This window comes from Theobroma cacao, chromosome 6, assembly GCF_053813885.1.
Source record: "Theobroma cacao isolate CCN51 chromosome 6, ASM5381388v1, whole genome shotgun sequence".
NCBI lineage: Eukaryota > Viridiplantae > Streptophyta > Magnoliopsida > Malvales > Malvaceae > Theobroma > Theobroma cacao.
In genome coordinates, this window is record NC_142644.1 from 28,986,270 (window position 1) to 29,105,429 (window position 119,160).

The 119,160-nt window shown below is 36.3% G+C and overlaps 22 protein-coding genes, 1 long non-coding RNA gene and 2 pseudogenes across 35 annotated transcripts; 13 read left to right on the plus strand and 12 right to left on the minus strand.

Annotated features, from left to right (window-relative positions):
- Positions 1-1,325: 1,325 nt before the first annotated feature.
- On the plus strand, positions 1,326-3,514 carry RAC2 (RAC-like 2). 2 transcript variants are annotated; one of them, XM_088807146.1, is made up of 8 exons: positions 1,326-1,478; positions 1,577-1,758; positions 1,894-1,981; positions 2,091-2,200; positions 2,314-2,377; positions 2,633-2,697; positions 2,828-2,893; positions 3,196-3,514. In XM_088807146.1, the coding sequence occupies exons 2-8, from the start codon at positions 1,660-1,662 to the stop codon at positions 3,295-3,297; spliced, it is 594 nt and encodes a 197-aa protein (XP_088663272.1). In that variant the 5' UTR covers positions 1,326-1,478; positions 1,577-1,659; the 3' UTR covers positions 3,298-3,514. The 2 variants fall into 2 exon arrangements, with proteins under 2 accessions (XP_088663272.1, XP_017978060.2); XM_018122571.2 differs by lacking the exon at positions 1,326-1,478 and having other exon boundaries at positions 1,495-1,758.
- Positions 3,515-8,680: 5,166 nt separating this feature from the next.
- LOC18596760 (WUSCHEL-related homeobox 9-like) lies at positions 8,681-11,300 on the plus strand. The gene is made up of 4 exons (XM_018122721.2): positions 8,681-8,994; positions 9,340-10,095; positions 10,419-10,668; positions 10,912-11,300. Exons 1-3 carry the CDS (start codon positions 8,865-8,867, stop codon positions 10,661-10,663), a joined length of 1,131 nt encoding a protein of 376 aa, XP_017978210.2. The 5' UTR covers positions 8,681-8,864; the 3' UTR covers positions 10,664-10,668; positions 10,912-11,300.
- A 3,515-nt stretch (positions 11,301-14,815) lies between these two features.
- On the plus strand, positions 14,816-17,637 carry LOC18596761 (ras-related protein RABA1f-like). Its single transcript, XM_007025434.3, has 2 exons — positions 14,816-15,331; positions 16,970-17,637. The coding sequence occupies exons 1-2, from the start codon at positions 15,111-15,113 to the stop codon at positions 17,400-17,402; spliced, it is 654 nt and encodes a 217-aa protein (XP_007025496.1). The 5' UTR covers positions 14,816-15,110; the 3' UTR covers positions 17,403-17,637.
- A 460-nt stretch (positions 17,638-18,097) lies between these two features.
- Positions 18,098-19,650, minus strand: LOC18596762 (uncharacterized). Its single transcript, XM_007025435.3, has 2 exons — positions 18,980-19,650; positions 18,098-18,468 (listed from the first exon to the last, which is right to left on the minus strand). The coding sequence occupies exon 1, from the start codon at positions 19,344-19,346 to the stop codon at positions 19,005-19,007; it is 342 nt and encodes a 113-aa protein (XP_007025497.3). The 5' UTR covers positions 19,347-19,650; the 3' UTR covers positions 18,098-18,468; positions 18,980-19,004.
- Positions 19,651-19,790: 140 nt separating this feature from the next.
- On the minus strand, positions 19,791-22,304 carry LOC18596763 (28 kDa heat/acid-stable phosphoprotein-like protein). Its single transcript, XM_007025437.3, has 8 exons — positions 22,051-22,304; positions 21,545-21,582; positions 21,370-21,447; positions 21,162-21,248; positions 21,032-21,066; positions 20,779-20,864; positions 20,168-20,233; positions 19,791-20,073 (listed from the first exon to the last, which is right to left on the minus strand). The coding sequence occupies exons 1-8, from the start codon at positions 22,115-22,117 to the stop codon at positions 20,039-20,041; spliced, it is 492 nt and encodes a 163-aa protein (XP_007025499.3). The 5' UTR covers positions 22,118-22,304; the 3' UTR covers positions 19,791-20,038.
- Positions 22,305-22,619: 315 nt separating this feature from the next.
- LOC18596764 (cyanidin 3-O-galactoside 2''-O-xylosyltransferase FGGT1 pseudogene) lies at positions 22,620-23,990 on the minus strand (annotated as a pseudogene).
- Positions 23,991-24,476: 486 nt separating this feature from the next.
- LOC18596765 (cyanidin 3-O-galactoside 2''-O-xylosyltransferase FGGT1-like) lies at positions 24,477-25,847 on the minus strand. The gene has a single exon (XM_007025439.3). The coding sequence runs from the start codon at positions 25,845-25,847 to the stop codon at positions 24,477-24,479; it is 1,371 nt and encodes a 456-aa protein (XP_007025501.3).
- A 299-nt stretch (positions 25,848-26,146) lies between these two features.
- Positions 26,147-29,766, minus strand: LOC18596766 (deneddylase). 3 transcript variants are annotated; one of them, XM_018122536.2, is made up of 8 exons: positions 29,324-29,764; positions 29,037-29,240; positions 28,390-28,884; positions 28,112-28,222; positions 27,381-27,569; positions 26,847-27,077; positions 26,630-26,750; positions 26,147-26,530 (listed from the first exon to the last, which is right to left on the minus strand). In XM_018122536.2, exons 1-8 carry the CDS (start codon positions 29,735-29,737, stop codon positions 26,418-26,420), a joined length of 1,878 nt encoding a protein of 625 aa, XP_017978025.2. In that variant the 5' UTR covers positions 29,738-29,764; the 3' UTR covers positions 26,147-26,417. The 3 variants fall into 3 exon arrangements, with proteins under 3 accessions (XP_017978025.2, XP_007025502.3, XP_088663232.1); XM_007025440.3 differs by having other exon boundaries at positions 28,390-28,881; positions 29,324-29,763; XM_088807106.1 differs by lacking the exon at positions 27,381-27,569 and having other exon boundaries at positions 29,324-29,766.
- A 184-nt stretch (positions 29,767-29,950) lies between these two features.
- Positions 29,951-31,550, plus strand: LOC18596767 (transcription elongation factor 1 homolog). Of its 2 annotated transcripts, none has more exons than XM_018123466.2 (5): positions 29,951-30,108; positions 30,502-30,624; positions 30,919-30,989; positions 31,114-31,135; positions 31,211-31,550. In XM_018123466.2, exons 2-5 carry the CDS (start codon positions 30,512-30,514, stop codon positions 31,320-31,322), a joined length of 318 nt encoding a protein of 105 aa, XP_017978955.1. In that variant the 5' UTR covers positions 29,951-30,108; positions 30,502-30,511; the 3' UTR covers positions 31,323-31,550. The 2 variants fall into 2 exon arrangements, with proteins under 2 accessions (XP_017978955.1, XP_007025508.2); XM_007025446.3 differs by having other exon boundaries at positions 29,960-30,108; positions 30,451-30,624.
- A 297-nt stretch (positions 31,551-31,847) lies between these two features.
- VOZ1 (vascular plant one zinc finger protein) lies at positions 31,848-36,214 on the minus strand. 3 transcript variants are annotated; one of them, XM_018123465.2, is made up of 6 exons: positions 36,150-36,214; positions 35,964-36,047; positions 35,264-35,528; positions 34,874-35,023; positions 32,970-33,480; positions 31,848-32,833 (listed from the first exon to the last, which is right to left on the minus strand). In XM_018123465.2, exons 3-6 carry the CDS (start codon positions 35,489-35,491, stop codon positions 32,280-32,282), a joined length of 1,443 nt encoding a protein of 480 aa, XP_017978954.1. In that variant the 5' UTR covers positions 35,492-35,528; positions 35,964-36,047; positions 36,150-36,214; the 3' UTR covers positions 31,848-32,279. The 3 variants fall into 3 exon arrangements, with proteins under 3 accessions (XP_017978954.1, XP_007025511.1, XP_007025509.1); XM_007025449.3 differs by lacking the exon at positions 36,150-36,214 and having other exon boundaries at positions 35,874-36,137; XM_007025447.3 differs by lacking the exon at positions 36,150-36,214 and having other exon boundaries at positions 35,964-36,136.
- A 3,201-nt stretch (positions 36,215-39,415) lies between these two features.
- LOC18596769 (Optic atrophy 3 protein (OPA3)) lies at positions 39,416-42,824 on the minus strand. Its single transcript, XM_007025450.3, has 4 exons — positions 42,436-42,824; positions 41,413-41,547; positions 40,624-40,710; positions 39,416-39,812 (listed from the first exon to the last, which is right to left on the minus strand). The coding sequence occupies exons 1-4, from the start codon at positions 42,562-42,564 to the stop codon at positions 39,654-39,656; spliced, it is 510 nt and encodes a 169-aa protein (XP_007025512.1). The 5' UTR covers positions 42,565-42,824; the 3' UTR covers positions 39,416-39,653.
- Positions 42,825-43,406: 582 nt separating this feature from the next.
- Positions 43,407-45,752, minus strand: SYP61 (syntaxin of plants 61). The gene is made up of 8 exons (XM_088807016.1): positions 45,575-45,752; positions 45,411-45,490; positions 45,151-45,264; positions 44,884-44,997; positions 44,499-44,680; positions 44,277-44,367; positions 44,005-44,070; positions 43,407-43,830 (listed from the first exon to the last, which is right to left on the minus strand). Exons 2-8 carry the CDS (start codon positions 45,462-45,464, stop codon positions 43,720-43,722), a joined length of 732 nt encoding a protein of 243 aa, XP_088663142.1. The 5' UTR covers positions 45,465-45,490; positions 45,575-45,752; the 3' UTR covers positions 43,407-43,719.
- Positions 45,753-46,555: 803 nt separating this feature from the next.
- LOC18596771 (putative O-methyltransferase 3) lies at positions 46,556-48,338 on the plus strand. Its single transcript, XM_007025452.3, has 2 exons — positions 46,556-47,462; positions 47,894-48,338. The coding sequence occupies exons 1-2, from the start codon at positions 46,707-46,709 to the stop codon at positions 48,194-48,196; spliced, it is 1,059 nt and encodes a 352-aa protein (XP_007025514.3). The 5' UTR covers positions 46,556-46,706; the 3' UTR covers positions 48,197-48,338.
- A 1,658-nt stretch (positions 48,339-49,996) lies between these two features.
- Positions 49,997-51,331, plus strand: LOC18596772 (trans-resveratrol di-O-methyltransferase-like). The gene is made up of 2 exons (XM_018122993.2): positions 49,997-50,758; positions 50,947-51,331. Exons 1-2 carry the CDS (start codon positions 49,997-49,999, stop codon positions 51,247-51,249), a joined length of 1,065 nt encoding a protein of 354 aa, XP_017978482.2. The 3' UTR covers positions 51,250-51,331.
- Positions 51,332-52,577: 1,246 nt separating this feature from the next.
- Positions 52,578-54,137, plus strand: LOC18596773 (trans-resveratrol di-O-methyltransferase-like). Its single transcript, XM_088807551.1, is given in 3 exon segments — positions 52,578-53,463; positions 53,466-53,620; positions 53,807-54,137. Coding segments are annotated over 3 exon segments (1,071 nt in total). The 5' UTR covers positions 52,578-52,859; the 3' UTR covers positions 54,119-54,137.
- A 2,344-nt stretch (positions 54,138-56,481) lies between these two features.
- Positions 56,482-57,687, plus strand: LOC18596774 (spastin, putative (Protein of unknown function, DUF599)). Its single transcript, XM_007025455.3, has 2 exons — positions 56,482-56,899; positions 57,018-57,687. The coding sequence occupies exons 1-2, from the start codon at positions 56,732-56,734 to the stop codon at positions 57,561-57,563; spliced, it is 714 nt and encodes a 237-aa protein (XP_007025517.3). The 5' UTR covers positions 56,482-56,731; the 3' UTR covers positions 57,564-57,687.
- Positions 57,688-64,333: 6,646 nt separating this feature from the next.
- On the plus strand, positions 64,334-70,760 carry LOC18596775 (auxin response factor 3). Of its 5 annotated transcripts, none has more exons than XM_007025458.3 (11): positions 64,334-65,246; positions 65,741-65,797; positions 66,117-66,299; positions 66,438-66,522; positions 66,664-66,754; positions 66,825-66,989; positions 67,719-67,841; positions 67,967-68,042; positions 68,742-68,901; positions 68,981-69,921; positions 70,480-70,760. In XM_007025458.3, exons 1-11 carry the CDS (start codon positions 64,929-64,931, stop codon positions 70,516-70,518), a joined length of 2,238 nt encoding a protein of 745 aa, XP_007025520.3. In that variant the 5' UTR covers positions 64,334-64,928; the 3' UTR covers positions 70,519-70,760. The 5 variants fall into 5 exon arrangements, with proteins under 5 accessions (XP_007025520.3, XP_088663908.1, XP_017978888.2 ...); XM_088807782.1 differs by having other exon boundaries at positions 67,722-67,841; XM_018123399.2 differs by lacking the exon at positions 70,480-70,760 and having other exon boundaries at positions 68,981-70,149.
- On the minus strand, positions 68,655-72,045 carry LOC108662603 (uncharacterized). Of its 2 annotated transcripts, none has more exons than XR_001928524.2 (2): positions 71,145-72,045; positions 68,655-71,002 (listed from the first exon to the last, which is right to left on the minus strand). It is a non-coding gene; the product is annotated as an uncharacterized LOC108662603 (long non-coding RNA). The 2 variants fall into 2 exon arrangements; XR_016027242.1 differs by having other exon boundaries at positions 71,102-72,045.
- A 706-nt stretch (positions 72,046-72,751) lies between these two features.
- LOC18596776 (MLO-like protein 6) lies at positions 72,752-78,109 on the plus strand. The gene is made up of 14 exons (XM_018123401.2): positions 72,752-73,003; positions 73,122-73,179; positions 73,269-73,420; positions 74,644-74,760; positions 75,087-75,147; positions 76,174-76,262; positions 76,364-76,438; positions 76,542-76,630; positions 76,730-76,779; positions 76,861-76,901; positions 76,995-77,168; positions 77,289-77,324; positions 77,398-77,526; positions 77,609-78,109. The coding sequence occupies exons 1-14, from the start codon at positions 72,869-72,871 to the stop codon at positions 77,960-77,962; spliced, it is 1,560 nt and encodes a 519-aa protein (XP_017978890.2). The 5' UTR covers positions 72,752-72,868; the 3' UTR covers positions 77,963-78,109.
- Positions 78,110-82,394: 4,285 nt separating this feature from the next.
- GRX480 (Thioredoxin superfamily protein) lies at positions 82,395-83,169 on the plus strand. Its single transcript, XM_007025463.3, has one exon. It carries the CDS (start codon positions 82,477-82,479, stop codon positions 82,921-82,923), a length of 447 nt encoding a protein of 148 aa, XP_007025525.2. The 5' UTR covers positions 82,395-82,476; the 3' UTR covers positions 82,924-83,169.
- A 6,521-nt stretch (positions 83,170-89,690) lies between these two features.
- Positions 89,691-91,079, plus strand: LOC18596778 (NAC transcription factor 29 pseudogene; annotated as a pseudogene).
- An 804-nt stretch (positions 91,080-91,883) lies between these two features.
- Positions 91,884-98,231, plus strand: LOC18596779 (Guanylate-binding family protein). 2 transcript variants are annotated; one of them, XR_016027072.1, is made up of 15 exons: positions 91,884-92,347; positions 93,071-93,232; positions 93,317-93,382; positions 93,498-93,641; positions 93,795-93,908; positions 94,161-94,262; positions 94,424-94,609; positions 94,764-94,853; positions 94,929-95,063; positions 95,165-95,287; positions 95,592-95,677; positions 95,789-96,401; positions 96,522-96,599; positions 96,827-98,013; positions 98,092-98,231. XR_016027072.1 is itself a non-coding variant. In XM_007025466.3 (14 exons), the coding sequence occupies exons 1-14, from the start codon at positions 92,084-92,086 to the stop codon at positions 97,868-97,870; spliced, it is 3,207 nt and encodes a 1,068-aa protein (XP_007025528.3). In that variant the 5' UTR covers positions 91,884-92,083; the 3' UTR covers positions 97,871-98,231. The 2 variants fall into 2 exon arrangements, 1 of the variants encoding a protein (XP_007025528.3); XM_007025466.3 differs by having other exon boundaries at positions 96,827-98,231.
- Positions 98,232-99,794: 1,563 nt separating this feature from the next.
- Positions 99,795-102,285, minus strand: LOC18596780 (NAC domain-containing protein 73). The gene is made up of 4 exons (XM_007025468.3): positions 102,075-102,285; positions 101,705-101,954; positions 101,420-101,609; positions 99,795-100,756 (listed from the first exon to the last, which is right to left on the minus strand). The coding sequence occupies exons 2-4, from the start codon at positions 101,861-101,863 to the stop codon at positions 100,164-100,166; spliced, it is 942 nt and encodes a 313-aa protein (XP_007025530.3). The 5' UTR covers positions 101,864-101,954; positions 102,075-102,285; the 3' UTR covers positions 99,795-100,163.
- A 4,886-nt stretch (positions 102,286-107,171) lies between these two features.
- On the minus strand, positions 107,172-109,370 carry LOC18596781 (Protein kinase superfamily protein). The gene has a single exon (XM_007025469.3). The coding sequence runs from the start codon at positions 108,766-108,768 to the stop codon at positions 107,761-107,763; it is 1,008 nt and encodes a 335-aa protein (XP_007025531.3). The 5' UTR covers positions 108,769-109,370; the 3' UTR covers positions 107,172-107,760.
- Positions 109,371-111,907: 2,537 nt separating this feature from the next.
- Positions 111,908-115,785, minus strand: LOC18596782 (HAESA-like 1). The gene is made up of 2 exons (XM_018123503.2): positions 113,048-115,785; positions 111,908-112,612 (listed from the first exon to the last, which is right to left on the minus strand). Exons 1-2 carry the CDS (start codon positions 115,641-115,643, stop codon positions 112,218-112,220), a joined length of 2,991 nt encoding a protein of 996 aa, XP_017978992.2. The 5' UTR covers positions 115,644-115,785; the 3' UTR covers positions 111,908-112,217.
- Positions 115,786-119,160: the final 3,375 nt, after the last annotated feature.

A 119,160-nucleotide genomic window follows, 5' to 3' on the forward strand; every position in this document is an offset into this window, starting at 1 on the left:
TATTCTTGTGATATATTGAAGAATTAAAAAGCATATAATGATTGATTGGGATAATATGTCTTAAAAAAATATTTTGCTATAAAATAAAAAAATAAATATGTTGCATATTTTCCAATATTAAAAGTGCGTGACAGAATCCTATGTGCGAAAGATTAAAAGGAAGAGAGTCTTTTGAACAAAGAGGAATAAGTGACCGTGATTTCAAATTTAGGCCATGATTAGGTTTCTCAGAGCATAATTTGATCTTGTAATTAATTAATTAAATTAAATAACATTTAATTAATGTAATTATTTAATAATGGCTCTTGAGAGTTGCAACTAATTAAATTGTAATCTATTATTTTTAATTAAAGTTTTTTTTTAAATTAAATGATAATTAACTATTGCAATTGTTCCTACGGATGACATTGTGTATTAATATCTTTTTTGTCTTTAAATAGAATTTATATGGTTTCAAAAGAACATAGAAATGCTTTTAGAAAAAACCATAAAAACAAATTATGATAATCTTTCATCCTTCTTCAAATATTTTCAGAGTTCTTTTATATTGTTTTACCACAAAAAAGTCTTATAAGTCGATGAAAGACATAGTGGATTGTTTTGTCAATGTAAAGCACAATTAATTAATAAATTAAATTATATTCTCGAAATTTATCACCTATAATATTTTTTGCACACATTTACTAAATATTTAGTGATGAACAACATAATCTTAAGAAAATTGACATAGGTACATGCTTTGGAGTCTTTCTTCTCGCCTAATCTCTTTGGGGGAGGAGGTGAGTTGTGAATTGATTTGTGGTCCAGGTTGATGCTAGTCTTCTTCTTCTCCCATTAATCTAAGCCCAAGTGCTGGATCCAGGCTTGAGCTTCCTCATAATGACAATTTAGACCATTCTCAGTTCAGGCCTGAGGCGCATTAACAAGTTCATATAATTGGGCTCTGCCATTTGGATGGGTCCTTTACTATTGACCCCCAGATAGATAGCTTGATTCGGACATTTTCTATTGTGTATAAATTACTAAAGTTAGCTCGTTGTGCAGATGAGTGTAAATGCCGTAAATATAACTAATTCCATTGTTTTTGGCTTCTTTGTTGTGAAGTCTCGAAAACTTGGTGGGGGCGGAGGCAAGCTAAGCTGAGGTCAGCCCGAACAAGTACAAAGCACCAAATGATAATCATGGTGTACACTCAGATGACACCTTGTGAAGGATAGTACAACTTTTTGACTTGTTATTAATTCCATTATGGTGTATTGGCTAATTAAGCAACTCCTTTCTTATCAAATGTTATTATCATCATTAGTTCTTTTGCCCTTCCCTTCCTCAACACTTAAACCAACTAACACCAGCACCAAACCTACTTTAGTCACCCATTTCTAGCCATGTCCTTGCACTTAAAGAAAAGAAAAGCCACCCTGCAATCATTTCTATATTGGATCAGCTACAGCTAAAGTTGGGTGATGGGATTGTAGAAGGTTGTTAAAAGCCGGCCTCGGACTTCCATTTCTTTTCATACTTCACAGTCTCCTCCCCTTTACTTCTTATAGTTGATCATAGTTGTTTATAACTATAGAATTGTAGGGAATCAAATTAAGGATCAGTGAAAGAAGCTTGTCTTAGCTGCAAGGAGGGGAGAAGAACAAGGGCACGGAAAGAATGAGCACAGCAAGGTTTATCAAGTGCGTCACAGTGGGGGATGGAGCGGTGGGAAAGACTTGCATGCTCATTTCCTACACTAGCAATACCTTTCCAACGGTACTGATGGGGATCATGGAATATTTCATGGTCCTGGGGGGATTTGATCATGGTGATTATTATGACATCAGGAGAAAAGTGGCAATAATGCAATTTTTTTTCTGTGTTTCCTTTTGGGTTTTTCTTTTTGGATAGGATTATGTTCCAACAGTATTTGACAACTTCAGTGCCAATGTGGTGGTGGATGGCAGCACAGTGAACCTTGGCCTATGGGACACTGCCGGTAAGTTCATGATTCTGCAGCCTTAAAATCCTGGCCTTCCGGCATTTCTGTGATATTACTGATCATTCAAATCAATGCTGTGACCTCTCAGTAAATTTGTGAATTTCAGGACAGGAAGACTACAACAGGCTAAGACCTTTGAGTTATAGAGGAGCTGATGTGTTTTTGCTAGCCTTTTCTCTGATAAGCAAGGCCAGTTACGAAAACATCTACAAAAAGGCAATTTTACCGGCATCCCAACTTCTTGTTTCCAGTTTTCTATGATGTTTTCTTTAATTTAATGTCCTTAACTTCTTAGACTTTGACATGAACATTGAATTCATGGCTAGCAGTGGATAGCTGAGCTTAGGCATTATGCTCCTAATGTGCCAATTGTGCTTGTTGGAACCAAACTAGGTAAGCTATTCCCCATCATTATAATCAGTAGAAGATGATTGAGACAATACCAAGCTACAGAAACAAGACAAAATTACTATTTTTTGTATTTTATGCATCTAACTCTGCATTTCAGGATATTTGATTACACATAAACATCTTATTTCATTTTGGTTAGAATGTACAGTTAGAATATCAGATCACTCTCTGGATTATTCAATTCTGTCTTTCAATTTTGTACAATCCTGTTTTATCTTTGACTCTAATTGAATGCAGATTTGCGAGATGACAAGCAGTACTTGAGTGATCACCCAGGAGCAACAGCAACAACAACTTCTCAGGCAAATTTACAATTTTAACCATTTAAGATTTAAGTAATTATGTTACTATTCATAACAAAAATATACTTAATTATTGTTCCAACTAATGCTGGTAGTTTATTGTTTAATTCAATGAAAACTTGGTGAGCAGGGAGAGGAACTAAAGAAAATGATAGGAGCAGTTACTTACATTGAATGCAGTTCCAAAACCCAACAGGTACCCTATTTCTGTGCACCCTTTATCCTAGAATTTACCAATTTTTCCTAAACCCTTTGAATCATTTTAGCTATAGTAAGTTTATCAGAAAAGTTCTTTGTGCTAGAATATCGATCATGAAAGAAATTTTATAGATTGTACTTGAATGAAGAATTTAGTCTACCTCTACGAATTTTGTTCAATGATATGCACTACATTAATAGCAATTTGCTTTGATTTTAATGTATTGTAAACAAGATTCATGAACTGTGCAGAACTGCAAAAGTTTAAAGGGCTAACTTTCCTTTGTTCTGTTTCTTCAGAATGTGAAGACTGTTTTTGATGCTGCAATAAAGGTTGCTTTAAGGCCACCAAAGCCAAAGAGAAAGCCTCGCAGCAAGCGAAGATCATGTGTTTTCCTTTGAATCTCAATCAGCATTACAGTCAAATACTTTCCAAAAACTGTCTGCAGATAAATACCATCTGCTATACTTTTTATTACTCCTTTTTTTTGCATAAATTTCATATGAAGCTATGAAGTATCTCTAAGAAGAGATTAGAAGTCTCTATAATGAGTCAAACCATAATGCTACCAATTACGGAACGGGTTCAGTTTTTGCTGTATAAGTTCATTTTAATCTTCTTTTCCATGGCTAGCTTTACACATGCCAGAGCCTCTTTACAATTTTCTGAGTTATAGGTTAGGCTGCAATTCTACTGGAGAACATTTGCGTACTTTCACAATGGAGTACTTCTCAAGATAGCATCAATTTAATAAGGAAGCAACTGTTTTACAAGCGGTTGGCGGTCTGCCTCAACATTGGTTTTTCGGTTCCAAGATACATGAAAACTTTGCAACTTAAGCTCAACTAACACTATGGTCAAGCTTGTTAATTTACTTCATTTGACAACAAATTCTTTGTTTTTCTTCCAAGACACGGTTCCTATGGACAATGGTCCCCGGAAAATATGTTATCACAGTGATGCTTAATAATCCTTGGTCAATCTGATTGAGAAAACTGAACTTCTTGTGCTCAACAAAAAACATACATGGATCCTAATATGTCATTCTTCTTTGCTGCAAGACCAAGCAATTCGAGATCCGCCTAACATGCCCCTTGAACCATGCAGAACTTGTATATGGTCAAGTTTCATTGGGTGATAAGGAGTTGATGCATTGTGCATATCCACCAATAAATATTTCCCTTGGTCTAAAGTCTAAACCTATTAATTTCTTCTTCTCAGAATCCAAAATATTTGACCCCTGTTTAATTACTAATTCTTTTTAATTAATTAGTTCAACCTGTTCATTGATGATCGAGTTGTAGACCCAGTTCCCCTTCTCCCAGATTGTCAAAGGGGAAAGGCCAGAGGTTTAAGATACAGCCATCAGATCCTAATCAAAGTCATAGTTCTTAAAGGCCATTGCTATTGACTTTTCCATTTCCTTTACACGTTTTTCCCTAGGAGTTATACTTTGAATGTGATCAGTACAGAGGTGCCATGAACTAAAGTGCCAAGGTCATGTGCACGACCAAACTAGGAATTGAAAACCATAGGCTCCTGTTTCCTTTCCTTTTCTCTCTTCTAGAAAAGGTGGGTTTAATTACTTTAATTACAGTCAAACTAACAGTTCTTTTTGAAATCCTTCAAACGATGTTCCCCTTTGTGAGACAAGTAAAAAAGATTCTCTATTCACTAAGAATGTATGTTAAGCACTAATAATAATTTTTAAGTACAAAACATTTCTCCTAATAAGAAATACAATATTCCAATCTATTCTTCCAAGTAGGTACCGGCATTTGACATTCCTAGTCTGTATCGCCATAAAATAAGAAGTCTTGGAGATTTGGTTTGGTTTATGATTGGAACATATTATATATTGATGCATATATAGTTAATAATTTAAGTAGGGGTCAATGCAAAACTAATCTTGTTTGAAGGGAAGTATGGGGGTACTTCCCAAGAGGATGTGTCCATGATTCCCGGATTAAACTATAATCAAGCCATAGCCAGTTCTAGAGCTTTGCTTTTCTTCCCTTCTTTCTCAATGATTAGCAAAACTGGGAATGGAAAGTCCAACATCAAATTGCCTGTCATTTACAAGCTCTCCATGGATGTTTTGTAGCAGAAGAAAAGGTTGATTGCAGATAGTATGCATGCTTGGTGGTGTCAAAACTGTTGATTGTGAACTAAAGAGTGCAGAAACATACCAAATCTTTGTTACAAACAGCATTCAAATCATTGCAATTCATGGCTAGCTAGCTAGGAATCTCATAGAGGAAGAAGTACAAAAAAAAAAAGTAAGTTGATAGTGCATAATGTTTTCCTTTTTTGTTTAAAGTGATTAAAGAATGAACCACCAATGGATGAGCCACTAAATTTTCCAAACAATGACATTACTCTCAAATCCTCTCCCAAGTTTTTCTGTGCCATGGATAGATAACTTTATAAAAAAAGGCAGAATCGCAGTCTTAAAAATCTTCAACAGTGAGTGGAATATTATATGGTGGTTGCATGTGCACCCAAATTTAGGCATTTAAGCTTAGCATGTTGAGTATTTACTACAAGCACGTTTGCATTAAGTGACTGTTCTTTGTAGCGCATTTCTAGCTAACACACACATACCCATTTTCATGTTGCCTTTTACTTTGATTAAATACCAAACAACATTTATTGTAATCATGTGCATTCACCTTATAGGCTTCAAAAAAATTAACTGAAATTTGTTCACCGTTTCCCATCTGTATCATGATGCATTCATGGTGGAAAAATGGGGTATCAACTTTGCTGTGTATTACAAGAATTAGACTCGTGCTAACAAAGCTGATGAGTTAATCATTACACATATACATATGTTAATCACAAAGTTAACCCAAACATAAAGGGGAGAGTTAATTCATTTTCAGATTTTCTCATAGACAAATTGGTAGGACCAGAAAAGAAGAAAAAATGAGCAGAAAGGGAAAATGACACAGAAATAGAAATAACACCAATAAATAAGTAATGTTGTGGCAATGTACGGAATTGCAGCAGAGATCCCCCTCCCACCCCCAACACTCCTGCAAAGATCATTTAAAGAGTAGGGAAGAAAGGGAAGGGAAGGGAAAGGGAGGGAGGGGTCATGGTCATGGGGGTATGGTTCGCTTTTGCTAGACTCTCATCAGCATCATCATAATTAACAGAGCCATAGCAGCAACACACGTTTGCAAAGGCAGCGAAATAATAAGAGCCAAAGTGCCAAAGCTAAGACTTTCCGAGTACAGTGGTCTACTTCAGTTTGCTAAAGACTTTTGATGGGATCGTCATTCGCACTTTCTGCTAACTTTCCTGTCTGTCTCCCCCAAACAGAGAAAGAGAGGAAAAAACAAAAGACTTAAGCATTATTATACTATACTACTACTTAGTTATTACAAAGAGGCCATGGTCCCATATGTTCCTTGTGTCAGAGCTTGGAAGAGTGGAGGATTGAACTATCTTCGACTGTGTGTATACTATCTTCACTTTTTATTAAAGCGTGCAGGCCTAAATATACTAATAATTGATGGATCTGAATAATTCAATACCTAGTAGTAGTATGAAACACAAATTTTGCAAACTTCGTATTGTGATTGATAGTTTATAGCATTAAGAATTATGACAGCTTGTTCTAAAGAAGACTAATTCAATTTGAAAAAGCGATCAATATAGGGGAAAAGAAAAACTAGGGATTGTTTTGAAAGTATATTAGCAAGCCGTGATTGAATAACGTGGGAGAAGTGACCCAAATTAGGACATGTAGCAAATATTAAGTGCTTGTGTCAAGTGGCAATGGATGCTGATGACAAGCTGTGTCCCTGTGGTTTTTTTCCTTCTTCAGAAATAAAATAAAACAAAAGGTACCCTTGGTGTAAACTTAACATAGAGGGGAAATTAATAAAGGGAGGTTGCAGGAGAAGAGGTGGACAAAGGGGATTTGAAAAATTGAGTGAGGAGGTGAGATGGCACGCACCAAAGCTTGGTGTAAACTTTACATGTCGGAATGGGACCGACACCACGTAGACCCCGAAGTCACCAAACAATTAATCCTACCCCCCCTCCACTAGATCTTTAACGCCCTCTCATTCTTTGCATGGGGAGATGAAGGAGGGAGAGAGAGTTTATTCAACTTTTCTTTGTTTGCTTTGGCCATCTTTTCACGAGTCACAACTCACTACTGCAAATTGAGCAGCGGTATGCATGCATGTGAATCTGACAAACAGATCAAAATTACCATCTTATATCTTTACAACCATGGTAATATTGGTTTTTGGCGTTAACTATAACTTAATTGTAAATGATCAGCTCGACTGGTTTAATGACTTTCTTCACATACTAATCAATTTTACACAAGATGAGCGAAAATTGTGTATCTTTCACGTAATCGGAGGCTAGTTTCGTTCGGTTGCAAGCATGAAAATTTTGACCAACAGTACTCTGCACTCTCCGACATGGCTCTTCTTGGAATGAGAAGTGCTGCTGATGAATCACTTGGATATAGTCGTCTAATTTTCAGCATAATATGATCGCCGGTAATGTAAATGTATATTCACTTGGGTATCTTAATTTGTTGGGTACACCTTAATAATTTGAGAGAGGGAGAGGGAGAAGTCTGAAGAGATTTGATTTGAACCTTTTCATTGAAGGAATAAGTAACAATGGATAATTCTAAATGCCAATACTCTCCGGAAGACTTTCAACTTCTTATGCCAGTTGTTGTGCAAACATCTCAGTTATATATATTCTGATTAAGAAAAACAATAGAATTTGGAGGATGACCGCCATCACCTAGCTTCATACCAACACTATACCCTATGGCCTATGGGCTTGTAATTGCAATATCCTCTACAAAAGTACACGATTGTTTTGCCCTGTTTACAGTTTGATTTTGGAACTACTCAATTTAATTCCCTATAAATCCAACATTGAATATTTGAAGAGGAAGAATGAAGGGTTAATTTTGAAAGAAACAAAAGGAAAAGAAAAATCTAGTGCAAATGAACAATAAATAAAGCCCTCGAGTCAATCCAAAGCCCCCCCTTACTTTGCCCAAAATAAACCACAGCTTGTGAGGTTGCAATTACTATCCCACCACTTCATTCCAATCAAAGTATCAACCCCTACATGCCCTTCTTGACTTTCAAACACCCCTTCTACCCCCTATTTATTCTTTGCAACAACCTTTTCCATTAGAATAATCCAACACTTATATCTGCCCCTACACCCTTCCATTAATACACTGCAAGAGCAAAAGAATCCTCTCTCCATAGAGAACCGGAAAAAGAAATAGTATTATGAAAAAGAAAAGAGAGACAAGCTGATCAGAACAGCCCATTTCTCCAAAGCAAAAAACAAAAGAAAAAAAGAAAAAGAAGCCCTCTTTTCTCTCTCCACTCTTTGGAGTTTCAAACCTTACTCACTTCTCTTTTGCATTAAGAGCTTCTCTGTCACCTCTGATGAAGATTCTAAATTAAACACCAACATGTATTCTTATCTATGTTTCCTTTGCTTCTAGTCCGGGGGAATTGGCTTGTCCTTTGAGTAGAAAAGAAGTATTTCAGTTTTAATGTAAAATTGTAAGGAAGGGATGGGAGAGTACTTTCAATCTTCCCCTTTTCATTTATTTTGATTTCCTTTCTTGTTTATCTTTTAGCAGGGGATTCCTGTTGTGGGTTTCGCCTGTTATATAATTATTTTATAAAAAAAATTTAAATGATTTTTATATTTTCTTTGGGAGATGGGAATGACTGTCTATTTAATTGAGAGAAAAATTATCACAGGGTAGGTGAGGAGGCTATAAGAAGAGTTGTTATGTTTGCCTAGAACAAAGCAGTACCAAAATCTAGAGAAACAAAAGGGCAATTCTATTTCTTGTTTCTCTTTTGGTTGGCTACTTTTGATTAGATATCTAGCTTAGATTTTGGCCACTAACATCAACATCTTCATCATCATCATCATCATCATCATCATCATCATGGCTTCGTCAAACAGACACTGGCCTAGCATGTTCAAATCCAAGCCCTGCAACACCCACCACCAATGGCAGCCCGACATCAACCCATCTCTCATGTCAAGTGGTTGCCACAGAGCCCCATACACCTCAGGTAATTGACACAATTCGCAGCTGCAATGAGAACCTTCAACCAAGGTTTATTCAGGTCGTGTTCTCTTTTTACACTTAATTAGTTGCTTCAACCATTTTCAAGCATGAAAAAGGGCCAGCTAAAGCCGTCTAGCTCACCTGAAATCCTTCCTACTTCAGGCATCTCGGATTTGTCATGACCTACATAAATAAGTCATCAGTTATCTCATTAATTTGCTCTTTCAACTGATAATCTTTTATAGTACTTGATTATTTATGTTGAATGACGTGACCCAAGAGAGAAATGAATAATTATAATCTGTTGTTTGAATTGTTTACAATTTTATGCTAACATCTACTGCAACAGTTACAGGATGTGAAGAGCGTAGTCCTGAGCCTAAACCAAGATGGAACCCGAAACCTGAACAAATTCGCATACTGGAAGCCATATTCAACTCCGGAATGGTTAACCCACCAAGGGATGAGATAAGGAAAATCAGAGCTCAATTGCAGGAGTATGGCCAAGTAGGCGATGCCAATGTGTTCTACTGGTTCCAGAACAGAAAATCGAGAAGCAAACACAAGCAGCGCAACCTCCAAAATTCTAAACAACAATCCCAGCAAACTCCTCCAATGACCAATATTACCACCATCACTGCACCTTCCTCTTCCTCATCCTCTTCCGAGAAATCTTCACCAAAAGGAGCTAACAAGAGTACTCTCTCCATGAGTTCTCCAAATGTCATCGATGTTTCCAACTCTCCAACTGCTTCTGTGAACCAGGCCTACTTTCATCAGCCCCAAAACGAATTCTTGAACGAACCCTTTTTCTTTCCTGTGCAACAGGCTGCTGCAGGAACCGGATTTACGCAAGGGTTTGTTTTCTCTGAGCTAAATAATATGGTTCAAGTTCCTGAACAACCAGTTGGACCCTGTACAAGTCTTTTGTTGAGTGAGATATTGAACAATGGGGCTTCAAAGAAAGCACATGAAGAAAAGATGAAGATGCAGCTCCAGCTTAACTACCCTGGTTCCACTGCTCCTAGTACTCACACAATTTCTCCTCTCACTGCTTCCACCACTGCTACTATTACTGTTCCATCTAATATCAACCACGTTCAAGGTAAAAATTTTCAATTTTCTTTGTTCTTTCACAATTAGGGATGTTAATATAAGTTTTGTCGTTACTGGTAGAAAAGGTTAGTACCAGTCTACCAGAATTTACACCAATATTTCATGGACTAATTGATGCACCAAAAGCTTTTGCACACGAGGGGAGAATATTTTTTGGTCATATGTGGTAAGGAATGAGGATAAAATGGTCATTTAGAACCGGGATTTGCGATCATCATTGTCTCTAGATGGACGTGTGCATGGCTTGTTCTCTCTGAAATTGACTACTGCCTTGGTCTTATATATGTACGTTGAGTGATTCTCTGTTGGCAGGTGTTGGGGAATCGGGTGTAGTGGGCCCCGGCGGTGCGGCTAGATCGGCGGTGTTTATCAATGATGTAGCCTTTGAGGTGGCCGTGGGGCCCTTCAACGTGCGGGAGGCTTTCGGTGATGATGCTGTCTTGATCCACTCCTCGGGTCAACCTGTTCTCACTAACGAGTGGGGTGTAACCGTGCAGCCTCTTCAACATGGTGGATTTTACTATTTGGTGCGCTCATCAATCCCCTTCTCCGTATAATGAAGGTGACAAGCTTTGTAAAACCCTTTCTTAAATTTGTTTACTGTCATCAAATATACAAGTAGTAATACATCATCTCCCTGCAATGCCATTATGTCTAATTTTTTTTCTAACATATGATAACAATGTGCATGACAGCTTGTTATTTCTAAGAATTGAAGATAAGTTCCTTTTTCTCGTGTAAACGCTGGAAGCTTTCTGCTCCACCAATTAAGTTTGTTGATTACTGTGTTTTTCTTGATTTGCAGGTTTAGAAATGTGGAAATGGATGACATAGGCTGACACTGTCCTTATCTTTTCTCTCTCCCTCGTTTCTCTCTCTCAAGGTTGAAACGTAGCTTTAGGTATAGTCCTTAGGGCTCTATATATTATGGTTGTATCTGGAATAGTATGAAAGCGTTGTTCACCAGTGTATTCTCTAATATCTTGCTATAAGGCAATTTATGTATGAAATATGCTAGTAATTTTGCTTTAAACATGCATGGAAATAACGATACAAGTTATTACCTACACTACAACTTATAATTTCATGATCATGTTCAACTATGGTGAAGTCATTCTCCCATAAATTCAGGCAGTTTTTTGTTTTACTTGCTCATTTTTCTTTAAGAAAGTAAAACTAAAACTTATTTTTCCATAGTGTTATATATTTGCCACTCAGAAATTGCAGCCATTTAGTAGCTCAAGGAATTGCAGATTTTCCTATATTTAGGGTTTAGAGTATTGTTCCAAGCTAAAATGAATCGATTTGGGTTTTTCCTTTTCTGTGCAACTGTGAAATTAAAAGAGTCAGATTGTGTACCAAAAAATTTAATACATATCATAGTCAGGTCACAGCAACCAAATTCTTGATGTGAACCTCTTAATTGTTTGTCTTGGAGGCTATATCTCATCTCTGAGCAATTAAAGTGTGTAACTATCCAATCAACATAGGGTAATTACCTGCTTCATGAACAAATTTGGAAGCCAAAGTGACTTCCTTAATTTCTGTAACGTTCAGCGAGCAAAAAAGAAAAAAAAACAGTAAAAAACTCGAGAACCTACTGTTGACAAGCATGTCATTGCAAGGCAGCTGTACTTCTTCATGCATACAAGACTCATCGGTTCTATGTTATTACTATTTGAAATTTTGGAATGATTAATTACCCATTTGCAGGCTTATTAATTAGGCAAAGACGAGTTTAATTCTAATTTGAAAAAGATGTTCTAAAGGGACAATATATAGATAGGGAGAATCATGGAAACTAATCATGTATCTCCTGTAGGACTCTAAATTTGTCTTACTTGTTGTACACGATAAATATTGCAAAGAGTTTGAACTTTGTCCGTCTGTAATTCAAAAATAGGGTTTTACTTAGGATTCACCCAACATCAAACAACCTATTCAAAGGCCATCTGTGTATCTTAGAGCGACCGAAGACCAAAGTACTTAATGTTTCGAACTATTTTCTAACATGAATGTGAAAACCCTGACCGCTCCCCCAAAAAGGGGTTTGGTCGGTCTGTAAATATTTGCCTGTTGTTTTTGGTATTGGCAGCATTGAGCTATATGATCTGCTGAGTGGGGTAAAGGAGCGGGAATCCACCTTGGTGTTGAGTGGTGCAGATTTTTTACGTGCACTCTGGTGAGAACAGTGTTAACCCTCTCTCAGGCCTCAGGCCTCAGGCCTCACACTTTTCGATTTGACAAAGCGAGTTGGATATGTCGAAAAAGAAAAGAAATTCCTCGCCTTTTGCTAGCTGCTTCCCCAGTACGTCACATTTCGCAAAGATTTACTGTGCTTTTTGCATGAACCATCAACAGTGATAATCATGACTACTCCGACCCTTTAGAAACATCAAACTTGGATTCCAAAGTGGATGGAGAAATAAGCAATGGCTGGCCGTGCAAAGCCCCTTTTCGGTTTTTGCTAATCTATCTAGCTTGGGCAGGGTCCAGAGGCTGAGAAATGGGAGACCTGTACATTTAACAGAACACGTGGCGTAGGCAGAGTGGTCAGGTTTTTCTATACATGCCCACACGTGGGGAGATTAGGTGTGCCAACAGTGTCTTTGATTGGATTGTTCTGCTCTTTTGTTGCAGAGGCACTTCTGTCCAAAGTGTAATGCAAAGTGCAAACCAAAAAGATCGGCAGGCTCCATCCGCCATGAAAAAGCTCGTATCATTGGGGCACAATCCATTTGCATCACAATACAAAGATTAGAATGCATTTTTCCAATCACCAACACAACTTTTTCTCTGTTCAACTCTTCAAGATGATGCAAAAAGTTTTTGGTACAAAGATAGAAAGAAAGAAAGAAAGAAATACTCTCTTTTTTTAAGGATTTATTAATCTACTTTGATTTATAAGTTAAAGAAGAAAATTTCATCCAACTCATCCTGTCGAACGTTCTGTTGGGCTCTGAGTCCATTAATTCTCTGGTTCCTTGTTTTTGTCTAGTTGGACTTCTCCAGCAGATGGCCAATGGGCTGAAGAACGATTCCCTTGGGCAACACATTACTGACCAATCCCATCTTCTTTGTCGGTATTTCCTCTATCTGTTTCTTCTGCGAAATTACATAAATTCAAACCCTTTCTTGAATTCTTCAAGATAATCATGATGTTGTTTGCTTTACGCTATAAACTCTCATTCTTTATATAATTAGTTATTGTCTTTGTTTTAGCTTTTATGTGTCCATCTCATCCTATTATTGATTCTTACTAATCAGTTATCTAAGATTGATTTATCTACATGATCCATGCTTCATTATCTCTTGAATTATTTTACCATTTTTTATCTAAATTGTTCATTAGACATTAAACAACTCATGCATGATTCATTGCAATGACATTATTAGCTATTTGGTTGATGTAAATCATTCACTTCAGATATGCTTCCTAACTATAATTGATGATTTAATTGATTATCAAGCCACTAAAGTTGGATCTTCATTCGTTTCTTTTCCCTTTTTGCCCATTCCTTACTCTTTCATGATTTCAGACAAAGGCTGTTAGTTGTAACAACAAAACCAAAATAGTAAGAAAATCAATAATTTTGTTTTACAATTTTTCTTTTATTTTTTTATATCCTTTGAAATGGTATACGACAATGTTCCCTTAGTCCCACAATTAACCAATTCTACATGAACCTTAACGACCCAAAAAAGAACAGCAAAAATTAATTTCTCTATTTCAGAATTTTCAAAGCTTTACATCACAAATTAAGATGAAGAAAAAGTATTTGATAAAGAAATGTATTCCTTGTTTGATAGAGACAGACATGAATTGTGATCATGAATTAATGTTCCAATTTAATTCAAATTTAAGTGGTCAAAATCATACACTTTGATCTAATCAAATTTTGTGTCCTTAGATTGACATTTCATACATCTCTGTGTAAAAACAAAAACAAGAATCTACATGTAGTTTAATGGTGTCCACATCTTTCAAAATATATTAAAAGAAATGAATTCCAAATTTCACATGTTAAAGAAAAAAACATAATACTTAAAACTTATTTAATATATTTTAAATAAATTATTATTTAAAATTTTATTTTGAATCAAATAAAATTTTATAATTAATAGTTGATTAATTATTATTAACAAAAATATCACTTGCAATTTTTTATAACATAGTGCACGTGCTATATTGATATATCATAATTAATAATGATAACATTGTCACATCATATTTTCACTCTCTATGTCAATATCAAGTTTTTTTTTTTTTTTTATAATTTGAGAAAGGAGATTCAAGCTCTACTCTTTAGGTAGGCCATTATCATCAATCAATGAGTCAAATACTCGAGTATTATATCAATATCAAGTTAACATGACATGAATATAAAATAACAAGTGATATTTTAATTTATAATAATTAATTAATTTATAATTATAAAAATTTATTTAATTTAAAATAAAAATACGAACATTTAATTGAATGTAGTATAAAACTAATAATTAATTTAAAATTTTTAAATAGTTTAAAAACTTTTTAAAATATTATATTAAAAAGTAACCCATCTAATTTGTTGGATGAAAACAAAAAGGTGAAAACGAGCAGATAAGGACTGTAAAAAATAAAAAAAGTTGGGGTTAAAAAACAAAATTAGGCCATGGCCAGAAACTTTTCACCAAAATCTCGTGAAAAGAGGTTAATTTTGGTTAGCCCACCACCAGCCATCATAATCATAGCCATTTGCCAACTAAAGACTTCCAGCTTTCAGCTGTGTTCTTTTCTTTTCCTTTTTCCTCCAGACTTTCCCAAATCCCAGAATTAAAAAAAAAAAAAAGGAAAAATGTTACCTTAACACGTACCCAATAACAAGAAAAAAAAAAAACGCGTTTCTTTTTCCTTTTTTCTGTTTATTCTTTTTTAAATATTTTGACGCCAATCGAAAACAACATCGGACGACAAAGAAAAACAACAAGAAGAGGGAAAACAAAAACGAACATAAGAGAGAAATGGGAGCTTACAGGGCGGATGATGACTACGATTACTTGTTTAAGGTTGTCCTGATTGGTGACTCCGGTGTTGGAAAATCCAACCTTTTGTCTAGATTTACAAGAAACGAGTTTAGCCTTGAATCTAAGTCTACTATTGGGGTTGAGTTTGCCACCCGTAGCATTCATGTTGATGATAAGGTTGTTAAAGCTCAGATTTGGGATACTGCCGGACAAGAAAGGTATTTGCGTTTGGCCATTCTTTTTCTTGAGTGCAGATCTTGATCTGGGTTTCTTGATTTACTGTTCATTTTTGCTTAATTCGTGGATTTGGATCCTTTGTTGCTGTCATCTGAAAGTTGGGATTTTGCAAAATGAGATATTTTTGAGATTTGCGTTCTGCAAATGAATGAATTGTATAGCTTTTTTGGGTAATGCAATACATATGGTAATTCAATTGGAAACAACAGATTGTCTTGTTAAAGGAAATTACTTGCTAATGTTCATTTTTGTCGTTGTATTGAATATTAGATCTTTTGTTTTCCTCTGGAATAGAGTAAGGCTAGCCTGTTTTTTTTGCTGGAGCTGGTGGATTATAATAACTACGTCATCCTCAATAGGAAACTGGACCTTCTGTTGTAATGCGGTTGCCTGCTTTGTTTTTTTGTATTGATTGCCAATTCTTTGTTTGATTGCTGGAGTGAAACATTGCGAATTTGGAATTTATATTTTATGTTAATGTGGCCTTTGTTCTCATATTAGTACTTGTCTATAATGCTTATTGCTTTACATGACCATCCAAGAAACTTTTCTTTTCTTCTTTTTTTTCTCTTTCCTTTTGTTGACTGTTTGTTGTTTATCCAGTTCAGAAAGCGTAGTATTTCTTTCATTATCGGACTAACTATTACTGCTAATGAGGATAAGAAGGATAGAAGAGATATTAAGTTATAAAACCAGGAATTAGTTGATGACAATTGGAATTAGGCATAAAAACATTGTAGTGATATCCTTATAAAGCTGTTAAATCAAATTTTAGTTTGTAAAAGATTTGATCTATGACTAGGGTAATAAGCCAGGCAACCAATGGACCAACCCTTGGGACCTACTACTTGGGAATGGAGTACATACCCCTAGCACTTCATTTTGTTCGTTGGAATGGATGTTGATCTGGGAATTCTTATTCAAATTTACAGAGTTGGCTGGGGTAATATTGTTATAGAGTTCCATACACTAACATATGGCTTTATGATCATTATTTTGGCTAAAAATATTATGATTCTAGTTAGTTGAATAAAGGAGAAAATGTCATTTTAGACCTAGTTGTTTCCCATTTGGTTTCCTTTTATTAACATAGAAGAGAAGAAAATTTTAAAGAAGGCAGTCTTAAGAAGATTGCTTCTGTTTCTTCTAGCTAGTTATAGGTTCCAAATGGGATATCACATCTTTTTACTTCGTTTAACTTCTCAGACATGCTTCTGCAATGTACATTATGGGTTAGCATTAATTGGATCAGGACTTTTTTCCTTTTTCTCCTTTCCACAATGAAGGGAATAGTTTCTTCATGAGTTCCTTGCTTTGACCTATAAATATAAATTTCTTTGATTCCTAATTTTCCTTCACTGTGCTTTATTCACCTGCCTTTGCTCTTGAAGCTATACTTAATAACTGTTGGGGAGTTACTTTTAAAGTATTATTCCTGGCTTACCAAAGAAAGACTTTAAAAGTAGGCAGAAAATAGAGCATTTTTATGGCTGGTTTTCGTTTATGGATCACCTTTTACAAATATCTGGACATTTTTTTTCCTGAATTTGGTGCAAATCATGATTCATAAAGCTCTAGGAATGTTATCTAATTTCTCTGTATACTGTCTTTTGCCAAAGATATCGTGCAATAACCAGTGCATACTACCGTGGTGCTGTTGGTGCTTTACTAGTCTATGACGTCACGCGTCATGTTACATTTGAAAATGTAGAAAGGTGGCTGAAGGAACTTCGCGATCACACTGATGCCAACATTGTGATTATGCTAGTTGGGAACAAGGCAGACCTGCGTCACTTGCGAGCAGTTGCCACTGAAGATGCAAAATCTTTTGCTGAACGAGAGAACACCTTCTTCATGGAAACTTCTGCACTGGAGTCTCTGAATGTTGAGAATGCCTTCACAGAAGTGCTGACCCAGATTTATCGTGTTGTAAGCAGGAAAGCTCTAGATATTGGGGATGACCCAGCAGCTTTGCCCAAAGGCCAGACGATCAATGTAGGATCAAAAGATGATGTATCAGCTGTGAAGAAAGTTGGATGTTGCTCGGCTTAAGCATGGGGAATAAGTCTAGAGATATTTATCTTTGAAATTTAATGCCTTTGTTCATATCTACATAGAAGTTTCCTGACAGCACAAAGAAGAAAACATCAACAATGTATTAACCAGTTGACATTGTGCTCTGGATGCTAAACACAACTCATTTATGTTAATTAGCTTAAACTCTAGGACTTAAGATTGATGGTTTTATGTTGTTTTTCTTTGTTAATTTCAAACATTTTGCTTTTAATTCCTTTTTTGTTCATTGCTCTAAGTGCTAAATCATCTTAATTTTACTTAAGTTTGTTTCGAATCATTGTCTGACCATTAGCTTATAAAGCTTGTCCTTCTGCTATGCTTTGAGCCTTTGATGTTAGGGGGTGTATGATTATGTTAGAAAATCTAAGCTCCTCGTATAGCATCTTGTTTGTTCTCCAGATGCCAGTTATGCTCATTCATTTTCGTAAACGATTAAAGCTAGGCTCTTTTAACAGTGTTGAGGTGCTCATGATGATGATTCCGATCATCTTGTTTGCCCTAGTTCACAAGAAATGAATTCGTTTGCTCTCCTCGTTTGGCCGTACATGGCAGAGCAGTGTACAGTGAAAATTGCTTGGCCCAATTACAGGGCATGTTGAGAGGGCTAGGAAAAGAATGAAGCACCCTTTCCTCAGCATCGTTGAACTTTAATGTCTTCCTTAAAAAAGAAATGAAAAGAAAAAGGAGCAACCACAATCACACAACAGAGTTCACTGCAAGGTTGGACATTGGCAGGCTTTAACAGATAAACTGCCTGAAGAAAGAAACTTTACATCATACTCAAATAAGCCGATAGAGCTTCTGTGAACAAGACAAGTGGGTTAAAAAGAAACACCAAATTATGAGGACTTCATTTTTCATCAAGATCCGATCACTCTTTGCAAAGTGAAACAAAAACTATGATTGGATTATACACAACAATCTCTTCCAAGCTCAGCTGTCTAACACCAATTTCAGCAGCTTTTCTTCCTGGTCGTCATGGCCTCCCCAACAGTAAAGTTCATTCTGGATCAACAGTCGAACCAAGAAGCTTATCTACTGTCTACAAAGAAACAAAGTAGGCGAAATTCAGAACAGTGAACAATTATATAGCGGACAACACAGCAGTTGTAAAATGCATGCCCATTGAGCAGACATAGTCTTGTTTCGCTGCACCCCCTCAAAATTTTTGGCCCTTTGCGTTTATGTGGATTATCTATGAAATAAACGAAATAACATTGCAGGAAAACAGGAAGCGAAGAAGACTTTGAGCATATACAACTATCATACAGAAAGCAAGCTGAATTTTTTTTAAAGCTTGTGAGCTTGACCCCTGGACCCTCGGAAGTTTGGAATGCTAATTCTTATTCAATAAATTAAATAAAAAAGATTCTCTAACATGGTTTACTAATTCCAATTCAAATACTATAAAAAAAAAAAAACCCAGTATCCCAATTCAGAGCTAAAACAATATAGATATAGAACCAGAAATGGAAAAGAAACCTAATTCAAATGCTGCAATTATCAAGTCAAACACCCAACAAGAAGAAATCAGAAAAACTAACTAAACTGACCAGAAAATTGATGTAACATCGAAGATCACTTTGGATGATCGTTTTTGTCGGAATCAGACTTGAAGGAGGGAAGAGGATTAGAGCCCTTGATGATCCAACCGAGGGCAAAAAACGAAACCCCAGCGAGAATAGCAGTGCCCCAGGCGTGAGAGTACCATCTACTGTACTGCCTGATGGCATACCTCCATTGATCTCTCAGTGTTGCCGGGTCCGGGTTTGTTAGGTCGGGTGGGTTCGGATAGCGGACCTTCGGTCGGCCCGAGGAATCAGCGGCCGTGTTGTTGCCGAGTTCTGGGATCGATTTAGAAGTAGAAGCAGAAGAAGGAGGCAGGTTTTGAGGGTGTTCGGGCTTTTGGTGTTCTGACATGATTACTTCAACTTTGAGGAGCAAATCTTAGTTTGAAGCAAGAAGTAGTTGGAGAGACTGAACACTCATATATTGCTTCGACCTTTTTAATGCCAGCTGTAAAGATGAGAACACATGGCAACAAGAAGATGATCCGCCTTTATCCTTTCTCTTTTTCTTCCTTAAATTATTAGCAGTACTGTAATTTTGGTGAATTTCCTTGTTGTTGGCTCGACCGGAGGACATGCATGATCATCTTCTCTTCTTCAATGGACTTAAAGCCGGTCCCTCATTTTCATGTTTGTTTTCAATTAAATGCGCCTTGAATGAGGTAATTTCCCCCTCTTAAACTAGAAAATGAAGTCACATTCAAAAGTCAACAAGGTCTGACTCGCTGCTGCAACATTTCCCAGCTCAAGGTGGGAGCAGAGTGCTCCCTCCTCACCCCAATCCCCGAGATTCAACTTTGACAATGAATCCTTGATACTACTAAACAAACAATAATTCCATAACAGCCAGTACAATTTTCAGAGCATAATGAAATCTATTCACTTCAAACCAAATGGAAAAAAATAATTTATATATGTCGTATAATGAACAATACTTTTTTAAGGAAAAATCTTTAAATATAAACCATCTATTTGCCTAAACTGTAGAAAGCACATATTTCTTCCACTAAAGGAAAAACTTGTTGTATATGCTTTGTAAGAAAGTCATTTTCGAGCTTCGGCCTTCTTCTGCTCCTTGGCTGAAAACAATCAAATATGAATGTTCATTAATTTCAAAACGTCTACTACCAGAAAACTAGTTTAGAAACAATCGTCGTGGCTCCAGAGTCTTACCAGCCTTCTCTTCTTCTCGTTTCCTAGCAGCTTCTTCCCTCTGTTGCCGTATAAGGGCTAGGCGCTCTGTATCACAATTAAACTCCAAATAAGTCTTTTTATTTCTTTTGTCTTTCCTTTTAAGGGAAAAATGGCAGTACACTGAAGCCCCAAAGGGAAGACTGTCCGTAACCATCGAACAAAGCATAATTAACTAGATTGAGTGATTTTTTTCCAGTGAAGAGTGGTGATTAGGTATATATAGGCCTTGTAGTAGTAAGTTAGGATGCAAAGCAATCTGACATGTTTGAGATTTTTAGAAGCATTAAGCTTGTTCATTCTCACACAGGCAAATATGTCTCCTCAGATTAATGTACGCCCTAAACTGGAGTAAATAGAGGCAGGGGAATCATATGCTGCAAGATAAATTGAAAATTGGCATGGTAACTAAATTTTTTTATATATGCTGAAGTAATCTGAAGTATGTGTAGCTGCGCTTATCGCCTCAAATGACCAAAATAGTATAAACCAAGGTTAGTATCTGCAGCTTAACCTATATTTTGAATCTGATAGGTGGAGAAAGTAACACAAGGAAGTTTGATATGAGGTATAGCAATATCTGATTAGCTTACCCAAATCTTTCCTCGCTTGTTCTGTTTTCCCCTGCTCCTGCAGCCTCATATATCGTTCATGGGCTCTCTGCTTTTCTAATTCCTCCCTGTAAAAAAATAGAACAAATATAAGATGGAAGCATTCACACAAGGAACATATAAAAACATACAAAGATGAAGCTCAAGACAGAAGAATAGACCCAAAAAACAAACCATAAGTTAAAAAGTATCCAAAGCAGAATTAAAAGGAAAAAGAATAAGAGCGTTTACAAACCTTTCACGCCTTGAAAGTTCAGTCGTTTTCCCAGTCTGCACATGAGAGAACAAATCAAAACATAAAGAATAAAGCATGTACATAACATACAATCACTGAAACAATTCATAACGAGATTTGTGAAACTTACATCAACATCTCCAGCTTTCAAATTCTTTGGCTTCACCAGATTAGGATTGTTGATCTCAATAACACCTTGAGTTCCCTTGCGCTTTTGCTATTGGTTGGCAAAGAGGAAACAACATCAGATTTCATTAGTCATTCACAACAATAATCCAAACCATATGCAGAAGAAATTGGCATACAATTAACAAAGCCCGATCATAGTATGTACTTACATCAGTTTCATCATCAGATTCTTCTCCAGACTCCTGTCCAGATTCTTCTTCTTCTTCTTCTTTGTATTCAGCTTCTTGCTGACAACATTTAAGAGCAAAGAGTGAGTTCTATAGTTTGACAGGACACATGCCTATAAAACTGTGCATGAGTGCGTCTGTTAGAAAGCGAGAGTACCCGCTTAAATGTGCGAGGACGAGAAGAGGTACCAGCAACTGCAAACACAAAAAATCATAAATGAAGCAAAACACGGTTTGATTAGGCAGTGTGCTCTCAAAACTGATTGAAGAAGAAAGAGCATCAGTTAACCCTAACTCAGACGATGTTTCAGTATTATCGGCAATCTTTACGAGCAAAAATTGACCTAAAATTTACTCTAGCAGACAACATAAAATTTCATAAAAACAACTGTTCTAACTTTTTTTCTAGCATCCATTGTGGAATTATATATATTCAAAGCCTACGGGGAAAAAAGCCCAACCAGATCAACCTTTCACAAATTAAAATAACATTATGCAATTTCAACTATGTTTGTCGATCATAAAATTAACGGTGCATATACCTCCATAACTCCCGATAAAACCATAAAAAAATCGAAAATTTCTACCTTTCCTTGAATTTTCTTGAGAAAATACATCGAAAAAAACAGAAAATTGAAAAAAAATTAGAAGAAGAGTTCTTACGCAGCTCCTCTGGAGTAGAGAAGTGGCGTTGACCGGTGGGCTTAGCCTTGAATTTCCCTCTTCCCATTGTTAATAACAGAGACAAAAGAAAATCGACGACTATAACGAACGGCTGCTTTTCTACTCTTTCAGATAATTTTCCGAAAAGGAAGTAAAGATTGCTAATTTGAGGCTTATCGCTCTTCGTTTTATTCCTCGCTGATTCGAAGAACCCTAGACAGCCCCCGTCTGGAGTTTTCTTATGTGCGAGTGTTCGTATCGGAACCCCTTGTTCCTTTTTTCGGTTATAGGAATCTGAGGCGTACATATAGCAGAGCGAATGATCTGACGGCGCAGGTCAATTGCCCCTCAATATCACTCCGTATTATTGAAAAAATAAATAAATCTTTTCATTTTCCTAATTAAAAAGTAAAACTTTTCCTTTGCTTTCACTGGTTTTTTGGCCAAAAAAAGCACTTCATTTGTTGAATAATGTGAATTTTAATTAAAGAATTAAGCATTTGTGCTACTTTCTTGCTAAATACATAACAAATCTTCTAAAGAGGAGGTTTTGCTTCAATGATCATGTCTCACACCAGGGCATGCAGCTTCTCTACAAAAGCATCCATGTAAGAATTTTCAAGCCCTGGGCCTAGAAGGAACTCCTTCCATTTAGCATGGTTGACCCTTGCCTCTTTCCCCACTTCACTATCATCATCCATTACAGCCTTCACGGCCTTGCAAACGCCATCCTTTTTGAAAAGTCCATCTTCGTCACCTTTCTCAACCTCGACTCCAATTCTCAAATCTCCAGCCATCAGTCTTGCATTAATGATCTGATCTCCAACATTAGGCAGCAATACCAATTGGCAATCATTCACCATAGCCTCTGCCAAAGAGCCAGAGCCACAGTGAGTGACGAAACACCCCACGGAAGGATGCCTCAAGATCAATTGTTGCGGCACCCAACCTCCATGAACGAGTCCTCTTCCTTGTACTCTCTCCTGGAACCCTTCTGGCAATGCTGACTCTATTGTTTCGGCTCCCATTGGTGGTTTCAGGGCAACCAAGAATGGCAAACCTGTCTGTTCAAGGCCTAAAACCAATTCCTGGAACTGATCTTTTTTGAGAACACACTCACTCCCAAAGGCACAGAATATCACGGTCTTAGCTTGAAAGCTGCTCAATAACTTTTCCCATCGTTCTTCTAACGCCAGTTTTGGTGGCTCTGGCACTACTGGTCCTGCGAATATCACTGTCTTTTCAAACTGGTGTCCGATATAATCACAAAAAGGCCCTTCAATCTCCCTGCATGTCTTGAAACTGATAGCATCACAGTCACTTAAAGACCTTAGCTGGCGCTGCACAAATGAGATACCACTTCCATAATCCATTGTTGTTACAGCAGCTAACCCTCGAGCTTCATGGGTGCGCAGCTTGATACTTGAAGAAGGGAAACCTTTCGGAGGCTCCAGGAGATCATGCCCTGTCAAACCTTTCTCAAGAATCTTTCTTGCTGGACTAAGAAGATATCCAATAGTTGCAGAGCTAACGATACAATAAAGCACGGACTTGATGCCTAGCCTGCGAGACAAGGCTGGCAACCAGCAAGTGAAATCAAAGAAAACGAAATGGGGTTTGAGTTCAAGGAGGGAAGCTTCAATATCAGGTTCCGTGAGATCCATGGCGGTCATAATGAGAGGATGCAAAGGGAAAGGAACATCATTTGTTGTTTCAGCGCCATGGGGGAGACCTTCAACGTGTGGAACGGTGATCGGAATGAAGGTTATGAGATCCGGGTGGAGATTGAAAGCCTCAACCTTGCGCTGTGTTTTGGCAGGCAAGAAGAAAGAAATCTTGTGGCCTCTCTCTGCTAGCTTGTTGGCAATATGGACAAATGCAGTAATATGGCCAAGGGCAAACCATGGATACAATGCAATGTGAAAGGTTTTGTCAGCCATGGTTGGTGTTGAGTGATAGATCCAAAATACGGTGCTCAGTTAATCAGGAAACAAACTGGGGTCCCTTAAATGCAATCCTTGCATTGCTTAAATACAATGCCGGGAACCTTATCATTTGGTTTCCCTTTTTAAAAGCATGCCTGGTTTCTCTGTTTTCAGTTTCCTGGAGAGCACAAAATTAGTACTCAAAATATGTTTGGTGAGTAATGTTAGAAGGCCTTTTTAGAAAACGAAAACCAAAATATGCCAAATTTGGAGGAGAGAATATATTTCCCGTTCTCAACAGGAAGGATTGTACTAATCAGGAGATTGGTTGTGATTCACTGATATTATCATCGGTAGATTTCTTTTTGCTTTTAATAGGCATCGAACAGCCACTAGAAAGGATCTCAATTATAATATAAACGAATAATACATCATTGGTTTTGTTATCACGATTATTATTAACTTGAAAAATAAAATACTTGATCAAGATTCATGAAATCATCACATCAGCGCATGCAACTTCTCAACAAAACTATCAATGTAGGAAATTTCAAGCCCTTTGCCTAAAAGGAAGTCCTTCCATTTAGCATGGTTTGCCCTGGCCTCTTTCCCCACCTCACTATCATCGTCCATCATGGCCATCACTGCCTTGCAAACATCGTCTTTTCTGAAAAGTCCATCTTCTTCACCTTTCTCAACCTCTACTCCAACTTTGAGATCTCCAGCCATCAGTCTTGCGTTAATTATCTGATCTCCGACATGAGGCAACAGCACCAATTGACAATCATTTACCATAGCCTCTGATAAAGAGCCGGAACCACAGTGGGTCACGAAACACCCCACGGAAGGGTGACTCAAGATCAACTGTTGCGGCACCCAACTCCCATGGACAAACCCTCTTCCCTTTACTCTCTCTTGAAACCCTTCTGGCAATGCTGACTCGGCTGTTTCAGCTCCCATTGGTGCTTTCAGGGCAACTAAGAATGGTAAACCTGTCAGCTCAAGACCTAAAACCAATTCCTGGAACTGATCTTTGTTGAGAACACACTCACTCCCGAAAGCACAGAATATCACAGTCTGAGCTTGAAAGCTGCTCAGCAACTTCTCCCATCGTTCTTCTAATGTCTTATTTGGTGGCTCTGGCGCTACCGGTCCTGCCAAAATCACTGGCTTTTCAAATTGTTTTTCAACGTAATCACAATAAGGCCCTTCAATCTCCCTGCATGTCTTGAAACCAATAGCATCACATTCATTTAAAGCAGTTAATTGGCGCACAACGAATGAAATACCGCTGCCGTATTCTCTTGTTGTTGCAGCTGCTAGTCCTCGGGCTTCATGATCACGTAACTTGATACTCGAAGAAGGGAAACCTAGCGGAGGCTCCATGAGGTCCGACCCTGTCAAACCTTTCTCAAGAATCTTTCTTGTCGGACTAATCAAATAGCCAACAGTTGCAGGGCTAATGGTACAGTAATACATGGACTTGATGCCTAGTCTGTGACACAACGCTGGCATCCAGAAAGTAAAATCAAAGAAAAGGAAGTGGGGTTTGAGTTCACGGAGAGAAGCTTCAATGGCAGGTTCTGTGAGATCCATTGCAGCCATAAGAAGAGGCTGCAGTGAGAAAGGAATATCGGTTGTTGTTTCAGTGCCGAGAGGGAGGCCATCAATATGAGGAACCTTAATTGGAATGAATGTTATGACATCGGGGTGGAGATTGAAAGGCTCAAACTTGCTTTGTGTTTTGGTTGGCAAGAAGAAGGAGATTTTGTGCCCTCTTTCTGCTAATTTGTTGGAGATATGGAGAAATGAGGTAATATGGCCAACTGCAAACCATGGATACATTGCCATGTGAAGAAATTTTTCACCCATAGTTGCCTTTTTGATGGGTCTGAAATACGTGATCAGCTAATTGGGGATCAAAACTGAACTTAGAAGTGCCCTCAAACGTTAAGCATTTAGCTTGCATAAAAGCTACTTAGGAACCAAACTTGAACCAAACTCACTAATGCATTCAATTTTGACAAACACGAAACTTATCTGTCTTCTATTTTATGTTTACATCAAGTCATGGGGACCAGAAGATTGATATTGAAAATCTATGTTTAGTCCAAACCAGGCAAATTGTTTTCTTGATTCTTAATCAAAATGATAAAAGCAATATTGGAAGCTGAGTTAACTAGCTTGATTTATGTGATAATAATAACGGCATGCATACAGTTGATAGTTCCATTACAATAACAAATTTCGCTGATATTTTCTATAGAATTTTCATTCCCTTAACTTAGAGCCGTATTGCTGTGCGTACGAGGGGAGAGATATTCACCCAACTCAATCTCTTGGGAGAATTACCCTTTAAATTAGTCTTCTCTAATAACAAAAAAAGGCCTGGATTTATTGATGTCACCAACTTTGTTACAAATGAGCTCCTCCAAGCAATGATTACTGGATTGGCCTTGCCAGTGCAAAGCAGGAATCTGGATTAACTGACATCAACAACTCAATTACAACAATCTCGTTTGGAAGGCGGATTTTGAGACCACGTTCAATTAAACCTGCTTGAGACATATGGATAACATGAAAGATATCAACACAAACACACTAGCAACACGTTACATTAGGACTGATAGATAGCAAATGAAACAAATTCTTACCAGGGGAAAGTTTTCTTCCACCATACAGCTCTTTTGCTAAGGGATTGACAGCCCAATGATTGACACCCACCCGACTTGTTGGTTGGAACCCAACTATTTTCCCTTCGGTTGACAAAATCACCTACATACCAAACACAAGGACAAGCAAGCAAATATAACCAATAGGCTAGAAAGAAGACAAAGAATACAAAATCAAAAAGTAAACCAATGAGTTTACCTGATAACTAGCAACATCCTGGACAGATGATTTTATATCATCATCAATTTTCCCCACATCAGCAGAACTAGCTGAATCATCCTCATTACTAGAATTAGCTTGATGAGGTACTTTCAAGTAATTTGGCATTTCACCGATCCAGGCACTAAGATCAGTTTCGGTGGCTATGTCACCAGGCCAGCCAAAAGCATCCTTAATCTTTTGGATAACCAAGATACAAAATGCTTCCAACTACTCATATGAAGTCAATGTATCAATTTTTACATTTAAAGTAACTTTTAAATTTAATAAAGTAGAAAAAATGAAATGATAAAGAGAACTCAAATTTAGACAGCAACCATAATGGATTTAAGACCTCCCAACATTAACCTCTATATTGTCAGGGATGTTAAAAGATAAGATTCACTTGCACGAAATTGTGCCATACTATTTACAATTTCAGCCACTAAGAATGGCTGAATTTAATATTACCGTCATCTGTCAGCACTTGTTAGTTGTTAGTAGACAGATACATACTAAGCAATATATTCCCACCTTTTCAGCGTGTACAGATTGAATTGTTGTAGACTCAATAATTGATGACGGTGGAGACCTAGATCCTCCAGGGTATTTTCCTCCTTTGTGTAGATGAGGAAAACTAAATTGACTGAGAGTACTAATGGTAATGAGAAGAATTCCACTTGCAACGGTGGCAGATACCATTCTCGAGAAAGAGGAGCTCCTCTGTAAGAAATAGAAAAAAGCAGACCAAAGCCTATGAACTTAACTCAATTCATCCCAACTAAACTCAAGACATCAAACACTACTTGAAACATTTCTCAGCAAGATCCTCCAAAATCATAAAAGCCTAAACCCCTAGAAAACAAAAGACCACAAAATAAGAGAACAATTAATTTAAGCAGTCAATTATAGCATACTGTTCATGAAATGCCAAGTATTAATATTGAATATTCTCCGAGATATGAATTCAAACATCCATAACTCTACCCTATAACGGGTTTAACATTTTTTCAAGGAATTGACAAGATTTTTCCACACACTTCCACGGTTAAAAGCTTTGAAACTTATTTAACATTTTCTTAACTGATTTATACATTTGCAAGTTTTTACCCATAACCACCTATCTTGAAATGTCTAAATATCTAGTACCAGGCAGCCCAGATGAGGGGAAAAGGTTAGCATAATCAAACTAAACAACAACAGAGCTTCTACTATTAACAATTACCAATAAGTAAAACAGACGCAATCAATATGCATTTGAATACCTTTGCCTTGGACAAGCTGTTGTAATTGGCAACCACACCACAGCGTAGCTGTTTGTTAGGCAGTGAGTAAACATCTTCATAGTACAAATCTAATATATCAGCCAATCCAACCTACAAATTTTTGTTAGCTAGCTTCAAAAAGAGAAAGCAAATATTCCAGCAAACAATGCAGAGTATAAAACTAAAACAGCATGAAAACTACACCTTAATTATCATAATGAATTATCCAGATGACATACAAATCAAGAGATTAAAACTGAAAGGAAAGAATAAAGTACCATCTGGGAGTGTGTCAAAAGAACTTCCCACCTATTCTCATCAGATTTTATCCATCCTTCAAACTTTAAATCCTTAAGTGTATTTGCATTGATTTCTAGCCGATAGGCAGGTATAAACTCACTTGTCCAAGCACTAAACTCAAGACCACCAATCTTATCCAACTTAGAGTGCATAGATGGCGTCCACCAATAGTCTTTTCGCCTCAAATCCATAGTCTTGAAACTCTCTTCACTTGAATTAAAACTTTCAAGAAGACTCTTGGCATTTTCAACTATCTCATCCTCAAACATTTTATATATAACAACCGATAAGTCTTTTGATTCAATTGCTTTTGACTTCCGAAACCACTGAAAGAAGTTAGAAGAAGTTTTTCCCAAAAAATTATCCAGAAAATGTCTTTCAGTGCTTTGCAATGCCGAGATGCAAACAACTTCACCAAGATTGGAAATAACCCTTTCTTCCGATGAGCTGAGAGTGAATGAGCCAATAACCTGCTGATACAAAATGCATAACAATAGAACTGAACCTATCAGTATCAAGTGGCACCTGCAGAAAAGAAATTAAATATGGCATTACACGAAAAAAATTTGACACAGATAACAAAAGCAATAGAATCCACAAACAAGATATAACGGTTATTTCTAACCTTTCTTGGATTTTCAAGATCCTCCATATCTCTTTCAGTTCCAGGACGAAACAAAACCAGTTCGAAATTCCAAAACTTTTGTATAACTACTTGCCTAAATGTCATTGCCAGTATGTTTTTCGATGATGTTTCGGTTAAAATATCTTCAGAGAGTGACTTTCTCAGCTTTTGAGCTTTTTCTTTAACTTTCCTAGCTGGCAAAAACTGTTTACCAAAAATTAAATTTTGAATGATAAATATTGAAAATCTAATTTCTAATTTCAATAAAGGACGGAAATGAACAATACCAATCGGGTCGAAACCGTGGCGTTTTTGGCGATGGAACTAGGGAAAACGGTTTCAATAACCATAGCAGGTATACCGGAATCGACATGCTCCGTGGCGGCTCGACCTCCATCAGCAGCTGCAGCCGTTAAAGCCTGTTCAAAGCCGACGGCTCCGACGAGGGTGAGGCGAGCCAGGTCGTTCTCGTAGGTTCGAACACAAGGGAGCGTGATTCCATCGGAATCCGTTATGAATTTTAAGGCTTCCGGTTCGGTGGATGGAGCTGGCTTCGGAGAAGAGCGGGAGAGGATAAGGAGGGGAACCGTGGGGTTGCGGAAGGGTAGTGTGGGGAAAAAGGGTAATTTTCGAGGGAAACAAGAGGGAAATTGGGTGGGAAATGCAGGGGAAAGGAGAGTGACTGAGTGAGCAAATGCCATTGATGGAGAGAGAGTTGAGGATTTTGGGAGGGTTTTTGATTTTGAACGCCCAGGGCCAGGAGCACGTTAGCAACGTTACACGTGTAACACGGCCTTATTTTGGGCTTCGTTGGGTTATTTTGTTGTGGGCCTCGGATCAGGTGGGCCATGTAAAAATGTTTCGCAAAACGTCATCGTCCTTGTACCATGCAGACTGCCCTCGAAATATCAACTTCGCACTTTCTCAGAGATGGGAAAAAAACAAATTCAAATTTCTTGCATTTATAAATAAAGTCCTCTGCGTCTTCGCCCCCTTCTTTTACCTCTCCCTGGAAAAGGCATCAAAAAAAGTTAGGGTTTCCGCTCTTCACGCTAATCAGAATCCCCCTCCGGTAAGTTCAGTTATTCAATTGGTTTTCCTCGTCTATGAAATTCGAGTTATTGTCGTGATCCTTTATTTTAAAAGAAATTTTTTATTTGTTTTTCTTGCATAAATTTTGTTAGCCTTTGACGTTCGCCTTGAATCTTTTTTTTTTCTGTTGTTTGTTCTTAAGAAGAAAAGAAATTTAAAGAAAGGTTTAAACTTTTGTAAGAAATTTGAGGGAAAAGAGAATTGATTTGATATTGCAACTGCAACCTAATTATTTATCCTCCAAAAAAGAAAGCCTGAATTAAGAAGTTAGAATTTGAAGTAAAGGATCTGATTTTTGGTAAGAAATTCTCTAAATTTGCAGTAAATCGGAAAATTTGTATGCTCATTATGGTGGTAAATTGACATGTTGAAGGAATTGAAGAATGGGAAAGAGGAAATCAAGAGCAAAGCCTGCTCCTAAGAAGCGAATGGATAAGCTTGACACTGTTTTCAGTTGTCCCTTTTGTAACCATGGAACCAGTGTTGAATGCCGCCTGTAAGTATAAACTTTTTGCATTTGTTTAATGGGAAATTTTACCCTTGTGTGGTCTAATAACTGATATAACTTGGAGACAGTTCTTTCAATTGGATGGCTAGGAAAGCATTAGTGTTATGGTTGTGATTACTATGTACTCACTTTGTAACCCATTTTATCTATTTTATTTTGGAAGAAGAGAAAAAAGAAAACATATATATTATGTGAAAAATGCTTTCTTGTATCACAAGAAGTTATCTAAGATGTTATGGTTGTGATTACTATGTACTCACTGTCTGTGTTTATCTTTTCCAGTGATATGAAGAACTTGATTGGCGAAGCGTCTTGCAGGATATGTCAAGAGAGTTTCAGCACTGTTATAACAGGTAAGCATGATGCCATTAATTTTTAGGTGGTAAAGAAGCTGAAATATTTTGTGGTTGTGATGAAAACAAAGTTGGAAGTCATTTGTTCAACTGATCCATGTTTCCTTTGTTTCTGTATTTGCAGCTTTGAGTGAACCAATAGACATGTAAGTGCCATCAATGTGTTCTGTCTCTCTCTGTTTGGTCTCTCTTGTGTATTTATTCTTATTGTGACTTGTCAGATATAGCGAATGGATTGATGAATGTGAGCGGGTTAACAACCTTGAAGATGATGGAGATCAGGATGAAGGTTTGATGCCTAGAAAACGGGTATCAACATCTGAATGGGATTAGCAACAGCCAGTAATGTTATAGATTATGCTAAGCCTGTAATTATGTTAGTTTCTGTGGGAAATAGCTGGTGTGCAGGTATGCACATCTAACAGCATATAATGATTAGCCTGAGTGATCGAATGTATGGTAATGGAGCCACTCTAGATGAAGGGCTAGTAGCTATTACTTCGTGTTGTATGAACAATCTATGTTGATGGAATCCAATTACTTACTGCTATTTCGAATGAAGCTTTCCTGACCTAATTGGACAGGCCATGTGCTAATGAGAAAGATATTGTGTACGTGCTGCAGTACATGGACATGTTTCTGCAAAGTTGTACAGTATTATCATCCATGAATGCTGACAGATGAAAGGATTTTTCCATGGCAAGCAGTATTCACTCAAACTGTAGTTACTTTACTTGAATATCTTGTTTTTCCTTTGTCCTCTGCTCCTTATCACACCTTATCATAAGAAAACAGCAAAAAATTTTGTAGGGGTTAGCTAAATCTAAGATCATTTACAAGTTCTCAAGCATAGATCAAGTGATAAAGACTCCAGAAATGCATTTGATTATATACCCAGTTACAGACTGAGAAATGTTTAATGAGTAGCAGAAAGATTTAGCATATAATTTCAGAACCATAGAAAATGATTAGCTTCTATTGTTGACCATGTCTTAATAGGTATAAAAAATGGACTGAGGGAGAAACAGCCATTTCTCTTGCTTGTAACTGGCTTCCAGAAGTCAGAATGGGCTCCAGCACCGAGGTTCGTCTATAGACTAATACAGCACTTCTGTGTGCAAATGAACTGTACAAATTTATGGCCATCAAAACTAAGAGCTGACTTGGTTTTCTGATAAAGAACTAGTAAAAATGCATAATCTCCACCCCTTCTATGAGTTAAAATGCTTCTGGGTGGTATAACTAGACGAATGGATACAGCTACTACAGCTTTTATCCAAATTTCTTCAACTATGTCAGATAATAACCAGTTAAATTGTCAACAAGATAGTCGTACTGCACACCAAGCCCATAATCGAACTTCTCACTTGTTGGTGCCACCACATTTGGAGTGGCATAAAGATTTCCAACACCAACCTTTGCATTAATCTTACCCCTTCCTTTGACATAGCGCTTGTTATCAGATGGGAATTCTGCAGTGAGCCTTCCCATCTGCTTCTGCAGATCAGCAACTGTATCATTTGCCGACTTCCCCTTCGCACTTTTCTTACCATCAACAAGCTTTAATTCCAACCTATACAAGGCACAAACGTCACATTTATTGATCTCATATTCATAAAGGTGCCACTCAAAATGGTTCAGTGGCTGTGGATCCATGTAGTATGATCTCTTCAGTCCTCCAAATTCATTCATGATTTGCTTTCTTGACTCATGCCAGCCACGCCCACTGTAATCTGGCAAAGACCTCTGTTTTCTGTTCCCACTTTCAAATGCTCTTCGAGGTTTATCAAAAAAGAGCCACTCCCTAATTGTTTCACCATCAAGAACTGAAAGATCAAAGAGCTCTGCAATCACAAGCGAAAATTAATTAAATTCACAGAAGTCACAAAGAACATTGCGTTTGATTGGAGAATATATTCTGTTCCCGCTCATAAAAAGTTGCCACTAGAACCAAAGGAAAGCAATATTGATAAGACAAACCAGGAGCATTCCATGGAGACTTTGCAGTTGCAGCTCCCTCACATTCTGGTATTCCCACATCTTTCCCTTGCGCCTTAGCACTGAGAGCAGCAAAGAGCAGGCCATCCTTCAGGCCTATACCACCAGGTCGTAGAACTGGGCCCATTCCAGGTGGTCCTTCATTCATTGCTAAAGCAGCATGAAAGCTACTACAGTAGTCCTGACACCAGTCCAACCCTTGAGCAGGCCTGGGACAATCCCAAAGTGCACACTTTGGACCTAAGAACGCGGATGGTGGTGGGCATATACTTGGCAAATAGCTAGAAGTATGAGGCATGGCATCCTCCACACAGAAACTTGTACCAGTGTAGAAGTGCTCAAAATCCTGAAGCAAATCAAACTGACGGTATTCCAATTGAGTAGCCCCTTCCAAGTTGTTAATTGACATGGCACGTACTCCTGAAGGTGAGTCTCTGCAACGATCAACTAATGGAAAGCCACGCTCATGATGCCTCTGATTCACTCCATAACCCTATACAAACTTAACTTGCCAGTGAATGCCTTTTTCAACAAAATAACATGCCAAAGGAAAATGGAAATTATAAACTACAAAACATTCAAGACATATAGTTAAGAGGAAACCCAAAGAATATGAACTTCTGCTCTAAGGAAAGATATCGTTTAATGCAAAAGCACAAAAACAAAGGTAAATTAAAAGCCCTAGTAAGCTCAATCCAAGATCTAGATGCAAAAGTATGCATAAAGCTGAACATAAAGGAAAATGAACACATTAGTAATTAGTTTACGCTTTGATCATCCCTCCTAATAAAAGAAGGAAAAATTCATCAACTGCTCAAACTTGTCATCTATACACAAGAAAGCAGCCCAGAAGCACATTCTAAGGTCACTCAAGCCCTTTTAGGTAGAAGTTAGGTCCCCCTTATCTGCACACATGATGATGCCATACTGCACACCCCACTCCACATCACTAATAGGCCTGGCTCAGACTTCTCACCTAAGACTGATAAAGTAAGATGGCAGTATAGCAACTGATCAGATAGGGATCTATAAGACTATAACTATAATAACATTATACTATAGCAGATGAATTTAGTTATAAACATCTTAATTGGCTCAAGTTAGATCCTAGATGGCAATTTTAAAGAATGATTATTTACCTCAGTTGCAGTGACATGATCTGCAAACTAAATGTTAACAAGAAGAATACAGGGGATAAGTGTTCGGTAGACTGAAAAGAAAGAAAGACAAGATTATTGGTGCTGTGAGATGATATTTTAGAATGTCATCAACTAGCAACACTGATCATCCAATTCACTGAGCGTGCAATGTAACATATTTGGTGCTCTGGCCTCTTATAAAAAATAACATATATCCTGCTGATGAAAAATTGATATACCATATATCCTATCCTATTTTCATACCAACACCCACTTTACTATTAAGGAAACCAAAATTCTGGTTTAGGATAACCAAACATTATTTATCACAACCCTCATTAAAACCCAACTAGTAAAGAATTGCAAACATATTGTAGTAGCCTTATCTGCAACAGCATTCTAGGAAAAAACAAATTAGAAATGATCATCAAGCAACATAATTTGTCCATGTTTCTCTCATTTACTACATTCTACAAACTAAAATCAATCATTGAAAACAAACAGGTACCATACTACATGTTTAGCAATATGAACATAAAATATAAACATGCAGCTCCAAATACTGTATTCATACAAGAATGAAACTAAATGCCTTCCAACAATATAGAAATCTCATCCCTTAGGATGGACAACTTAACTTGAAACTCATGTTGACCTAGCATGCTCAATTAACCTGTTTTCAGTCCAACCATCATGCAAATTCCAAAAGAAAATGAAAGCAAAGACTCCAAGGACAAAAGAAATCACCTCTTGGAATGCAGCAGCATCCTCTACTTGCAGGCTTTGATCGTTAGGCTCAGGCTTTGGTGCAGCTAGTGCACTAGTTGCATCATCTTCCTCCTCACAAAGCTGCAACAGCCGACAAATGTCTGACGAAAATGAACCAAGACTCCCACCCTGTAAATCACCATGGAGATCACAATTCTCAACCACACATTTTAGACAGTATTTTCAACCCCTCAAGATCAAAACTCACACAAAACCCTTTAAATAACGTACAACCTACTAAAACACACATTCAAACAAACTTACAATGATATATATATATATATATATATATATATATATATATATATATATATATATATATATATATTTATGCATGTGATTCAAATGAAATTTATGTGTAGTGCTAACTTGTTGCAATGAAGACGCTGGAGAGGGTTCATTGAGCTCAGCTTTCCATTCACGGAGCATCTGATGGACTTGCTCCTCAAGGACTGCAACATCAATACTGCGGCTCTCCTTCCTGGCAAACTGCAGATCCAAGAACATTCCCTGCAGGTCATCCACTCGGTTTTTTGCCCTGTCCTTGAAGAGTTTGTGGGATGCTGACTTGCAGTTGCTTTTCGAACCTTTCCCCATTAAAATAACCAACCCTCAACAACTCCCACCAAAAACCCTGCAACCAAAAGCGCAGTGAAGCACAATTTAAGATCAAACCAGACGAAAACTTAATCCAATAATCACTATTCTTATTCCTAAATTTCAATTACAACTGACAATAGTGGGGAAGAAAAAGAAAAACAAAAAGTAACTGAGATTCCCACAGTTATACAATTCCAGTTAAAAGGAAACCAAGCTAGAAAAGATTATTGAAATCATGACAAACAAAAATTTACATCACACCCAGATAAACTAAAGTCCCATAAACACAGATAAATTAGAAAATAAGCAAAAAAAAATACACCAAAATCTGAATTATATGCAAAAAAAAAAAAAAAAAGCAACTCAGCTTTCCAAATACCTTAAAACTGAGATTAAAAGAAGGCAGCATGAGATCAAAGGCAAATTACAGATTCAAAACAGATGGAAATTGTTATCTTAGAAAGCTAACCAGAGAGTAATCAAAGGCTTCAGAGCTCCTCAAGTTTGTATGGAGCAAGCCCTCAGACAAAAGTAGAATGAGAGAAAGAAAGTGCTGGGAAATTGCAAGAAAGAGAAAGTAAATATTCGATGAAACAAATCAGTCCACTGTTCATTCAACCAAAGAAAAATACTAAAAAGAAGAGATGCTCCTCACCTCTATGTTTTCTTTTCTTTTTTGTATTTTATTTTTATTCCCAAATCCCAAACAGGAAGGTTCTTTTAATTTTATTTTTGTTTTTTAAAGGACATTGAAAGCAATTGCGTTTATATAAATTTAAAAAAAAAAAAAGGAAAAGTATGAAAGCAACGTATAGCGTTACGGAATTATACATACGATAGATAAGAACATTAGATTTATAAGAATAGATGTTTTACATTTAATTAAATTAACTTTTTTAAAAAATAATAATAAATTTGTGATAAAGTAGTATCAGATTCAATTCAAACTCAATTTTAATAGATCAAGTGTGTTGCAAATTCAAATAAGAAAAATTATTTCAAAATTTTATGTCGCATAAATAAAATGAACCTTTAACTTTTAAATATGAATATTACATACTTCATCAAATTAAGTTTTTTTAAATAAAAATAACGATCTCATAATAAGGTAAAAAAAAAATTTAATTAGGAAAGGATTATACCATGGATTGGTGGATAAAAAATAATTTGGTTTGCTATATGCCCTTTGTTTTTAGGAATTATTACAATTATGCCTTCAAACTCTTTAAAATAAAAAATAAAACCATTTGGTAAATAATAAATGAGATGAAAGGAAGACGAAATAAAATAGATAAATGGAGAAAAAAAAAGTAACATTTTCAACAAAATACTCATTTATTTTTATATATTTGATATTTCCCCTATCTTGATTAGGCAAACAAATAGAGTTTAAGATTTCTTAAATCTCATATTTTTGATTAATTAAACTTTGGTGCATAAGGCAAAGTCAACCCTCAATTTCTTTATTTCCCCCCTTAGAGCACTTTGAACGGCACTGAAAAAAGAAGAGCTAAACAAGATATGGGCCGGTTTGTGATATGAGAGCATTATGCCGCATGTTTTACACTTTCTTATCTAAGCATACAGTTGAATAATACGAAGACATAATATTAAAAAAATTAAAATTTTTTTATTTTTTTATTATATTTAATTAAATATTTATATTTATATTTTAACTCAAATACATTTTTATAATTAATGGTTAATTAAATATCATTAATTAAAATTTCACTTATTTTTTATATTACTTGAAACTATAATAGATTAAATAAAAAAAATCTTTTACATTCCTTTTTATTTTCTTAATTTTTGTTAAGTCTTAATTTTCAATAATGCACGAGTTAAGTTAGTAAAGTCTCATCTCAACAACAAGAGAGGTTTATGATCTTTAGGTTTGGACTCTCATCATCTATAAATTTATTTTTTTTCATGGATATAATATTATAATATATATTAAAAGTTATGCAAGTGTAAACATAATTTCTTCATGTAATATCTAATAAAAAATAATAATAATGCATGAATTAACATGATCTTTTAATATATTCACAAAATTACAAATTATGACGTGATATATAATAACTTTTTTATCATGACGTATAACAATTATATATTTTTACATAGCGTGTAATAATTAAATTTTCAATATAACCTGTAATAATCACATTTTTCAATATGATGTGCAACAACTATATTTTTCAACATAACGTATAATAACTAGATAACGTGTAACAATTACATGTTTAAAATAATTTTTTATCACGCGTGATATACGTTTTATTTACCTGTAAATTTAACATTTATTTGTAAAAAACCGAAATATTTTGATCTTTAATTATTATAATTGAAACATTTGATATTTAATGCAAAAAATGGCTATAAATCTAATCTCAATTTAAGCATTTAATAAAAAAAGGATAAATCGTGGGAGGCGTGCTTACCAAAAGAGCATTTCTCTTGCCAAGTTTTCCTCTCCAACTTTCCTTTTTATTTTTTTAATCACCTCTTGCTTTATTGGTTTTAGCTTACATGATAAGGATGTCAGGGCAAGGAAGATGCGGATTGCGATAGACAAATTAGACCCGAAACAAAGACAAAGATGCTGACTCTACCACTTGGTCCTTTTGATGATAGTCGGTTTTGTTCCCTATTCCTCATTTAATGATGATCACTCCTATTGTTTTGACGTTTTCTCCATGCTACTACTTTATTTCCCATCTTTTTCCGCCCATTTATTTGTATATATATACACTCCTTAATCGTTAAGGTAAAAAACAGAGTTTGCAATTGACTCATGAATTGGATGAGTTATAATTTTGCTCAAATCATTCATGAAATTCAGTTTTAAAAGAAACGATTAGCCACATCAGAAAATACCCTTTTTTATTTTCTTTTCATCTCACACACAAAAGAAATGAAAGGATGATCTGCTTTTGTGGGGGTGAGAAAGCGAAAGATAAGTCGGGCAAGAAAGGCATAAAGAGAACTCCCACTACCACCCACCAGATTCCTGTAATCTTTGCTGGTTGATGCCCTCTTTCCATTGAGATGAAACTTTAAGGATAGCAGCGTTTAAGAAGAGAATGATCACTGTTGAAGATAAGCAGCATCATTCTCCTCAACCCAAGTCTTTAGCCACTTTAAATGCATCAAATTTTTGATCCTAAACTATTGTTCAGCCTAATTCTAATTAAGCCATCGGGCGTCGATCAGTTATCTAATCATCTAAACAAATATTTTTTTGCTTATTCCAACATTAAGGTGTCAGATATTCTGTGTTTGCTTTGGTTACAGGATAATGGAAAAAGATACAAGTACACTATTGTCTAAACTAGTCACTTACATTTAAGGAATGAGCTGATACATGGAGACTTATCTTAATTCATACGGGTCCTAGATGTTATAGACCTTTTAATTGAGGAAAAAGATTGAATGGAAGCTGTCAGTTTAATAGAAAGATTAGCTTCTTTTCTGCCCCAAAGAAATAGGATGACAAATTTTCTACCTCACCAGATTATGTAGAAAAGGAGCACTGCAGAAACCATCAAAGTTTCAAAATCCCCAGATATTGGCCTCCTCAAAATTCCAAAGCAGATTAACTGCTTTCATTTGCCTGAATTCTAAAAGTACCCACTACTTATCAGCAAAGTTTTGAAGCATAGATGGACCCATACCAACCTTTCCAACCTCGGCACATGCATGGTTACATGCATGTACTCTTTGTGTGGGTATGAGAGCGTTCTATAAAGAACAAAGATGTTCTAAAGATAGGTTGACACTCACAGCTGGCAAAGCTACTTCGGAACAAAGCGGTGGCAAAGCTACAAACATTTCAACTCATAAAGGTAAATTTTAAAAAGATTGTGTTTCTTTAACACTATAGGACACCATACCAACCAACTTCCCTTGAACATAAACTCATTAAGGCAACACAATCTCTATCTTTGGTTTTATTTTTCAGTAATATAAACAAAAAAAATTCTTATGTTCTACTGGACCTGGTGAAACCAGAATCCGTCCAAAAAGATGGCCCCAGTGTTGAAAAGAATGAAAAAGAAGAATGATTCCCTAGTTGAGAGGCTGACCAGGGAATTCTTTAATAGAACAGAATTGGAATTAAAAAATTATACTTAACTTATTTGTTAAGCTCCTGTCCAAATCAAGCTGGTTTTGCCAACTTTTCCCCCTCTGTATTAGCATGTTTAAATTTGAAAATACCACTAAGTCCCTGTCGCTTAGCAAGTTGTTCTAGTTCTTCAAGTTTATTCCTAAGAAGTTCCACTTCTTTTGCTAAGTCCTCATCTTTTTGCTTCATTGCCTGAAATAAGAGCGAAGAATTGTGCTTGTGAATAAGGAGGCATTAGAAATCAATAATTCCCTGAGGAGCAGGAGATGCAAGGCAGACTGGATTAACCCTTACTTTGCCATCACCACAAAAAGCAATCACAACATTTGGAAATTGGAATTACATGTCAAGTGAAAACACAATTCCATGCAGTAGATAAAGGAAGCACCACCTAGTAAATGAAACTAGCTTTTCAATGTAAATGCAATGAAGGAGGACTGGTTTTGGAAAAAGTAAAGGGAAGAATGAGAATTGATTTTGTTGCAAGAACTAAATAAACTATGAAGTCTAAAGAATTCCTGCCCATGATGACCAAAATATCCTCATTTTGTCCAGTCAAATTTCATTCACATTTATCTAGCAGGGGGGCTATCTCTGCACTTCTCCAGAAAGAGACTTGTAAATCTATCAGGTCATACACAGAGCATATACAAAGACAAAGTAAAAAACACCTTTTAGCCAAAATAAAGATAGCAAGAAAACCTATGACTGTAGGCAGCTCTCTCCCTAGCACAATTTCATACCATAGAGCCAGAAAAGTAGCTACGGGCTCCTGATTTTTACTTTCACCAAAACAATGACAGCTACCATTCAAACATAGCAAGATTCATAATGGTTAAAAAAAAATCACTCAATCACTCTGCTTCTTTCATAAATAAATCTTCAAGCACAAATAAGTCATTGAAGTAAGCTCCAAGTTAGTTCCATGAGAGTTCAAGCATCATAAAATAATCACCTTGAGAAAGAATCAACAACAAAACAAAGGAGATTGTTCAATGAATACCTGCATTTCTTGCCTGCGTACTCCCTCCTTTTTGGCTTCTGATCTAGAACTTCTTTGAACCTCCAAGATCAAGAGAGCTCCTGCAACCTACATACAGACTTAGACATGTACAAAATCAGAAACCTTCATGTATGGTATATATTTCATGGAGAGCATGTATGGTAAGTTTGGCATTTCATGCAAGTACATAGATGTCACCACTTCTTACACGCATTGAGTGCAAGAGTAATGAAGTTAGCTATCACCTCAAACCTACCAAAAGGGGCAGAAATGAATAATGATAACCAAAATTTACTAGTTGCTAAACCTCATGCTAGCATACATATTCTACTCGAGGGAACCAGTGATATATCTAGAATCTAGGTAGATTTCCAATTCACTAATGATGCTTATAATTTGAGTGCAATGTGACTCGTGTGATTGATTATTGCATTCCAAAAAGGCAGCTCCTAAGAAGAAGTGAGATATCTACCAGGCCAAGCATATGAATAGTTCAAGGCATTGGTTGGTAGTATTATTTGCAGAACACATTTTGTTCAGGTAGATACACAGAAGTATCAACATACATGCAAACATAAATATGTACCGGTTTAAAACAATTTTAGCACTGTTTCCAGCTTGATTGTCCTTTTCTTTTCTTTTCTCATTCATGTTCTTTTATGAAAGAAGAGTACAAAATGCTTTTCTAATGCATCATCAATCTAGTAATCTATAACAAGCAAAAAAGAAAGTATTTTTTAAGACTTCTAGAAACAGTAACAAAAAGAATAGCTCGGGAACAAAAAATACCGTGAAGACAAACAGTTCCCCAATAAGATCTACAGCAGCCTGAACAGCTTTCTCCTCATCCAAGGGGCGTATCTCAACATCAGTTGCATGACTATAAATGTTTCTTTGCATTCTTGTCGAAATTCGATGATTTGCCTGGTTCCATTAATTGGCATTAGGATTACTCCATTGAAATCCATTAATTTACGCGGAAACTATACAACACTATCATACTATGATCTTGATCAACAAGTTGTGAAATATTAGCTCAAAGAAGAAACATAGCTTCATAGTATAAGTTAAAAACAAGTAGAACATTGAAGGAAAAAATAGTTCATTGAAAGAGTATCAGAAAAGGAACAAAGGAGCATGAGACAGATTAAATCATCTGAATCAAATCTATCAACATAATAGAAATGCATATTTGAGCACTGTTGGCACCAAGAAGTTAGAAATGCAACACTATAGATAGTGATTCAAGTTGCTAAAAAAAGTATCGTGACACATCATTGATTCTGGTCTTTAACCAAACGAATCATTGATGCAGATGACACCTCTGGCTAAATGTTAAAAATCAAGTTTTCAATTGGACAGAGAAACTTAAAAAAAGATACATTAAGACCAAGAATGCTACTCATACTTATCATCCCCTTCTTTAGGCATGTTAATTGCAATTCCTTTTCTTTATATTTGTGCAAACCAGAATATTCAAAATCTAAGGCTGCAAAAATCTGTCGATTTTTTTAATAAGCAGACTTTGCATGAATGTTATGCTATTACTTCTAGTGCAAAAATCAATTTAAATGTTGTATCGTCATGTATTCTAAGATTTCACTTTCACATTCCACACTCCAGAAATCTATCTCAACGTTGTACCACGTTAGGCAGAGCAAACAAGAAAGCCTGGTCTTAAAATGTTGTCGGAAATTAGAAACAGCAAGCCCCTTTTTAGCAAACAAAATTAAGGGGTTGAAATAAAAAAGGAAACTTTAGCCTCTCATATCAAATTGTGAAGAAAATGGCAAAGAGTGTGTAATATTGTACCTGAGCAATGCTGACGATGAACTGGCGGAACCTGGGGTGGTACCCAGCCTGTCGCTTGAGCCTATTAGCGACCGGTTTACTCAGAGTTTTTAAGGCCAAAGTTCCTAGTTTTAACAGTGGCAGTATCATGGTTACGATCCGATTTTCTTTGTTCTTTTTTGTTTTTCGATTCTCTATGAGCTAATAATTAGATAAAGGGAGGGAAAAACTTATAAGCAAGAATGAGAAAAAGGGCGATGGCCGCTGGGTTTGACTTCGTCAGGGCTTAAGTTTCTTGATGAGGAAGATAATTAAACTTTTTCCTTTTGTTTCATTCGATCGCTGTGGAAGAAAGAAGGTCAAAGGAACGGGAAGCCATTACTGAAATGGATTGTCATTTTTTTAAAATAAAAAATAAATAAAAAATTTGGCTACTCCCACGGAACTGGACGGGTCTAATAGCTGAAAAGTACAGTTCTAAAGGCGAGAACTTTCGCGGTGATTGGCTGCCACTGTTGGGTTATTCTAATTTCCTATTCCTGCAGCGGATTGGGTGTCGGAACTCTCAACCAAGTCTCCCTTCGTCATTGGTTAACTTATGTATCGTTAAGCATAAGATTCTAGTAAGATAATGTGAAGCTATTAGTTCATCATGAGGTCATATATGATTCTAATATGGTAATACCTGATCATGAGTGACGATCTCTTTTGCAATAGTAAGACTTACAAAACTCCAAATCCTGAATGAATTATTCCCTGTAGGTTCTGGTACTTCGGAGAGTCATGGCAAATGCAACCACAACAATTCAACAAGTAAACTTTCTCAAGTATTGCAAAACCATGCTTCAATTATACCATTCCGCACGAGAAACTTTAAGGATAGTTCTTTAATGAATACACTAACGTACTTACAGCTGATTCCACAAAGGGCAACAATTTGAATAACAAAATATTGCGCCCTAACGAATTGTGAGCTCATTGTGCACAGATGCTAGAAAAAGAACTCGATGCATACCATGTATTGCAAGCCTTTAGTATCTTGACAACAACAATTACAGAAGAAACACCACATTGCAAAGAAGTAAACAGTAAGAATAATATACGGCTGTCTTGAGTAATAGTCCTAATCAAGTTCGACAATTTTGAAAACCAAGAGAAGAGAATTTTTTTTTTTTCTTTTGTTCAGCATTTCAGATCATCTTTTATTCAACACTGGCGATCACACCAACCAATTCCTCTGTATTCCAAATATTTAGGTCCCTCCTCTTGTGTATGAACATCATAAGACTAGGCCTACTCTCCATTCTAGGTGAAGAACACCAGAATGAATAGAATAATGAACAAAACTAGCAAAAATAATATCATCATAATCTGTCCCTTAGCACTGGCCTTCTTCATAACCATAGCCACTTTTTTCTGCAAGGAAAAATGAGGAAATTTTCATCAAACAAATAATTCAAGACAAGTTATATAATTAATGGGCAGCAAATTCAGCTCAAGCTGGCATATAAGCAGAAAAGCCCAAATATTTAATTTTCAGATCATGGTTGGGATTGTTATATATCTGCAAACCAACATTGAGAGAATCACCTGAACAAAATCCAGCCGGTTTGTCGTGCTGTCCATTTCAGTACCCAACTCATCTACTATCTTCTCCTGAAGCACCAAAAGATTCCGATATTAGCACATCAAACAGTCAACATTGATCCTAAACTGAAATTGAATGAAACATATTGACTACAGTAGCAATTGATTCACGAATATGTAAAGATAGAAATATGTGTGATTTAAGCTTCACGATCAGGTCAACCAGAGAGATTATAATAGGTGCATTATAGGGAAGACCACCAGTAAGTGCTCACCTGCGCAAGAAGTTCTTCATGTATAGTAAGCCCAACACCTCCTATTCTCTCAACACTTGCACTGAGCTCATCCAATTCCTCATCTTGCTGCCTACAATCGCCAATTGATAAATAATCAAACACTAGTAAAATTGGACAAAAAAGCATGTTGATGAAACAGAAGCATGGAAGAGTAATAATAGAAACAGGCAGGAGAAGTCAAAGAAAAGTAGAGAACTGTACTTGATAAGAAGCATTTGTCTATCTGATTCTGATGCTATAAAGTCATCATTATCTTCCGCACTATACTGGTTGGATCTATCTGGCTGATGAGAATTTGGCAGTCTCATTAATTCTCGGCGCATAGCAATTGCAGTATTACCATTCTCTTTTCCAGCAACTACAGCTTTCTTTATATTGCCCACCTGGTCAAGTAAAATAATCCTTAAAGGGGATACCTAACTGAAAAAAGAATAAGACTAAGATCTACCGCGTGTTATGCTATCCAAATTTTGCATGGATCAGAAATTCCATCATTTTAATAACAGGACAATGCCTGCAGTGCAAATTAGCATTACTAAGGATATCTACACTCCTTAGTAAAATTTAACAGCCAAAAAGATGATACCTGAGTACGGGCAGTGCTGGTCCATCTCCTCCGCTTTTCAAGTTCCACTTCATCAATGCCGTACCAAGAAGGATCTCTAGCTGCCACAGAAATTGTTTTGTCCAATTCATCTACCTTCCTATCAAGAAAGGAGCCTTTTCAGCAGTTGCAAATTGAATTAAATTGTTCAATTAACACAAAATGATAATGCAAAACACATCTCCCAACATAGAATTGTCCATTACAAGGATCGAATCCAGGTAAAGAAGGAAAACTTAATTTGAGTACCTGCCATTCAATGCTCTCACAATTAGCAAGCAGCTCTTTTGTGAGATGTACTTGCTCCCCAGTGTCAGGAGGAATCCTTTCCCATTGATGAAAACTTAATTGCAATTTATCGATCTAAACCAACAATCAAAACACCCAAAATGTCATCTAATTGAAAATCCCAAAAACAAAGAAGACAAAAATGACAACTACCAAGGAGATCAAGCAATCAGTTTTTCCCTAACAGGGTTGCAAAAAGAAAAAGAAACGACCCAGCTTACAGAATCTTGAATCTCTTCTTTGACGATGTAAAATGGATCTTGAGCTTTAGACATCTTATAAGAAATGGAAGTAACTTATCCTGTAAACATTCAAAGAACAGTTTTTCAGCCATAATTCAGGTAAAAGAAAAAAAAAAAGCATACATTTTTACATAGTTTCTTACCTTGGTCACCGATCTGAAAAAAACCCAGTAAGGAAGATCGGTGTTTCCACTGTCTGGAAGGGTGTAATAACGACGAAAGAGGTAGAATTGAAGGGACAACCAAAAAAAAAATGGTAGATTTCAATTCTCTGTAATCCCTAAAACAGAGGAGAGGAGAGGATTCATGATTTTGGACTCTGAGCTTTTGTCGGCTTTTCCTCTTGGGGCTGTGTGGTTTGACAATTGCGGGCCATCTTCTCTTTTGGGTCTTTTGAGGCTTACGGCCTATTGTCTTGTAGAGGTCATTTCCTTTTGTTGGTTTCTGATTTCTGCCTCCTTTCCCTTGGGCCCAAATGACTTAAAATGGTTTACGATTACAGTTTCGGCTTCAAACTTGAAAAGGGTATCGAGACAACGATAAATATGCATAGCTGTAAAGAGTTATGAGGCAACGAGATTGATATATGCACATACGAAAAGTCAAAGAGACTAGATATGCCCTTATCTAGACATGCAGCTAACGTTTGCAGAATGGGGTCATGAATTAAAAGCTGTGAGCTGGAAGAATTATGTGATTCATGGCAAAGAGCCTAGGAGTCTTGTTATCCCCAGTCTAATTTTTCCAACTGATTCTATCGTTGCAGAATGTGCAATATAGTCCTTGAAGAGTGAGCAAAACCGTGAAGGGGGAGATTTTGACTACTAGATTTGCTAATAGCTGTGCTACCAATTGGACTGTGGTGAACTGCATTATACGCTATAAATTTTTGAAAAAGAGTTTGTGCTAATTTCCTTGGTTTTTTATAGCTCCATTCATATGGCAAGAGATAAAATACTAAATGTCTATGCTGATCCATCTAAAAAAAAATGAAAATACACCTAATAAACAAGTGTGCAGTAGTTTAATCTATTTAAAAACAAGTGGGTAGGAGTTTCCCGAATGAACCACTTTTACTTTCTCTGTTTCTTTCATTAGGCTCTCGCCCCATAGCAATTATTTAAGTTGTTTAATCTCTTGTCGTGACTTCTTGCTTTCCTCTTGTCCTTTTCAACTAGTTGTGGAAGTCGGAAAACTTTTGCATCATATCATATAACCCACAAAACAGGGCTTGATCTTTCTGAGAAGCAAACTGAATTTTTTCTTTTTTGAGTCATGGATCAGGAAGCAAGTGAATCTTTCCGAGCTCAAGCTCATTTGTATAAACATATATTCAACTACATAGGTTCAATGTCACTCAAGTGTGCTGTTCAGCTTGGAATACCAGACATAATCCACAACCATGGCGGACCTATCACTCTTTCCGAATTGGTCGCGGCTCTTCACATTGATCCAGCCAAAGATAGTTGCATTTACCGGCTCATGCGCTTGCTGGTGCACTCTGGCTTCTTTGCCACAACAAAAGTTGATAGAGATCAAGAAGAGGAAGCATATGTTCTCACACCTTTTTCTAAGATACTTCTCAAAGACAAGATCAATTGCTTGTCACCCTTCGTTGTGTCAATGCTTGGTCCTCCTATGATGACTCCATGGCAATTCTTAGGAGACTGGATACAAGGAACCAAGCAGAGGCCATTTGAGAGTGCAAATGGGAAAGCATTTTGGGACTACATGGACCAGGACCCAGAATTCAAGAATCTTTTCCATGATGCAATGGAAAGTGATTCTCAAATGATGAATTTGGTCGTTAAGGACTGCAAGCCAGTTTTTGAGGGCCTGAGTTCATTGATTGATGTAGGGGGTGGAACGGGGACAGTAGCTAGGGTTATATCAGAAGCATATCCCCAATTGAAATGCACAGTGTTTGACCTCCCACACGTTGTGGCTGACTTGCCAGCTAGCGGGAACTTGAATTTCATTGGAGGTGATGTGCTTCAGTATATCCCTCCTGCAGATGCCATTCTATTGAAGGTGGGCAAATTGATCAATACGTTTATGTCTCAGTAATTCTAGCTTTTTATGCTTCTTATGCTGTCCTACTTTTAGCTCATAATTTATTCTCATAGCATAAAACTTTTGACTGAAAGTTATCTAGATCCTGCATATATACCATTCATATTATTTGCAAATGATCGTTCAAACTAGATTGTGTCAATCCACGGATTTCTATGCTTTGTAGCTCTCCAATTTACCTCTTACATCAATCATATCCCATAAGTTTCAATGCATTACCAGTGATTGCTAAGAAACTTCCATCAACTGTCCCTGTAACATGGACAGGGGAGTGCCAGTAGCAGCTTATTCATGACACCTACTGGTGACAATCGATGTTGAACGAGTGCATATCGACTTCAAATTATGTTTTCCTTATTCACATGTTGAAAATAAGTGAGTTTTTTCAGCTTGTTTTACATGCTTTCGGCGACGAGGATTGCATAAAGATACTCAAGAGATGCAGAGAAGCCATCCCAACACAGGGTGCAAAGGGAAAGGTGATTATCATAGATATTGTGATAAATGTGAAGAAAGATGAACACGAGTTAACTGAAGCAAAGCTGTTCTTCGACATGTTGATGATGGTTGTGGTGACCGGAAGAGAGAGAACTGAGCAAGATTGGCAGAAATTATTCATGGCAGCTGGTTTCACTGACTACAAAATAAGTCCCTTATTTGGTTTGAGGTCCCTCATTGAGGTCTATCCTTAGTAGGAGAAAGATCAAATAAGACATTTATCATCTTATGTTTTAATATAACTGCAGAATATATCATGTGTTAAAGCTTGATACAATTTGGCTCTTGAACAAACCATGAGTTTTGAGTTAAACTAAAGATTGTTAATTGCTGATAGCATAAGATCTAAATTTAAGTTTTGCCAAAAAATAAAATGAGTTTGAGACCCAAGAACTGGTTTAAAGGTTATGAAGCTAAGTAGGCATTGAGATAACATTATGGCTCTGCATCTAGATACTACTGTCAGGTTGGTATGGCATATTCTACTTTATCTGGTAGGTTAGATAGAGTATGTGAGGCTGAGTGAGAGGTAGACTATGAAAAATGGAAAACAGAGAGATTACAAGTGATTGATAGTATGGTAATTGGAGAGAGATAATAACAGAGTGAAGAGTGAGACAAAAAGTGATCATAAATGAGAGACAGATTAGAAGATAGAATATGTAGGTAAATTTATATCAATGGATGTATGAAACTTATACTAGATTAGAGATTATATATTATAAATGATATATTTTCGTAAATCCATCTTAATAAAGCGCGGGTTAGACACATATTAATTATTAATTTTTAAACTTTACAAATAAGAGTTAGAGTTGATTAACATGTGTTTCATTAAGATGGCATTAATGAAAATAATAAATTAATTAATCACTAAATAAATATTATATATATATATATATATATATATATATATATAAATGATCTAAACAGACACGTCAATTTTTGGTAGAGATAAAATCATAGTAAAGTCCATAAGACATTAGTGCCTGTTCTTGACTGTTTGTGATTGTGGAAAAAATAAAATTTAAAGTCAAAAGATTTGGCAAGAAAAAAAAAATCAACGTTGTGAAATGAAATTTTATTTTTAAGTATAAGTATCCTATCATAAGATATAATATACAATTTTTTAAAATTAATTTTAAATAACATATATACATGTAAAATTAAAAAAAATTAAAAAAATTATATTTATTAATAGAATTGAGAAATATATAGTGTAAAATTGAAAAGACAATTACTTTTTTATTTAAACTTTCAACGTGTTTTTTAATAATATATTTTTAATAAAAAGACATATTTTTTATTATAATATATTAAGTAAAAGTAAAAGAATATATATATATATATATATATATATATATATATGACATTTTCAATATATATATTATTTTTGTAATAAAAAGGTTAAAATACTCACTCTCGGACCTAAATCCATAAAAAATAGTCTGAAGTTCTAGAAGGTTGTAGAAACCTAAAGCCACAAAAAATAGTGATTGACTATTTCTACTTTGAAGTTTCAGCCCATTGCCAGGACCTAGTGGAAATATAGATTTTCCAAAGACATGCTGCATCTTTTTCTTTTTTTTTTTTTTGAAAGGAAGACATGCTAAATCTTTATTCCTCTTAGGATGACAATTTTCCAAAGACATGCTACAGCTTTAATCCACAAAGGTTAACAATTCAATATCCATGGTAAACCTGATAAATCTATGGATACATATAACTGTCCAGCCGACATTGTTTCCTAACAAAGAGTTTTTTCCTAGCAACTTCTTCATTTCCAAGTTTCTCTTGACTTGTCTTTACGTCCACTTCCAAATCGGCAACTGATGATAGAATTTCTATTTTCGTTATCATTGATGAATTTGGAACAAAATGTAGCATGTCTTTGGAAATTCTATGTTTCCAACAGCATGCGCCATCAATAAATTCTGCACCACGCCAGTGGCAAAGCAAGGCTGATCCCTTGTAACAAAGTGATTTGTAGAGTTATGGATCAGGGAGCAATTGAGTCTAGTTTCCAAGCTCAAGCTCATTTATACAAGCATATGTTCAATTACATTGGTTCAATGTCACTCAAGTGTGCTGTTCAGTTAGGGATACCAGATATAGTCCATAGCCATGGAGAATCCATCGCTCTTTCTGAATTGGTCTCAGCACTTCAGATCCATCCTGCCAAAACTAATTGTGTATACCGCCTCATGCGCATGCTGGTGCACTCAGGTTTCTTTGGTACAACCAAAGTTCACGAACATGATCAAAAAGAGGAAGCATATGTTCTGACACCTTCTTCAAAGCTGCTTCTCACAGATAAGATCAACTGCTTGTCACCCTTTGTCCTGGAAGTTCTTGATCCTATTTCAGTGAATCCCTTTCATTTCCTTGGAGACTGGATCAAAGGGGACAAGAACACCGCATTTGAGATTGCGCATAGCTTGTCCTTTTGGGACTACGTTGATCAAAACCTCGAATTCAAGGACCTATTCCATGAAGCAATGGCACGTGATTCTCAAATGATGAATTTGGTTATCAAAGACTACAAGCTAATTTTTGAGGGCTTGAGTTCACTCGTTGATGTTGGAGGTGGTAGAGGGTGTATAGCCAAGATAATATCAAAGGCATACCCTCACTTGAAATGCACAGTGCTTGACCTCCCTCATGTTGTTGCTAACCTGCCTGAGAGCGAGAACTTGAATTTCATCGGAGGTGATATGTTTCAGTATATCCCTTCTACAGATGCCATTCTAATGAAGGTATGCAAAACTTTTCATTCCTTTGCTAAAGGATCAATAATTATTTATCTTCTTGCTTCTTAATTATCAGATAGGGAAGTTCCTATACATTAAAGAATTGCAATACATGTTGAATTAATGACTATATATGTAGAAACTTCAATACTGTATATATGCTTTGATTTTAGTCAAAATTTATTAATTTGCAGCATATTTTACATGATTGGAGCGATGAGGATTGCATAAAGATTCTAAAGAAATGCAGAGAGGCCATTGTAAGAAACGGTGCAGGAGGAAAAGTGATAATCATAGACGTCGTGATAAACGAGAAGAATGACAAGCATGAACTAACCGAAGCAAAGCTCTTTATCGACATGCTGATGATGGTTACGGTTAATGGAAGAGAAAGAAATGAGAAAGATTTCGGAAAGCTATTTGTGGAGGCTGGCTTCACTCACTACAACATCATGCCAATATTTGGTTTAAAATCTATCATGGAGGTCTACCCTTAGAGGGGAATAATTAAGTGTTTTTTATATATCTGTGGAAGCTTAATCCTATAAGTCTTTAAATAAATCATATGGCCTGTAAGCTTAATGCATTAATTTGATAATAAAATAAATGTAGCAACTGAATGTAAGAATCACAGCTACCTTCATTAATTTGTGTTTATTGCACGATCGAATGATTCATCAAGTGAAGAAACCATGATAAATGTGGGGCCAAAGTATGTGAGGATCCTGATTGTAACACCCCTCTAATCAGACAATAAAATTGACCCTTTTTTTGTCCTTTTTGAATAGCGAAACTTGACCCCTGTTACTGAAAGCCCGTCTGCAAATTTTCCAGAGGGAAAGGGGAGAGAGTATGGCATTGATCGATAGTATGGTTTTTGGAGAGAGATTATAATAGAGTGAAGAGCAAGACGAAAAGTGATTATAAATGAGAGAGAGAGATTAGCAAGATAGAATATGTTGGTAAATTTATTTTAAATGATGTATTTAATTTATATTAGATTAGAGAAAATATTTTATAAATGTTAGTATGTTCATAAATATATCTTAATGGAATACGTGTTAAGACACATGTTAATCATCCGATCTCCACAAGTGAGAGTTAGAGTTGACTGAAATTTGCACAACAAGTGTTTCATTAAGATATATTTATGAAAATAATAATTAATTAATTATTAAATGTATATATATATATATATATGTATTTATATAACAATTATCTGAATTTGTTCATAGAGTTTAAGTGTATACAATAATAATGCTTGACAATTGGTATGTTGGTCACACTTTGCATGCAAAGCAAACTTGGCCAACAAGCAATTTTTTCCTCATACAAACTCACGTCCATGTTAATGTCCAGCAACCTGCCCTATTATTCTGTCTTTCCTCGTGCAATTTTTTATTCTTTCTGTAGTGGTTTCAGTCACTATGAAGAAACTCCCTTATTTGGTTTGAAGTCCCCTATTCAGGTCTATCCTTAGCAGGAAATCATACCTTCTTGCCATTTATGTTTGGATAGTACTGAAGAATAACTTAGGAGTTGAAGATTTAATTTGAATGACTGTTGGGTAAATCATGCATTTTTGTGTGCCAACAAAGAATGTGTTGTGAGCTTAATCCTTATTGTGCTACGTACTTTATTAGTATTAATACATATGTACGTAGCAGAAAAAGGAAAAAAGGAAATATGCCAAATTATATTCCATATAACCTTTTATTGGATAATTAAGACATTAGTGCATGTGCTTGACTGTTTAGTGCTTCTGGAAAAAGACAGTTTAAAGTCCAGAGTCTGCACGAAAGAAAAAGCTAGCAGCCAACGTAGTTCCGTGATCAAGAGTTTTTTTCCTAACAATTTCTTCATTTCCAAGTTTCTCTTGACTTGTCTTTAACATCTACTTCCAAGCAAGCTACTGATAGAATTTCAATCCACTTGAGTCATTGTTGTTTTCGTTACCATTCACGAATTGCCGACCTTTGTGGAACAAAGATGTAGCATGCGTTTGGAAAATATATTTTTCCAACAGCATGTATGCCATCAATAAGTTCAGGACCACACCAGTGGCAAAGCAAGGCTGATCTCTTGGAACAAAGTGATTTGTAGAGTTATGGATCAGGGAGCAATTGAGTCTAGTTTCCAAGCTCAAGCTCATTTATACAAGCATATGTTCAATTTCATTGGTTCAATGTCACTCAAGTGTGCAGTTCAGTTAGGGATCCCGGATATAATCCATAACCATGGAGAATCCATCACTCTTTCTGAATTGGTCTCAGCACTTCAAATCCATCCTGACAAAACCAGTTGTGTGTACCGCCTCATGCGCTTGCTGGTGCACTCAGGTTTCTTTGGTACGACCAAAGTTCATGAAGATGATCAAGAAGAAGAGGCATATGTTCTGACACCTTCTTCAAAGCTGCTTATCACAGATAAGATCAACTGCTTGTCACCCTTTGTCCTGGAAGTTCTTGATCCTGCTTCAATGAATCCCTTACATTTCCTTCGAGACTGGATCAAAGGGGACAAGAACACCGCATTTGAGATTGCTCATGGCTTGTCCTTTTGGGACTATGTTGATCAAAACCTTGAATTCAAGGACCTATTCCATGAACCAATGGCACGTGATTCTCAAATGATGAATTTGGTTATCAAAGAGTACAAGCCAATTTTTGAGGGCTTGAGTTCACTCGTTGATGTTGGAGGTGGTAGCGGGGGTACAGCCAGATAATATCAAAGGCATTCCCTCACTTGAAATGCACAATACTTGACCTCCCCCATGTTGTTGCTAACCTGCCTGAGAGCGAGAACTTGAATTTCATCGGAGGTGATATGTTTCAGTATATCCCTTCTACAGATGCCATTCTAATAAAGGTATGCAAAACTTTTCAATTCCTTCCTAAAGGATCAATTGTAATTTATCTTCGTGCTTCTTAATTATCAGATAGGGAAGTTCCTATACATTGAAAATAATTGCAATACATGTTGAATGATTATATACATATGAACTTTCATACTATATGCATGTTTTGATTTTAGTCAAAATTTAATAATTTGCAGCACATTTTACATGCTTGGAGCGATGAGGATTGCATAAAGATTCTAAAGAAATGCAGAGAGGCTATTGTAAGAAACGGTTCAAGAGGAAAAGTGATACTCATAGACGTCGTGATAAACGAGAAGAAAGACAAACATGAACTAACCAAAGCAAAGCTCTTGATTGACATGCTGATGATGGTTATGGCTAATGGAAGAGAAAGAAATGAGAAGGATTTCGGAAAACTATTTGTGGAGGCTGGCTTCACTGACTACAACATCATGCCAATATTTGGTTTGAAATCTATTATGAAGTCTATCTTTAGAGGGAAATAATTAATTATTTCTATATCTCTTGAAGCTTAATCCTATATAGGTCTTTAATTTAAATAAAGCATATGGCCTGTAAGCTTAATGCATTAATTTGATAGCAAAATAAATGTAGCAACAAAAAAGCAGTTGTAAGACTCGAATGTAATCTACGTACAAGAAAAAGCAGTTGTAGCACTGTGATATTCTACATCTCATATTAAATATGAATATTATTGTTAAGATCTATATAACAATCCAAGTCCATCATTATTAATAATTTGAGCTTGAGCTTTTGAGGGTAATGTGGTTTAAGCTCAAAAAGCTACTGGTCTAATGATTGGACTTGGGTTGTTATAATGGTATCAGAGTCTGCATCAGTTCGATGTGAGTTTTCACATTATTTTAATGAGATCTTGGCCACTTGAAGTCACGCGATTTAAGTCCAAAAAGCTACACCTTCTAACAACCTTTCTAATCAAGGAATCAAGAGGAGTGATTCTCAAATAATAAACTTGACCCTTTTTACGAGTAGTAGGTCGACATGTCAATTGTTTTCATTGTAAGCAAATTCCACTTGATGTTCTTACAAAAGAAAATCAAATCTCAGTTCTACTATGTTTATAGATATAGTTTCCAGGCTCAAGTCTTCCCGGAGACATCAAGTCTCGAAAGCAACAATAGGCATGTGATGGCTCGTGTAAAGTAAAATTCAAGGCATTGAATTGTATGAGCAGTCAAGATGGAACTTGTTTATGTTCTGTTTTGGATCATTTTAATCAGCTAGGATACATCAAATTTTCGTCTGTATCTAATTTCTAGGATTGCCCAAAAGTCCTTGACATATGAGAAATCAACCGTCCTTTGTCTACTCTGTTTATTAATTAGTAGTAGCAAGCAGTACAAGTATTTGTTTCCTGATAGACCTTTTCTTGATTTATCTGTTCATCATCCCTAGTTTTCAGAATTTAGTGATTAAGGCCTGTCCTAATATTAACAATTGCAGCCCTAAAAAATTATTTCCAGATCAATCCTTCAGCCTGTTTTAGCTGATACTGCAATGCTAATTTATAAAAAGGAATAAGTCAATTAGGGAACTGCAGAAACAAAAATTAATTCATATCAAATGCTAGGAGATAGTGAGGTGCTCCAAGCTCAAAGTCCCATATACAAATGTGTATGTCAATATATAGATATCATATCACTAAAATGTGCAGTTCAAGTAGGCATACCTGACATAATCCACAAGCATAACCAATCAATTACCCTACCGGAGTTAGTTTCAAAACTACATATTCCCGCAGCAAAAACAAGTTGCCAGCAGCGCTGGATGCAAGTTTTGGTGCATTCCGGTTTCTCCAAGCCAACCCAAAGCAATTATTGGTAAACCCTTAATAGGTAAAAGTGCATTCATAATTCAAGATCGAGCCCAAAACTACAAGGGTTTGATCCTGATCCGAGCGTCAAGACTTGTTGATGAGGATTAAATCCAATCCACAAGGCACAAAGCCACAGATTTTTGCCAGAAACGATTGCTGAAATCCAAGTGTAATTTCTGCTAATTGACATGATAGGATTACAGGCCATAAGTTCATAACCAAGAGGACCCCTCAACAAGCAACTTAATCTAATCCCATCGTATTTAAGGATTAATGGACTGCAATAAAGTTTAGAAATCCAAGTTAATTAATTAGATCCAGTTGCCATTTCAAGAAACGTTGACTTCTTATCATCAAACTGGCCAGGAAAAGTCCTCATTTTCATTTGTCTAGCTTCAAGAGGCAAAATTCTTGCTTAAAATCACTATTTTATAGCCTCGTGTTGTTGATTTAATTGTAACACGTTACCTAAAGTGATAATTTCGGTCCCATATGTAGAGATTGAAAGTCTTAAAAAGAAAAGTATTTTCCAAATATTTTATACCTGTCATGTTGGAAGCATTCTAGAGGATGCCGCCAAATGCTAACCGTAACAATTAATACATTGAAGTACATACCTAACCTTCCTTTGTGGATTTTTTTTCCCCAATAAATTAAATAGAAAGTCTCAAGTGTCAACTTGGGCTTATTCCACAAATTGCAGTAAAATGAAGAATATAGTATTTATGTATTTATTAATAGAGGTAAGACTTAGGTGTAATTTCCTAAGTAAAGTTCACAAAATTTCCAATTGAAAGAATAAAATTTAAACCCCATTTGATTAATACAATTTAATGATATGTAAATAATTTGAAAATGGCATCAATTCAAAAAATTTAATCAGATTTAAATATATCTATTCTTGATTATATCCAATGCCCCTTTATTTGCATAATGAAAATCCTCTTGCTCCAATCCTACCAAAAGAGTACAGTTCAGTCACATAAACCAAAAAATTTTTATTTCTCCAACGGTTTCGTATGATGTGAACAATTAGGAATAAAAGATTGCAAGTACTCTTTGCATCCCCATATATGAAATGAAAGTCAAGGATTTCATGTAAAACAATATCAGGACACCTCAGCAAGACACGATTCCCAGGACGCCATTGAATCCCCACCCTTGTAGAAGAGGTTTACAAGCTAAATTCAAGATATAATCCCTTAACTTTCCACTTCAATTAAGTAAATTCCTTTGCAAAGGAGAAAAAAAATTAAAAACAATGTCTGTCCGAAAGGAGTATCTTGATTTAGTTTTGGTCCCTGGTGGGCTGCTGATCATGTTTGCTTACCATCTAATCCTCTTCTACAGATACCTGCATCGCCCTCACACCACCGTTATTGGCTTTGAAAACAATGACAAAGAAGCTTGGGTTGAAAGAATTATGGAGGCAAGGCTCTTCCCTAGTTTCTCCTCTCCCTTTTTTTTTTTTTTTTTCTGTTGTTGTTGTAATCAAATCGATCAAACCAGGTTTTACATTTCTAGCATGTTTGGGTTGGTGTTTGCAGGCTGACAAGAAAGATGTCAGTAATGCATTGACTGTGATCGGGTCCAACACATCGGCTGCGACTTTCTTGTGCTCAGTCTGTTTGACTCTCAGCTCCCTGATCGGAGCCTGGCTTGGAAGTTCTTCAGATAATATCTTTCGAAGTAATTTAATATATGGGGACACGAGGCCATCCACCATTTCCATCAAGTATATTTGCCTTCTGACCTGTTTTCTGCTTGCTTTTTCATGCTTCGTTCAATCAGCCAGGAACTTTGTCCATGCAAACTATCTAATAACCACACCAAACTGTGAGGTACCAGTCGAATCTGTGAAAATAGCTGTTCTCAGGGGAGGTGATTTTTGGTCGCTCGGGCTTAGAGCACTGTATTTCGCTCTTGATTTGCTTCTCTGGTTTTTTGGTCCGATTCCAATGTTTGTTTCTTCTATAGTCATGGTATTCATCCTCCATTACCTTGATACCAACACGAAACCAATGCACCGTTATCGAAATCCAACCACTCAGAAGAAGGTCACTGCTAGAAGTTATCACGGTTCAGTTGTCTAGTATAGGATTTAATTTTCAGTTCCAGGAATTTGGAGAAAGCATCCAACATTCTTTTTTCACATATGTAATCATTGATTGTTTGAAGTGAACCAACACAAGAGCTGAAGCAACTACTTGTATTGCACATCAAGCAAGTTTGAAAGGATTGAAACTGCTGATGGCTAAGCGTGGAGAGTTCCCATTCACAATTTTGTTCCTTGTCGTAACTTGTAAGTTAGCTCTCCCACATCAGTTAACAGTGTTTGATTTGTTAACAAGTAGTTGCAATATCTGCATCAAGGAACTAGGCTGCTCACAATCATGTCTAGGATACCTTCCTCAGTAAGCAAAAAAATCTGTTTTAGCAATTAACTCTGCATTTATTTGCAATTATAACGGACCAAACTCTGTTTTGACTTGCTCTCATATGTACAGTTTGAAATTGAGACCACCTGGCTTGTTCTAGACCTCTAAAATCTCGTACATGGCCGGATCAAGCTTAGGCCCAACATGACCGGATCGTAGGGTTGAAACAGGGCCATGTTCATAGTGCTAGCCTGAATGAACAATATATAAAAGCCCAATTCTTGTCTGGTAAATTCGAACTTTGGGTTACGATTTTAATTTACTTAAAACTGATTCACGTAGATCATTACATGTCCTGATTATCAACGTCGTAAGACATACAAAAGACATTGATTGTGATATAAATAAGTAAGTATGCAGTTCCTTTTCACCCACCAAGCAAAACAAAATCATGCCGTCATCACTGTTCGTCATTGTACCTTTTTCTTTAAAACTTGGGAAATTCAAGAAAGTTACGAGTGCAGCAGCACTTATGTCAAACCTAACAATTTTTTAAAATTGAAAGGAGTAGGCTTTTCCTCCTAAATACTACCACCATTACATCCAACCCCATATTTAATTCCCAAGTTGGACTTTCAAGTTTCAAACATTTATTTTAAAAGAAGAAAAAGGAAAAGGGTGTTTGTCCTTGGCATGGATCATAAGATTACAAATTTTGTACTGGAACGTGAAATACTTGCGCAGTGTACTTGGATTTAAAAAAGGAATCCACGCGAGCGACACCGTTTTGGGCGATTAAGTCTGGTCTGGCGCTCTTCGTGTGTCCCGTCCCGTGTGACAACAGCCCGTCAGGCCACCCTCCCCTGTTTCCCTTTCCACTCGCTTCCTCCCTTGGCTTTTCACTCCCTGGCGCTGCAGATGCAGTTTTGGCCGTTCCTTAGCCGTACGATCAAATTGTTATCAATGTTGTTAACCTCAATGGGTAGCCGACAGGCTCTGATCAGACAAAGACCGGTCTAGTTCCTTTTGGCAAGTCTCATGTGGGTCCTATCACCACATATCTCACGCCACGTGTCCCATCCAACATCTTGGGATAAGAGTAAGTGAAAATCCAAAAAAAAAACACACAATAAAAAAAAGGAAAGAAAAAGTTGGGGCATTCTCGAGGGGCGAAAAGAAAGAGGTTGGATATCTAGCACGGACACAGTTAAAAGACCAAGCAGCTCACTGAGGGGAAGCTGAAATGGCGAGACTACCCTCCGTCAGATGTTGAAGGGGTTGAGGGCCCGGACACGTGAACGGTGAGGAAAGAGGCAGAGCGTAGGTACAAAAGAAGCATAGGGGCGCGTGCGAGGATGATTGACATGACTAAAGTACGATGAAAGGCTGAGACAAACGCAGAGCAGAGAGATGAAGGAAGAGGGAGCAGCAACCCGCGTAAAAGTCGAGGGGTCTCTCTGCAGAAAAAAAAGGCCTAACTTTAGTCATTCGGGGCCCCTATCCCTTTTGATTATGACCCCTTTTTCCCTTTCTCTGCTGCAACGCTACAACAACCCTCCCCCACCCCCGCAACTCCCACGCGCCCCCCCGCCACGTCGTTTTTGCTTCAGCGTCACGACCCCAAAACATAATTATATCTCTCTGCCTCAATTTCAAAATCACTCATGGTAACTAGTTTCTTTGTCTTTCTTTCTTTCTCTTTTGACAAAAGTATCTTTGTCTTTTGAGATAACTTTTGACAATATTTACTCCATAGTTTTCAAGATTTAATAACAAGACTTGATATTGAAATTTAGTTCAAAAGCCAAAGAAACTTTACTTTGTGAACAGAAGTTTAGCCCCTCTCCTCTTAACTCATTCGGTTCAACTAGTCCTGTCCAAATAATCACCAGGTATTGCTTGAAGTCTAAATTGTATAGGAAACCAAACCCAACATACGTGAATTCGCGTGTGGTTTCAAAGAAACCTTTTATCATATACGACTAAGTTTTTAGTACCACGTAAAAGGAGCTCAAATTTGTTGTATTAAAGGAAGAAATTAATAACACACGTCAAAATGAAATGAGAAAGGAAACATGCCTGCAGCTTGCAGTACAAGGTCATGAATGAAACAAGTAAATATGGAGTAGATATTTGAGGAACGTGGGGTGGTTTTATGTGATAAGGCTCATGGGAGAAAAGGTGGGGTAGGACAGCAGAGAATCTTGTTTTGAAGAAAAGGGATGTAATTTGAAGGCAGCCGAGAGAGAAAGCGATGTACTGAGGTAGGGTCATGTTAAGATTGGGGGAGGAGATTGTTCAGCTGAAAAGTGCACACTCCATTGCCAGAGATGCTTTTACTCTGTTTTAGGTTTTCTCCTTTTTAAATGATGGTCTTGGTCGACCAACAGCCATCCAACCCCATCCTCCTCCAAGCTTTCGTTTAGTCCAAGAAAAACACCCTTCACGTACAGCAAAACCTGCACCTGAAATTCTAGAATTTCCTTGTATATATGCCATACAACGTTGCAAAATGAAAGCTAATTGCAATGCTTTGTCATACTTATAACTGATACTAGTTAATGAGCAAATTGATCTAGAGGGATGAAAAGTGGAGTACGTAAGATTATGATTGTCTTCCACCGTGAGCCTCTTTTGTTTTTTCTCTGGGATGGTAGTGAAAGGAGTTGCGTATGCATTAATCTAGGCAATGAAATCCAGTGATCGCAAAAAGCTTGATACACTTTGTCTGTAATGTGAAAACATGGCTTTTTTTGTGTTTGGAATGTTCTAATTTGCCTGGTTAACCATGATAGACAGCTTGTTTTTGGTTAAACCAAAAGAAAAATGAAACATATATATAGCTTTGTCCGAATACTGAGTTATGCTGCAAAAAGAGTAATATTAGTTTCTTTGTATCATACTGGCTATTAATCAATTTCCTTTTTTCTTATTTTTAATGGCAGGAATAGTAATAAGATAAACCTAATATATCAATCCCATTGAGAACAGAAAACCCATTTTAACTAACTGATTAGGGAGAAGAAGTTAAGATTGTTTTGAAAAAAATAGTTAAACCCTTTAAGTTAACCAAAATAATAAGAAATGCCCCTTAAAAAGCAATTGATCGCATCTTTTTCTTTCTTTTGTCCATGGATAAATTGAGTCAATAAATAGGACTAGAAATGAAATGAAATGAAATCATATCATATCATGTAGTCACAATTATTGCAATTTGCCACAAGATAAAGACAACATCTGTTTAAGAAAAATTTTCAACATGGAAATGATTTTTATATGAGACGACAAAATGAGCTACAAACCCATCTTGCTTTTACTTCTCCTTAATTTTTGGTAATCTCACCTTTTTCTTTCTTTCTTTCTTTTTTTTTTTTTCAATTTGGCATCATTAAAATCTAAGAGGGTTCTTGGAATCAATAACCCAAAAGCAAAAAATAAAATCAAATAAAAAAAAGAAAAAAAAAAAGATGCTCTAATGTGTAGGACCCAAACCCATTTCTTCTTTTGGCTAATTTCAACAAAGTAGAAGTACATTGGTTTGATCAATCTCTATGTGAATCTAAGAATAACTTTATGGTACTTCCCCTTGTTGTTTCAAATGGGCAATTATTAGTTTGGGGAACCCGTGCACAAGCAATAATTTTTGATTTTGTTAATGCCATAAAATAATAACTATACCAACCTAGACGCGACAAAGTTAACCAATTGTTGTCTTACAGCATCAGTCAAAAGACAGCATTATAAGATCGGTTAAGATAAGATAAATACTGTTTTTAATATAAATAATAAATCATGATTAGCAAAGAAACACTATGATATCTCAAGCATTGTCGGTTTCCATCTTAATTCCTTTTTATCCGATGGTGCACGTGAGACTGACCACCATCATTTCTTTTCTTTTAACTCATATGACTGCGAAAAGGCTTTTGCTTTCGGATTTGGTCTCTTCCCTTTTCTCCATTCATTTTCATTTGCAAACTTCAAATTTAATTTCATATGTCACGTTGCCTTTACCTAACAAAACTGTCAAAATTCAAATAGAAACAGGACTCCTTTCATGTCGTATTACACGTAAAATAAAATTAATTTTATTATATTGTAGATTTATTTGCCTTTTTATCTTTTGTACTTGCAAAGAGAAGCCAATGCCCTAAAAATCCAAGTGTGACCAGAAAATGGCAAGGCCTAACCAAGTCCTTAGGCATGCATGCAGGTGTAGTTAAAGGGTATGAATAATGTTTATGGTTTCCTAGCAGGGTAACTGCCCAACATTGCATTTCGCTCCATATAAAGGCCAAAATACCAACACCACAAAAAGGGGTGTTTATAGGGGCACTCCTTTTTTTCCCTCTCTCTCTCTTCTTTTAATGCAAGATTACAGGTTACGCTTATTAAGGGGTGTAGCAATTTGTTTTCTTTGATTAATACTGGGGACGGTTTGTTTAATTAATGAGAGCCGCCCCATTGATCAAAAGGTAGGGTGGGCGCTCAAAGCAACAGCCAGTCTAATAATGAAACAATCTTAGTGCGGTGGGTGGGACTGACGCAAAAGATTAAAGTGAGGCAAAAGGGAAAGATATAAAACAATGTTAGTCCCACTGCTTTCTTAACGCGCGTTCCGCCACGTCCTTGATTCATAAATTTCGAAGCAAAAGAACCAACAAATGGATTCAAACAAGCTGCGAACGCTGCATGGTGGCGAGTGGACACCAGAAGCTTTCCTCTATAGGATAAAACGCAAAAGGTGTCACGACCAATTGGGCATTGAGTTGTAACCCGTTTTGTCCGGGTTATCTGCCTAAGGCCTGCTCAGCTAGGCTTTAGGCCTGGGTTGGGTTCTTTGCAATTGATGGCTCTGATAAAGACCTGCCCCTTTTCACTACTGTGACACATTTGTCCACACTACCCGAATTCCCATTTCTACCCTTTTCTTCCCCCCCCTCCCCCACAAACTGAGTAAGATTGATTTTAATGGATCCCTTTGCTTTCTAATTATGATGCTAACATCCCCCCCCTCCCCAACTCTACTACTTTAGGACTGGTTTGATTAAGGGACGATCCCCACTAATTAAACATAGAGACCACTTGTCATTATGAAAATGTGGTTACAATTGTTAAAATATTCATTAAGCAAAAGTTGTCGTGCATAAAAGTATGGGTTAAAGCCTCCTTGGAGAAAATGAGGATATCTTGTTTAATTCTAGGAGGATCATTTGGAACATTCAAGTGAGAGATACTCCTCTAAATTTTATTCAAGGATACCCTTTTCCTCCCTGACTACATTTCTTTTTCATTTATTTTTCAACTAGAGATAAAAGAAAACCTTAAAAGGATTGCTGCATTTTCCTTCATTTATTGATTCATTCTCATTACAACATATTGTCTTTTGGTTTAATCTTAATAATTAGTCTGATAAATGCACTAGACTCTAGTACTCAACAAAGTGCAACACTAAATGTACTTTAGTTTTCTTTTTTCTTTTAATTGTCAACTTAAACTACATCAGAGGAGTGGAAAACCCACATTTCAGAATGTACTGAAAATTGACACGTGCGGTTAAGTTATTGCTGAACTGGTTGAAACAAGAAACAGGTTCAAAAAATATTTTCCCAGTTGACAGAACCCTGATCGGAGGAGCTGTTAAGCCTGCAGTACAAGATGTTGTCTTCTGTTGCAATTAAGTGTACAGCCTAAAGCCAGACTTACAACTTAACAAGCTTTTAAATTCGATAGGGATTAGCTTTTATGTCACACTAATCATACGGATTAGAAGGGTCATTTCCTTCCCTGATTAATTTATTCCCCTGATTGGTCAGGCATAATGGCCTGCATTTTCTTATTGCTTTTTACCTAAGAAAACAAAACCATAATGGCCTACAAGACTGATTCATGAAAGTCAAAACTTTGGCCAGGCAAGAATCATGGAAGAAAAGAGATGAATGTTTATGTATATATATATTTATATGAGCTAACAACTTGGCAACTTGGGGATCATACTTGTTCAAATGCAAATTACCAAACTCTACCAAATAAGCTTTATGGGGGGTGGGTACAGGGCTTTTCAGACAGAATATAGGCTGGATTTGAAGTGGGAAAAAGTTTGTCCCTCTAATAGAAAGGATTGCCTACTCTGGTCTCTTTCAGGGTTTGGCTAAATTAGAGTAATTCCATCCCTGGTTTTTTATTTTTGGGTCCTAAAAAGGTAAAATGTCAAATGGCATGAAAGTAACAGAAGGTTTGAGGCTGTAATATTCAAGAAATGATGTTAATAATAATTCTGATAATAAAAGGGCAGTTTAGTGGGGAGGGACATGAGTGAGATTTGGGTAAGTAGAAGGGGACAGAATAGACATCCGCCCGGAAATACAGGGAGCCGTACAGCAACCCTCAGCTTCACTTTTCTTTTCTCTTTTTTTTTTGGGCTTTCCAAATCAGTTGGTTTTTTTTTATTTTATTATATAAAAATAGTAGAATTTAACTAACAAACACCTCATAAAAAAGTGAAACCCCACATAAAAGCTCTCTTAGTTCTCATTACTATCTCTCTCTCTCTCTCTCATTCTGCCACACATCACTCCCAGCAGTCGCAGCACTGCAGCAGCAGCAGCAGTAGCAGCACTGCTGCTGCTCAGCTTGCAGTCAAGAAAATCAATAAAAAAAAAACCCATCCAAAACACATTCTTTGTTATTCCCACAACCCCACCCACAAAAAAAAAAACTAATTTATAAATATATTTATACTTTATTTTTTTAATAGTAATTTTAATTCCAATTAATTAAAGCTCTTAAAAGCTTGATTTGATATCTAAAATAAAGACTAAAACCCCATCACCCTCTTAAAAATATTGTTTTGCTTTTTTTTTTGGGTTTCTTTTCGAGGGTCTTGACTCAAACTTCTCCTTTTGGCAATGCCAAAGTTGCACTTCCTCTTTTCCTTGAAAAACCATCGTCTAAAAATGCAGTCATGAAATACCCTCTTCTTCATATCTCAACTCTTCTCGACAAAAAGACCAAAACTTTTCCTCAGCTACTCAAAAAATCCATTTCTCTCTAAGCTTCTTTTTTTTTTTCGACTACCCAATGGGGGGATTAATCGATCTGAACACAACGGAAGACGATGAAACGCCGTCATCTGGTTCTTTATCTCCATCTTCGTCCTCAACTTCCGTGTTAAGTGCTTCTGGGATAAGTGCACCTGGTTCCGCTTCCAGTTCTTCAGTTTGTTTAGAGCTTTGGCATGCTTGTGCTGGACCACTTATATCTTTGCCGAAGAGAGGAAGTGTAGTGGTGTACTTCCCTCAGGGCCACTTGGAACAAGTTTCCGATTTTTCCGGCGTTGCTGCAGCTTATGATCTCCCTCCCCACGTGTTTTGTCGGGTTGTTGATGTCAAACTACATGTAAGCAATCCATACATGTTTTATAAACGGTCGCTTTATCTTGTGTTTTCTATATATTGTCTTTGTCTAATGAGCGTTTTCTTGAGGTTTTGGGTTATGGGAAAATTTGATATTTTTTTGGTTAAAGGGAAGAGCTTTGAAGTTTGGAGAATCTTCTGCAGAAAATGAAATTATGGTTTTGGTTTTATGGGTTTGAACTCTTTAATTTTCTTTGGTTTTTGGGTTTTGCATCTGGGTTTGATTTAGTTTTCAAGAGAATTGGGCTTGATATAAAGCTAATTCTATGAGGTAAATGTGACAGGCCGTCTTAAGTTGATTTAAAGTTTTAAATTTTTTATCATGGGAATTTAGGTGTTTGAAGTATTCGAAAGTTGCCGTATTTTTTCTGTATTTGTTTTCCCAACAAGGCCTAGGGGTTCAAGGAGAGTGCTTAATCTGTTTCTTTTTTTTTTTCTAATGTGAATTTGCTATGAAATGTGTGTTTCTGTTGGCAGGCAGAGGCTGCAACAGACGAGGTTTACGCTCAAGTTTCACTGGTTCCTGAAAGTGAGGTGGGCTTTATTCTAGTTTCTTGTTTTGTTTGGTTAATGGTTGCTTATAAAAATAGGAACTTTAACATAAATATAATCAGTATGAACAAAGTTGCTTTAGCTAGGTGTTTCATTTTCTGTAAACGGAAAGAGAAAGGACAATGACATCATTCTGAATTAGAAATCGTTGTCCAATGACAAACTGAACTTCATTCTTAATTTTGGTGTGTCATTTTATTGGTTAGTGTATTTGTTTCTTTTCGTCTCATTTTCATGGTGCTTTCTCCTGGTAAGCTCCAAAATTTTGAGCGTGATCTTGCCTAAATTATGCTGTGTGCAGCAAACTGAGCAGAAGTTGCGGGAAGGGAAGATAGAAGCCGGTGGTGAAGAGGAGGATGTCGAAGCAGATATCAAGTCAACGACGCCCCACATGTTCTGCAAGACCCTTACGGCTTCTGATACCAGTACACATGGAGGCTTCTCTGTTCCGCGTCGAGCTGCTGAGGACTGCTTCCCGCCCTTGGTAATTCTCTTGCACTTTTCTCCTCTTATCATTTTAAAATTTTTTTGTTCATTACTATGTATCTTTACAACAATTAATTATGTTTTGGTATAGCACTCTTCTGTTTAGTTGTTGAGCTTAAGTAGATTGGTATTGTAGGATTATAATCAGCAGAGGCCCTCACAAGAGCTTGTTGCAAAAGACCTTCATGGCTTGGAATGGAGGTTTCGACACATTTATAGGGGTATGACTAAATAGTGATGTATTTTAATGTAACATTTTGCTAATGATGGATTTCCTCTCATAGAACAAAGGCCTGTGGATCGGAGCCTTGATTAACTGTGCATTTCTCTACTTGCTGCTAAAATATTTTTGGTTTGACTAGGGCAACCTCGGAGACATTTGCTCACTACTGGATGGAGTGCTTTTGTAAACAAGAAGAAGCTTGTCTCTGGAGATGCTGTGCTCTTTCTTAGGTTATAAATTTCCCTGTTTGTGAAGTTTTAATTAATATTTTGCAGGGATCTTATTTAGTGTCCATAGCAGGGGTGAGGATGGAGAACTAAGGCTGGGTATTCGAAGAGCTGCTCAAATTAAAAATGGCACATCTTTTCCATCTTTGTGCAGCCAGCAGTTGAACCGCAGCAATTTTGCAGATGTAGTCCATGCTATATCTATGAAAAGTGTTTTTAGCATTTACTACAATCCAAGGTATATTGCTTCTTCATTCAGAATATTTGACAAACAATGTGATGCAGTATTATGTTTTCTGAGGATGCAATTTGGAGCTTTATGAGTGTACTTATAGATTTTTTATGAACGCTGTGCTTTGGGGTGTGGGGGCTGAAAAATTTAAATGAAAAGAATATACATGTAGTGGTGAATTGAGTCCTTATGGTGCAGCTCCAACTGTATCTGGTTATGTCTATGTTGATATGCTTCTAAAATCTAGGTTTGAAGTCATTAATGTGGGGCTGGCATTTTTCGCTTGTTTCCTCTATTTTCTGTTCACTTAAAGCCTGTATCAACTGTGCCTTATTCAGACATCCTTTAGTATCCCAGATTAATTTAAAACGAAAGAAGCTTGTAAAAATTATCTTTAGGTTTTGATATATGGAGTCGTGTACAAACCATTACTAACAAATCTTCATAAGATTGTCCTTTAGTCCTTACTATCATCATCGATTTCAAACAAAGGGTTTAGTGTTTCTTGTCTTACCCAGAAAAAAGGTTGATTTATCCTGTGCCCCATGTATCATTGGATAGTTAATTGTTGATGATGCATTTGTGCTTACTTTTAACCTTTGTGTTTATTATATTTCATATATTCTACTTGTTCTTGTGCTTTCTTGTTGTCCAGTAGTCAAATGTTTTCTTCGCATTGCTTTTTAGACACTTTCTTTATGTGATCTAAAACGAAATTTTTTGGTTGATGTGTAGCAGAGCCAGTTCATCAGAGTTCATAATACCAGTGCATAAATTCTGGAAGAGTCTTGATCATTCTTTTGCTGTTGGAATGAGGTTCAAAATGCGTTTTGAAACTGAAGATGCAGCAGAACGAAGGTGTGACCTGATTCAACCTGCAACTCGTCCATTAAACTAAATTATTTTTAGTCTATAGAGGGGTGGAAAGACCTACTGTACCATGCTATCAAGGTCTTTATTGAATTTTTCTTTTTCTTTTGCAGATACACAGGACTCGTAACCGGAATCAGTGATATGGATCCTGTTAGATGGCCTGGTTCAAAATGGAGATGCCTGCTGGTATGATCACAGAGCTTGCTTATATATAATAAGTTTTGTTTTACAAGTTTATAACTGAGGTATGTCTTTCAGTTATCAACTTGTGATATTGTCGTAGTTTCAAGGGTTAGGCTGAAGGTTATTACTAGAAAATGGCGTGTGTTTACCCTTTACAATAGTAATAACTAAGGTAATTCTCATAATTATTACTGTTGGTTCTTGGCAATAACTTGTTTTGTTAAATTATTTGAATAGAATATGGCTTCTTGCTTGAAATTTTAAGTAGACACTGATTGTATACTAGTGTTAGAAGTGATTTGAATATTTTGTCAAGGAATCCTGCTTGCTATCTCGCAAAATAGAACTTCTGATCAGTAAGCAATACTTACCTCTTATTAGTCTACCTTTAGGCATTAAGCAGAAAAACGTGATAAATAAGGTTCTTGCTTGGTTCGCCTTACAATTTTAAGGAAATAATTCCTGTAATCTCTGTTATTTACATGCCAATTATTAGCATATCTGGAAGATTCTTGCTCTCTGAATTTATATATTCTGTTGAGTTCTTCAACTTGTGGAGTTTCATGTGATTGTTTTCGATGCTTTCATTTAGTATTGTTGACTAGTCAGACAATGTCTTGTAACTCCCCTTTATTATTACATAATATTGATCAAAATGTTACTAGAGTTTATACAGTAGTGATCTCTGAATAATTTTTGCAGGTAAGGTGGGATGATATCGATGCTAATAGGCATAGCAGGGTTTCTCCCTGGGAAATTGAGCTGTCTGGTACAATTTCTAGTTCTAACAACTTGCTTACACCTGGTGTGAAAAGGAACAGGATTGGATTGCCTTCAGGAAAACCAGAATTTATGGTTCCTGGTAGGTTCTTCTGCACGACTTAATCTTTTTCCTGTTTCATGCAACATTATTTGACTTTAGTCCTTTATTCTTCTAACAGATGGAATTGGAGCATCTGACTTTGGGGAACCTTTGCGGTTCCAGAAGGTCTTGCAAGGTCAAGAAATCTTGGGTTTTAACACTCTTTATGATGGTGCTGATGGTCAGAATCTGCATCGGTCTGAAATAAGGCGGTGCTTTCCTGGTTCCAATGGTTCTGGTATTGTTGCAATAGGAAATGTTGGTAGAGACCCACTGGGGAATTCCGAAATTTCCTATAGAGGTGTAGGCTTTGGGGAATCTTTCCGATTCCATAAGGTCTTGCAAGGTCAAGAAATTTATGTAAGCCCTCCATATATTAGAGGTCCAACTACAAATGATACTCAAGAAAATGATGGTCTTGGAGTCCGAGATGCTGGTCAGTTTTCGGGAACAAGAAGTGGATGGTCTTCCTTGATGCAGAGCTATAATACTCATAGTCATATACGGCCATCTGCACCATCTGCACAAGTGTCTTCACCATCTTCGGTGTTAATGTTCCAGCAAGCAAGCAATCCAATTCCAAACATCAATCCTATTTATAGCGTCAATAACCAGGAAAAGGAGCAGGGAGTTGACAACCGGAGTTCTTTTCGTGCACCTGAAATGTATGGGGGAAAGTTATTGCAATCTTCAACTGGTGAATGCAGTTCCCGTGGGAGGCATCATGGAACCTTTGACTCGTTTGGCCACTCAAATGATTCTGTTCAACTTGGTGACTCACAACCTCTTGCAGCTCAACCAACATTTAGGACTAGTCAAGATATAGCTTCCTCGTGTAAAAGTAGCTGCAGACTTTTTGGATTCTCCTTGACTGAGGGAAGTCAGGATGCTAATAAGGAGGACAACATGGTGAAAGCGACCTCATCATTGGGTCCTCGAGCTTTTTTACCTTGTATTGGCGAGCAGTTTCACCCAAAGCCTCCAGCAGTGACAAACACAGTGGGAAGCAATTGTACCAAAGTAAGCAACCTCTATGCTGTCAGAGATATGCTTTTTGATATTGCATTATAGTGTAGTCATGAACTAGAGAGTGCAGTTCCACAAATAAGGAGTTTTGTAGACAGGGTTTTGGATCCCTAGAGCCTGATGAATATGTTGTGATTGGAAAGTTGAAACTTTTATTAGGGCTGCTTACTTGGGTGGAAAAAGGATGAAAAGTTTTTACAATGATAGGGGTGATTCATCATATGGTTGTTTGTGGAGATTAACTACTGAAGTTTTAATTTTCTATTATGAACAATGATACTTTGTTTTGGGACCGTTATAGTCAACCTTGGAAGTACTTATTCTAGAATGCCTTGACGATGCCTGGAGAATTTGGAGAGTAGTTGGCTTGAAAATGTCGCAATTTTGTGGTATGCAATCTGATTTGAAGTGCTTCACAGTGCATCCAAGGAATGTTTTCCATGATCATGGCCTACATCCAGGGTGTGATTGTTATTGAAAATGACTATGTTTCGAGTTTCAACCTTTTAAAATTAATCTGATATCAATAGTTGTTGACATTGTTCTTTACAGGGAATTCTGCAACGATGTCTCAAAAATTACATATACTGATGAAGATGCTTACAGAAGCAGCTGATATTGGGCAAGAAGATGCCTACAGTTACTTTAGTTGCATGTGTGTTTTGATTGGCAAGAATTTAGCATTATGACTAAAAATTGAAAAATTGTAATTACTTTAATGAATTGACTTGATTGTAATTGCCTCATGGCCATGATAAGAACACCTTGTATTAACCCTTGTGATGGTCTTCTATTCAAACCTAATGCAGTCGGCTGATATGAACACTCTGGTACTTTGAATGTTGTCATGTTTCGGGTCAATTTATCAGGTGTTCTTTTCAAACAATTCATCTTGGTTTTTCTGTTTGTACAATAGCAAGCATTTTTTCCAAGTTAGCTGAAAATGGAACTGGCAAATACCCTGTCAAATGACCCTTTTAGGGGTGAAAATTAAAGTGGAATCGGGTTGGACATGGTAAAAAACTCGTGAAACTGTCACCCACCTTGATTTGACTTGATCCTTATCCTTCTACCCCTAGACATGAATGATTAATGAACAAACCTCAGAATCAACAAAACAGGAATGTAAAAATCTATTAAGTAACATGTATTTGAAGATAAAACAGAAGGATACCCAAAACATTAAATGCAGAACAAGTTGATCTCTTGCGGTTTACCTGGATCAAAATCCTCTAGCACCGTCCCGGTTCTAGCACTGCCCCCACTTCTGGAAGAATAGTGAAATATAAACGTGGCCTGGTTTAAATTATAAGATGTTCGCTCCGCCTGCTTAGTAGGCAAAGGTCCACAAGGAGCGCTCCCGCAGTCTTTGTATCATCGCATCCACTGCTGATTTACTGTGCTATAAAAACAACTGGTTATGCCAGTGGGGTTCTTCTGTGAAATGGTCCCTGACCCTCAGCCAAATTCTTTAATTAGTTTGACAGTGGAAATTATTCGCGGCAATCTTCCTATTAGCTGAAGTCGAGGAAAATACAAGTTGAACCTTGAACATTAAGTTTCGTATTTAAAGAATAACAGCCTCTAGTAGTCTAAAGCAAACACGTATATGTAGTGGTACTGTTTTGTCAATCTAATGCAAAAATAGGACCAGAACATTCTGTTGAAAATTACAGCATCCGAGTAGAGCAATTGTCTGGTCCCCTAGCTAGAAATTGTCCACAAGGTTCCACCAAGTTTCATCCTATTGTAACCTCAAAGTTTATGGCCTGCGTGATTGGGACACAATGGGGCTCATGATATAACTCTAGACTAAAATAATTTAACCAACATATTGAATAATAGGGATGTAATTAAAAATTCTGACAGTTTCCTGGACGAAAAATTTTGACCTCGTAGACAGCAACTGATGTTGTTTTGTCGTCAATCATCACACACATATTTTTTAGAAGGGTCGTTTTGTGGAACTCCTCCTGGCAGCTAACAATCGCACTGAAAACAGGTTTCGAATTGGGGAGGGTAAGCTCTAGAGCGACAGGAACCAGCTTGCTTAGACTTGGTGTAGACAGTCAGATCGTTCCCTTTGTTTCATACTTGTTGATGCATTAAAACCAAGAGTATTTTAATGGATGGAACCGTGTTGCTTAGCATCCCGAAAACAGAGAACAACGTGTGAAATCAAGATATCTCTGGGATTTTGGGTGAGAGGCCTGGGAACGCGGACGGTTGGACCCCACAGGCTCCCGCACACCGGTACCGCCTGTCGCTTTCCACGCGTGAAACGCTAACCATAGATTTACAGAATCTTTAATTTAGAATCTCTTTTTCCACGCTATGGGACCTCGGCTTAGACTATGAACTGCAGAATGCAAATGTCGAAGAGGAAGTTATGCCATAATTAAAAATGGTTTCACTTCATATCAATTTAATGGTATCATAAGTATTTGTGAGGCTTTTCATCATTAAGGTAACCAAAATGAGGAGGAAAATAGAAAAACAAACGAGCACAAGCCATTTGCTAGCTATGATTTTGGCCGGCTTTGTTGATTCGTGAGTGGTGCCTGTTAAATTTTTTATTTCAACATAGAAATAGATGGTCAAGGAGGGGGAAAAAGGACTGAAGAATCTTGAAAGGTCAACGTAAGCAACCAAAACTAGAATTCATTCACCACATAGGCAAGTAATATCCTGTGGTGTGCTGAGAGTTGGGATTGATTCAACTTTTACTCTGTCGTGTCTTTTTGTGCACGAAAACGTAATGGATTCCGTAAGAGAACACGGTGGGGGGTCGAGCCCTGGGCCGCAGTATATGTTGACTATATAAGCAGCCAGCCTTGTTGCTTGTATATGTATCTGAAGTTATCCCCCCACTTGCAATATTTCCAGAAAATAGCAACAAAACCCTGGTGGTTCAGAGAGCAAAAGGAAAAGAAAAAGAGAGATGGCAGGAGAAGAGGCGACAACAAGCTCTGGAACAACACTCGAAAGAACTCCAACGTGGGCTGTGGCTACTGTTGTCTTCGTCTTGATTTTGATCTCCATTTTTATTGAACATATGCTCCATCTTCTGGCTAAGGTATTCAGATAGTAGGGCAGCTTTTACCATGCAAAACTGAACCATTTTCCCATCATGGTTTTCATATTTACCTCTCCTTTTGTTCTGATTTTCATGCTCTTCTTTGATAAATTTTCAGTATTTCAATAAGAAAAGGAGGAAATCTCTTATTCAGGCTCTTGACAAGATCAAATCCGGTTAGAATCCAAGCTAAACGAAACATTTCTCTTTATGTTTCTTCCTTTCCAGTATTTGCTAATTAATGAACTTGACATTCTTACTCTAGAACTGATGCTGCTGGGGTTCATATCATTGTTGTTAACTGTGGCTGAAAAGCAAATTGCAAATATTTGCATCCCAAAGAACGTAGGTGAAAGTTTTCTCCCCTGCGGTGATTATTCAAATGATAGCGAGGAAGAAGCCAAATGCGAAGAGCAGGTATGTGTTCAAATGTTAATCACATTCCTCATTCATATATGCTTTTAGAGTAAATTTTTATAGGGAGGAAATTATGGGAAATAATTTTTTTTTATATTTTAAAAATAATTAATAAAATAAATTTAATTAATTTTAGTTATATTTAATCATTATTTGATAAAAATACTTTTAAAATTATTTCAAATAAATTAAATCATTCGTCATAATTTTTTTTATTTGTGCTTCTGATTTTTTTGAACTCTCTAATTTTATCGATTTCTCTCTTCAACATTCGTCTGCTACGCTTTTTATTTCTCTCTCTTGTGTTTTTAGATTTTTTTTTTCTTGTGCTTTCAAAACATCAAGCAATGATTTTGATGTACTTGAGTGAGTGACTATTTGAAAAATTTGATTTTTAGGTATTTTAGATAAAACTAAAACAATAGAAATGATTTTAGATGTTTGAAATAGCTTTTAATTGAATCAATTCAGGACTTAGACACTAATAAATTCAAAAATTTGAAATTTATAAATTTAGGTTTTTAAAAGAAATTTTTTTTTAGTCAAAATAGGTATTTTAGATAAGAAAATTTGTGTTTTGATTTATAAAAATATGTTGAAACACTTTAATCGGTGTAAAATTGTCCAAAAAATAAAAAGAAATGAAGAGAGTTGAGAGGATTTGAAGTTTTGGTTCGTAAGTAACAATAACATTTTAGGTATTAAAGTATAACAAATTATTTTTAAATATAGTTTGTAACAACAATATTTTTTTTTAAAATGACGTATAACATGTTTTTGTACATGACATGTAACAATAATATTTTTTTTCAATATGACGTGTAATAATTTAACCATGATGTGTAACATGTTTTTGTATATGACGTGTAACAACAGTATTTTTTTTCAACATGACGTGTAACAACCTAATCATGACGTATTACATGTTTTTGTACATGACATGTAATAGCCTAATCATGGTATATAACATGTTTTTGTACATGACGTGTAATAATAGTATTTTTTTTTAACACGACGTGTAATAATTTAACCATGATATATTACATATTTTTGTACATGACGTGTAACAACTTAACTATAACGTATCATATGTTTTTATATATAATGTGTAATTTTATTAAATTTTTTTTATGTAATTTGAATAAAAATAATTAAAATTATAAAAAAAATTATTTTTAAAAATATTCTTAAATTAAATTGCAAGTAATCTTATTTTTGACCAGGGAAAGGTCTCATTGTTGTCAAGACAAGGTGTGAGGGAACTTCAATACCTAATCTTTGTGCTGGCTTTCTTCCATTGTTTGTCATCCGTCCTCACGTTCAGTCTTGGCATGGCCAAGGTAATTTCTTTTTGCTGTTATCCTCTAGCAATTTTTTATGTACAAATGTCAAATCCCACTGTTTGAAGAAAAAAAATAATTCAGTTCTGGTTTGATCTTTTGATGCCTTTCAACCTCTATTATGTTGTGCCAGCAATGGGGGTGTAGCTGTTCAAATTTGACTTTTGTAGCACTACTAATCAACTTTTACATCAGATCAGCCGCTAAATGGCAAGGGAAATTGAAGAGGAAGTTGCACGGAATGTGAACTTTCTCTCAGTTCAAGAGAGAGCTGAGTGGGAAAGTGCTACTTGTGTTTGACATTATTGGTTCTCTCTTTTTGGCAGATGAGGAGGTGGGAATCTTGGGAGGCAGAAACAAGAACATTAGAGTATCAATTCTCAAATGGTAAGCATTTTGGGGTCTGGGAATATCTTTTCCTCACTGAATTATTAAGTCTTTGTAGGCCCAGTACCTAATAACTTGTCCGAATGTCAGTATGGAGTAATCAATTCATCTAATCACCCGCAGGCAAATTCTGAATTTTCCATATAATTCAACTTCACTGTTAATAGCAGGTAGAAGTACAGAATAGGTTCCCCATTTTGGATAAGTGATATATAGGAAATTGTGCTGGTAAACCACATCGGTACCATTCCTCTAATTCTACAGGGAAGACTGTGCATGCTAGGTCATTTATGGCGTCTGATTTACTTTCTTCTTTTTATTTTTTTTTTGAAATGCAGTAAGTTTCATTAAATCAGAGGGCATGGACAGCCCTTAAATACAAAAACATGGCCCTTAGACACAAAAACATGGCCCTTAGACACAAAAAAAGCTCAGGCCTTCCCAGAAAATCAGTAAGACACTATTGCCAATTCCAAAAATCAAGCACCACAAAAATCAAGGTGCCAAACCCATCAAGGACCCAAAAACTCAGAAACAAAAACTCTTTTCCACCATTCAGCTCTACACCTATTTGCAATGAGCCAAAAGCACTTAACCTATCATTTACAGCAACCATAAACCCGAGACCTATTTCTTGAAACCAACACTATCCCTAAACATCAAGGATCCTTCTACAACTAAACAACAGATATCGTCCCACCAAACAACCACTCACACCCTCTTCCCAGCAATTAAAAAACACAGCAATCCAGCGGGCCCTGTCTCACTAACTCACATCATCAACCCAGCATCCATCCAGAAAGCCAACCCCAACAGAAACAAGGACTTTAACACCAAGCACTTACAGGAAAACACGCAAAGAATCTGACTGCCGATCAACTCCTTTTGCTAGTGCATCTACTTTCTTCTTACATGACAATGGCAATAATTTAATACCTCTGCAGCCAGTAATGTGCTAACAATTCCGGACATCCTGTGAACTAATTGCTTTTTCTGATCACAATCTCACTTTCCTCCATTAAATAGATCCACGGAGGTTCCAACTTATCCATCAAACATCATTTGCAAGGCGACATCTGAGATTTTGGAGTGAACACAGGTTTCTTCGTTGGCCGGTCAGTATTGGTGCAATGACACTATCATCCCCAACAAATAGCCTACCACGAATTTAGAGTATTGGACTGATAGACATGTTGTGTTTTGACATCTTGTGCAGGCATGTTTTCTTCGACAGTTCTATGCATCTGTCTCCAAGGTGGACTACTTCACGCTTAGACATGGGTTCATCACGGTAATGTTAATAAGCCCATCCCTTGTCGAATTAAATAGCACTTAATTACTTCACTTGGGATGAAATTTTTTTTCTAATTCCTGCTTGCCTTCTGAATTTTCAGGCTCATTTTGCAGAGGGAAGCAACTTTGACTTCCAAAAATACATAAAAAGAGCATTGGAAAAGGACTTTGGAGTGGTTGTGGAAATAAGGTTGGTTTTTTATATGAAATCTTGATGTTTCCCTCCATATTAAACCCAATAGAATAAAGTTAATAACAATATTTCACCACTGGTCTTTCATGTTTCCAGCCTCTGGATATGGATCTTCTCAATGTTCTTCATATTCTTCAATGCACATGGTAATTAACTCAAAGAAAATTTATGCAATTTTATGGCTAAGCCTGGTCATGCTAAAACATTTCATTTATTGTAATCTGCAGGTTTTTATAATTATCTCTGGCTCCCTTTTATTCCACTATTGGTAAGTAAAAAGGAATTCATCTAGCCCAAAGAAAGAACATAGCTATATACCAAGAGACTAAGAACAATTACTTAAACAAACTTTGTTTAACAGATGTTGTTGCTGGTGGGAACACAACTGCAAGGCATCATAACTAAGATGTGTCTGGATAGCCATGAGAAATCTCAGGTTGTGAGAGGAACCTTTCTTGTTAGGCCTAGTGATCATTTCTTCTGGTTTGGCTGGCCCAAATTGCTTCTCCACATCATGCACTTCATCCTGTTTCAGGTCAACCCTTTAATCTTTAATTCCCTCCATTCTTCCCTTTTGATTGTTTCCCAAATTTAATAAAAATTAAATTCTCATATGCCAAAATCTAAATCGAAGAACATGTTGGACTTTTCGCAGAACTCCTTTCAACTAGCATTCTTCACATGGACTTGGGTAAGCATACGGCTCATTCTCTCTTTGTTTCTTCCATCGAAGATTGTTTCTAAACTTGATTCAAAAAGTGCAGTACAAATTTGGGTTCAGATCATGCTTCCACAGAAAGACTGAAGACATTGTCATAAGAGTAGCAATGGGAGTTTTGGTTCAAATCCTTTGCGGCTATGTAACCCTGCCTCTGTATGCTTTGGTCACACAGGTAAAACTCAGGTTGAAACACTCGTGCTATAAGGAAATCCGCTGGAGAAAGTCTCATTGTAATGTTTCGTTTTTGTTAACAGATGGGGACATCGATGAAGAAAGCTGTCTTTCCAGAAACTGTCGTGGAAGGTCTAAACAGATGGCGAGCCAATGCTAGGAAAAACGTTGCGGTCAGAAATAACACCTCGCCGTGGCCTTCACTCGAGACCTCGCCTTCCTTTGGGACTTCACCTTCTTTCAGCCCGGACGCGTCTTATTCTGTAAAATATGAGCAGCCAATATCGAATTCTGATCAGTACCTTCCGGTTGAGATACAAGAGATACAAGATGAAGGAAAGGAAAGCATAAGCAGAGAAACAGAGGAGCATCAAAAGGGAGCTTCCTTCGGTGGTTTTGATGTGAGAAATGTAAATAATGAAAAGCATGATTATTAATCGGCCATTGTTGATGTACAGTTGTTAGAGTAATTTCTTTGTAGTATGATCATATTGATGGAGGAGCCAAGGAAACAGTATGAGGGTTTTCTTCTAATTAATGTTCAATTTCATTTTTTTTCCTAATTAAGAGGTTTTGAGGCTTAATTTTTTTTTGACATGCAACTATGCATGTTTTGGAAACATTTACATATGTATCAACACTTCATTTGATTAAACATATTCTTATTTTTTTTGTAAAAAAAAAAATTATTCTGGAGTGTCATCTAAGTGTAAATCTATCAAAATAAGTGAGAGTTTATTTGGTTATTAGCAAAGAGAGGCCTGCAATAATGCAGATTTGACCTGATTTAAAGTTTAGAGTTAGAATCTCTTTCTTTTTTTTCTTAAATTTTCTGAAAACAAAGAGATAGAAGAAAAGAGAATATACAGTGTTCTACTTTGGAACATAATTATCCAACCAAAATAGTTACTTTTCCAAAGACAATAGCCAATTTGGAATTATTATGATTGTTTAATTATCTTGATATCTCCAAAATATACGTGCGATGTTTATGTTTACAATGTACAATGTTTTTAAAATATAACCATGTAAGCACATTTGACCATTATAATTTTCTTTAAATAATAGAAAATTACATCATATTTATTTTATATATATATATATGTATGTACTTATCCGTGAAATATGTAAAACATAATGATAGAAGACGTGAGATTTGATATGAGCCCCTAAAAGCAAATTGTGGTTCAAGCCACGCCGCTATATATAACATATGTTTTGCATTTATATTGATTTTCAACTAAAAATTAATGGGAAGTGAGCTTAGGTAAACAAGGTTGTCAACAGGCATCATGTTTCAAGCCGGGCTCGGATATCAAAAACTTTTTCTTCTTTGTTGTTAAAGCCTGGCATGCCGAGCCCAGTGATGGCGCCAGTTCATGGCCGAATTCACTGGACCATTCCTTTCTCCGCACAAAAGAAATGCCATTTTTAAGTTGTATGCCATTTGTATGAAAAGCTTCCGACCAAAGATTAGATGCTGCAAACCGAAATTGAAGACATCTTGGGTTCAAGTGAAGTGTTTCGCTATCAACGTGCTAAGCCCATTCATTGTTTTCATACATGCTCTTCGGCCGAGGGAGGCCCAAGCACGTGCTTTATTGACCCTAATCACGACATGTCAACCGTATTAACAGTAGAAATGTCTGCGCTACTCCCGGTTTGTCAAAACGGAAGCTTTCAAGTTTGAACCTAACAAACACGTAACAAATCACGATGCTACAACAACGACAACAACGTAAGAAAGCCGCAGCGGTTCGGTAAAACATTTTTCTCTGCTGTTCACACTCTGCCGTGGGTTTTTTTTTCTCTTTATTAATCATGTGGTCTGCTTTGAACGCTTGACAATATTGCTTTTGTTGAAATTTTAGATGCTGAAGCTTCTAACCTTGATGTGTGATGTTTTTTCATTTGGTAAGAAATGACCAGTTCGTCGCTGGGTTCCATGAAGAGTGGACCGACCGACCTAACCCTCTTTTTTCAAAGTAAACACCTTCCCTATGTTGGAATTTCTCTCTTCTGTCTCCCTTTATGTTAGAGTTTAAATATAATAATATTAATTAATTAGGTTATTTTTGTTAATCAAAACTTTTAAGATTTTTTTTTAATTGAAAGAAAAGATATTCGAATTTTACTCTTTAAATAAAAAAATCATGTATCAATCAATAAATCAAATATTCAAATATAAAAAATTTTATGTGATTGTTATTTTGTATGACAATATTTTAATTCATTTTGTTTATATTTGTTTCACTAATAATCAAATCGTAAACGTCTTTACTAAAATACTTCTTCTTAGAGTTTTCATGATGCTGTTTTCAAATTCAAAGTTGGTTGTTTCACTACCATCTTGAGTTTGAGAAGCACCTAGATTATCCTTGATTTCTTTAATGGGATTCTTTGTTGACTTAATTTCATTATTTGTTCATAGTGTAAATAGCCCAAATTAAGAACTAAGTTGGGAACAATTTTATGTATAAACACCCCAACTTTTTGTATAGTTCTAGCATCACAGAAATACAAAATTATTAAAATCTACTTTATATTTTAACTATTCATATAGTACTTTTAGCAAGACTAAAAACAGGATTTCTTTAGAGACAAAACAACCAACCAAGATTATTAAATAAAAAGCACATAGTCAAAGATTTATGCTTGCAATTTGAGGAATATTACATTAATAAGCAGGTAGCAGCCATAAAATCTTTCCAAAGTTGCCCACTAATAATAGCTGAATGTTTGAATCATGACTTCTTAAAATTTTTTATTTTTTTCTCTTAATATTCAAATAAGTCTTTAAATTATTTTAAAAAATTTCAATAAGTTCTTATTCTTTTATTACATTCAATTAAATCCGTATACTTTTATTTTAAGTTAAATAAATTTTTATTATTAATGATTGATTAATTATTATTAATCAAAATACTAATTGTTATTGCATATCCAAATGGTATTGACACAAGATTGACGTGAAAAGTAAAAAATATCACATAATTATATTTTTATATCAAATTATTATGTCACGTTATCATCAATTATAATATATCAATATATCATTTATTATTAATATGTCAAATGGTATTTGATTAAATCAATCATCACTCAAAAGAGTTTATTTAATTTAAAATAAAAATAAAAAATTTTATTTCTTTCAAAATAAAAATATAACGATTTGATTGAACGAAATAAAAATATAAAAATTTGATTGAATTTTTTTAAATAATATAAAAAAATTGTAGATATTATATTTTTTTAATAATTAATAAAAAAATATTAAAATAAATATTTCATTCAATAATTTTACTCGTTTAAAATCGAGAAGTCGTAAAATATCTCTGCAAATTCTAAATGATTTACATCATAGAATAAATCATAAAAATCGTGATTTCATGAATCAAGCCGGTTGAAAATGATCGGTCATATATTTTTTTTCCATTTCTAGTTCTAGCCACGTGATTAACAATTTAAGCACTATAAATCTGAAAACAGAAATCCTTGATTGTTTTCCATTTTCAAGTTTTAGACTTTACCGTGGAGAAGAGGTGGGCGTCACCATACCAAAAAATAAAAATTCTTCGACTCAAATCGATGATTTCAAAAACGTGGGAATAAATAAACGTCCACGTCAGACAGGCTACCCCTCTGCGTCTGGGTCCCACTCTTCGTTATCTCAAGTCATCAATCGTCATCAGAGAGGAGAGAGAAACACAAGGTATAACACGTGGGGTGCAAATGACAGGTTCTGATTAATGCAAAGAAAGAGCCACGGTGGATTTTCCAGCGTTATCCAGACCACGTGGCGTCCCCATGATACTAGAGCCGTACGACGCACTGCGCGTGATCTATTGCGTGATGTCATCATAAAATTTTTGTATTCTTACTGACTTGTACTGAGGCGGTAAACTGTTGCTGGTATAAAAGTACTGGTGCTAAAATAAAGGTTTAATATTTGCAAAACTTTTTTAAATTATTTTAAAAATTTATATTTTTTATTATATTTAATAATTTTTATATTTTATTTTAAATTAAATTAATATTTATAAATAATAATTAGTTAATTTTTATTTTATATTAAATAATAATATATTATAATTAATAATAATATGATATATTCTGATAACATTATAACATAAGATAATATAATAATTTTTACTTTTCACATTAATATTATGTCAACATTATATGATATAAAATAATAATAAAATTTTTATTAATAATAATTAATCAATAATTAATTATAATGATTCATTTAATTTAAAATAAAATATAAAATTTTAATGAAACATATAAGAGCTTTTACCAGAAAAAATATTCATCTAAGTTAAAACTTAAGAGTTTATTTTGGATTCGAGACTTACATTAAATTTTCAATTTTGATGAATATATAATACAGCTTGAACTTGAAGCAATCATCAAATTTCTTTAATATTGATCTAGCCGTCCAGGGCCTGATGCATTAAAATTTCCTCATCTTTCCTTGGAATGGTTCTCAGTAAAATAGCATGCGCAATATCTGCACTTTCCTAATTTGTTCACGGTACTTGCCACGCTGCGGATTGGGAACTTCGTAGGCTAATACATTGTCGTTTTGCTCAGACAAAGTTGTACAAACGTAAAAGAATTTGCGCCAATAAACTGTGATGCCCTTAGAAAAAGAGGTCTTGCTTTTTGATTTTTGCTAGACACTGCAGAGGATAAAGCAAGCGTCACGTTCAATTTGGGGACCTATAGCAGCCAATGGGAATCCGTCTACCAAGCGGTGACGCAAGCAATGTCACCCACAGTCCCCCTGACGCACTAGAGTGCGTAACTGCCGTTGACGTTAGAGTCTTCGCCCCATTCCCCCATTTATATGACGCATATTATAATCCCCCCATCTCCCTCAACATATTCAAAACCACTCTTCACAATTTGCAATCTTTTAAATCACATATATGTAACCGTATATTCCATGCAAGAAGCAATCTCTTATAAATCACACATGGCTGCCACCGCCAACGGCAGCAGCTCGCCGCTACGCAACTCTCTTGGTGGTTCCAACAGTAGTGGGGGACTTGTTGCCAATGGTACGGAAAATAGTGTAACGAAATTGGTTTTGGAGAATGCAGTGATAGTTTTTGGTAGGCAAGGTTGCTGCATGTGCCACGTTGTGAAGAGGTTGCTACTAGGGCATGGGGTGAATCCGGCGGTTTGCGAAGTCGACGAAGAGAAAGAAGAGGCCGTGCTTACCGAATTGTCGAGAATCAACGGCGAGAGAGGCGGGGAGCGCGGCGGAGTTCAGTTCCCGGCTGTTTTCGTGGGAGGGAAGTTGTTTGGTGGATTGGATAGGGTTATGTCTACACATATTTCAGGTGAATTGGTGCCTATTTTGAAAGATGCTGGGGCTTTATGGTTATGAATCTGTTTCTAGTCTTTCTTCTGTTCGCTTTCTTGTTTCTTCTTCTTTTCCTTCAGTTGGAGAAATGCCTAACTTTTGATTATGTCTTGAGGGATTGGAACATATATTAATTGAATGTTGGGAACTCGAGACAGAGAGAAGGGGTTCAGGATTTGAAGATTATACTTGGTTTTACTTTACAGCTTAGTGTAGATCATATAAATGTCTTGCCAATGAACGGAAATTGAATCCAATATTTCATGCAAATTTCATCTCTTTTGTTCAAGTTAAAAGCTTTGAATCATCAGGATATGGATATATATATTCCACACGCTAATCCTGGAATAGGAAGTCGTGCTATGTAGTCTTAACTTTCAAATGCAACTTGTTTAGTCTTTCCAGAAATTAACCAAAAACAATTCAACCACCAGACGTTTGTCAAAGTGGGCAAAATTATTGCCTAATTTTTTTGTGGATTGACCTTGTATAATATATACTGCTGCAGAAACATACGAGTCATGTTGCCTTAAATAGACTTACCACAAAGATGAATTTGTTTAATTTAAGGATGCCAGTGGGAGAAAAAGTTACATTCCTATAAATCTCCATTGAATCAATCAATGAATTTCTTTCGAATAAACTATTTTTTGGGGCTTAATTTGACAAATGATCATGTTGATGAGTGCTAAACATATGTCCTTTGGACAAAGAGGGGGATTTTTTTTTTTTAAAGGAATCAAGGATTATTTTATAACAAATTCAACTTTGTGTAGTCTCTTTTCACCTTTACTCCCTATCTGATTTCTCTCTTGGGCAATCAATTTTGTGTATTCGAGAGTAGGGCTGCATTAATATTTTTCACAGTGACAAGACTTAATCCCAACGGGTAGATTTTCCTCAGCTGGCTGATTATGGTTACAAAAGGATGGGATGGTGTGAGGATTGTTGTGCATGTGAATTGATGGGAATTATCCAGTAGGCCACATGTCATATACTAGTTGTCATGATCAAATGCTAAACAACAAAGCTGACGATGCAGCAGTGGGCGTTTTCCTTCCATATAAATGACACAATGGTAAGAATCAGTAGGCCAATATCTTTTCCTTTCTCCGATCAATTATCTCCTACACACAAAATTGACAAAGATTTTTGTATATTAAATATATTTTTTTCATAAAAAAGGTAAGAAATTTCTTTCTTTAAAGGGTACAGGGCCATCTTACGTATATATAAGATGAAAACAGCTCATTCTTCTCCACTAAGTGTGATTGGACCGTCACCATTAATTTGGTCGACATCAGTTACACGTGTTACCTTAAAACGTTGCTTCTGCAGCCTTTTGTGGTTCCCATTTAGGATTTAGGATTTAGGACCACCACCCAAAACTGGGTTATCTAGGTAGGTCTTAGAGGCATGCCTTTCCTCCCAATTAATGCCTTTATACGCTACCTTAATTTGTTATATTATCTGCATTCCATATAGGATAAACCTAATCATATCATATTAATTTCTTAGCCATCTAATTAAACTAAGTTGGCCACTACTTGAAAGCAAAATCAAGCTCTCCTTAAGTCAACTATTAACCGACAGTCATGATGACGATACTTTATAGAAACTCCCAATAATTATTAACTGTTTTACCGAAAAGTCTCCATATTCCAATAATTAGAGATGAACAAAATCAATTGAGATCAATTATTTATTTAAATTAAATATAATTTAAATCAAACGGTTTGATTAAATTGGTTTATTAAATTAATTGATTTAAAATATTTGATCTAATTAATTTTTTAATTGATTCTTGTTCTTAAAATTTTTAGATTAATTCATCTAAAAAATCAAATTAATTATATATATATATATTAATATACATAATACTTTTTTATATATTAAAAAGAATTGATAGTAAATTTAATTAATAATGTATTTAAAATATATTAAGGTATTATACGTACTTATATAAATTATAATTATAATAATTTAATATTAATTATATATTTATTTATTTGTAAATCTGTATTAATATGAAATTATAAGTTATATATTTTAAATGGTATAAGTTATATGTTAATATTATAATATATGATAGTAAATATCATACATATTAATATGTTATAATTATTATATTTTAGTAATGTTTCGTAATATAAAATGTTATAAATATATATAATTATATAAATATAGTATATATACATATATTCAATTTATACATAAGCATTACTATAATTTATAATAAACTTTATTTATATAATTATATTTAATAACTTTGTTGGTTATCACTTTTGATTTTTTAACATATTGTTTATAATTAGTTGTTATTTATACAAACTTTGATATAAAATATTATAACATATAAGTTATGTCATTAATTTCATATATATATATATAATAAAGTCATATATCATATATACATATATTTAATTTATACATAAAAATTATTATAACTTATAATAGACTTTATTTATATGATTATATAAAACATTTTAACATATAATTTGTATCATAATTTTATATATATACATAAAATAAAATAATGTTATATATATTTAATTTATACATAAACATTACTATAACTTATAATAAGCTTTCTTTATATGATTACACTTGATAAGTTTATTAGCTATCACCTTAAATTTTACAATATATTGTTTATAATTAATTATTATTTATACAAATTTTGATTTAAAACATTATAACATATAAGTTATATAATTAATTTCATATATATGTATATATAATATTATGAATGAAGTTTATAAGTTTTAATATTATAATATATAAAAAAAGTGATAAACTTTTGATCCATTGGTTCAAAACTTGACCAACTAAACTAATTTTATATTTGATCCGTTTGATTTTTTTTATATATTTGATCCGTTTTAATTAATTTTTTAAAAATAATTAATTCATTTGATTTTTAGATATAGTAGACCAAATCATTCAATCAAACCTATTTGCTCACCCCTACCAATAGTCATTTGCGTCCCTGTGATGCTCTGGGCACTGAATCAATGTCCAGTTTTAGTACCCATTTTTACATTCTTGCATCGTAAGGGTGCTTGCTCAAGTGCAATAAAAAGAGGGCCAAATCATTTTACAGGGTGAGTTGCTGTTGAGTTACTGAAGCTATGGTCCAATTCCAGAGTGTTCCTTTCGCTTTTCTGATGTCTAAATATTATCGTGGAATCTTTTATTTGGATTGTATAATCAAATCTCTTCCCCATCCCCCTCCCTCCAAAGAAAATGGCCTGTAGAGAATTTCTATTCTTTAATTTGACGCACTTCCGGCATCGCCTCTGCAGCTCTGCTTTAAATACTCTAACCAGGGCTCCCTGAACCGCTTCAGATACAAAAACTTCTAATTCTTGCATTCTGATTACTAGAGTTCACTGAGAACACACTCTGCTCGAGAACAATTGATAACATGACGGTAACAAACACTTTTCGATAAGTTTTACACTGACAGCCCTTCAAAAGAAGGTTGGAATGGGATTTAACTAAAGATACAAATGCTTGCTTAATGAAATGTGATCAATGTATCAAATCCTAGCTTGCATACATGGGTCATTTAGCCTGTGTCAGGACAAATAAGTCAGGGTTTTGCTGTTGGTAGTATCTTTCTTGATTCGCATATTTGCTTCCAAGAAAATTATTCTTGAATCTTGACTTTGGGAGTTAAGAGGCTTGCTGTTCTACATATGGAAGGATTTCTCACGAATAGCCTTAACCTGTAAGTATTCCACACGACTTTCCATTGTATTAAAAATAAGCAAGTGTATTGAACCAGGTCCCTAACAATTAATATTCGGAGCCACCTAGGAATTGATTGTTTGGCTTCTTCAGTGGCAAAAACTAAATGTTTCTTGTTGATCCGTTACGCAACTCAACCTTTGTCTCTTTCACCAGTTTTTTCCTTTACAAATGTATCAGAAATTTTGCATCTCTGCCAAATATTAAACCATGGTACTATGTATGACACAATTTATGCGTGGCGCAGGAAAGGGAAAACAAAATGGCGGCTTGTTGATGACTTGGTGTGTATAATTCTTGCAAAAACCGGCTTGATGTGATGCAAGTTGGGTTGCTTTCAAGAGTCAAATACGATGATCCCTTTGATAGTTCTTTAGTTTTCACAGCAAGAGCGTCCATCACTGGCAACATTTGAGGGGAAACAAATGCGAATGACAGGTTGATCCTTGATTAAGTTTGAAATCAACTTTAAGAAGAACCATATCTCATGCTTGCTTATTTCTCAAGTGCTTGAGTGCTTGATTATTTAAACTGAAGACATTCCACAAAGATGCCATTGTCTGATTAAATGGCATTGCTTTTGTCTTTTGTTTTACTTTCTTCGATCAATGATTTAGCAGCGAGAAGTAAATTTCAGATTCACCCGAACATAATTTTCGATAAGGCTGTTTATGTTATTGCTCATTTCTATGCAGGCAAAAGGAGCCAATGGAAAAGAGCACATGATGTCAAATGTGCAGGCCAAGAGGATTCGGATTTTTGGCTCTAAACACTACTTGGTCTCTGCAAACAAAAGGCGCAAAGCGCAAAGAAGAAACAAAAATAAGAAGAAAGCAAAACTTTTGAATCTCAAATGTGTTTTTTTCTCCTTTTAATATTACTAGGAGCAGGGCAAGACAACTCTTGGAATAAGTTGAAGACAATTTTGATATGTTCAAAAGATGAAGACTTGAATATATGGTTTATAAAACTTCAATATTTTGCCAGAAACTCTTCAATGAAGTTTCTTAGCAGCTTGCTTAGATAATCTGGCTGAATCAACGAGACAACATGTTTCTAAACTTGTGGATCCTGTAAGTTACATGAACATCATTGACTTTTATATGATTAGATCCTACCCAAGAATGCAGACAATCTGTAAGACCAGAAGAATTAGAATTAAAGATACAATGAAGGCAGCTTTGATGGCTAAAAGAGGATCGTTTAAGATATTGCAGGGACTTATATCATAGTCTGTCATTCCATTGATCCCTCAAAAGGGTTCAAAGGGTTTTAGACATATTTGATAAATACAAAGTCTGTTTCTTAACCTGTAAGAGGAGTAATTCTGATGTAATATCTTATCTTGGAATCAACTCCAATGGCCCTCTCTGTCTTTTTCCACTCCAGACATGTACCAAGTTCTGTCCTCCAAGTTATTTCTATTTCCTTCATCGATCTGATAAATTTGCTGATAACTTTCCCAGAATGATCTGCCTTCAAACTAATCTTGAAATTGCGGCATTTTGTTGTGGTTAAAAGCTTCTATGGTGGTAAACAAGTGACCATCAAATAAAAGGAATCAGCAGTCAGTCCTTTTCCCTTTTCTTTCCTGGACCTCTTAAATTAAACACCAAAATTCATGTAACAACGTATCATAAGGCAATAAAAGCTAAGCCATCTGAGTCTTTCCTAGTTGTATGTGATCTTTCAATACGGCTAAGGAAAATATGCTTCTTTTTCAACTTGTAAACAGAATGCATTGATGCTGACATCCAATGACTCAGGAATACTTAAATAATATTGGAATGCATGCAATGCCATGCATAACTTCACATAAAATAATGTATATATGCAAGGACATTAATTCCTTCTTACTGTCGAAACCAGATTGAAAGATATATATATATATATATATATATATTCCCATTATACAAGGTCACTTTCACTGAGAGAATTGCTCTTATTGCTGGTAATTGTGGAGGATAGTCGCTGGCATCTGCTGTATCTGTTGCTTTACTTTTAAGATTTAAGATTTTATTACTGTGAGAATTACAAGGAAATTACTGAAAGTTCTGTTAGCAGAAAATCCAATTCTTTGATTATCTACTGGAGTATACATTGCAACTTCAAGGAAGATCAAACTGAACATGGCCGTCAACCTTGTAAGAATCGTTTTCAGACCTCTTACCTTCAATTAAGCTGCAGCATTATCGTCTATCAAATAAAACCCTGCATTGGCAAAAAAAGCGGAGAATTACATTAAGAACAATTGGTTGCTTTCAAAGGAGCGCTAATATTCTTCCCTAGTTTTCTTCAAAGCCCCAAATGAATGACTTGCTGCAGTCAAGACTGCTGGTTTCTTATATTTATTCTGCTCATTAATGACAGGCCAATGCAACAGTACTTTGGTCTCAGAATCTGTAAAATGTTGGTTGAAAGTTATGATAAGAACTAAGAAAGATTGAAAATATCATTATTTAAATAGTTGCAACCAATCAGTACGAGGATGTTACCATGTAGAATTGCCCATGGGTTTTGGTTGAAAACGCAACCTATCTAGCAGATGCCACATTATTGGTAATTCCAAAAGCTTTCCTTATCCATTAACCTTAAAATAATGTATTATTTCGTGCAGCAAGCCTCTAAGCTTAACATAACCAATGTATACGAGATTAAACCTGTATTATCTTTAGGTTGATATTGATGTTTAGCACTCTGCAGAAACAAATTGCACGGTAAGCAACGAAGAAAGCAGCACATTTTGTGATAAAAGTAGCATTAACATTTTTCGGGAGAGGAAATTGAAGCAGAGAAAATAACCTTATCCTTGTCATCTGCATGAAAGAGTAGTTACCATGCATGTAAACCAAATACAAAGCAACAAATCGGAATCCAACTACTAGATGGCGACGACTATTTATTTATGATTATTGTATATGGTGGTCTCTCCAAGAGCTGCACAATTTTTTTTATTTTCTTGTTTACCACCTTGTACAAATTCTAGTATAAATACCAACAAAATGGATTCAAAATATCTTCCCCCCCTGACCCACAAAATGTATGGAATGAACAGGCCTAGTGCTTCCCTTCCACCAGGGTTCAGATTCCATCCTACAGATGAAGAGCTCATCATCCATTATCTAAAGCAGAAGGCCTCGCCTTCATCAAATCCGCCAATCTTAATAATAGCTGATGTCAATATCTACAAGTTCAATCCGTGGGAACTTCCCGGTACTCCTTTCTGGTCATCTGATCTGATATCTTATTTCACAGTCATCAAATATTTGTTCATTCAAGCCATTTACTTTGTTTCATGTTTCTTTTGATTATTTTTAATAGATAAGGCTTTTTTTGGGGAGAATGAGTGGTTTTTCTTTAGTCCAAGAGATAAAAAGTATCCGAATGGAACACGTCCGAATAGAGCAGCTGCATCTGGCTACTGGAAAGCCACTGGGACCGATAAACCAATCATCAGCTCTGTTGGATCTCAATGTCTTGGAATGAAAAAAGCTCTTGTATTTTACAAAGGACATCCTCCGAAGGGTGTAAAAACTGATTGGATGATGACTGAGTACATGCTTCTTGATGATTACTTTTCATCCCAAAGGCCAAAAGGATCCATGCGAGTAAGTTACTTTCTATCCCTCAGTGAAAGACGGATATGCAAAGAAGATTTATGGTTAGCCATGAAATCGAAATCAGTTTCTTAAAATGACTTGGTTAATGTACAAAAGCTTAATGGCCAGGGGTAAAGCTCGGCTGAGTGTTCTTCCAGGACATGCCAACAGACTTAAGTGGCTTTAAATTTGCTTAACCTCGTGTATTCTTGGATAGATGATAATCCAAGGAAACTTTTGAAAAAGTTACGAAAACCTCCTCAGAATTTTGCTTGAAAAGAAAGCATTTCAAACTTTCATCTGCCACTCTTAACTTCAATCTCTTCTGTCTTCTTGTTTCAGTTGGATGACTGGGTTCTATGCCGAGTCCGGCAGAAAAGCAAGGTTCCCCAACAACTTGGAGGAAGAAACTATAGCGGTTCTAGCTGTTCCCCTCCATTCTCCCGTGGGTACTTACAAGGTCAAGAGATGACAATAGAGAACGCCAATATTCTGCATGGCCATCATCAGTTACCTGCACAGTATCAAATGTCTCCCTTGGAAAGTGAAGAACTAGATGAAAAGGGACAGATAATGGATCTCCAAGAAGGCTCTCCAGAGTACTCACTTTCCAACTCTCCAAAAACCATTGATTCTAATGTCAGAAACGTGCTCAAATCCATTGAAAGGGAACTCTCCGTTGGAGCTTTGGATGAACTGTTGCCATCACAACCAGATAAAAGATTGAAGGTTTCCGCTTCAGATAACAGTCCTGCCAACGCATCCGTTTTCCAAATTTCTTTCCCCGCCCCATCCGCATCATACCAACAGCATTTCTCAGAGTTCTAATCCATTACAGCAGTCCCCTCCCCTGAGGCGGCTGAGGGTTTCATACCAAGCAAAGGACTATTCATGTTCTTACACTAACAATAATAACGTTTGATTTGCTTCAACATACAGAGATAAAGAGTAACTTCGATTTAAAAAGCAATAAAAGAGAGAAGAAAATGGCAAGTGAGATTGTGTTGTTCCAAACAGTTCTCCAATGCTTCCAAAGAGGTAAACCATGTATGATTTCGGTTGAATGAAGAAATTTCATGTTTCAAATGACAACTGGACATGGCTGGAAGACTATATGATCCCACGTTGCTCTCATATCTAAATAATTAAATGATTCTCTTACATAATGTGGGTATATAAATCCTTCTTAGTATGATGTGTGTATATATATTTAAGCCATTAAACATAATAAAGTGAACCCTCTAATGAGTTTGAGTATTTATAGACACTTTTAAAATTAGTTAAAATAGTGTTTTAATTTTTTTATTTAATATATTATTTTTAACAAATTCAAAAAAAATCAATAATGTGTTAAATACAAAATTATTTCTCTATATATATCACTTGCTAGTAGGTTTTATTTACAATTTTTTAATACAGCCTGTGATCAAAGTGAACAAGAAATGAATAAATAAAAAGAAAAAAAAAGAAAAAGAAAATCCGGAAAGTAGCTTTCTTACCACGCTGTCGTTCAGGCAAAGGGCCTAGAACCATGCAAAAAGACCAAAAAACCCTTACTCTACACCGACAATAACAAAAGGAATCGCGTATATCAGCGTAATTTTACACAGCTTCATCTCAGTATTCTATTAGAGCCCAAAAGTCTGCATCGCTTCCCCTGCCTTTTCCCTCCCCAATTTTAAACCTTCTCTTTCAGTGGAGTGGAAAAACCAAAACCGGTGCAAAAATAAAGGCCCCTTTCGAAAAAGAAAAAATCTAAAACTGATAACGAACCAAGAAAAGCAAAGAATTTAGAGGAAAATCAAGTGAGCCTCGGAGGATCTGAGCAAAAGATGATGAAACTTTTTGGTAGGGGGAAAGAGTCCTCCCCTGATGTCTCGCCGCAATCGTTCGGACACTCGGCGTCACCGTCTACGTCTTTGGAGTCTCCGGTGACCGGTCCCGCAAGACCGATTCGGTTGTTGTACTGCGACGAGAAAGGGAAGTTCCGGATGGATCCGGAAGCCGTCGCGGCTTTGCAGCTTGTTAAGGGGCCAATTGGAGTCGTTTCGGTCTGTGGCCGGGCTCGTCAGGGGAAGAGTTTCATTTTGAATCAGGTACTTTCATTTCTTTTGTCATTTTACTTATTTTGAAGATAATTTGGAATAAATTATGTTATTTTGGTGTATTGGTAGGCGAAATGAAAAAGTCTAGGGTTTGTGACTTTTGGAGTAGAAAATGTTGTAACTTTAGGGTTTTCGAGGGACCGAGTTTGTAAATTATGATTAATTGGAGGGCTTTTTGGTATACATTTGTTGTTTCTATAAGCCATAATTTGTTATATCTGTATTGGGAAATATCTGCATCAAGTGCATATTAGTGGCGATAAGACTAATGAGGTTGAGTAATTATATGCTTTGGAGAAGAAAGAACACTGGCAGAGATAATTATATTTTTGAGTTTATGACTTATAAGCAAGTATGAGTGTTGAGAATTATATAATTGTTTAAGATGAACATAGTCACTCTACGAATAGTAGTTGCATGTGAATATTATTTTGAAACTTATTGTTATTAACTGAACCTGATCAGCTAAAGGATTTTCTTTTTGAGACATCAAGATTTGAATTGGATTAACTTTTTCTTCTCTCCTTTTATTATCGATCTTTTTAGAACTTTCGACTGGTGAGTTATCTGTGGTATCAAAGTTAATTGTTATATACTTGTAAGTGATTTTCCCCTATTGAAAACCTGTACGGAGATCTGTTCTATATCACATTTTTTGATGTATATTGTCTCTTTTACCTATGAGTGAGGGCTTTGCTTTTTTTTGTGTTACAGCTTCTTGGAAGGAGTAGTGGGTTTCAAGTAGCATCAACTCATAGACCGTGTACAAAAGGGCTTTGGTTGTGGAGTGCACCATTAAAGAGAACTGCTCTTGATGGAACTGAGTACAATCTTTTGCTATTAGATACTGAAGGAATAGATGCCTATGATCAAACGGTTAGTTCACTTATTTTTTATGGGACTGGATTGGTTATTTTGATTGCTTGAGTTAATTATGCTCATATTTTTCAAACTTGACAGGGAACATACAGCACTCAGATATTTTCCCTAGCTGTCCTCTTATCTAGTATGTTCGTCTACAACCAGGTTTGTACTTTTTTCTTCCCCAATTTGAACGAGAAGTTCATTCTTTCAAGTGGCTTGTTAATAAGCTTTTTAAGCCATTCTTCCCAAGTTTTAACTTTATATTTCTGATGTATAGATGGGAGGTATAGATGAAGCTGCCCTGGATCGTCTCTCTCTTGTCACTCAAATGACAAAACATATTCGAGTCAAAGCTGGAGGAAGAATAACAACAGCTTCTGAACTTGGGCAGTTCTCACCAATATTTGTTTGGCTTCTTAGGGTAATATTTGGTTAGACACAGACACATATACATTCTGTCTTAGTATTGGTTGTCACCTGGTTGGTTCTTGAAAATGGATGTCATCAGCTTGCTATTGGTTGTAAAAATACTTTCTTCAGTTATCTTTTGTTAACTATTCATTCTCATTTGCAGGATTTTTATCTGGATTTGGTGGAGGATAATAGGAAAATCACTCCCCGTGACTACCTTGAGCTTGCTTTACGGCCAGTTCAAGGTAGTGGGAAAGATATAGCTGCCAAAAATGAGGTAATTCTTTACATAGATTTTAATTGGGGGAATGAAAGAAAGTAATATCAATTCTGTGGGGGCACAGTAATATGCAAAATGTGATGCTTTTTGAATAATTTTTATTTTCTGAAGTTAGATATCAATTCCTCTCTTTATAGATTAGAGGTTCATTTCTCCAATGTTTATCATGAAGGATGTGAAGAACTGAAGTATTTGAATTATTCTTCTCTGTGTTAGAGGTACTGATTATGCATGGTTAATTATTGATAGATCCGAGACTCCATTCGAGCTCTATTTCCTGATAGAGAATGCTTTACCCTTGTGAGGCCTTTGAACAATGAAAATGATCTCCAAAGACTTCATCAAATTTCGGTTAGTTTCTAACAGTTTCTATATATGCTATTTTCGCTCTTTCTATATCATCCTTTTTGTCTCCTCTCTCTCTCTCTCACCCTTCCTTTCAAAGTCCTGACTCTGCCTTTTCTGTTTATCATGCATCATTTAAATACTAAGACCTTAGCTCTCATATGCAGCTTGACAGACTGAGACCTGAGTTTCGAGCTGGGCTTGATGCATTTACAAAGTTTGTTTTTGAGAGAACAAGGCCTAAGCAGGTTGGGGCTACTGTAATGACAGGTCCTGTTCTTATTGGTATCACTGAATCTTATCTGGATGCTTTGAATAATGGTGCAGTGCCCACAATATCTTCCTCATGGCAGGTTAGTTACTGTTGTCGAGAAATACTACAGAATATATCATTAAATAGAACCAAAGAGGGTCAAAAATGAAAAAAAAAAAAAAAAGAAGAACGTGATCCTGAAAAAGTTAAATAAATTTTTTAGAAGGATCCTTATCAGTGTTATTTTCATTCAGAGTGTTGAAGAAGCCGAGTGCCGAAGGGCATATGATTCCGCTGCGGAGTTTTATATGTCAACTTTCGACCGTACAAAGCCACCTGAGGAAGTAAGTGATGCTTTTATCCTAATAGTTGTGTGGTTGTTGGTATAATTTTTATCATTTCTAATCTTGATGGTTTAGGTGGCATTGAGGGAGGCTCATGAAGAAGCTGTTCAAAAATCACTGGCTATATATAATGCTAGTGCTGTAGGGGTTGGATCAATGAGGAAGAAATATGAGGAGCTTCTACAGAAATTTTTCAGAAAGGCATTTGAGGTATGCAGTTACTCAATGGCTACATCTATGGTTAAGTCTTTAATTGTAGGTTATCAAAATGCATGGGTAGCCTTGACTAATGGAATTGGTTATTGATGCAGGATTATAAACGGAATGCGTATATGGAAGCAGATTCACGATGTTCAAATGCCATTCAGAGCATGGGAAAGAGGTTGAGAGCAGCTTGCCATGCTTCTGATGCGAGCATAGATAATGTTGTGAAAGTAAGTAGTGGTCATTGTCTATTTGCTTTTATTCTGCAGGCAAAGGACTTCAATATAATTACAGAACTTTATTACTTGTCAACTGCTGTTTTGAGAAGATATTCTAAATTGTAAGGTTGAAGTTTAGTTAATCAACCAACCATCTGGCCAAAAAAAAAATTTAACCAACCTGAGTGGATTTATCTGTTTTTGACTTCCCTTCACTCTCTATTATCTGTTTGTGGATTCTATGAGAAGGAGCACTTCTCATTGGCATTTTTAATGGGATGCCTTTGGCTGGGTTTGATTAGAATGTTATGTGCAGGTTCTTGATGCTCTTCTATCTGAGTATGAAGCATCATGTCATGGCCCTGGAAAATGGCAGAAACTGGCTGTATTTTTACAGCAAAGGTTTGTATCAATGTTTTATTTCTTCTTTAAGATGGTTGTACTAAGTGCGCTGGGGTTTAAGTCTTTAGTTCTGGATATTAACTTTCTCTGTCTGTCCTAATGAATTGTCAGCATGGAGGTGCCTGTGCTGGATTTCACCAAGAGACTTGTAGATCAGATTGGATCAGAGAAAAGTTCCCTGGCATTGAAATGCCGTTCAATTGAGGATAAGATGAAGTTACTTAACAAGCAACTGGAAGATAGTGAGAAGTATAAATCTGAATATCTGAAGCGATATGATGATGCCATCAATGACAAGAAGAAGCTTGCTGATGAATATGCTAGCCGGATGAATAATTTGCAAGGTGATAACAGTTCACTGAAGGAGAGATGTTCTAGTTTAATGAAAGCTCTGGACTCTGCCAAGCAAGAAATATTAGACTCGAGAAGAAAACATGATCAGGTGTTATCAAAGCAGAAAGCCAAGGATGATCAGACCACCTCAGAAATGGAAGTGCTCAAGTCCCGGAGCACTGCTGCGGAAGCAAGGTTGGCTGCTGCTAGGGAGCGAGCTGAATCTGCTCAAGAGGAAGCAGAGGAGTGGAAGAGGAAGTATGACTTTGCTGTTAGAGAAGCAAAAGCTGCTCTGGAGAAGGCAGCTAATGTGCAAGAGCGGACAGGCAAGGAAACTCAACTTAGGGAAGATGCTCTGAGGGAAGAGTTTTCACATACTTTGGCTGAGAAGGTGCTGTCTCTTTCTCCCTTCACATTAACACACTCATACATGTTCACCCAATCGTGGATTATGCAAATATAAGATGCAGTAAGGAAATTTGATTTGTTTATTTGGTGATGAACTTTGCAGGATGAGGAATTGAAGGACAAGTCAGCAAAGATTGAGCATGCTGAGCAGTGCTTGACAACTATAAAGTTGGAGTTGAAGGTTAGCTTCGTATATATGTAAATATATGATTATGTATGTATGTATAATGCATTGGAATATGAATTTTTAAAAAATTGTTAACTATGATTTACAAAGATCATCAACTCAGCCACTGCAATTTATAATTAACCCTAACTTATTTAGTAGGCTTACATTTTTTACTGAATTGTACAAGGCTAAGTGCATTTGCGAGGTTGCTGTATTTGAACATGGAAAATTCTTTGCAGGCTGCTGAGTCAAAAATCAAGAGTTATGATGCAGAGATATCATCACTGAAGGTTGAAATCAGGGAGTTAGCTGATAAGCTAGAAAATGCTAATACCAAGGCCCAGTCATTTGAGAGAGAAGCTAGGATTTTGGAACAGGAGAAGATCCATTTGGAGCAGAAGTATTCATCTGAGTTCAGGAGGTTTGCAGAAGTTGAGGAACGGTGTAGACTAGCTGAGAAAGAAGCGAAGAAAGCAACTGAATTGGCTGATAAAGCACGAGCAGAATCAGTAGCTGCTCAAAAGGAGAAAAGCGAGATACAGAGGATGGCAATGGAAAGACTGGCTCAGATTGAGAGGGCTGAGAGGCAAATTGAGAATTTGGAGAGACAGAAAACAGACTTGGGTGATGAACTACATAGAGTACAGGTGTCAGAGATGGATGCAGTTTCTAAAGTTGTATTATTAGAGGCTAGAGTTGAAGAGAGGGAGAAAGAGATAGAGTCTCTATTGAAAACAAACAATGAACAGAGGACTAGTACAGTTAAAGTCCTTCAAGATCTTTTGGACTCTGAGCGTGCAGCACATGCTGATGCAAATGACAGGGCTGAAGCCCTTTCTCTCCAGCTACAAGCTGCACAGGCAAAACTTGATTTACTCCAGCAAGAGTTGACTTCTGTTCGTCTAAATGAAACAGCATTGGATAGTAAGCTCAAAACTGCTTCCCGTGGAAAACGTTTGAGGGGAGATGATTTTGAAATGGGGGTGGGATCTGTTCAAGAAATGGATACGAGTGACAGAATTTTGAGAGCAAATAAGAAGTCCAGGAGCACAACTAGCCCCCTCAGGTATTCACAATCAGAAGATGGTGGGTCTGTATACAAGGGTGACGAGGACAACCCGAATCAGCAAAACAATCAGGAGGATTATACAAAGTTCACCGTACAAAAACTCAAGCAGGAACTGACAAAACATAATTTTGGTGGCGAGCTGCTTGCATTGAGGAATCCCAATAAGAAAGATATCCTCTCTCTGTATGAGAAATGTGTTCTGCAGAAGTCATAACAGTTTTTCCAGTTGACTAATGACTTGTATATGGCAGGGTATGTAATCTACTATTAGTTGATAGTTATGAGTATATGAGCCTAGGAGAAGTTTTAATTTCTCTTTGGGTTGGAAAAGCTTAGAAATTCTGACTTAGAGTGCAGGTACGTGTCTTTTTCTTTATTTTGATTTAAAACTGACATGGAGACATCAAGGGATAAAGGTTTGTCTGTCATATGTAGGCATGTTTATGTGAATTTGATCGTGGTGGTCCATGGGCTCGGTAGAGGACTTGATTTATTTCTCAGTGTGGTTTTTGCAGTTCAGATTGTATCCAAACCTATTCGAAAGAATATTCAAGTTTGATTGTATTTTTAACCTAGTCTTATAGCCTAAAATATTCAAGATTTGGTATTGCTTTGTCTGCAAGACAAGAACATAATGAGCTTCTTTTTTAATTTTGTTTTTCCAAAAGGAAAATTCTTGTTTGTTCTTTTTGTTTTCTTTATTGGCTATTCAACATCTTATAAAAGTGAATAGTTATTAGATTCTGTCACCGAGCTACCTGCCAGACGCACCTCTGTTATGATTCCCAAGAACCTCATAGGGTTTACTATCGTGTTATGCATTCGTTTCGATTGCTAGGAATTGGAATGTAGTGATTGTCAATCCCCCAATCTTGTTTAGTATAATGGTGTTGACAGTCTCAAAAGGATACGAGTACGTAACAAGAGTGTAAAACCAGTTGGGTGGGATCAGAGCCAATGTTGACTAGGAAGTGTTAGGAGAAAAAACCTTGTCAACTAAGTTTCTGCCTAGTGCGACGACGACCTTCGTTTGGGTATTTAACAACAAAAGAGGAACGAAACCTGCCATTCCAATCTTTGCTCTCTTTCATGGGATGTTAGGTTGATTCGAAGAGGTTTACTTAGCAAAATGGTATTCTAATGGCCATCAATTTTGTTTTGACCCAAATCACAAACTTGCCTTCCATGATAAGTTTACGGGAACATTCTTGGATTTGTATTGCTTCTCTGTCGAAAGCGTGTTATCATAGCATGGCGGCCAAAGGCTGACTTTTCGACATTTTTTTATTCTCCACGACTGAACTGCCTGCACAAGGATCCGTATTCCCAAGTGATCTCTAAATACTTAAAAATATACATGTTGAGATGCAAGTCGGTGATTATGCTCGACTTCCAGAACATTCTAAGCCTAAAGGAACTATCATATTCGTTGAATTTACATGTCTTTGTTTGTCTTTTCAAGAGATTCACCCTCTTAGCTCGTAATTTCATTTGGACCACCAAAAGACCTCACACAAGTATGCTTCACATATTCTTCTTGTATCATTCCATGTAAACACAAGGAAGATCCAATTCTCCGGGAGCAGAATAAATCATGAATTCTTCATTTATTTGGTCTTAGCCAAAACAAGTTAGCCAAAAAAAAAAAAAAAGGATGTAGGCTCTAATTTGGATATTCAATCTTAAGATTAATTATCAATCATTTGTATTACTCATTTTTATAAATTAACTGAATCTATAAAATTAAGTTATATTAATAATTTAAAATTCACATAAAATTTATAAAGATACAATGAAATACATTATACAATCTATTGAAATATTTTTAGACATACGATGATATTTTACGTCTATAATATGGAATATGCAAGTTCTAATTTTACTAAAAAAGTAAAAGTTATTGAAGAAACAAAATATATAAATATGCATGCTTAGAGAAAAAGGGAGATGTTAATGAACAAAACCCTAGATGAATGATTCACATTTACAATCGCACAAAAGAATCCATGATTTTTAGAATTAGAAACAGTTGAATTTTTGCAGTGATCATGAGTTTCTAACAGACTATATAAATGATAAATGGATAGATAAAACTAAGATCTATAGGACTACTAGCAGAAGTTTATAGGAGTCATATCTTTGTACAATCCTACTATAAATTTATAAATGTCATCAAACCTTATAAATGGATAGAATATGGTCAAATATATATATATATATATATAAATATTACGGAAATGTGCATAAAAATAGGGCACCAGCTGCTCCCTTGCCTGGTCCTTTGCTCAAGAGCTAGCGTGGTCATGGGCAAATCTTCCAAAGCATCTGACTCTTTTATCTTTTTAAGAAAAAGAAGCCATTCCCACCTTATTCTTCATTCCCTCCTTTCCTCATGCAAAATCACAATCCAATAATTTATTTGACTATTACAGAGCAACAGCAACAGCACCAACCAAATAAGTCCTTGTCGTAGCTGCTCCACCAAATGCTGATCGATCCTTCCATTCCTATAATTTTCTTTCAAGTCTCCCTTTGCTTGTATCAGAGGCTAATCGAATGAAGGAAGATCCATCACCTTGAACAACCAAATTTGGAATTAGCGGAGGTGGGCTTTCTCTATTATGGCTCCCATGGTCGAATGGGATAAAAGGTGGATTGAAATACTCATGAACAAAAGCCGTGCTGCTACTCTTAGCTATAGGACTTTTGTCATGCCGGCTTCGATTTTTCAACTTTCTATCAAGTGTATCCTTAACACTACTTGGACCGCATTGTCTAGGTTGAGTTTGGTAAAAGACTTTTGAAGCCACTAGCTCTCCATCTTTCTCTTCTTCATTGTTGCCAAGGTGATATTGATGCATCACCCAGTTCGTCTTCTCAGGCTTCCTTTGTCTGCCGTAATTGGTGTAGAGTACTAAAATCTTTTTGAAACCCTTCACTGCCCCACCAACCAAAACTGGTCTGGTCTTGCCTGTTTTATGCCACCTTGTTTCGCTTCCATCTTCATCCGTGTGAACTTTTCTTCTCTTCCTAGTCCCGGTTGTGTATGCCTTGGAGGGCCGATGAAAGAAGTGTCGAATTTGCCCATCTTTGCTCACTCCTTCACCATTAAAATGTAAACAGATCAAAGGATTTAGTTTTATGCATGAAACTATAATCAGAGTGAATAGCTTAATTGTATGAGTCAGAATGGAAATTAAGATGTATTTTGTTTGGTTACTGAATACTCATTGCCATCTTGACAAGCAGTTAGGCCATTTTAAGCCAATTAGCTAGTAACGATGAAGGGCAACGCCTAGATCCTAGGGTTAAGCAAGGGGCATAATGCTACCTTTATTTGCTGAGCCTAAGTCACATGTCTCTAAGAAAATATATGGCTTGAGTAGAACCAAATTAAGGATCTCACGTAATTAGACCAGTCCACACCACTACACACCAGCAATCCTTGGCAATTAGAATTAGCCAACTTAGGTGCTTTCTTACAATACACTTAACTGGATTCTGTAAAGTAACTTACAGTATCCATTCTCATCTAAAATTCATCAACCAACAAGGATCATTGATACACAGTGGCCAAAAGAAACAAGAGCACACAGATCGTTGATGTTGCCCTAAAAGCAAAGTAGAAAACAAAACCCAGAACGAAAAACTATGTATTCCAAGTGAAAAGCAGTTGGAGGAAACCCCTAGAACTCAGAAAGCTAGTGCGTTTGGACCTAAATTGACAGGCGTAGTGCTGATTAAGGTAAAAGCGTCAAAGTACCTGGCAGCCTCTCTGGATGAGTGTAGCAAATCCCATTTTCTCCCTCCAGCGTTGGAATAAACTCATCAATCAAAGGATGAAGCTTGCGCATATCAGATATTACCTTTGCCTCTAAATGCTCTAAAATTTCTTGGTCAGTTGGATCAAACTTCACCCCCGCTGGTAACCCAGGCAAATCATGAATTCCCGCCTAACCCCCACACATGAAAATAAAATATTAGTAAAGTACATATGCATCAAACTGTATGGAATAAATAACTGCAGAATGAGATTATGAATATGTGCCTGATCTTGGTAGGGTATGTTATGGCCACATGAAGGGCAAATAATGATTCGGATATCATCGGTTTTGGTGTCGGAAACGGAGGCGGGTTCTTTAGTGCTGTCGGCTGCTGTAACTAACTGTAGAGCTCTATCATCGTCTGAGTTATTGCACCATGTCATCTCTCTTGTTCTGCTCTTATTCCCATCACAAAGCTGATTTCTTCTGCTTCTAGCTTCTTCCCCCACTTTCTCCAACTCGCACGCAAAAATTCTAGCAAAGATTGACACATAAAACAGAAACCAAAACCCAAAACAAAAGATAATTAAAATAAAAAAATTAAAATAAGTAAAGCAAACTTGTCTCTTTTAGAGCACGTTTTCAGTTACCCACTTTTTCTTTCTTGATGTTTGGCAAGGAATTTAATTCTTCCACGCTCTTTTATTCTTCTTTTTAATTTTCTCCGTATGATTGAGGGTATAGCTAGCTGTTGCTATATACTCCCTAGTTCTTGGCAAACAGAGAGAAAGAGAAAGAGAGAGGGAGAGAGAAAGAGAGAAGGTTAAAAGGACGGCATAAATGAAAGGAGAGACTGAGATTTATTCATTTTAATTCTAAAAAAATTTATAATAAATGTTGCTTGGACGTCAAGTTTGGTTATGCTAATGTATATACGCTTGTATGACAGAATAAATGCAAGTCTTCGATCGGGGACCTTGCTTTACGGGTAGGTCTAAACATGAGAAGGAATATACACTGGTTTAATTCAAAAGCTTAATAAGGAAAAGTTAACAGTAAATAACTGACTTAATCAAAATATTAAAATAAAAATGGAAGGAAGAGTTGAGTGGAGATAGGGCAACCAGGGTACTCTTTCTAGGACGTTTTACCTCCTTTGAGAGGGAGATATGGCGATTTCCTGAACAAAAAAAGCTTTTAGCTCCAGTGTCAAACTGAAGTGTTCTTAAAGCTATGGAAAAACAAAATAAAATTGTTGAAATTATACAAATATTATATTATTGCAACATAGAAACTACGAACCAACAAATTAATCCCATTTCTTCACGTAGACTTCTCATGTTAAGCAAGGAATCACCACCTTCCCCTCTCTCTCTCCTTCAGCTTTAGATGTGTATGTCATATGTTAGGCTTGAATTGAAGTTCTCCTATAGCTGTAATTACAAGAGATTAATGTGATGTAATATTCTAGTATTTTTCTGGTGTATCATGACCTGCACCAACTTTCAAGTTGGTGACAATTATATAAATGTATTGTATTTTATTGTTAATTATATATATATATATATATACAATTTACAGTGGTAAGTTCCTTTATAATTAGTATTATTATTTATAGTATATTGAAAATTTTTTGCAAGTGCCAAAGATTGCTTTAGGCATACGAATATACCCAATCAGCAGCTAGGAGAAAATTTTGGATAATGAAATCATATCAGTAGCCTGCACGTTTCTGAAAGTATATTTGCTCTCTTAAAACCCCCCTCATCATCGCCAAAGATGACCTGATAATGTAGCTTTTTTGGATCAAACGGCTGACAGGCAAGCAACTGTAGGAGGTGGAAAAAGAACATGACCGTGGAAAATCACAATCCTTCACGTAATTAACTTATCATAGCCGACATTTGACAGGTTGAGGATAATATTAAAGGGTTTCCATCTTTCATGTGTTTCGAGAGCTTCCCTCAGAAGCCACGCAACAAGAAGAAACTTCTTTGTTAAGCTTTCAACTTTAACGTATGGCTTAGGGTTTTTTATTATTATTTTGAGGGGGACTTTGTCAAGATGTGCTATGTTCCCCGTTTGAAAAGGTTATTTTGTTTCCCAGATACCTCCATACAAATAATTGTCCTCTTTATCAGGGTTTGGCTGCGTCTGTCTGATCGGTTGCTCTTTGTTCATACAATTTCCTTATAAAAAACCCTTTTTTTTTTTGTTTCCAAGAACTTGAAAGCTCCATGGAGAAGAACTTAATCAACAAGAGAATGATGGGTTTTGTTCACCAAAGCTTAATGAGCAACCCAAGTTTGGGGATAGGGGAGACACGGCATGCAATGTCCAGGCAAACATAATATCATTTTCAAGCATTTGATAAGGGATTCACACTTTCCGTTCAGCACTGAAAGCGAAAGGCCATTTCAAAAGTCGTGATTTTAAAAACTCTTCAATGCCATCTATTTTCAATGGGAATCAACGACTTCTCTGCATCTTCCAACTTTTTTTCACCAAACAATCCTTTTTAACCCTTGCGCTTAAGCATTTGCATTTGCATTTGCATGGCCTAAAAGTTAACACGAACGTTATCAGTTTTTAATGAAATAGGCTTTGAAAATTAATGTTATGCTATCTTCATTTAATTATGATTGAAAAACACAACGTACTGCGAATTAAATCCCAATTAAATGTAAAAATCATGGTAAGTGATGAGGATGCCCTCCAGTCCTGTCATGATCACTACATTATATATTGCAAAGGCAACGCGTCTTGCCTATGAACGATATTAATATTGAAAAGGTTGTGATGAAAGTATCTTGAAAAGAGAGGTTGTTTTTTTTCCTGAAATGGGAATGCGTTTTGCATTTCCATTATGATGACGGAATGATTTAGGAATTGAAGCAATCGAATTCAGTGACAGCAAATGGAAGTAATTAATGATTTCATATGATGGATTACAACTTCTCTTTTATCTGTTTCATTAGATTTTAAAGACATTCAAGCATTTTTAGTTAAAAAAATTAGTGATGATCAAGCCAATAGCCTTCAATTTACGTGTAAAGTTTCTTGATTAACAAGTGTTAATTTGCTGCTTAGCTAGCAAGCCTTTGGTATTATTTGCTAATTACTACTTATACCTAGCAAGTAATTTCATCTATTTACCTATGTGGATTTATTTTATGTTAATCATAAAAGGCAAGTAAGCAATGCTTTTTAACTAATACATTGCACTACATCATATCTAAATTATACTTAGTTTATATGTATATGTGAATGATTGATATTAAATCTACGACAATGCAATCTTACCTTGATGTAAGACCTTAGAACATTAAGGTATTGAATTTTCTTTAACTATACACCCAATTTATTTGTTTGATTGTTGTTCATTTTCTCTTGAATGTATTACTTAATTATGTTATAGTTTATATTAAGATTTGATTCATTAATTATGACTGTAATTGTCAACACCCAACACCATAAAGCATCCACTGCTCCAAACACCTGGTATGTTGGAATCAAGACTTGACCAAAAGGAGCCAGTAATAAAGTTCCATGAAACTACCAGCAACCTTGAGAGAAAATGTTACCATCTTATATTTTCTATGAAGAGAAAAACTATTTTTCTTTGTTTTGGTCGAAAAGAAATAGAAAGAAATGAGGAAAATGGGCGGATCAATCCATTTTCACTTTCTCATAAATCCAAACCCTTCAATGGTGAGAGGAAAGAGAAGTGGAAGTATCTCCTCAAAATAAACCTTGCAGGAAACTGAATCCATGGAAGCTACTTTCGATCCTATTGCTGATTTAAGAAGCCATTGAATGGTCTCCAAAACATAAAAAGATCCCTACTAAATCCTATTCTTGCATTTAATTAGCAATAATCTTCAATCAATTACACAAATAACTTTTACCATTTAAATGGGCCAGAATCTTTAACTAGCAGGCCTATTACTTGGGCGAAGTCTGCTCTGTACCGGGTCTGTTCTTCCTTTCCCTTTTTCCCAAGACCAAAAATGATCCAAGCCAAAACAGTTTCTTAGCCCAAGGGCCAACGACCATCCTCAATGATATCGTGTTTGTTTGTTTCATTCAAAAGACATATTTATAAGATAAAAAAAATTATTTAGTTCAACACTCATTTCATCCTTTATTAATCTGAGATATATGTTATTCAACTCTACCACTCTTTTATTCATATAGGAGAGAGACCCACCTCAACCTTAATATATTGCTCATGAGAGTTCTACATCAATAAAAAATTAAAAGGTAAAACATCTTTATTTTTTAAAATTTTGATCGAAATTATACGAATATTTATTAATTTTTTAAATGAAAACTTTTAATCTCAAAAAAATATTTTTCACTAAACACTTACATCTACTCGTTAGTCAACTATTAGTGTTTCTATCAATTTGATTATGTGATAAAATGCCAATTTTATCTTTGATTTATTTTTAAAATTATTATATTATTATTATTATTATTTATTAATTAAAAAAAACCTCCCCTTATGGGGAGCATCGGTGGTCCCTTGAGAGTCCTGATTGAGCACCCTTTTTTAGGGGTTTTTTTTTTTAAATATAATAATAATTTTTAAAATTAATAAAGAAAGAAAGGTTTTTTAATTTTTGACTAATCTACATTTGTATTTTTAAAATAAAATGTTTATTTTGAAAATTAATAAATTCGTTTAAAATTTCGATTAAAACTTAAAAAATGTGAGAGTATATATTTTACTTAAAATAAATTATGCTCTCATATTATTTGTCACATGTCCGTACTTCCAATTCGAAAAAAATTATCTATCAAAATGAAGAAAGACCCTTAATTATATGTCTAAATCACATCCAATATATCTCTTCCTAATTGGGATACATGACATTTGTAGAGTCAAAAAGGAATTCCTATTCTGTCACAATGTCACGTCAGTCTATTTTTTAAGCGAATTGCAAGAGGTGCTTTTTTAATTTCCAAATGTCATTTATACTTTTTTGAAAACGCAAATTTATCATTTTAATTATTTAAAATAAAAATTTAGTGCATTTAAAAAATAAAATAACAAGAATAAAACTATTTAATTTATAGTCTAAAGCAATTTTAATATTTAGAAAACGATCTAAAAATAATTTATTTCTAATACATCTTAACAATAATTACTTGAAAATATAAAAAAAATACTTTTCAAAAAAATATTATTATTTTTTATCATAATGTCCTTTCCAAACACTAAATTTTAACCCTTGACAATACTTTTTCACTATATACTCAAAAATCCCAAACCACACTTTTCACAACAATTTCTCAGAGGAACTTTTCGATCCTACTTTCCCATACCAAGCTTTTTTTCAAGTGTAACAACAATGCCAAGAAATTAAAACCACCATTATTTCTTCTTCAATACTATTAATACTTTAATTCTAAGGTTTGAGTTATTTATAGATGTATTTTGGGCGACATTCCACGGCCCATATCCTATTAGTTACATCCACTGCTTTTTCTGCTACATTTTTCAACTTTAAATAGTAAGAGATTAGTACTTAATAAATAATTGTGAACAAACTTCTTGCATGATTGTCTAAACAGATTATTGACAAAGCAAACAGAATCTAATGAAGAATTAAGGGTTTAATTTACATTCAAATGGAACTAATTGGATAATTTGGACAAAGATTAATTGGAGAGAGAGAGAGACAGACAGACACACACACGAATGACACACCAATGTCTCAATCAAAGTCCAATCAAGATGATATGGGATCCCAAAAAATAATTTTATAATTAAAAAAAATTGTACAACTATTAAACGTGATTATTCGTTAATGATTTACATGAAAAGTATAGTCAAATGATGGAGCCATGACAAGCCAAAAAGGGCCGTAGACAGAATAAGGAAGTGATTGAAAGAAATATAAGAAAAATAAAAGGGTCGGGGTCCCCCTTTCACCACCAAGAAAAGATGCCCCATTTCCACGCGGAAACACAAGATTAATAATCACCGCCCAAAGACAAGGCAGTTGAAGCCACCTTGCGCCCCCCCCCCCTCTTTGTTCATCTTATAATTTCCATTTTCAATATTTCCCGCAAAATTCGTCCTCATTTGCCAACTCTTACCGTACATCCAGTTTGTAGACACCCCACGTGTGTACTCTCTCTTCATTTTGCTGTTTATCTCATCAACTGATCAAAGGAAAAAACAAACCCAATATTTCCAATTTCTCTATTTCAGACTCACGCTGTTCTCACAGAATAACCTCCGGAAAGAAGCAATATCCTCAAAGATCAAAATTGCTTCCCATAGGGTTGAAAGAATGGTGGAATATACTGGAACTTTTGGCTAAATACGCTAATGGCAGGCCTCAATTTCCAAATTGTTCAAGATTGTTGCCACCTGGGATATACAAGGCCTGTCCTTCCTGTAATTACCAACGCAAGTCGAAGCAACTTTGGCCAGTCTAACAAGAGGTTTTATATCAGATGGAATTACAAGTCGAGGGTCCAAAAGTTCACTAAGCTTTTTCTCCTTTATCAATGGCAATGCCCATCTAACAAGCAACCCTTCTTCGCTTCTCCTCCCAGTCAAAAGCTCCAACAAAACCACCCCAAAGCCATAAACATCGCTTTCCTTGCAAGCACCGCCTCCTCTTTCCACCCAATACTCATCATCTACATACCCCACGAGCCCTCTCTTCTCTTGGGGTGCCAAAAATGATAGCCCGTAACCACATAACTTAGCAACAAATTTCACATCTAATAATATATTTGATGCCTTAATGCAGCCGTGTATTATATTTGGTGCCATCCCTTCATGCAAATACTCAAGCCCTCTGGCTACCCCGGCAGCAACCCTTAAACGCCTGTTCCAATCTAATAATGATGCACCGTCGGAGTTTTCATGCAAATAAAAATTCAAATTCACCATACCAACAAACTCCATTACTATAATTCTCTCACCTGGCGCTTGTGAAAACCCTATAACGGGGACTATGTGAGGATGTTGAGCTAAAGAAAGTGTTCTGATTATTGAAGCAAACCCGAATCCAGCATTGCTCAAAACCAGCCGCGGATGTATCCTTTTTACAGCAACGAGCTCCGCTCTTGGTGATATGGCTGCATAAACCGTACCTAAACGGCCTTTACCGATGATTCTTCTATGGTTAAAGCCATCTGTAGCTGCATCTATATCTGTTAATTGATACGCGCTTGCACAAACCTTGACAGGCAGTTCTTGTTTTTGATCAGATTTTACTGGTTTCTTTCTGCAGATGATGATGAGAAAGATACCAAGAACGAAAAGAGAGATGGAAAGAAGAACCAAAACCAAATCATAAGCAATTTCCTCACCTCGGCTCATCTTTTCTGGTGCTAATAAACTATGGTCTTTGGCTACTTTTGATCAATGAAATGGTTAGGAAATGAAAAAAGAAGAAACGGGGTTTGAAATTTGGCTGGCTAGTCCATAGTCCATACAGTAACGTGTTGAAAAGGCTCACTCCTATATATCGGATTGCACTATGGACTTTGAACTTTGAAGAGTTTTTAAAAGAGAAAAGTGAAAGGAAAAAGGACGGGTATCTCCTTGAGTAAGTGCACAGACTTTGAAAATTGGGTTACATTTGGTAAAAGAGTTGGTGTTCTAACCCCCCCGCCCCCCCAAAGTCTTGTTTACATTGATTTCTGGTTGGCCGCTTCCAGTTGTACCTTTTCAAATGCAAATTAGATTGTAACCAGACGAGCTTCGGAGAAAATTACTGAGACCCAACAAACAACATACGTTTCTTGGACAGATTCTGAAGAGAATTGATGAGTAATCTTATCTGTCCTTTGCTTTGTCATCCTGCTTAGGTGGCTAGCTAGTTCTTAATTCATAGGTTTGCCCTTTCTTTAATTCTGAAAAGAATAGTTGCTAACTTGTCAAGAATTGAGAATGTGAAGTCAAAAATATCTCATGCTGATTGAGATATGGATAATGAAAGATTGGCACCTTCAACTTTCCATCCAAGGGCACACCTCTTTTGTTTATATTTGTCATATCCATATTGGATAAACATCAGTACTAACGCAAATTTCATTTCATCTTTCATTAATTAATTGAAATTACAGCCTCAATAATCTCAACGAAACACAACGATAATTTACCAATCATTTGAATCACAGTTTAGTTGCAACAAACGCAGGTACTATTCTGTCAAGCTCGTACCTAAAAGTTTATAAAGTATGGCTGAAGTTTGGTAGAAGGAAGTAGCTTTAGGGCATTTTGAAAGCATATAATTTTAAACCAGCAAATGCATGTACCTAACACAGGATTTAAGTGCTTGTCATCTCTTTCATGTCAGCAAATATTTATAGACTTGTAAAATATTGGCACTCTCTCTGCTGACTTAGATCAAAGGTTTTTATGCAAGACCCGGCAACAATTTAGTACTATTAAATTCAGATTATTCTTTTTCCTTGTATAACACTGTACTTGGGATTTTGCAGCAGCTATTGCAGGACTTAGGAAATTAACATTAGCAGGTGTCAGAATAAATAATGGAACCTTAAAAAATGCTATTATTCAGAAGGATATGCTAAATGGTCTGATTAAGCATGAATTAAAAGGACAGGTAATGTCAAATATGAATGGAATAAATCAGGGAAAAGGTTTGTAGATTTAGCAGATTTCACCCAACTCAAGGCCCTCTTAAAGGGCAAGTCTACTGAAACAGGCCCTCTCAGACCTAGTTGAGACCCATAAATACTTTTGGACCAGAATTAAGTTTCCCACTGTGGCCGAACTTCGGCAGGGATTGTTTTCAGGCATTTGGGGCTTTATTCTCTGTAGGACCTAGTCCACCCATATGGGCTTCATGAGTGAGCCTTGCCTTGTGTTTTGACTCATTTTTCCCAATACTTTTTTCTTTTCTCCCTGGACCAAAGGAAGCTTCAAATTCGGATTGAGAAAAAAGAGTTCAAATATGTAGAGATCATTTGAATAAAAGAATCTTTCCATACGACTAGACTAGATATGGGACCATAAGAAAAAGTGGGAGCAAATTTTCCATGGATTTTGACACATCGACGATGGATAGACCTACCCCAATTACCAAGGAGCTGCATTCAAAGCGTTCAGAAGTGTTAGGGAGATGGCATTGTCAGACCTTGAAGCCACTCGTGCCCTGATAGCAGCTCACGGTTTTCAGGATTGGTAAAGCCCACCCACGTTTCGGTCGGATTTATCCTCAATCCACAAAGGGTCAAAATTCGAACTTAGATATGTCTTTTGGTAATATTAAAGCAAAGGAGAGAACCGACAGATGTGAGCTACACTGCAACCAGAAGTAGCAGCAGTTTAGGAGTAGCAACCAAACTTTACGCCATTTCTTTATTTTCGCTTAGCGTGGTCCATGTATAGCCTTTCCCGCAACAAGGATTATTTGCAGAGATATTCCTATATCCTAACGTTGCTAACGGGATTCCACGTACAGGAAACTTTGACGTTGTAAAGATTTGTTTCCACTTGAGATCATGTTCTGTTAGAAAGAGACAGTGAAACTAAGTAAATCAATTATCCTTAGCAATCGGTGTTCCTTCTTTTGGTAACAAAATATCAGAGGGAAGTAACACAAGAGAAGAAGAGGATGAGATGCAAAGAAAAAGACCCCAAAATCAATCGTATTAAAGCAGTTGTAATAGATAGGGGAACATGCAGAGCTTTCTGAATTATATACTGAAAGCAAAGCCTCGCCTAACTCTCGGAAGAATAAAAAAACCAGCGTATAACAATGGCCCATTATGTTGGGATTTTGGTTTATATGGGACTCCTGTTTGCATCTCAAGTTTCTTGCAGAAAAGTACACGAGGCACTCGAAATTCCCCGGAAGCATTATGGATCACGGCAGAGCAAATGAGAGCAGTGAAAGTAGATTTGGGTGTTGGTTTAATGTGCATAATTGTACTGTCAAATCCTCGGAAATGCTTTATGGTTGCAATAAATATTAAGAGGCTGGTAAATTTATAGAGGTACAAACAACCAACTAACGCAAAATGACAAGTTAGACAGCCTAAGGCCGCTATACAGGATCATGGGTCTTGTCCTTAGTCACTTTTCAAAATGATGAATGGATCAAGTCTCAATAAGTACAGCAATAATAAGCAGCAGTGGCAAGAATGCCATTGGAATTAATGGTTAGGGTCCATGGAGGACCAACCTTACCTAACACTTCATTGACAGATTTATAGCTATCCCCGTTATTGTATGTAGGTGATTTGATTATAAACCAAAGGGATAAGTCACTGTAAAATCTCACAGCGAAGAGTAACTCCAACCAATTTTAACTGGCAATGGCACAGGTTTAAGTTGGATGGTTTTCGCTTTAATGGGGTCTTCTCAAGTTTCACAGGGTGTATTTACTAAGGTAGTTGGTGAAACAAATGTCACCTGACTTAGATGCTAGCCATAAATCTGCAGCATCACTTTCATCAGCGTGCACAACATTTTCAAGGCCTTAAAATGATAATGCAGGCAGCAACTAGCCATTTTGTAGACGTGGAATAAAACCTTCATTGTTAATAAATTTACAGTGTGCATTAACTCCTTAATAAATCTGCCTCTCTTCCTTTCTTTTTCCCTCTCTCTCTCTCTCTCTTTCACTGTGTAAATTTCAACTCCTACTCACTTTCCTCCCCACTTAAACCAACCTGTAAAGCAAACATCAAGTGGGTACAATGATTGACAAGCAAAACTCGAGAGCAAGAAAAAATAGGGGCGTATCACCCTTGTGGCTTTGTTTTTGCAACAAGCTATACGAGGATAAATTTTTCTCAAGCTACACTTCCTTGATCTGAGGCATCTTCATAGTAATAAGGAGTCAATTTCCCATCCTTTTTAGCAGCAGCCTTCGGATGGCTCTCAGCACCTGCTTCTTGCAACATCTTAACCACCCTTCTCATTGACGGGCGGTTGATTGGGAGCGGACTGGTACAGAGGAGGCCGATGTTGAGGACCTTGCATATTTCTTCTTTGAAACAAGGATCGAGTTTGGAATCAAGAACATGGTCCACTCCTTTCTGATCCAGAGTGGTGCAGACCCACTTTACCAGGTCCTTCTCCCCATACTCCGGGTCAATTGGGAGTCTGCCTGTGACCAACTCAAGTATAACAACCCCAAAACTGTATATGTCACTCTTCTCATTCACTCGAAGTGTATATGCATACTCTGCAACAAAATATTTTGTAGAGAGATTAGTACTGTTGAGGGAAAAATAACACATGCACTGAATGAGAAACGTTAAAATATTTGCAGAGACAATTGAAGGAGATTTATAAGGCAATGTCTATAAGATCATTAACATCCAAATTTATTCGAGAATCAAAACCAGCAAGACATATTAATGAAGTATCAAGGAAGGACTCTAATAAGGATCCTTCTATTATTCAGTACAACCTAGAGATGAATACCGACTAATAAATGGACATCTATAGTGTTCGTTGCAGTTAAAGTTTCACATTAAGGGTTGCTTTAAATAGTTATTATCTAGATACTTCTGAATGGGCATTCAAAGATCTTGGTACAAACTAAAAGTGGCAGAGAAAAAGAATTACAGTAAAACAGTAAATCAGAAGACTGTCAGTAAAGATTTCAAAAACTAACCTGGAGCAATGTAACCGCAGGACCCTGCAATAACAGACATGGATTTAGCACCCCTTCCAGCTGCATCAACCACCTTGGCAACACCGAAATCTGCCACTCGAGCACCAAAATCCCCATCCAACAAGATATTATTGGACTTAACATCTCTATGCACAATCGCAGGCACACAATCATGATGCAAATAAGAAAGCCCCTCAGCTGCATCCACAATAATCTTGTACCTTGTCGGCCAATCCAGCAAACCACCTTTACTACTATGCAATAAATCACCCAAGCTACCATTCTGCATGTACTCATACACCAAAAGCTTGCAATCCCTGGTAGTACAACAACACCACAACTTAACAATATTCTTGTGCCTAATCTTCCCCAAAGTCTCAACCTCAGCTTCGAACCCATCATCCTGAACCTGAGCCTGACCTTTCTCAAGATCTACACTCTCACAACCCTTTTTCGCTCCTCCCCAAAGCTTCTTCACGGCAACAGCCTCCCCATTACTAAGCACGACCTTGTAAACCTTCCCTGAAGATCCTCTCCCTATCACATTATCCTCGTCAAGACAGTCCAAAATCTCATATTCACTAAAACCCAACTTATGAAACGACATCAAAGTCCACTTAGACTTGTCAATAGCCCTTGCTTTCTTATAACTCCTATACTTTAAGTAAAACCAAACCACACCAACAACAAACACCAAAGCAGCTAAAACAAAAATGGATCTAAGCAACCAAACATAACCTTTGTGCTTATCTCCATCCCTACCAGCACACAAATCACTAAAATTCCCACACAAACCAGGATTCCCTAAAAAGCTATTCTTATACATTTCCTTATCAAACAAAGGCGGCAACTCACCAGATAACAAATTATTGGACAGATTAAGCTGATTAAGCTTCAAGTTCTGCAAACCGAGCGGAATTCTCCCCGTTAACTGATTATTCGACAAATCAAGATAGTTCAGCACCGATAAACTCCCTATTCCATCCGGAATTTTCCCTGAAAACTTGTTATTAGCTAAATTCAACTCGTTTAACTTCTTCAAAGACTCGATTCCAGTAGGCAATTCCCCTTCCAACTCATTCCCATGAAGATTAAGAATTCCTAATCCATCAAGGTTCACTATACTTTTTGGCAACGGCCCACTAAACTTATTTTCACCGGCCGAAATTTGCACTAAATTATCAACTGAACCAATTTCTTCGGGCAATGATCCCGTAAACTCGTTCCTAGAGATAACCAAAAGCGATAGGTTCGCTGCATTTGCAATTGATTTCCCAATTTGCCCCGAGAACGAGTTATTAACAAGCTCAAGCAAATACACGTGTGGGAGACCCCAGAACCCGGCAGGTATTTCCCCGGATAACTTGTTGTAACCAAGTCGGATCCGGTTCAGGCTCCGACACTCGGCTAAACTCGACGGTAGTTGACCCGAAAACGAGTTGTATATCATTAGAATCTCTTCTAGGTTCCCTTTCTCGCATAAACTCGGCGGTATGAGACCGGTAAATTGGTTGTTAGAGACATCGAGCCATCTAAGCGGCGAGTTTTTGCCGAGGTTTTGGGGCAACTCCCCGGTGAGTCGGTTCTGAAAGATTCTGAGTTCGTACAGAGCTGGTGAGTCGGCGATACTCGGTGGTAATGCTCCTTCGAAGTTGTTCTGGTAAAGGTTGAGACTTTCAAGTGGTAGCTGAGTCAACTCGTCCGGAATCGTTCCCGTTAACTCGTTCATCGACGCGTCGAGGAGTCTCAGCTTGGTCAAATTCGAGAACCTGCGAGGTAGTTCGCCGGTCAACGAGTTGTTGTAGAGTTCAATCTGGACTACGCTGGTTAACTCAGTGAGAGAACTCGGGATCTTGCCCACTAAGTGGTTAATGGCGAGATCTAAATCGGTGAGTTTCTTGAGTCGACCCACCGAGTCAGGAATCTCGCCCACTAAATTACACTCGGTGAGCCACAAAATCTCCAAGTTAGTTAAGTTGCCAAGCTCCGGTGGGATCCGACCCGGACTAAACGGGTTGTACGATAAATTAAGCATTTTTAGCGTACTAATGTTTCCCAAAAAGGCGGGGATTGTACCGTCTAGGAGGTTGTAAACGAGTGACAAAACTTCAAGCCTTTGGAACCGACCGAAAGACACCGGAATATCTCCCGATAGATTGTTACCAGTTAAATCCAGGTATTTAAGGTTAGGGAGGTCAGCCAAAGTGTGGGGGAGTTCACCAGTGAGGAGGTTCTGGGAGAGATCAAGGTGAATGAGATTTTGACACGTGGAGATGTCGGAAGGGATGGTGGAATTGATGTTGTTGTAGTACAAGGAAACGGAGGTAAGGTTTTGGAGACGGCAAAGGAGGGAAGGGAAGGGGCCGGCGAGGTTGGTGCTGGAGAGGTTGAGGGAAGTGACAGAGCCAGTGGCTGAGTCACAAGAAACGCCACGCCAGTTGCATGGGGTTGGGTCACGAGAATTCCATGAGGAAAGGGCGGAGTCAGGGTCGGCGAGGGAGGCTTTCACTTGGAGAAGGTAGAGGCCTTCTTGGTTGAGAGAAAGTGAAGGTGGGGGAAAGGTGAAGAAGAGAAAGGAGAGGACAAGGAGAAGCATTTTTGCTAAGGCGAGGGGAGAGGAGAAGAGGAAGGATGAGGAAGTGAAGTGATTTGTGCGTGAATATATTTAAGTCAGCCAAAGAGAGAGAGTTGGAGTAAGCTTTTTGAATGAGCAGGATTGTGTTTTGCCATTGGAGAGACAGGAATGAATGTGTGTGTATGTCTGCAAGAGAGAGAGATAGAGAGAGGAAGAGTGGGGATGTTATGATGTGTGCATTTTCATTGTTGTCTATGCTGGGTTTTAAACAGAATAATGGAGGGAGAGAAAAAAGAATAATGCAAAAAGTTGATTTTTTTCTCTTTTTTTCAATTGTATAACTGAAAGCAAAGAAAATGAAGTAAAAAGGGTTTCTTTTGTTCCTGTTTTTTTTTTTTCTTTAGCGGAGAATCAATGGTTTGCGACAAGAAACGGGCAGAGGAAGCCAAGAAGTGCTTCACATCGGTCGCATCACGGGAAGGTGATGGGAGGCAATGATCTCGAGGATGATAAAAATCAGATGGTGGAGATTTTGAGAGAGAGAAAAGAGACTAGTACTAATTTAATATCGGACAGTGACTAATTAAACTCTGTTTTATTGCACACACACACAAAAAAACAGAGCAATTGTTTCGCAGTAGTCTTTTTGAGCCACGCGTGCAGCCCCGTATTAACGAGCAATTGGGATACTGTTGCCCCTGACTGGTTTTAAACTCTGAAACAGACTGATCTAAAGTAAACCTCTCCCCTCTCTTCTTGCAATAAAAAGGTAAATGCTCTTCTAATCTCAAACTAATACCACGTCGCATCAGAGGCAGAGCCAAGGTTCAGGAACCAAAACTGGCACCATTTCTTGGACTCTTTTGACGCCCTTTTACTGTGCCAAAATGGAGACGGATTTGAAACAACGGTTGGTCCTTGGCTCGCATGAAATAAGCAATGGAGGCACAAAGTTTTCAAGCGTTTTTCTACAACTTCATTAATTAATTTAGTCGTTTCAATAACTAGGAATGAGTTCAATGATAAATTTAAGAAGAAATAAAGCTACCCACCAATGAGAATAAACAATGGAATGTGTTCTTTGAAGAGGTGAAGGTAACTACTAAATAGCCCTCCAATATTAATAGTAGGGTGTAACTTTATAGTATTAAGTTGGGAAGTTGAGGTCATAAGAACGAAAAGTGGGGGGGTTTCATTAATAAAAAGAAGAGAGAAAAAAGTTCTTAAAGTATTTGTACTTTTCATGGAAACTTTGACCTGCTAGAATGAGATTCATGGGATAAATCTCAAATAAATGAAATCTTGACTATCAATCTTGACTATAAATCTCAAATAAATCTCAAATAACATTTAATGCTTTGATTTAAGCAAGTAACTATCAATTTTGCTCCAACGTCAAGTAAAAACATTTGACTACAAGTTTGAAGTGTACTTAAGGAATGAGAAAAGTAAATGAAATCTTGACCAATTTCCATGCATGTGCAATATATTTCACATTTTCCCACCTAATGGGAGTAATGCAATCTTAATACACAACCGTCAATGAAGCTTGATACTAATAGTAAATCTGAAATAAATGAATTGTTCAGTTTTTTAAATTAAAATAAAATATTTCGTATCTCGTAGGTTCAAAGTTAATACAAATAAAAAAATTACAAATAAGATAAAAACCCAGAATCACTTATATTGAAATGAATCAACTCCCATTGATAATTCATTTAACATATGGGGGATTAATTTGAAGTTTAAAAAAGTATAATGTTAAATAAATATTCCTCCAAGTGGTGCAAGCAAAGTAGGAAACAGTGTTTGTCGGTAGTATCTTCCCTCATCTGCTACCCATAGATACGTCAATTTTATTAATGGAAAGGCGATATGGCGATCTATAGATAACATGAAAGACGTGAAACAAGTGGCTGCAATTGGTCGAAGCATTTGGCTTTGGAGATGGGAACAAGCGCAGTCAATACAGTTCAGAGCCAGAGACCATGGCTTGGATCCGAAGGAAACTTCAAAAATTTACTACACTTACCAGTAGTGGACCCAACGTGATTTCTTCTCTCTTTATTTGGTTTTACTTTACTTCCAGTCTTTGACTTCTATTTTTAGATTAAAGGAAAAGGAGTTATACAACATGAGAATCGTGATTCCATTGAATGGTTTGCAGTATTTATAACAGTTCCAATTTCCATCTTGGTAGATTAAATTTGACGGTAAAAATTAGGTTTCATCGTCCATTGAGAATATGGATGTTAAGATCTTATATAAAATAACTGGAAAACCCAAAAGAAGGAAAATGGATTCGGAGGAATTGGGAGAAAGTGCTGGATATTGAAGGGAAAGATCAACACACTCACTCTAAAAGTCAATGAGAACAGTGAAAGCTGTCCGATTTGTTACAAACTTTCCTTTTCTTCACAAAATTCTCGGGTACACTAATTCCCACAGGATTCCAGATTCTCGGATAACTTTTTACCCGAAACAGGGGAGTTTTACACCACAAAGCCCTGTGTCAAGACACTTGCCTTAACCATGTGGTCAGGATCAGGTTCTTGTTTTGGTCTGAGATTCTTTAGGGAAAAAAATGGACAATGGTGAACTATCTGCATTCTGTACAGTTTCCTTTGCACATGAAACAGTATTTCTTCCATTTCCCCTCCTTCCTAATTACACATTACAGTGTCTTAATTTTGTTGTTAAGAGGTTGGTGTCAGTTCTTGTATCAAAGCCATGCAGCAGCAGCAGCAGCAGGACATTACAGTAAAATATTAAATGTGAATTCGTTTAGTTGCTAGGATTTGAAATGAATTCCAACAACTGGATTTATGAACCAAAGTAAAGATGTAAAGGAGAGTTTGGTAAGCAAAATAAGGGTGGAAATTAATCTCCGAGCTCCCTTCCTGAGTTGCATATATTGCTAGAATTATGTAAGGTAGGGAAATTAAAGTTTGGGCAGACAACATAAATATATCATAGCAACTACTGCTAGAATAACTGTACCCAGAAAAAGGTTTACTAGAGGAAAATGACGCATGATTTCTCCTAAATCAAGTGTGTTACTGACTCGTTTGAAAGGAATTTTCAAACTTTTCTACTTTTAAAATGGTTATCAAGAAACGTTTACTTAAAAGCGGATGTTGAGTCAACAGTGGCCAATTGAGTCACCTCACTCGCCTGCAATTGGAGCAAGCGTTATCGGATGGCCTTACAAAAACGATATCTTTGGCCTTGGCAAGAGGAGTGGAACCCATGGAGGGCCCAACAGCGCATGCTTCGAGACATTGGGTTAGACAGCGTCAAAAAAATAAAGAAACTGCTGATGGAGTACTTGGTGCATTTTTTTTCCAGGTTGGCGGCTCGTTTCATCTTGGCCATGTAGCTGCACTCAGCACACTGTACCTAGGGTCTACCCACCACCATTTTGGACCTACTTGTTTGGATGCTAATTGTTCTTGATAATCAATATGGAAAATTGGAACCTTTTTTCCCAAAAAGAGTCTAAAACTTAACATAAACAAACTTAACGACATTGAGATGA

Excerpts from the sequence above, each read along its gene's own strand:
- LOC18596772 (XM_018122993.2), top strand. The coding sequence starts at position 49,997 with ATGGATCAGGGAGCAATTGAGTCTAGTTTCCAAGCTCAAGCTCATTTA. Across the intron at positions 50,759-50,946 it reads CAGATGCCATTCTAATGAAG|CATATTTTACATGATTGGAG; the intron begins GTATGCAAAACT and ends ATTAATTTGCAG.
- LOC18596762 (XM_007025435.3), bottom strand. The coding sequence starts at position 19,346 with ATGTCAGAACACCAAAAGCCCGAACACCCTCAAAACCTGCCTCCTTCT.
- LOC18596760 (XM_018122721.2), top strand. The coding sequence starts at position 8,865 with ATGGCTTCGTCAAACAGACACTGGCCTAGCATGTTCAAATCCAAGCCC. Across the intron at positions 8,995-9,339 it reads CAGAGCCCCATACACCTCAG|TTACAGGATGTGAAGAGCGT; the intron begins GTAATTGACACA and ends CTACTGCAACAG. Across the intron at positions 10,096-10,418 it reads TAATATCAACCACGTTCAAG|GTGTTGGGGAATCGGGTGTA; the intron begins GTAAAAATTTTC and ends CTCTGTTGGCAG.
- LOC18596781 (XM_007025469.3), bottom strand. The coding sequence starts at position 108,768 with ATGAGCCGAGGTGAGGAAATTGCTTATGATTTGGTTTTGGTTCTTCTT.
- SYP61 (XM_088807016.1), bottom strand. The coding sequence starts at position 45,464 with ATGTCTAAAGCTCAAGATCCATTTTACATCGTCAAAGAAGAGATTCAA. Across the intron at positions 44,368-44,498 it reads AGACAAATGCTTCTTATCAA|GCAGCAAGATGAGGAATTGG; the intron begins GTACAGTTCTCT and ends TGGCGATTGTAG. Across the intron at positions 44,071-44,276 it reads ATGAAGAACTTCTTGCGCAG|GAGAAGATAGTAGATGAGTT; the intron begins GTGAGCACTTAC and ends TTGGTGCTTCAG.
- LOC18596782 (XM_018123503.2), bottom strand. The coding sequence starts at position 115,643 with ATGCTTCTCCTTGTCCTCTCCTTTCTCTTCTTCACCTTTCCCCCACCT. Across the intron at positions 112,613-113,047 it reads CTGCGGTTACATTGCTCCAG|AGTATGCATATACACTTCGA; the intron begins GTTAGTTTTTGA and ends ATTTTGTTGCAG.
- GRX480 (XM_007025463.3), top strand. The coding sequence starts at position 82,477 with ATGCAAGAAGCAATCTCTTATAAATCACACATGGCTGCCACCGCCAAC.
- LOC18596765 (XM_007025439.3), bottom strand. The coding sequence starts at position 25,847 with ATGGGTGAAAAATTTCTTCACATGGCAATGTATCCATGGTTTGCAGTT.
- LOC18596779 (XM_007025466.3), top strand. The coding sequence starts at position 92,084 with ATGATGAAACTTTTTGGTAGGGGGAAAGAGTCCTCCCCTGATGTCTCG. Across the intron at positions 93,909-94,160 it reads ATATAGCTGCCAAAAATGAG|ATCCGAGACTCCATTCGAGC; the intron begins GTAATTCTTTAC and ends AATTATTGATAG. Across the intron at positions 94,610-94,763 it reads CAATATCTTCCTCATGGCAG|AGTGTTGAAGAAGCCGAGTG; the intron begins GTTAGTTACTGT and ends ATTTTCATTCAG.
- LOC18596771 (XM_007025452.3), top strand. The coding sequence starts at position 46,707 with ATGGATCAGGAAGCAAGTGAATCTTTCCGAGCTCAAGCTCATTTGTAT. Across the intron at positions 47,463-47,893 it reads CAGATGCCATTCTATTGAAG|CTTGTTTTACATGCTTTCGG; the intron begins GTGGGCAAATTG and ends GAGTTTTTTCAG.
- LOC18596780 (XM_007025468.3), bottom strand. The coding sequence starts at position 101,863 with ATGACATGGTGCAATAACTCAGACGATGATAGAGCTCTACAGTTAGTT. Across the intron at positions 101,610-101,704 it reads ACATACCCTACCAAGATCAG|GCGGGAATTCATGATTTGCC; the intron begins GCACATATTCAT and ends TGTGGGGGTTAG. Across the intron at positions 100,757-101,419 it reads TCATCCAGAGAGGCTGCCAG|GAGTGAGCAAAGATGGGCAA; the intron begins GTACTTTGACGC and ends TTAATGGTGAAG.
- LOC18596776 (XM_018123401.2), top strand. The coding sequence starts at position 72,869 with ATGGCAGGAGAAGAGGCGACAACAAGCTCTGGAACAACACTCGAAAGA. Across the intron at positions 76,439-76,541 it reads TTAGACATGGGTTCATCACG|GCTCATTTTGCAGAGGGAAG; the intron begins GTAATGTTAATA and ends CTGAATTTTCAG. Across the intron at positions 76,902-76,994 it reads TCCCTTTTATTCCACTATTG|ATGTTGTTGCTGGTGGGAAC; the intron begins GTAAGTAAAAAG and ends TTTGTTTAACAG.
- LOC18596775 (XM_018123399.2), top strand. The coding sequence starts at position 64,929 with ATGGGGGGATTAATCGATCTGAACACAACGGAAGACGATGAAACGCCG. Across the intron at positions 66,300-66,437 it reads AGGACTGCTTCCCGCCCTTG|GATTATAATCAGCAGAGGCC; the intron begins GTAATTCTCTTG and ends TTGGTATTGTAG. Across the intron at positions 66,990-67,718 it reads AGCATTTACTACAATCCAAG|CAGAGCCAGTTCATCAGAGT; the intron begins GTATATTGCTTC and ends GTTGATGTGTAG.
- LOC18596769 (XM_007025450.3), bottom strand. The coding sequence starts at position 42,564 with ATGATACTGCCACTGTTAAAACTAGGAACTTTGGCCTTAAAAACTCTG. Across the intron at positions 41,548-42,435 it reads TCATCGTCAGCATTGCTCAG|GCAAATCATCGAATTTCGAC; the intron begins GTACAATATTAC and ends TAATGGAACCAG. Across the intron at positions 40,711-41,412 it reads GGGAACTGTTTGTCTTCACG|GTTGCAGGAGCTCTCTTGAT; the intron begins GTATTTTTTGTT and ends GTCTGTATGTAG.
- VOZ1 (XM_018123465.2), bottom strand. The coding sequence starts at position 35,491 with ATGGGGAAAGGTTCGAAAAGCAACTGCAAGTCAGCATCCCACAAACTC. Across the intron at positions 33,481-34,873 it reads ATGCTGCTGCATTCCAAGAG|GGTTATGGAGTGAATCAGAG; the intron begins GTGATTTCTTTT and ends AAGTTTGTATAG. Across the intron at positions 32,834-32,969 it reads GTCTCCATGGAATGCTCCTG|AGCTCTTTGATCTTTCAGTT; the intron begins GTTTGTCTTATC and ends TTGTGATTGCAG.
- LOC18596766 (XM_018122536.2), bottom strand. The coding sequence starts at position 29,737 with ATGGCATTTGCTCACTCAGTCACTCTCCTTTCCCCTGCATTTCCCACC. Across the intron at positions 26,751-26,846 it reads AGGATGTTGCTAGTTATCAG|GTGATTTTGTCAACCGAAGG; the intron begins GTAAACTCATTG and ends TTTGGTATGTAG. Across the intron at positions 26,531-26,629 it reads TGGAAGAAAACTTTCCCCTG|GTTTAATTGAACGTGGTCTC; the intron begins GTAAGAATTTGT and ends TGTCTCAAGCAG.
- LOC18596763 (XM_007025437.3), bottom strand. The coding sequence starts at position 22,117 with ATGGGAAGAGGGAAATTCAAGGCTAAGCCCACCGGTCAACGCCACTTC. Across the intron at positions 21,583-22,050 it reads CTCTACTCCAGAGGAGCTGC|TTGCTGGTACCTCTTCTCGT; the intron begins GTAAGAACTCTT and ends TTGTGTTTGCAG. Across the intron at positions 21,249-21,369 it reads AATCTGATGATGAAACTGAT|CAAAAGCGCAAGGGAACTCA; the intron begins GTAAGTACATAC and ends GCCAACCAATAG.
- RAC2 (XM_088807146.1), top strand. The coding sequence starts at position 1,660 with ATGAGCACAGCAAGGTTTATCAAGTGCGTCACAGTGGGGGATGGAGCG. Across the intron at positions 2,698-2,827 it reads CAGCAACAACAACTTCTCAG|GGAGAGGAACTAAAGAAAAT; the intron begins GCAAATTTACAA and ends CTTGGTGAGCAG. Across the intron at positions 2,894-3,195 it reads GCAGTTCCAAAACCCAACAG|AATGTGAAGACTGTTTTTGA; the intron begins GTACCCTATTTC and ends CTGTTTCTTCAG.
- LOC18596761 (XM_007025434.3), top strand. The coding sequence starts at position 15,111 with ATGGGAGCTTACAGGGCGGATGATGACTACGATTACTTGTTTAAGGTT. Across the intron at positions 15,332-16,969 it reads GATACTGCCGGACAAGAAAG|ATATCGTGCAATAACCAGTG; the intron begins GTATTTGCGTTT and ends CTTTTGCCAAAG.
- LOC18596774 (XM_007025455.3), top strand. The coding sequence starts at position 56,732 with ATGTCTGTCCGAAAGGAGTATCTTGATTTAGTTTTGGTCCCTGGTGGG. Across the intron at positions 56,900-57,017 it reads GGGTTGAAAGAATTATGGAG|GCTGACAAGAAAGATGTCAG; the intron begins GCAAGGCTCTTC and ends TGGTGTTTGCAG.
- LOC18596767 (XM_018123466.2), top strand. The coding sequence starts at position 30,512 with ATGGGAAAGAGGAAATCAAGAGCAAAGCCTGCTCCTAAGAAGCGAATG. Across the intron at positions 30,625-30,918 it reads ACCAGTGTTGAATGCCGCCT|TGATATGAAGAACTTGATTG; the intron begins GTAAGTATAAAC and ends TATCTTTTCCAG. Across the intron at positions 31,136-31,210 it reads TTGAGTGAACCAATAGACAT|ATATAGCGAATGGATTGATG; the intron begins GTAAGTGCCATC and ends GTGACTTGTCAG.